The sequence below is a fragment of the Scardinius erythrophthalmus genome, assembly GCF_964197995.2.
Source record: "Scardinius erythrophthalmus genome assembly, chromosome: 24".
NCBI classification, from domain to species: Eukaryota; Metazoa; Chordata; class Actinopteri; order Cypriniformes; family Leuciscidae; genus Scardinius; species Scardinius erythrophthalmus.
In genome coordinates this window covers 12854161-12968559 of record NC_138244.1, presented here as the reverse complement: position 1 = coordinate 12968559, position 114399 = coordinate 12854161, and the positions used below count along the sequence as shown (strand labels likewise).

The following is a 114399-nucleotide window of genomic DNA, read 5'->3' as shown; positions in this document are numbered from 1 at the left end:
GATAACCGTATAGTTCCTTCTTAAGAGATGGGCTGCGTTCTCTCTTGAGTAGCCTAGGTAGCATACTTTTGAATAAGTAATTGCTTCACGACCACAAAAAAGTATGTTCTATGAATGTAATCTGGATGTAGCTACTACATTACTCATGTTGTCATTATCATGTGACCGACCAGCATCAGTTATCGCTTCACTGCCATTCATAAATTCTCTCGCGTGGCCTTATGGGATGGTAAAGTGTCCATCGTATGCAGACTCTCACTGGAAGTAGTACGTCTTCCGGATACTTTTTGCCTATTCTTTTATGAGTAGGCTACTGTAAACTCGGACATAGCTGCTACTTCTTTTGTCACATACTGTTTTTCACTCTCATCAACGTAGTCCATAGCAGCAACACAAATATATCTTGACTTTATCTAGTGGTTATTTGGGGGAAAACATAGGGGGACGTTTTCACCCCACTCTACCCTAAAGTTATAATAAACACTGTGATATTCCATAAAAAAAAGGAGTTGTCCATTTTGATTTCACGTTGACTTTAAACAAACAACACCGAAAATAATCTTTGAAGTGACTAAAATGCTTCATAAGTAGCATACTTTCTTGTCAACTGCTGGGCATACCAATTATAAAACTATAGAAAAAACAACAAGAATAGGCCTAGCTTAGATAAATTAACGGTTTGGTTTTTACATTTTAGTCGTGAGGGTCATTACACGTTTACAATTTTTCGCAATCAAAAATTGCTACATTCCCACGTGGGGTGATGACGTTACCAAGAGGAGACGGACGTATTAAACAATTACATACTGCCCTCTCGTATAAAAGTAAGTCACTCAGACATCTTATTTCAATAGAGTTAGGCAACATTACTTTACATTGTGTCAAATGAATGAGGAAATACAGAAATAAACATTAAAGTTACCACTGGATCCACAGAAGGGTTGTTAACGTTGATAATAGAATACAGTCAGTCATTATATGTACCATTGCCATCTTGTGGTAAAAACAGACATAAGCTGTAGTCAAGGAAATGCTTTGTTTCTATACAACGTGGGAAACAGAAGCTTTAGTGATTCATCAAAGTAAAATGATCTACTTGCAATTACACAGAAATGTATGCACGTTTATTTTTTCCATCAAGTAGGGTAAAAAATGGCAAAATTATATATAGGCCTGTGTGTGTGTGCATAGCCTACATTTCGTTTCTAATTGACAAAATAAATGAAAGTGCTTGTTATCAGTTTTAACATGTTCGAATCAAACGCAGTTCTGGCAGGTCACGTCAGTCAAGCTGGCATAAGCTGACTCTCATCTGATCCACGTCTACCCTTAGATAATACCCTTCTCCATCCCCAGCTTCTCCTCTCATCCACAGTCAGGACTTGGCCTTCACATATTCCTTTATCTCGATTTTCCTTGTTACATTAATTATTGTCATTCAGAACTCTGCAATACATTTATGTTGGTTCTGTTCTGTTTACCATAAGGTGGGTTATCACTGCTCTCCCATACCGCCAATCCAAACTTTATGCTACTTGTCAATCATCTTTGATAATAGTGATCCTGACAGAAATGTGCATAACACTAAAACAAATAGGAGAGAGGCTTGATTTGAAAGGTTAGGAAGAAAAAGGAACAGTGAACATAAAACATCCTTAAAAATCAATATGAGCTTTTACAGGAAAAGCGAGCAGGAGCAAGATGAAGAGGTGTAATTAAATGGTCATATAATTGGATCTGAACAAGCAATGAAGCAGCTTGTTAACTTGTTACTGTTACCCCATGAGAGCAAGCCGGCGTGCCTGAGCCTGCCATTAGCAGAATGTTGCTCCCATTCTATAGGGATGCAATGAACGACATGAAAAGGAATCAGAGGAAGACCTTGTGCGTTTCTCTTTCTGAGGATGACATTCACAGAGGAAGGAGCACGTATATAACAAATATGACAGTTATTTTAAGATACAACGTTCAGATGTGATGCATTATCACCTATATAAGAATATAAACACTCTTTAGCAGATTGGAGGTCATGTCTTTCCTGTAAATGTTTTATAAATGGAGTCCTCAGAGGCATGTTTGATGTTCAGGATGAATGCCATACCTTTGATGTTCAGTTGAATTTCAGGCCAGCGCAACTTTGAAAAATCCACACGCTAAGGGTCCGAACCGTCATGGGCAAACAAAAAAGGTGAGAAAGATGGAGAGAGAGGCAAGAGAATTAAAGAAAAAAATATCAGATGTTTAAGAGCAAAATAATGGAAGCAACACGACAATTCAGGACATTACACACAGATCAGTCAATTACCCAGGCGTCCTTTTTGTAATTTCCCCCCCTTAGATTACACTAATCACCTGCTTTTGGGAGAACAGGAAGTCAGAACATGTATGGTTCATTTATAATGTTCTTTTCCCATATTTAAAACAAACAGAGCTACACATAGCGAATCATTTTATATTTTCACTGCTTATCTGTTGAATCTTCATTATGGAAGACAATTTTAAAATGAAGGAAAATGTATTGTAACAACTTTCCCTTTGTGCTAGCCATAATTGATACCTCGAATCGCAAGGTTTGTTTAGCTGTCATTAGGAATTTCACATGAAACAATTTCCCATGCACATTTAGCATCACGCAAAAATTGACCAACACTACAAAATAGACCTTTCTTTGTCGGATGTGACCATCTACTTTTCAAAGTGATCAGACTTCTCACATTTGACTGGGGGACCATAAAATTGGTGAGAACACCATATAGGCTTGCATTTAAAAGGGGGCCAGAATATCAGAGACTTGGATGGGGTCTCTTGATTTTGTCCATCAGGAAACCACTCGCAACAGCAGAAACGCCCAATTGTTGAGGTAAATCGTGCACACATTTTCCTTTGGAATTTCAAAATCTTATTATACATAAAGATCTGAAGTTTTCTAAAGCAGGCACAAGAATTTCAACCCTTCAGGTAGAAAAGTCATTTTCTGGAAAATCCATCCATTCTGACTAGAAAAATCCATCCAAGATTAGAGTGTATTTCTCCTGTTTAAACCAACAGTATTCGTTCAGACGTCTCAAAACAGATATTCTGTATTAGACTGTGGAATATATTTGTTATATTTATTGGTTGTTATACAGCACAAGCGCTCAAGCACTGTAGCATATGGAGTCTGCCAAGATCAAATTAGACCGTCATTTCGATTTGCAGCCATTTTGAAAGAATCCAATAAGAATGTTAAAGCGATTTTTCAAGCACAGGTTCCCCATGTGGACGTGGATGGTTTTGAATGGAAGTAAATTACCCCCAAACAGCCTTCCACTTAAACAAGGACAAAGAGGGCCCATGTCTGCCGGTCATCCCTGCGGTATTTTGAACGGCGTAAGCATCTGTTCCAGTGAGTGAAGTGAACAGTCTATCAGTGACAAGACGGCTTAAAGTACAGCACTCAAGAATGCAGCCGTGGAATGGAAAGATAAAATCTGACAATCACAATGGGCAAGATGATTCATCCATGTTTAATGTAGATTTTGTAACATTTTCAAGTGCCGATAAAACATGAACATTGAGTTTTACAAATGATGCTACTGGAATGATATCAACCAAAACAAGGTATATTTTCTTGCAGCTTCCACCAAAAGTTGCGCTAACACTAATTAAATCCGTTTTTCATTCATTTTCCCCAATAACGATCCAAGACACCATGTTTTAAGACGTAAGAAAATAAATAAATTGAAGTCTGATACAAATTTATGCGGCAACGTTTTTTTTTTTTTTTGATGCAGACAGATTTAAAAACATTAGCAAATAAATCACGACTAAGCATGACAAATTAAGATATGAAGTGAAACAGACACTCATTACGACAAACAATTATTTGGCCAGACACTTGATAATATAAGCAAATACTGTGACTTAAGAGAATATAGTGTTTTATGTGATATAATGTAGTGCAAGCTGGATATTTTATGAATGAATACACTTTAAACAGATTAAACAGCTTTTACATTTCCACAAATAAAAGCCGAAGTTATGCTAGACTTCAATGCATCATCTGAGGAATGGAATGCTTTCATTAAAAAAAATCATTAGTATGCATAGTGTTTTTTTTTCTTTAGTGTTTTTACATCCATCAAGATGACATCTAGACACAATTATTAGCCGTATAGGGGTATTATACAATACTCCAAAATAATTAACAGCATATTTTGTTTGTCAGCCTCATAAAAAACTCGTTATCCCATAAACGCGTTACCCGTTTCGACTCATTCCACGTGTCTGTACTTGGTGAAAAGGTTGTAAAGAACTCGAAGTGTTGATTTTAGGTCACAATTCACAATATCTGGAACAAAACAGAGGAACAAAAAAAAATGACTCATTTTGACATTTGAGAGCAAAAGCTTTTATACAGTTACAATTCTGTCTCACTCTGAAGAACTCCTTGAGCAGCTAAAACACATTCAGTGCATAGTTTCTTCAGGTCCAGTTCTTGTTTGAATTGATTTAAAGCATGAAGTGGATTTACGCAATGTTAAATAATGTACCTGACTCTTCAAGGACTCTGACTGGCATTATATGAACACTAACAAACCTAGACACACATTTAACTTAAAATCATTCAAAAGACTACTTTCATACACTATAAATTAATAGAAGTATATAGAGAGAGCTGTTTAATTGTGATATTTGTGTAGTATTTATAATAGTATGTGTATAATAGTACTTTTGAAAACGGGTTTATATATTATATACGATATAACGATAACAGTGTCGTTTTCATATATATATATATATATATATATATATATATATATATATATATATATATATATATATATATATATATATATATATATATATATATATATATATGAAAACGACACCGTTATCGTCTCCATGTACAAAAATGCGAATTTGTGAAAATGGTGACGCCATGCGCATGTGTATTACGTGTTCAGTCTATAAATTTTCTTTACAAAGTGACATCGCCAACTACTGGCCTAGCGGCATAATACAGCAGCGTTTTTAATCGTTTTTGCGGATCCGTGTGAACAGGATTGTTTTGAAAACATTGTCGTCATTACGCAAAAAAACGCAAAGGAAACCGTTTATGTTTTTAGTACATTGTTGTCGTGTAAACATACCCTGACTATTGGTAAGGGAGGGAAATAGTACTATTCTTAACTGAATGAAAATGACTAAGTAACTAAATATTATTAAGCGTAGGAAAAGTTCTAACTAACTATTCTTAAGGAAAGAAAAGTGCTTATTAACTGAAGGAACTAACTAAATTTTTAAAAATAATTTTGATAAAAAAAATTATAATATTAATAGTCAAAAACTGCGAATTATGTATAAGATATACTGCAAACAAAAATATAGATATGAATAAAATTTAATTTACAGCACAACCCAATAAACGCCTGTTTTTAAATGTAATTTAAATATTTTTCAATTATCTCTGAAACTTCCACATGCGACGCATTTAAGAAATGAACTTTCAGGTTAAAAGAGCAACGTTTGAGAATTGGCGAAACATCAGTAGCAGAGTACAGCCCTGACAAGACAAATCTTTTTACAATGATAGGATTTGCAGAAAACAAAGGCATAATTACCCTCAGGCCTGGGTTTGGGCCTCTCCAGGCCACCGTCCTGCATCAGCTCGAAGGAGAAAGACACATTATGAACCTGCAGATAAAAAAAGAAACGACCATATTTTGACACCTTGAAGAAGTACAAAATGGGGTATGCATTTAAAAAAAAAAAAAAGTGATTTCCCAAAACTGGACAGTAGAAGGACCAAAAGCAGTTATCTCTGAAATCCACACATAAGCACTGGATATTAGAAGGGAGCCACACATCACACCACTTATCCGTTTCCTGTGCAGAGGCAGATTACAGATGCATCCTGGTGCAACATGCCCATTTGGCACGGGCTGGGCATTCTGGATGTGACCCAGGTGAGCAGCCTGTACTCTGGGCTGACTGTCAACACCACCCCCTCTCGATGACACTCAACACAGCACACCAGGATGGCCTTCCACACTGAAGCACGTTAACCCACCCATGTACTCGGAATTTATACCTTTTGGTCAAAATTCTCAGGGGTCAGGAAGAAGTTGTAGAGGGGGACGAAGTATCCTTCTAGAAGTCCCATCAGCAGGACCAGATACACACCATCTGCAAACTACAAACACGCCTCAGTCAGAACAACTCAATCCAGGCATACACGCCCAAATCGCAAATTCTGCTTTAAGAAATAATACATTCAGCAAGGATGCATTAAAGGGATAGTTCACCCAAAAATGAAAATTTGGTCATTACTTACACTCATGTTCCATGTTCCAAACCTGTATGAGTTTCTTTCTTCTGTTGAACACAAAAGATACTTTAAAGAATGTTGGTAACCAGACAGTTGACGGGACTCTGTGTTCCTACTATGGAAGTCAATGGCTACCGTCAACTGTTTGATTACCAACATCTTCTTTTGTGTTTAACAGAAGGGAGAAACTCAAAGGTTTGGAACAACATGAGGGCGAACTACAGTGACTTGTGAATAAATTTCTATTCATCAAAGAATCCTGAATAAAGATCACGGTTTCCAAATAAATATGAAGCAGCACAACTGTTTTCAACATTGATAATAATAAGAAATGTTTCTTGAGCAGCAAATCAACATATTAGAATGATTTCTGAAGGATCATGTGACACTGAAGACTGGAGTAATGATGCTGAAAATTCAGCTTTGCATCACAGGAATAAATTAAATTATAAAATATATGAAAATAAAATATATTTTTTTACTGTTCTAACTGTCTTTTTGATTAAACAAATGCAGCCTTGGTGAGAATAACAGACTTCTTTTTTTTTTTTTTTTAATCTCACTGACCGCCAAACATAGCAATCCGTTGATTAATATTTGGCAACCGTAAACAGCCTACATATAAGCTAATGAACTACTTTATTTAGTGAAGTATATTTCTGACACAAAACCATCATATGAGTTCAGAAAACTTGAAATATAAAGTACAAATTGAATGAGCTACTTTAAATTCTATTTTCATGGAGCTTTTGTGTCTGTTTTGAAGATTGAAAGCTTCAGTTCCCATAATAGTTTCATGTAAAAGATCGACTGGAACAGCCAAATGGACTGTGGCATGTGACATGAAGAGGGATTAATGATGACAGATCTGTAATTTCATTACATTTATTGAACAAATACCCTTTTATCATGTTGTTGCTGCTACCATTTTATAAAATCACTGTAACGGATGATTTCTCATGGCTTAGCGCTTTAATTTACCACAGTCACAGGATGTTACCTGTGTATCCAGTTCAGCAACCTCCAAGTTCAGTTTATTCAGGTGTTTGTTGACGAAGGTGATTAGAGTCTGTGGAAAACAGATGCATATGTGGTCAGGCTTGTCTTAGGATGTCGATTCGGCTAATACTTGTGCTCTTTCATACCTTCTTCACGACATTCAGCTTGTCAGGAGCATGATCAAACAAGGTATCAAAAGCATCACGCTCTACATGGAAGAATACAGCCATGTATTAGAAAACAACTGAAACATTTACACAATCATTCAAAAGTTTTGGGGTTGGTAAGATTTTCATTTTTCTCTTATAAGCTCACCAAGGCTGCATTTATCTATCAAAAATTACAATCACAACATTACAATTTAAAAATAACTTAACTATTTGACTATATTATAAGCTGAATTTTCAGCATCATTACTCCAGTCTTCAGTGTCACATGATCCTTCAGAAATCATTCTAATAGGCTGATTTGCTGCTCAATAAACATTTCTTATAATTCACAATTTGAAAACAGTTGTGCTGCTTAACATTTTTGTGGAAACCAGGATACTTTTTTTCAAGTTCAAAAGAACAGAATTTATATGAAAAATCTTTTAAAACATAAATGTTTTTACAGTCAACTATTGATCAATTTAATCCATCCTTGCTGAATAAAAGTATATATATATTTTTTTAAATCTTACCGACTCCAAACTTTTGAATAGTAGTGTATATAACATCTAAATGATATAAATTGTAATAATACTTACCATGCCTGCCAGATAATGCCCTATGAACAAAGAACACATCTATTAAATTATGATAATTATATAATTATGAACATGCAGTTAGAAAAACATCACATGATAATTCCAGCAATATATATAGATATAGATATATAGATATATTTAATATAGGAAACATAGCAGTCTTTGGCCGATATTAGAGGAGTTTTTTTTATATTGCATATTTAAATGTTCATGCTCATTTCCTCTTTGCTATCATTTAATGCTCGATTAAAGTTAATCTTTAAAAACACAGATTTAATTACATAGTTTAATGAAATCTTTAGCAAATCTCAAAATGAATATCCAATTTTAGCATTTTTTTTTATTTATTTAGACAAATGGCATAGAATTTTAATATCGACCATTTGGTCATAACAGAAAAAAAAAATTGGCTTATCGGTATCGGCAAGAATTTTAATATCAGTGCATTATTGCATGTTATGCATTTCATTCATCTCTTGTACAGCATGGGAGGTCATTTATCTTTCGTAATGCTACAGTCACTGAAATCCAGAAAAAAAAAGAAAAAAAGTCAGCTGCTATTTGGGCGTGTGGAAGGGTGATCAAATTGATCAGGCAAGTCTGGGACTGCCCTGGACAGGGCTTTCTCCCCATGAGGCCCCCTCCTCTCGCTCTCTAATCACTCCTGCCAGCCATCAGCCTGGGCAGCAGCAGCTACTGTGTGTGTGATAACAGCCTCAGGAAGTATTCCACAAACACACACACGTGCAAAAACACACACTTATCTTCCCAGCTGCCAGGTGCCTGCTGGACTGCTCTACAGTCAGCTGTGAACATGTGTGTGTGTGTGTTTCCACACAAAGGGTGACAAAACAGCGCTATAGGCTAACCCAGACGCCATCTTGTAATCAGTGATCTACTGCACAATGATTGAAACATATGAAAGGAATCATTACAAAAGATGGAAAAGATCATTAAACCCTGATATTGGCCCATTTATGAACACATGACTATGACATTTGGAAATTAGGGATGCAGCATTGACGTACTCGGTGTTGCCAGTGATCTCCTCCATAACCTGACGGGATTGGAGAATGCCCTCTCGTTTCTAAAGGAAAAGTAAAAGGGAACAGATTGGATATCACCAAGAGTCAGAATTCTCTAGAAGACTTAAGAAACCACCATCGTTTGATATCAAAATATCTGTAATGGGAAAACAACGAGTTCCTCTAGTCAGGCACAACGGGAGAATTACAGGATGATTAAATTTGAGACCACTTATTTTAATATAATCCATTCTCCTACATGAACTGTAAAATTATGCAAATAAAAAAAAAATTGGAAAGAGCTTAGGCATTCAGGATTCTCACTTCTTTTCCCATTAATTTCTATGATTTTCCCAGTTGTTTGTGATTTCTGTATATTGATTCTTAAGAATAATTTTCTAAAAAAATTGTTTGATTTATATTTCAATTTTTAAGTGATTATACACACACACACATTTTTTTTGAGAAAGATTTAATCAATTAGTAGTTTAAATAGTTTAAATATGATATCAAATGTAACATTATCATAAAAATTATATTTACTTATGTACACGCATACATATACATACAAACACACACACACACACACACATATACATATATATATATATATATATATATACACACACACACATGTATTTGTATTTGTATATGTATAGTATCATATAGTATCATATACAGATGGTTGCAGTCCTCAAAGTTTCTAGTCAATGAAAACTTGGAAAAATCTGAGATTTCCAATATTTCCTGATATTTCCAAGTTTTCACTGACTATAGAAACTTTGAGGACTGCAACCATCTGTATTTGATTCAATATCAAAAGGAAGACAATACAGAGAGCAAAACAAATTAAAAAAATTAAAAATGACAGCATCAACATCAGTAAGCTAGCATTAGTTACTAAAGCTAATTAGCTTTATGTAACCCCTCTCACCCGGGTCCTTCACACCCCGCTCCGTGCGGGTCTCGAACCCGGGTCTCCGGCATGAGAGTCAGGCGCTCTAACAAGGAGGCTAAAGACTGCAGCCTCTAGCATCTGTCGCGAGAGCGCCTATTGAGATCAGAGGAGTGAGGTTTACTCGCACAGCAACTACTAGCTGGCCTCCGTTACATTTAGCTATTGGGGATAATTAACTAGAACTCCATATTTAATTCTGTATGCAATGATTGCAAGAAAATATTGACTATTATAATTTGTAACATTGAAGTAAAGCAAGAAAATATCAAAAGGAATCATGACAAAATACAGATGAAAGTAAAGCTAATTAGCTTTCATTTGCACTTTCTATTCTGACTCGCTTTCTTTCCTAAAATATATTGACAATAATTGGTATGTCAACATCAACAAATTTACCTATTATTTGATTTTGTGGAGATTTGTGAGAAGAATTTGTATGAAAAGTTAATCAGGGAGCGTTTTATACAACGCAAATAACAACAAAGATTTATTAGCAGTTAGCATCACAGTCTAAAACAGAGTCTACATACCTGGACCACAACCACCTGAATGGACACATGGTCAGGGAGGCGAATGGGCGCTCTGAAGTGCTGGGAAACCGCCACCAGCAGGTGAAGGATGGCCACAATGCTCTTAGCGTGAACCGCTAGCAAAAAACAAAACAAAACAAAAGAAAGTCACCATGAAATCAACTGATAATTCTTTTTTTTATTTTTTTTTATGAAAAATTGCATTGTTTAGTATAAATGATTTATCCGTGCACATCATTTTATAAAAATTTGTGTGCCCTCGTAATCTTTACTCAAAATTTCCCCTCCCTCTATTGACGCGTTTACAGGTGCGAAGGTGGAGCAACCTGTCACTCAGATGACATCACAGCATTAGAAAATGGGCAAAATTAAGTCCTGCCCAACATTTTTAGTACATTTTAGTAATTTCACTCAGATACCCATAAGAATAGGGAAGAAAAGACTATCGCAACTTCCATTTCATGCCGACTTTAAATCTTAACATTCCTTGAATGTATTAAAACCAGTATTGGCACTTAGATCTGTGAATTGTTACTTAAGGACACAGGATTGATGTTCTCCTCCATTTAATACGAAAATCAATAGCGCATAAATCTTTCTGCCTCATAAAATGAACTGCAATCTCTTTAGTGTCTCTTCCACATAAGTAGAGTGATTGAAATCCTCTTAAAAACACTGTTGCATCACCTTAAGTGTTTCCCAAGCCTTTGAAACTCAAAGCTATGAGAAACACCCATCAATAGCATTTTAAACAGACCTTACTTTGTTGTAAAGTCATTTTGTGCAACACAGCATGTCTAAGTGGACACTTTAAGCCAGGTCCATATTTAACATCACATAACGCTTGTCTTGTCTTATTTAGGATCATTTGAACAAATCATGATGAAGCTCTAGGGACCTACAGTCGACGTTCCACTTGATGCTCCTGGTGGAGACCTTCAGCGCGTCATTGATTCTCTCCAGAACCGTCTGCAGCTTCTGCTTCTGGGCAATCTCAGATTGGGTCACCTCTGCAACATTTAGCTTCTCACCTTCAAGCTTTTCTACAGGACAGAAACACAAGGCCAAATCAGAATAGGGATGTGGGGAAGATCTCAAGGAGTCTAGGTAGAACTTACTTGGTTAAGTCAAGTCAAATAAAACCAATCAGAAGAAGCCATATAGTGAAATAAACAGAGATTTGTACCAAAGAGCTTCTGGAGAACCTGTCCGTCATAAAGATCTTCAGCCAGGTCCTTCACAATGATCCTTTCCCCAACCAGAACATCATTGATCCAGTCGATAAGCACCTAATTTAGGCAAAATCATGGGTGTAGTTTGGAAAGACATATGGGAGAACAAATGATCACAGAATTGACATTTTGGCTTTAAACACAAACCTTCATGAGTTCCTGGAGTTTTCGGTCATTTTTCGAGTTTGGGTCCACCATAGTGCGGACTTCATTTTCCTCTGTGAGGGAAAGAGACAGACAGAAAGAGGGAGAGGAAGGTGTAAGGGCTTATTAACCTGAGAGAGCATCAATTGAACGATCAGGCTACGGGTTCAGTACCTAGCATGATGTCCTCAGGATGAAGCTCAAAAGGTGTGGGACTCATCGGGAGATTAATGGCGTTCATCCCCTCCTCCTGCAGCTCCGATACTATAGGAGACAGGACACATCGGGTGAGAGGTAACAAATTATTTCTGAATACAGTGGCCAAAAAAAAAAAAAAAAAAAGAGAAATGAAATCGAGTGTTTTATTCCTTGTGTTATTGCTGTTTTATAAGGTTTAAAAAGATTTCTATTTCAAATAAGTGTTGTTTTTTGAACTTTCGATTTTAAACATTTACAAACATTTTAAAGAATGCGTCTTCCAGATGTAAACGCACATCAAATTAGACGTCTCTGTGATGTAAGAGGAGACAAAAACACGGTTTGGAAAATGGATTCATGATGTACTCACTCATCATACATTTTGAACACAAAAAAGTTATAGATTGCAGCTTTAAATTAAAAATTATTGTTTGTGCTATAAATAATAATATTTAGCCACCAGAGACATCATGATAAGTTTTCAATAAGCAACTACCAAAAAATGACAAAAAAACACGTTAGCAAAAACCTGGCAACCGCCCACAACATTATCATCATGGCTCATTTTCAGAAGAAAATGTTTAAAAAATCCTATATTTCTTAGACTTCAGGAAAACATCGACATTCTCAGCATCCTCTGAGAAAAACCCGAGACTCCAGCTCTTCGCTCCAAAAGCAACCCAGCATGCATCACTGTCTACAGCGCTGATTATGGGGATGCGAACATCCTGTGCTGGATTCCAGAGGCCTCCCATGGAGGACGATATCCTATTAATCAACACCCTCTCGACCTCACGCACAGCTGCTCTCCTGCTGCTTCTTCTCGCTGACACGAGGGGTGCATCCAGTCCAACGGCACGACAAAGATGTCATGTAACTTGGATTATGGGGAGCGATGAGGTTAACATGGGTGACTGCCTGGGAGGATGTTTAACAATGAGCACCACAATTTCTTCAGAAATATTAGTCATTAACAAGAACTTCACCAGAAGATCTCTCTTTTATGGTGCTTTTTTTATTTTTGAAGCTGAAACATCATTATATGGAGAGAATTGCATAGGAACAGCATATAGGAGTGACATGAAAGGTGACTAAATAATGTTTTATTACATTTTATTTCACCAACCATTTAAGTTGTAGCAGTAATCCTGTGTAATTTATATTTTTAATTGCAACTAAAGCAATAAACATAAAATGCACTGCATTTTGTGAAATAGCCCTTTCAAAAATCAAATCCTACATCAATTACCCATCCGGATCACAGTTCTCGTCCTGTGCGTGGGCGAATACGAGACGGAGCAATAGGCAGTCAGAGAATCCGAAGGCTCAGCTGCGTTTTCCTCTCAAACGGCCTTGCAAGTGCTGATGGATGCCGTGCAATCATTACAGAAGTGCACTCAGGGAATCGTGCAAACCCAGAAGAAACACTTGAATGTAATGGGTAGCGGCACAGAGACTAATTTACTTACTGGATAAGAGGCCTACAACAAAACTAATATATTTTTATTTGTTAAGGATGTGGATCACCAGAAGTTGTCAGGATTATTATTGGGTTTTGCGGTCTAGTTTCGCAGCTGTTCTTGTCTCAAGGCTGAGATGACTGTTCTCATTCCTGTACAATAACAATCTCAAGCCTCGTCCAGACAGAATACCTTACATGGTTAGAACAACACTGCTAAAGCTGAGTGTTAGCTGAAGACAGAGCTTAAGAACACTTTATAATGTGCCAACGTGTGATTTTTAGACTATAAAAAGGCTGATTATTGCTACTCAAGACTGTCGTTTAGAGGTTTTCATCAGAACGATTCGATGACTCAGTCATTTTTAGGTGTGGGTAAATATTTTGAAAGGTTTTTTTATAATCATGCCTCCAAGGTGAATACTTTAAAGTGCTACTTGCCAAAATGGAGCATAAAAAATGACTAATACATTTCAGAATAACTAATCTTAAAATCTTAAATGGTCATGGATGTGACACATTTATGATATCAGTTTATGTTATTGAGCATAGTAGAGTGCAACACTGTCCACTCACTTTTTCAGTGGCCTTGGTTCAGGAAGTATTTTTCCAACAGGGGTTTTAAAAAAAGTCTTCATTAAAGGGTTAGAAGCCAAAACCCAAACCAATTACATCTACTAGGTGAATCACTAAAGGTGAATTACGAGGTGAATAATTCTACTTTCTAATAACTGCTATTTGCCTTTCTGAAATAACTTAATTTTCGCCACCAAATCAAATCAATTGACAATTTATCGGTTTTAGGACGGGCTAGACATGTTCAAAAGAGAAGGTTTTCGATTCAATGAGTCGATTCAACTGCGTTAGAGAAGCTCAAGGGCCGATTTAGTGAAATGATTCATTGAAAAGATCCGACTCAAAAGAGCGATTCGTCCGAACATCGCTAAAAAGCTGCACAAACCAGAGTGTAAACATTATATTTCTCGCTACTTTAAACACACCCCGTTGTCGTTTCTTTTGAGGTTTTTAAATTATAGCCTATACAAGAAACAGAGATGTTGACAGTGTCAACAAACGACTTCTGAAGTTAACTTATGCGACAACTTTTAGCCTATATTACTTTCAAGCAAAACGGTCATGACTAACGTTAGATCAGCTGTTCAGTATTTTAAACGCGCAAAACATCACTCCTGGCAAAATAGACTTTTTTTTTTTTTTTTTTTTTAGCTCAATCTACCTTCTTTCGCCTTTTTTCTCCTGGCCAGAGTCCCACCAAGTTTTCCCAGAAATGAGTCATCTTTCTTTCTGGAGGACGGAGACTTTGGAGTTGGAGACTTGGGAGAAGACGGAGATTTCTGCGGGGAAGAAGCCATCAGTAACAGTCAGGGGCAGAAAAGTGTAAATAATATGTGATTTCCCCCGCTGAGGGAGTGCGTAAAATCCCAGGAACAGGAACGGAAACGGAATTCCAGCTATTTGCCCAGCCTTCTAAAACGAGCTTCCCTTTTCCTTTGATCCCACCCTCTTTCCTGAGGGAGACTGTTCAGAAAGTTATTCGTAGTGACTCAGCTGCCATTATATCATACAAGACTGCAATGTTATTATTACAGACTTGAGCTATAAAGAGCCAAAATAATCCGTAAAAAATAAATCAAATCAAAAGTTAACATTTTATAGGCTATATATGCATATATTTAATATCTAATTGTATGAAACTAAAATAATTTTATTCAGGACTATTTATATTATAAAATTTTCTGAAAATAAGCATTTTGAAAATGAATATCTTTCCTGTTAATATTTTATAAAATACAGAAATTAAAATATTCTTACAAATATCTTTAGTGTTAGTTTCCAGTTTTTTTAGGGCCCGAGCACCGATGGTGAGAGGTCCCTATTGTTTCTGCTCCGTTTATTATTATTATTATTATTATTATTATTATTATTACTGAAAGGGCGAAGGCCCTATTGTTTTCTTTAGGTTTATTATTATTATTATTGTTCAAGGTTTCGGGGATCAAAAACTCATGAAACTTTGCACACAGGTCAGAACCATGGTCAGAACCCACGGCCATTTGGGCCGGGCTGAAGCTGGTACCCGGGCGTGACGGGGGGCTCAACAGCGCCCCCTAGAACACAATCTGAAATCTTGGACACATACAAGAACGCATTAGTATGAAACTCGGTACACATATACTGTAGATCTCATCGGGCCGAACAACTTCTGCACTCTAAGTCCTTGTTGTTTGAAAAACGCATGCCTAGGAATTTGATATACTCCTCCTAAATAATTTTTCCGATCACCACCAAACTCGGTCAGCATGAAGTCAAGACATTGATGATGATACTTGGCGGCCTGACAAATGTAGATGTGCACACCCAATTTTAGCCTTTGGGTGATATATGCATCATCAGATAAATTCTATATTAAAGTTGCTTGCAGTTCTGATGTTGCTAGGCAACCACAAACAGCCTGTAGTAACTCAGCTATACAATGTTAAATCTGCCCCAAACTTACCATGTTTGATAAGAGTCCTGTCCTGAACACATGACCATCCTCAAATTCGGTTATAGTAATAGCGCCACCTGCTGGTAGCAGGAAGTGTGGTAAATACAAATTACTTTAACATAGTCCTCCTATATTTATTTACTGCCCACCATGCTGTTTTCCTAAAGGCGCCAGGTGGTGGCGGCACGGGTGAGAGGGCCCTTTTCATCGCTGCTTGCAGCTTTAATTTTTATTTTATTTTTTGAAGAGAAAAGGAGAGCCCACTCATTGTTTTTACATTTATTAAATAAATTACACAAAGCAACAGACAGACAAGATTAAAACCAGAGCCATTTGTACATTTTCTTAAGCACTTCTTGATTCTTGAAACAATGACATTTGGTTTGACTTCAGAAATAGTTGATATTAAAGGTCACTTAAGATATCCTGTTCATTGCGAGATAGAAACAAACACTCAACAAACACACTTCATCACTGCCATTAAACTTTGGCATCTATTGGAATATTCACTGAAGAAATGAACAAACATTCATTAAGAATTTTAACAAAACAGGAAGATAAATCAAAAACTAAACTGCTTTAACTATATAAATCCCATTGCACCAGTGTGAACAAAATGTGTAGTCGGTCCTCTCACCTGTGCAACTGTGTTTGGAAATATTTTCAGTTAGTAAAGAGACACGTGCTTTGGTTTAGGGTTTATTTCTTTTGAAGAACACAAAAGGCAGCATTAAGTTGGGTTTGAATAAACAAGCGTATTGCAGTCTGTTCAAGATCTTCAAATAATGCTCTCTCAGTCTAAAGGAGTTTAGGTCCAGTGGAACTGATAGCCTCTGGACAGGATCATGCTCTCCAGATCCCGGTCCTCAGCTTTCTCCTTCAGCCGCTGTTCCTCCAGAAGACTGACCAGTTTATCTCTTCTCTCCACCACCTTCATGATCTCCAACAGCAGGCTCTGCTCCTCCGCCAGCTCGCTCGCACTCTTCTCACAGTCTGGATATGGAGGGAATACAAAGACAGGCCTATCATCAATAATCAAGTAAAATATCGTCCACAGAACATTCACCATGTAACAAGGTTTAATAGCTTTTGAATAACATCATATATTGTATGATAACCATAATTATTACACAATGACACCTCTGTGTTCTGTGGCTTAACGCTGCATGTCTCAGTGGTAAACAGTGAGCTTCACCACCATGAAGAATTAAAATAAACGTGTGTTTGCCGAAGGCTGAGGGACCAACCATTGACTTGCAAATGAAGACACTATCACCTTCCTCTCCAGCTATCAATTCCTGTTCACAAGTAAATGCGCTTCCACTTACAATATGTTTTCACTAACTAACCAATTATGTAATCCAATATCCGAAAAGTTGGTCCACAGGCCTAAATGTTTTCACTTTTCACATGGAATACATCTAAAGTTGACAACCCTCAACCTTATCTTTTTTCAAAATGTTAGGCTCACTGCATTTATGTGATCAGAAATATTGTAAAATGATTACATTTTAAAATAATTGTTTTCTATTATAATATATTTCAAAATGTAATTTATTTCTGTGCATCATTAGCATCATTACTCCAGTCTTCAGTGTCACATGATCCTTCAGAAATCATTCTAATGCGCTGATAATCTTAAAATAATCTTAATTATTCCAAACTTTTGACCTGTAGTGTACTGTATATATGGTAACAACCCCACCTTCAGTGTTCATTCGCCGCCTCATGTCTTGCTGTAGCCGACTCTGAGTGTCCTCCAACTCCAGTTCTTGAGCACTAGGGACAAGAGCATGTATAAGACTTGTATAGAAACCTTGATTAAAAATCTAGAAGAGTCACAGTACTTACAAGATCATGAGTTCAGACTCATATCTGGACAGTTTGTTCTTCTCCAGGACCAGTTTGAACCAGGTTTGTAGTAGCGCGGTCTCATCTGTCGAGTCGTCGCCTGTGAACACGAGATAGACAAAATTTACTGAACACTGACATCTGCTATAACACAACTATAGCAGATAAATACTACTCAGCCGGTGATGTTACCCGATTTTTAATACGATTAGAATTTTGAACATTTGATTGTCTCAAGCTTCTGATGAAAAATGTCCACATAATTAACATAAGTCCTTTACCAGTCATTTGTGATTACTGTAAAAAAAAAAAAAAAAAAAAAAAAAAAAATTATACATATACATATATATATATATATATATATATATATATATATATATATATATATATATATATATATATATATATAATATTAGAACGGTAAGATTTTTTGCTTTTCATTTATTTGATCCTAAATACAGCAAAAACTATGGAAGCTTGTTTCCGCCACAAAATAAAACATTTTAAAAGATAATTGCGAATTTTTTTCTCACAATTGCGAGTTTACATGAAATAAAGTCGCAATTGCGTGTTATAAAGTCAGAATTGCGAGATATAAAGTCAGAATTGCGTGAAATAAAGTCACAATTGCGTGTTATAAAGTCAGAATTGCGAGATATAAAGTCAGAATTGCGTGTTATAAAGTCAGAATTCTGACTTTTTTTCTTGCAATTGCGACTTTATATCACGCAATTCTGACTTTATAACATAATTGCGAGTTACTATCTCGCAATTCTGACATCTTCAGAATTGTGAGATATAAACTCACAATTGTGAGATATAAAGTCCAATTCTAAGGGAAAAAAAGCCTCAGAATAGTTTATATCTCACAATTCTGACTTTATAACATGCAATTGCGACTTTATATCATGCAATTCTGACTTTATATCTCTCAATTGCGACTTTATATCTCGCAATTGCGACTTTATTTCTCAGAATTGCGACTTTATATCGCAATTGCGACTTTATTTCTCAGAATTGCGACTTTATTTCTCAAAATTGCGACTTTATATCTCGCAATTGCGACTTTATTTCTCAGAATTGCGACTTTATATCTCGCAATTGCGACTATTTCTCAGAATTGCGATTTTATTTCTCACAATTCTGACTTCATATCTCGCAATTCTGAGAAAAAAAGTCACAATTCTGACTTGATATATCGCAATTGTGAGAAAAAAAAAGTCAGAATTGTGAGATAAAAAGTCGCAATTATTATTATTTATTTATTATTCAGTGGCGGAAACAAGCTTCCATAAAAAATAGCAATATTGTGAAATATTTTTACAATTAAAAATAACTTTTCTATATGAATATATTTTAAAATGTAATTCATTCCTGTGATCAAAGCTGAATTTTCAGCATCATTACTCCAGTCTTCAGTGTCACATGATCCTTCAGAAATCATTCTGATAGGCTGATTTGCTGCTCAAGAAACATTTATTATTATTATTATTATCAATGTTGAAAGCAGTTGTGTACAATTTCTTTTCAGGATACTTTGATGAATGGAAAGTTCAAAAGAACAGCATTTATCTGTAATAGAAAGCTTTTGCAACATAATAAATGTATATACAGTCACTTTTGATCAATTTAATGCATCCTTGCTGAATAAAATTATTCATTTCTTTCATTTCTTTCCAAAAATAAATGAAGCCTTGTTGAGCAGAAGAGACTTTAAAAAAAATCTTACCGTTCTAATAATTTTGGCCACCACTGTATTTGTATGTATGGATTTATATATATATTATTGATAAATAAAACATAATATATTAAAATATAATATTCAAATACTAATAAAATAAAACAATACAAAAATAAATATTTTAAAATACAAAGAATTTATGGAGACTGTCCTTGCACAAAGCAATTTCTATACATTATAAATGTTTTTGCTTACATTAATACTAAAATGTAGCTAATTGTCTAATATAGTCCCACAATGTTAGTCTCCCACTTTGACAGTTTCAGAGCACTGTTTTCTACATACTTCCACTCTCCATCCATTTGGAGGCCGCAAATGTCAGTTAACAAAGAACCTATTCATCAAAAAACGCACACCCCACAGCCCCTCATCTTAACACAATTATCCCGACAAAGACACGTAAACATGGCCAACAATGGATTGTGACAGGTCACAAAAGATTCGCCCCCATGCATTTATTAATTCTGCTGCCCTCAATGAAGTCTGTTGATAAAAGACACACTGTATCCTTGCTGTCCACTTTACAAAAGGGACGTCTTCTATACCGCCTGCATCCTTGTAGCATTGTGGAAGACAGAGACAGAGGCCAGGCCAGGACTATTTGCTTTCTTTATGCAATAATAGTATGGAAACCTTCAACTATAGATCTAGGAATAAAGTATTTCCTAGTGCATTAGTAGTTTCATTCAGTTTCTTAATATCTAACAATGCCTGTCTAGGTTTTAGGATGACAAAAAAGGAATTTCTATGAAGCAGCAGGAGAAATGGATTTCTAGGAGATGTTAAAATTCAATTTACAGTCCTTATAATTAGAGCTTAAAGCTTTCAAAATATGATTATAAACTCATTATGCAGCATGTTAAAAGGCTGCTGCGATTTGGCTTTTTTCATCGGAACGACTTGTTGCCTTTAATAATCGCCCCGTAGATCAACATTCACCGAAATAATGAAACATCACATTTTCAACTCATTTCAGAGGCACTTTTCCCTTTCTAGGCCTATTTACAGAACCCATTACCTCTGCAGTCATTTCAATATCATTTTTTATTCTAAATGGCCATTTAGTTTGAATGCAAATCACTATTATTTGAATCTCTAATTTTCCCCCTCTAAAAAAAGTCAAACAATAAGGCAGCAGTTTATTTGCATTATTTGTTGTCTTTGTGTATATGCGTATAGATCCGGGGTTAGTCTTCACATAGTATTTATATTGTGCTTCAAAATCTTTCTATGGACAATCACAGTGCATATATATATATATATATATATATATATATATATATATATATATATATATATATATATATATATATATATATATATATATATATATATATATATATATATACAGTATATAAAATAAATATATATATGTGTATATATACATACACACACACACATATATATACACACATACATATTATATATATATATATATATATGTGTGTGTGTGTGAGTGTGAGTGTGTGTGTGTGTGTGTGTGTGTGTGTGTGTGTGTGTGTATAATACAATTATACATCATTTTTTATATTACAACATTTGAAATAAAAATGAAAAAGGTAAAATATTAAAGTAAAAAAGAAAAGAAAGAAAGATCTTATTGTATGCAAGTCTTAGTTTGTCGTCATCAAATCAATCTAAGAAGAGAAACAGGAAGTCCACACAGAGACACCCTATCTAGTCACTCCCTGCTGACTTCCTGTGCGACATATGAAATAAACAGGGTAAAACAAAACCAATAGAGTTTACTATAATATAATAATGAATTCAAGAACAAGTCTATGGAATAAGGTTGTGAAATCTTGTTCGTGACTGCGAAATATTTCTCAAGTTTGCATGCTTGATAGGCCAACAGCATGCGTGCTTCATTTGTATAGCTGCCAGCAACTGAAATGCAAGTCATAAGTGTCATAACACCCCTTTAAATAATCATATCACCATCACAAAGTGAGTGGGTGGAGACGGGGGACATGTAAGGACAATGGGTCTGATAATGAGGCAATTTAAATAATATATTTCCAGATGTAAAAATGTGTGACTGTGTTAGAATATTCCGTACCAGTTTCTCCTCTGAGGACCTTCTCCAGAGCCACACCTCTCTCCTCCAGAGCTCTCTGCTTCTCCTCAACTTCTTCCAGTTGTCTTTGGATTTGCTGACAATCACACCAGACAAACCCAATATACATTGATTAACTGGAATATATGCAATTCATATGTATGTTTCTAACGCATATTTTGCAGTGAAATCTATGGGAAAATGTCCCCAGAAAGAGGATAAATCTGACAAAACCTGAAAACATCCTCAAAGAATAGTTCATTTTTTAATTCTAAAAACGCAAAAATAAGTCTTATGCTGAACAAGGGTTATCACTCTAGCTTGATATTTATTGATTACATTTATTGGAATACATTAGCACTCTGGTGACTCATTTAGGTGTATAAATGTGTGTGTGTGTGTGTGTGGCATACCTGAGCCCTGTGAAGTCTTTTCAGCTGATCTCTCTTGGTTTGTTGGACTGCCGTTTTCTCCTTTTTCTTCTGTGAGGTGCCACTGTGGGTCTTTATAGCAAATAATGAGCAAAAAAACGTAATGGTTCAAATTGGGCTTTGTGTTTTGTAGAATTGGTAGAAGATTGCACACATAGTTGCAATAACATTAGTTGTATCTTTAAGAGAAGTGCTGTTTACCCTTTGTGAGTCTGGTTCATGTTCCTCCTCACTGGACGAGTTGGACTCCTGTTGCTGTGGTTGCTGAGCAGAAGCTGTGGATACAAATTTTATTTTAGAATTTAGGTCAAGGGATTTATCAGTCAATACCAAAAGAAACAAATATGAGCAGATTGAAACAACAACAACAACAAAGTGTTAATTATTTTAGGTGAAGGCACATTTAAAAATTCAGTCAATCAATCAATCAATCAATCAATCAATCAATTGATAATGATTAAATAACAATAAAAACAAAATGTTAATTACTATTTTAGGTCATGGCACATTTAAAAAAAAAAATAGGGATTTATCAGTCAATAAATAAGTAAATAAAAAATAAATATACAATATCAGCTGAAAATCATTAAATAATAATAATAAAAACAAAATGTTAATTATTTTAGGTCAAGGCACATTAAAATATTAGTTAATAAATAATGAATAAATAAATCCAACATCAGCTGATGATGATTAAATAATAATAATAATAATAATAGTAATTAATAATTAAAGCTGTTAATTATTATTTTAGGTCAAAAACCCATTGACTTCAGGACGATAAAATCTCAGAAGTGCTGAAATGCTAACTTTCTTCTGGGTTTTGGCCTACAAAAGTATGTCCTCCCTGCAGCACTCTATAATGTTATGCTGAATATGAATGTACGTGAACCAGATTTGTGCATTAGAATCGATCCATTGTTTGAAATTATATTTATGAAACTGTATCACTATATCATTGTGCTGCCAACAACGTGGAATGAATATTGTTTTGATGCATCACAAGATTAAAGTGCCGTGTTTCACAGTAGCCTGACTATTGCATGCAGGGAATATAATGAAAGCTGGTGGGAGATTATAATACAAGAGATAACGGCGCTGCATATAATAACAATAAAGTTAACACAAGCAGCGCGATGTACGTCATGTGACTTGACACTTGGAAATGTGGGAGAACGAGTGCTGATGTTAACCGTCTAGGGTCAAGAAAACACTAGATTTATTTAAAGCTACACTATATAACTCATGCAAGTCCCTCTAGCAATTAAAAAAAAGGATTTTGTGGAAGAACATTGTTTTGGTTGTGCTTCATGCGGATGAATGCGACTCGAGGCACCAGGTTTGCCATTTTGAGTGATCCATGGTCAATTTTTCTTATTATAAACAAACTTTCAGCTTCATTCTTCATGAGTAAAGCTTCTTTTTAGCCTGAGCTACTTTCTCTGTGTACTGAGATGATGTGATACACGTGGGGCGGGCGTATGTCGTATGCAATTTCCCATTAAATCTGTCTCCACCGTTCTAAAATAGAAGTATTAAGTATTAGAAGTTCCTGGTATTAAGAAGCATTTCCCTCAATCCAATCACAAGTGGACGACGCTGAATACAGGTGTAAACGGGGTCTAAACCGTTTTGAGTTTAGATCACTTCCATAGGTATTCGAAAACACATTCGACAGGATTACTTTCGTAGTGTAAACGTTTATGTGATCGAATGAGTTCAAAACGTTATGGGAAGAGCGCTAGCCAGACGGGATTTAAACTTTTTTTGGTTTCAAGACGAAAAACTTACCAACACTCACTCACATATCTTGCATGCATGATGACGGTAACGGTTATGTTCAGAAGAGTGAACGTGTTCCTGCAGAACATTCTACCTCTTACACTTTGTGCTTTTCGTTTTCATTAGATTTATTGATTTTAAACCACTATTAAACTGTAGAAAAGCATTACAGGTCACGTTAACCTGCAATTACCTTTGCTTCTAAATCTGGAAAGAATGGTCAAGATGTCTTTCTGGTCGTCTCCTTTGCTCTTATCAGCTCCTTCGCTCCTCTTAATGCGCAGGGAAGAGAAGAAATTGAGTTTTCTGGGTGGCAAGGAGGCCATGTCATCTTTTGTGCCCTTCTTGGAGCCGAGAGCCACCTGCTCCAGTAACGTCGTGAGCTCGCTTCCAGTCCTCGCTCTGGACTGACTTTCATCCGTAAACATGCTGCTGTGTTCCTCATCCTGGTTGCTCTGAATACTGCTACCAAGCAAGCCACTGAGGTTGAAGGAGCCCTCAGACAATGGCCTGGCTTTCAAAGGCCGGTTTCTCCTGAGGACCACAGGGTTGCTCCCTTTGCTGGAGGAGAAGGACTTCCGGAGACTGTTGGCCCACTGTTGGAAGCCGAAGAGTGGAGGAGTGGGCTCAGGTTGGGGGCGGCTTGGTTTCGGTGGAGTTTCTGGTTCTGGTTGATCGTTCTGAGGATTCGTAGAGGTCCTGTCATTTTGTTCCCCTTCAGAAGTTGAGGGCTTTCCAGGTGTGGTTAATTCCCAGTTGAGCAGCTTCTCCTTCTCGGATAAAGACAATGTGAGCAGCTTCTTGGGGCTGAAGGAGTTCGCCTCTGAGGGAACGGCTGGGGCGACAGGCTCTGGAGAGGAAGTGCTGGGTTTGGGGGTTTCAGGATGAAAATGTGCACGGTATAGAGGGATCTTTGGGATCTCATCAAGAGCTGTTGAGTTCTTGTCCTCCAGTACGGGGCAGTCAGACTCTGTAGTATGTGTTGCAGGCTTTGTTGGGGAGAGCTGTGTGAGAAAACACCATCTTTAACAGCTCATGGATATAGGATTTTAAGAACAGTGACAAATCAAACAATTTATACACCGTTTTGGCAATTTAGTGCAAGAAACCACCTAATAGCTGGATGCAATGACTGATCATTCGGAGATAGACGTGATGACACAGAATGACAGACAAAAAAAAGTGAACGAAAATCTGTTTACAGATTCATGGATCTCCTCGAAGTCTGAGTCTCCATCTTCCTTGTCGGGGGCTTCGGTTTTATCGTCTGGTTTCCCACGGTGAAACTTCTTAAGCAGGACGAGGGGCAGAGCTGGGTGAGGAAATGATGCCACAAAAGAGTGATCACAGATCTAATGAACATTATTAATAGTAAACTACTACTACTACTACTACTACTACTACTACTACTACTACTACTACTACTACTACTACTACTACTACTACTACTACTACTACTACTACTACTACTACTACTACTACTACTACTACTACTACTACTACTACTACTACGTTGAGAAATGGCTACCTAGCTTAAAAATGTTTGTTTCATAGCTAAATTCATAATAAATTATTATTGTTATTAAATCACATAACAAATAATAACTCAGTGTTTTTTTTGGAAACAGTACATAGTTATAAATAGTGAATAAAGTTAATAAACAAACAAATGAATATTAAATATTATTTTTATTAATCATACTCTCTATGTTGAGAAATGGCTACCCATTTTAAAATGTCTGTACAACACCAGCACAATTTATTTCAGTGCTAAGTTAATAAATTAATAATTTTATTAATAATAATGATAATAATAATAATTCAGTAACTTTTAAAAATGAGAAACAATAGTGAAATTCATAAAATAAATAAAAATAATAATTAATAAATTATTCAATAAATGTTGATAAATAATTATTTTATAATTTAATTGTTATTAAATTAAAGAATGATAAAAGACAATAATAGTAATCATATTATTTTAATTATTATTATTATTGTTATTCAGTAAAATGTTTTTTAAAACTTAGAAACAAAATATTTAGTGAAATTCAGCATTCAATCTGGTTAATTACTCTCGGAATTTGAATTAATCTATTTTGGCCAAGTAATGCTTGCAAGGAATCTGACACTGTAAATGATGGCTAAATTATGCTAGTGTAAATGCTTTTGTATCGTCTGAAACAATGGATGTGAAACAGACCAACAGCGCCCTCTAGAGAAGAGGGTGGATATGACCAGCATAAAAAAAAAAAAAAAAAAAAACAGTTTTATATAAAGTTTTCACAAACTATTTCTATACTGCAGCCTTCAGAGTTTTGGTTTCAGATCAGTCATTTACTTCAGAGCTAAATATAATGAAATTGAGCTCTAATAATGAAAAACGTGTTCAGGTGTGACCAAAAGCAGCATTAGCTTTTATAAATAGAACTGATAATAATCCAGTGAGGATTAACAAACACATGAATTCAAAATCAGATTAGCGCACGTGTGGCACCTGACATCACAGCCACTACAACAAGCAAGGTTAAGCGTCCAGTTGAGACAGAGACTCTGAGCTCATCAACAACCTTGAGCAGAAAAACAACTCAACCTATAGCTTAAGATCGTGGCTGACAATACAAGCACAATGGGAAGGAACACACTTCTGCTGTGTTTGAAGGTTCCCATGGTTGTTTTTTCATGGAACACTGGAAGAATGACACTTACTGGATCGAATTTTCTTTCTCCAGAGGTTGTTTTTGTTGGTTATTTCTCCTTTTGCAGTGGAGTGTTTCACTGATGAAAAGAAGACATCAGAATGAACACTTCCAAAACTCCACTATTATAGTTCCACTATTTACTAGCTCAAAAGTGTTGATTTTACACACTTAAGGGGATAGTTTACTTTGAAATAAAATTTTGGTATGTTTTAGCTTACCTCAAGGGCATCCAAGATGTAGGTGTCTTTTTTCCGCAGTAGTTTCAATTTTGATATTTTTAGGTCAAACCGTTCTTGTCTGTCAGTAGTATAATGCAGGTCTATGGTCACTGTCTCAAAGAGCATGAACAGAGTCCAAATTAAAACAATTCCCCATCGTAAGTACACATTGATGGCCTAAGACACTAGATGTCGCCTTGTCTACTGCAGTTCATTGGAACGAATGTCTTTAAGGCGACTTCTAGTGTATATATCTATGCACCAGTCTGCGTACACGTCACACACCAGGATGCGCGCGCGCCCTCAGATCACTTGGACGTGGCTGTGTTACAAGAGGTAAAAACGATATAAATACTGTTCATTTTCTCACACAAACCGCTCGTTTCGTGTCTTAGGCCATCAATGTGTACTTACGATGGGGAATTGTTTAATTTGGACGATGGGGAATTGTTTTAATTTGGACTCTGTGCATGCTCTTTGAGACAGTGACCATAGACCTGCATTATATGACTGTCAGACAAGAACGGTTTGACCTAAAAATATCAAAATTGAAACTACTGCGGAAAAAAGACACCTACATGTTGGATGCCCTTGAGGTAAGCTAAAACATACCAAAATTTAATTTCAAAGTGAACAATCCCTTTAAGCCATCATTAATGTATAAATCAAAGGGACGGGCCCTTGGATATGTGACTTATACGTGTCTAAAAACATTTTTGGGCTATTGTAAAAGGCAATATTATGTGAAATAGTAAAACTGTGCGGAAAATATAACTAACATCCAGAGCTTTTCACTGACCTTTCTGCAGTTCAGAATTGATACATGCAGGAGCAGAATCTGCAGGATCGGGCTTTTTACCTGAATCTTTGGCTTCACTACAAAAAATATGCACATAAAAGGCATGCAGTATTAGACGGGATGTTTTTAGCTTTCACACAAATTATAATTTTATCATGAATAAAAAAATAATACTTTTTAATTACAAACCGTTTAATTACAATTAATATTATTATTTATTATTAATGCTAAAGTTAAAAATGTCCATGATAAAGTGGAAATAATGAAATAAGAGCATCGCTCAGTCTCATATGGGCCGTCAACAGTATACGAGTCTACATTTTATAGCTCCTTGTCATGGTAAATGATTATTGAGTATGAGTATTATGAACCGACCTCATGTTTACGAGCTCTGTTGAGTCTGAGAGGGCCGGCACCTCTGTACTCTCAGCCGGAGCGCTGGGCTTCCACAAACACTTCTGAGTTCTGGAGTCTGACTCGGCTCCTGCGGGGTCCACACACACACACATATGAAAAACTCAATTCAGAAAACGGACTACATGACTGCTATCATGCTCTTTATGTTGAGAAATTACTACGTACCTTAAAAATATTTGTACATCACCAGCACAACAACTAATAATAATAATAATTATTATTATTATTGTTATTAATAATAATACATTTATTAATTGAATGACTACATTTGTATTGCTATTATTATTATTATTATTATTATTATTACCAAATAATAAATAAATAAATGAATTAGCTTTATTAAATTATTATTATTATTATTATTATTATTATTATTATTATTATTATTATCATCATTATACTGAATAATAATAATAATAATAATAATAATAATAATAATACTACATTTAATTACTTTATTAATTGTATCGATAATTATTAATAATAAAATGCAATCGTCAAATCTATTATTTTAATTAATTAAGTTTCGTTATTATTATTATGAACAATAATAAATTAATAAATTATTAATTTACATCCTCATTATTATTACAACATAACTGTCAAATCAATTTAATTTAGTTACTTTATTAAATTTACATTATTATTGTTATTATTATTATTATTTGGTAATAAAAAATAATAATAATAATAATAATAATAATAATAATAAATGAAGTTAATAAATTAATAAAAAATTAAAGAAAAATAAATTAAAGAAATTAATCAAATATTTATATTATTATTATTGTTATTATTATTACTATTAATAATATGATTATTATTATTATTATTATTAATAATAATAATAATAATAATAGTAATAATAATAATAATGTTATTATATACCACATACATGTCCCTAGAAGAGAACATTTCTAACTCATTTCTAACTAGTAAAATGTTACAATGATTTCAATGGCTTGTAAAAGCTGAATTGCTGTTTGAATCAATGACAGTATAAGGTATTTGAAACTTTCATTAGATGATGGTATGTGAAAACATCCCTAAATATAAACTAATTTCTCATCTCTTATTTAATGTTAAGCAGACATTATAACCTTGAGGGACAGTCAAATCTAGTCCGTATGAACGGCTGTTTTGATTGATGCTTTACAATAGTTTTCATCTTTCACTATTTAGCGCACTCTTTCCCTCTAATACGCTCCATGATTGTCATTCATGAATAACGCACTCAATACTGCATTTTTTGTCTGTCAAATGAATTAAAGACATAGAAGGAGGTCTTTGAAGGTGTTTTGATTCATTTTTGACCCTGTGAATCTTTATAAATGTATTTGCAATTTAGGTTTTAAATGAGCAAAATTTGTGAAATTCATGAAAATTCATGGATATGAATAAATTCAATTAATATAACCCTCATGCTCTGTTTGGGGTGCGAGAGACGCAAAGATATTTTAAGAGCTCAATAAGTATGCATTTGTGTGTCAGGTTATAAAAGGTATATTTTCTCATTTTTCAAATGCACTGTATTATCAAGTCAACCTCAACAGAACATGAAGGTTAAAAATTCATGTCTTTTTTTCATGATTATTCTGTATAATTTTTGTTCAAAATGGGAGGCAATGCAGTACCCAAAAGAAGATAAAAGGAAAGGATAGAAAAGACCCAAAAGAACCAAGTTGAGTTGGGCTATACAAGAATTCAGACATAATTTTAGATGGGTCTGATGTATGTACCAAAAAAAAAAAATCCATTTTATTTCCGTTCCAATGCTTTAAATCGTGGGATGTGAAAACAAAAATGGGGAGGGTTATGTTTGTGAATGGTGGGTGTGATATATTTAGCACAGGGTTAATTGAGCGCTGAACTGTGATAGTGTTGCCTTTCATATTAATTGCTTGGCAGTAAAATATTTGTATAGAATTTTTCATCACTGCACTGATGAACACAAACACTTTGGGACGTCAGTGGGTTACACAGGAAGCTCAGTGAATCGGCAGACAAAAAGGCAGAAACAAACTTTTAGAGTTAAAAATGGATTTATTTTATGCGTACAAGTTTTAAATATATTATAAATTAAGATAAACAGTCGTTCATTGTGAAATATACAAGAAATAGTAAGCTAAAATTGACAAAAACAAAAAAACAAAACAAAGGACTTTTAAAATTGTGCAAAACTAAAGTCTTCTTATATAACGACCTCAGTTTGTTTTTAGGAAAAGGAACAAGAAAGTGGTCTTACATGGGATTGGGATAGTAAAGCAGCCTCTGCAACAGAGAGGACAAAACACGGAGAGAGACAAGAAGGGAGGTTTACTTTACGGGACGCGGTGAGCGAGAAAAAAAACAAAAGTGCATTCAAAAAGCATGCTGGGATAGTCGAGCGTTCAAGTGCACTTTGGTTAGTATGTTAGCTCTGGGTACAAACTAACGTAATACCATCTTTCGGTGAAGGACAGCGATGTTTGTGATGCTTAAGAAATGTTCATACATTAGACCCATGCTGCATTCACAATAATGGGGTTAATATTATAGTCAAGGAATATGCAGGGAGCCAGTGTGAAGCGAAACAACCTGATCACCTGACCCATGCAGGCCAATCGCGTTCCTGCTCTCATGGTTCAGCCAATCAGGGGTTGGAGCATTGGAAACTTGAAACAGACTATATATGATGTGGGACAGGATGGGACAGATGAAATATGAAGAGAAAGAAGGAAATTAAGAGAGAAATAGCACTAAAATCATTGGTGAATTTTTCAAAAGAATTATAATTATGCATGTTCAGTACACTTAGACACTTATAAAAGAAAAAAAAAACATTTTAAAGCTTTACACCACACATTTAGGGGGAATGTTTGAACACCAATTGAAGTTGCCCTATTTACGGTGATCCCGAAGGACATTTCCTCCACTTTAACATTAGAAAAATCAATGCATTTCAACGACTATTTGCATTACATCACAAAGAAAAGAAAAAAAAAACACAAAGTTTAAGTAGTTGTACCCAAAAACGCTGTAAACTACAAAAATAGTGCACATTTCAACAACAAAAAAAGATAAAGGCTATAATATGTCCTCATTAACAGTCATCAAAATGCATTTTAATTCTGTTTGGCATTTCCATTGCACATAACATAAGGGGAGATGCAAACCGGCAGTTTCAGGCAGTTAGGATGAAGCGGCAAACCCTTCAGTAAAGTGCTCTTAGTTTATCAGCTTTGGATCTTATGTTTGTCATTCAGATGAATATACAAACACTGAATGATTCTTAAACCCTGTAGGCCAATAAAGTTGCAGCTTAAAGGGACAGTTCACCCAAAAATGACAATCGTGTCATCATTTACTCCCTCTCTTGTCGTTCCAAACCTGAATTACTTACTTGCTTGCTTGCTTCTTCCATCTTTTGTGTTTGACAGAAGCAAGTCAAACAGGTTTGAAGTGACATGAGGGTGAGTAAATGACAGAATCTGAATTTTGGGTGAACCGTCTCTTTAAGATGCTTTCGTACAAATCACAACACTGAAAATGTACCAAGAAATAACTAATATAGGCAAATAAACTGAGCATGGCAGTGTAAGGGACTACAGAGTTTAAGACCCTTCCCTCGTCAGTCCAGCAGTACCGAAGCCCCTTTAAGAGTGTCGGATCCCCTGGTACCGCTGGAGTGACTACATCATGCTCACTGGGGAGGGAGCGACGGCCTCTCGGCTCATCTGGGACGTGATCTCATGCAGCACGTACATGAAGGGCACACCCAGACTCAGCAGCTCATAAAGGAATACATAGTCCTCCTGGCGCTCTCTGATGTGTAGCCCTGCGGCCCGGGCCGCCTTATACACCCAGCGGGCAAGCTGGCGGGGGGAACCGAACAGTGTGCGGCCCACGTGCAGTGGCCAGTGCAGACTTTTCCTAATAAGGGAAGTCAGGGTACCTGAGGGCTGGCCGCGGAGGCCGTCGGTGGCCGTGTAATCTGAGCTAGCGCTGGACAAGGGTCTGCTGCCTCCGTTGATCTGTGTGATGATGTAAAGAAACAGAGGATAGTCATATTTACAATACACTGAAAGTTACTTCTAACTTTATATATACTTAGAACTATACATATATAACTAACTATGTTATATATAAATAACATTATATAATGCAACTCAATCTAAAAGTACTTAATGTGCAAAGGATAATAATAATAATAATAATAATAAAAAAATAATAATAGAAAACACTGAACAACAACAAACAAAAACTAATAATAATTTTATGATTATTAACAACAACAACAACTCACTAATAACTATATAATATTATAAATAATACCAGCATAACACATAATAACAATAATAATATTTTCATTTTATAATAATAAAAATGATTATTATGGCAACATAACTGGATAATAATAATAATAATAATAATAATTCTTCTTCTTCTTCTTCTTATTATTATTATGATAATAATAAATGTCATGTATAATAATAATAGTATGTATAATAATAATAATAATAATAATAAATATTATGTATAATAATAATAATAATAATAATAATAAAAATAATAATCTAGATTTGTAAATATTAATAATTATTAATAACATTAACAACAACAATTAGTGTTCACTTAAATGTTATAAATTGTGTGTGTGCCTCATTTGCTATTAACTAAAATTATTCTACCGTCAAATATTTTGTATGATGAACTCTAAACTCTATTACTGACTGTTGTGAATTTAAAAACACACATTGGCTGACCACATCTGTTCAGTAAAGTATATGAACATTACCTCTCCTCTTCGATGCCTACTGCTGATTTTTCGCTGAGAAAAGTGCAGCTTGCAGTAAAAAGTGCCTGCAAGAAAAAGACAGTATAAACCATTTTCTCCATTCTACACTACGGCAGTCTAATGAATAAAAATGTAATTTAATTATAAATACAATCCTCACGAACAACACACCTTGGTTTGAGTCAAAGGCATGACCGCCCAGACGAAGCGTGCAGCCGCAGATGTTACAGCGGAAACACTCTCTGTGGAAGAAGAATCCCTCCGCACTGAGACGCTCCATGATATACACACGCTTCTTACAGAAGTGACATGTGTCGCTGCCGCCCAGACCCTGAGGAAACTCCTTACGCATGCTCGTCTGAAACACAACATCTATCAAATTATGGGGAAAGCAAGGGATTCAACACATTTTGCTGTTCTGATGCACTACAATGAGTAACAAATCAAATCAACATTTATTTAGAAAGCACCTTGAAAAAGTGTACCAAAGTACGCTTTCAAAGGGACAAGATAAAATACGGAAAAAATAAATAAATAAAAATAAACAAATAAAAGGAGAAAAAAGGAAAATTAGAATAAAAAAATAAAACGATAAATAAAACAAAAAAATAAAACGATAAAAAAAAAAATAATACAAAAATAATAATAATAATAAAATTAAGCAAATAAAATAAATAAATAAATAAAGAAGAAAAAAGGAAAATTAGAATAAATAAATAAAACGATAAATAAAACGATAAATAAAACAAAACAAAAATAAAAACAATAAATAAAATAATAAAACAAATAAAAACAAATTAATAAATAAAATAAAATAAATTAAGCAAATAAATAAATAAATAAATAAATAAGAGGGGGGAAAAGGAAAATTAGAATAAATAAATAAAACAAAATAAATAAAACAATAAATAAAACAAAAAATAAAACAAATAAAAACAAAATAATAAAATAAAATAGATTAAGCAAATAGAATAAATAAATAAATAAATAAATGGCATGCTGAAGTATTTAGCCATATTACTAGCACTGATCAGCTGTTTTAGGGCAAAATTAGGGCAAAACCTGCTAGGAAACCACTTGAAGTAAAAGACCACAAATGATCACTTATTAGCACAAGTTATAACTTATTAGCAGGTCAGTGTCACACTGTGCAATCACACAAGATGAAAAGGGCATAATATTTAGTTAATCGGTCAATAAACCCATGCTTAAGCCAAAGCATTAAGTATTTTCCTGACAAAAATGAGCCGAAAAGCTTTGTGCTTCGAGCGAGATACAAAAATATATTACCGCCCCAGATTCTGCACACCTTCTGGCCTCTATCTGTGGACAAAGACTCTCTTAACTACAGAAAATGTCACAAAGTCGTGGACGTCAGCAAAAGAATATGCAGTTTTTCCCACTTTCTACAGATCACAAGATTTAAACATCAGTGTACATAAAAAAAAAAAGAGAGAAATTAAAGAAAAACACATGATGTTGCCCTACATCCTGAGGCTGTGACTTAGCAATACAGACTGAATCTTTGTTGGGAACATAAAATGACTTCTGATTCACATTTTAAAAAAAGAACATCAAGACTTCTCTTTATATTTGAGGATTCTGCAGCCTGAAGAAACAACCGTATCTCTTAAACTTGGTCATCTTGTCCCAGGACGGTAGGTGCTTACCAGCGAGAGGGTAAAGGGGTTGTTAGGTCTGTGATCGGTCTCATATAAGATGGCCAATGTAGCAGCTTTAACCCCAATGGCAGAGGAAACCTTCCCCACTGTTCTCTAGCAATCAGTAGTGAAGGAAAAGAGAATAGAAAGTAAATGCAAATCAGGAAAAGGAGAAGAAAAGTGGAAAAACTATAGGGGAGAGTGATTTTTTTAGTTTCAGCAGCTTGAATACCTGTTTGGAGGAGTCAAGGCACTCTACACGTCTGATTTCAGAGCGATCTGCGTGTTTATTGTGGTTCAGTTGTGTTTCTGGGTCTTCACTGCACTATACAACCAATGGGAAAATGCCTTTCAGCAACTGATCTTTTGAATACTGTGATGAGACTCAAAGCAGATGCAGTCTAAAACAGGAGAGCTCCTGAAATGACCCGTATCAGTAGAATCATGTGTTTTACCTGCTCGTGTTGGACTGAAGGAACAGGGGACAGAAGACAAGACAGAGTAGAGCATTCTGTGATAGTGTGGATTGAGAAAGGAGGAGGAGAAGAAGAAATGGAAGGAGGAGTTTCATCTGCCTGTGTGAGGAGAGCAGAAGAGCAGAAAGATGAAGGAAAAAAAGATTATTCAGGCACTGAATGGAAGATGACAAAAGGAAAGGACAGATATTTAATAATAATAATAATAAATTGTTATTATTGATGTTATTACACTACTACTACTACTACTACTACTTCTACTACTAATAATAATAATAATCTGATTCACTTGTTATTATAAGTAGTAGTGTAATAAAATATTTACTACTACTAGCTATTATTATTGTAGCCAATATTACAGTATTATGTATTTATTTTTGTAGATAATCAGTATTATATAAATATTATATAAATATTATATAAAATATATTTGTTAAAATAAATGACTACTAATAGTAGTGATAATATTAAAAAAACTATTATTATTGTTGATAATATTGAAATGACAGTATTACTTTAAATATTTATTGTTATAATACATATATAAATAAACACCAATACTAATAATAATAATAACAACAACAACTGATTCATTTGTTATTGTTATTATTATTATTATTATTATTATTATTATTGATTATTATTATGATTATTGTTGATTATTATTATTATGATTATTATTGCTGTTGTTATTATTATTATTTGTATTATTATTATTGATTATTATTATGATTATTATTGCTGTTGTTATTATTATTATTATTATTATTATAAGTATTATTATTGGTAGTAGTAGTGTAACAATAACAACAATATATTTGGTCATATTTGTTATTTTTTGTAAATAAATTACTACTAGTAATACAAATAATTTATTATTATTATTATTATTGTTGTTGTTGTGTAGCTAATATTGAAAAATTAGAATGACTTTAAATATGTATTATTTTACAAACAAATATACTACTACAATAAATAATAATAGTAATCTATTATTATTATTATTATTGTGTAGCTAATATTGAAATGACGAGTATGACTTTAAATATGTATTGTTATATTACATACATACAAATGAACTACTACAATAAGAACAATAATAAACAATATAATAATAATAATAATAATGATAATGATAATAATAATAATAATAATAATAAACTAACAGTTATACATGTCTTAACCCTTGTGCATCCTTAAGGACATTTTTGGCTTTTTCAGTTTTGTTTTTTTGATCACTTTGCCTGTGTTAATGCTAACTGCATAAAATTTGGCACGGGTGTGTATTTTTATTGGAATTTTACTATTTCATCATCATTTTCTTTAAAAAATCTATTTTGCACTAGTTACACAAAATACTTCCTCTCAGCTCAAGGACAAAAATGTCCCCATTGAAACCCATTAAAACTGCATTTTTTAATCCCTGTGCCGTTTAACTATAAAATGATGCAATCTTTTTTAATAGGCTTTCATTCTGTTGGCAAGGCTTCAAAATTGACATTTTAAAAAAAAATGATCAAATGGTGCCATTTTTTCAGGTTAGGCCTATAAAGCAAATACTCGCTTTATTCCTGTTTTCTGCTTCACCATATTATAGAGCCAATTGGATAAATTATGCAACGATAATTGTGTGGGTTTGTTGGTATGGATGTCTAAGTGTGGTTTGTATGTGTAATAAAATAAAAAGGTTGTTTGTGCGCTTGTAATATTTGAGAGAGAAAAACTCAACCGAAAATTCAATCACTGTGTTCACCAGTGGAGTTTTGCTGGCATCCAATGGGGAAAGTCTGGTACTGCGCCCAAACAAAATATTACTAAAAGCTCATCTTTTGAGATATCGTCCTCAAATTCGGAACATAACCTGTTTAGATTTATGGCTTTGAATTTATATCAGTTTTAGAGTTCCAAATGTTTCATAAAATATATATTTTAGATAAAATATTGATTATAATGTTCATAAATATTTTTCATAAACTTAAATTTCTATAACATTTTTTTGGTTGCACTTTTTTAAAATGTTTCACTTAAACAACAATCTGCCAAGGGTCTTCTTTAAAATGAGACCTAACTTAAGTATTTGCTCCCAAGCATAACATTTTTATAAGTTTTTTGACTTGGACATTTTTGTCCCTTTTGGACCTAAGAGTTTTTTTTATTTTTTATGTTAAATGCATGAATTTTGGCACAGGTGTGTATTTTTATTGTAATTTTACTATTTCACCCCCATTTCATTTGAAAAAAATTTTTTTGCACTAGTTACACAAAATATTTATTTATATTTTATATAAAATATTGATTATAATGTGCATAAATATTTTTCATAAACTTAAACTTCTATGACTTTTTTTTTGGTTGCACTTTTTTCACTTTTTTCACTTCAACAACAATCTGCCAAGGGTCTTCTTTAAAATGAGACCAAACTTAAGTATTTGCTCCCAAGCGTAACATTTTTATGAGAGTTTTTTGACTTGGACATATTTGTCCACTTTGGACCTAAGAGTACGTTTTTGTTTTTTTGTTAATGTTAACTGCATGAATTTTGAGCTATTATAGAGCCAGTTGGATAAATTATGCAATGATAATTGTGTGGGTGTGTTGGTATGGATGTCAGAGTGTGGTTGGTATGTGTGTTATATAAAAAAATGTGTTTGTGTGCATGTGTGTGTTTGTAGTATTGAGAGAGAAAAACTCAACTGCAAATAACAAAGCCAATCACTGTGTGACCAGTGGAGTTTTGCTGGGATCCAATGGGGAAAGTTTGGTACTGCGCCCAAACAAAATCTTACTGAAAGCTCATTTTTTGAGATATCAATCTCAAATTTGGAACACAACTTATTTAGATTTATGGCTTTGATTTTCTAGCCGTTTTAGAGTTCAACTTGTTTCATAAAATATATATTTTATATAAAATAATATTCATAAATCATTTTCATAAACTTAAACCTATATAACTTTTTTTTTGATTTACTTATAAAAAAAATATAATTTAACTTCAGCAATAATCTGCCAAGGGTATTCTTTAAAATGATACCAAAGTTAAGTCTGTGCTCCCAAGCTTCAACTTTTTATGACAGTTTTTTGACATGGACATTTTTGTCCTCTTTGGACCTATGAGTAACTTTTTTAAATTGATGCACAAGGGTTAAAATAATCATATTGGTCTCTATAGTAGAGAATGAAAAAGTGAAAGACGGTCAGAACGGGAGAACAGAGGACTCCATTCAGCAAAACTGCCAACCGTAACGGGCCTATTTTATGCATTCCTGATTAGTGCTGCTGAAATGAAAGCGTGCTGACCAAACAAACTGTTCTGCGTTTATTCTGCTTCAGTTGTTGGGTTCAATAATTACATAAGTCAGGTTGAAAAAGAAAAGGTCACTGTAAATAAAGCATGGAGATCACCGGATGCTGGAGTTCTTTCAACCTCTGAGAGGCAAAATCCCTCGTGAGGTCAAGTAAGGGCAAACTAACCGAGCAGAAACTGAACACAGATCGAGATTAAATGTTATAAATATTGAGGCTATTTTCAGTCAGATCAAAGACCAAAAGCACTCAGTTCACATACTCGCTTGGTAAAACACACTGAAGTTTTGTGAACACACAGCAAGCATCATGCTCAAGTATTAGTGATGCACTTGGACCACTGACACAGGCAACTCTTCTCTTTCACCTGAGGTTGAGGTGGTTTGCCAGTGAACAGACCGTTCAGTTGCTGAGCTCGCTCTTTAATGCTCTTTTTGTTGAACTGTCTAGTCATTTCAGCTTGCACTTTTCTCTGCAAATAATTCCAAGGCAGATGACACAGAAAGCATCACAAAACAGAAAGGAATAAATTTCTGTAGCAATAATAAAAACAAACAAACAAAGTTTACAATATAAATATTCATGCATGGCATGCAACCTCAAATTAAGTAAGGAAAAATAGATCTAGATGCTTTCCTCGTGCTCAATCCAAGTAAAAAAAACTGAAGAGATGGCATTATCTTTAGTGGTGGTTGCCAGATATTTCCTATGCAGTTCCTAAAGTGTTTTAATTGATCCGTTTTAGAAATGTAACAGGTTTGGATCCATGCATCCCAGCATTCACCTGACTGACTTCCTCTTCCAGCTTCTGCAGGCAGTGCAACGTCCCGCCGAGGGCTGGTGTGAACGACGGGGGTGAATCTGAGGGGTGTGTTGTCGATGAGGACAGATGGCTATCCGACTGGAGCACTTTGAAGGGAATGTGAGGAGATCTGGGACGAGACTCGCTGGCTTGATAACTTGAGGGAATTTCAGTGTTTTTGTAGTTGGACTGGATTTCTGAGAGCTCGTGGGTCTCATTCCGCGTGTGAGATTCAAGCAGTCTTAGATAAGGAGATGGCTGAAAGGACACAGGGGACAAGTTGAAGCCAGATTCACTAAAAAATTATTAGGGATGCATGAGTGCCATAGTTTTTTTCCACTTATCGAACTGAGGATATTGGATATTTTAACTGTTCATGCTTATTTCCTATTTTACATTTAGATTATTTTTGCTGGCACTTAAAGGTAATCTGTAAAAACAGTAATAATTTAGAAGAGTTATTTTAAATAATGAAATTAATTGTTAATTTATAACACCTTAATATAATCTCAAATCTTAAAATGAATATCTATTTTTCTTTAACTACATTATTATGTTGTGATGCTTATATTGACTTGCAACATCAATTTATTTTAGTTTTTTTTAAGTGTTTTATACATTTATTTAAAAAAATATTTTATTACATTCTTTAAAACATTTTAAAATTAAATTATTTTATTAAATGTTTTTTTAATTATACAAAATAGTATACATTTGTTTTATTACATTTTCTTTTAAACATTTTAAAATTAAATCATTTAAATTTGAATTTATTAAAAAAAAGAATTATACAAAATAGTATAAATTTGTTTTATTACATTTTCTTTAAAACATTTTCTTTTAAATATTTTAAGATTAAATCATTTAAATATGAATTTTATTTAAAAAAATGTATACAAAATAGTATGTATTTGTTTTATTACATTCTTTAAAAATTTTTAAATTAAATTATTTTATTAAATCATTTAAATGGGATTTTTAAAAGAAATGTATACAAAATAGTATAAATTTGTTTTATTACATTTTCTTTAAAACATTTTAAATTAAATTATTTTATTAAGTCATTTAAATTTGAATTTTATATATATAAATATATATATATATATATATATATATATATATATATATATATATATATATATATATATATATATATATATATATATATATATATATATATATATATATATATATATAAATATATATATAAATTTGGTTATCAGCCATAACATGAAATAATTATTGGCTTACTGGCATAGGTGCATATATCAGTGCATCCCTAAAATGTATTCCTAAACCCTATCCCTACCTCTAAACCTAACCCTACCTATAACTTCTCCCTAAAATCAGAGTGAAATGACAGTAAATAAGCCTAACCTGACAAACTTTAAACTTATTCCAATCAACCAATCAGATTTGAGGGACGTTGTTCCAGGATCAACAAACATGTACTTCAACATGAAATCACATTCACCATACCACATAAAAGACCTTTAACATGATTTACACAAGTAGGATGTGTTCCTGGATCAACATCCACTGGAACGACATGGAACGACTGATAACGGAAAACATATATGCAATGATTGATTGATAGGAATGTTATTCTAGGAACAATGTCGATCTAGTGACGTGTCATGGATGTGCGTCACATCAGCAGTGGACACACATGAAATCAATACACTGATGCATGTGATTTTAAGTAATGTGGAATGATGGATGTTTGACACGCTGGCTGAGCATACCTGCCATTTTGGTTTGGTCTGGGGCGGAGAGGGTGCGGGCTGGCTCTTAGGTTTGGCAAAGCGAGGGTTTTCAGTCATGTCCAGAGATACGGGCTTGTCAGCAGAGTCAGTCTCAGATTCAGACTAGTTTCAGTAACATTGCACCAGGGGAGATAGAAGATGCAGAAAGAAACAGGACAGATAGAAAAAGATCAGAGGAAAGCTGAAAGAGCCACAGAAAAAGGAAAGCAAGCAAGTGTAAAGGCCCGTTCACATAAAGAACGAATACCATAAGGATAACAGAGCAACTGAATGAAACGGTATAAAAACCTCAGATTGCCTTATGATCAACTTCTCAACTGCACAGCAAAGAACGTTCATTACTGTAGATGTTCATTTTCAGTTATGGAGAATTAACGCTCCATGAGTGACCTACATCCTTTAAGCCTATAATTGAGCAGCCAGAACATTTAATGACCGCTGCTAATCTCAAAACAGCAGGCTGACTGTGAAAAAACACAATTGCACTGCATTAGGGATTACAACTAGTCAAAACAATAATTCTTCTAATTTCACTTTTTTATTGAAAAACCACTACACATGCTTCTTGAAAATCTGGATCACATCTACAGAAAATATCTGTCTAACATCGGTCAAACAAAACATGTCATGTTTTGAAATGTACCATCATGCATCCAAATCAAATATCTTCATTGTGGTGTGTGATGCTCAGATCCTGCATATGATGAACCGGAGGATTTACTTTCACTGCACAAATACGGGTATTTATATTACGGTTAAGGAGCCGGATTAGATCCCGGAAAAAAAAAGAAAAAGGAGATGTGGAGCCGTACCTGTCTGCGCAAACCAGAGCTTGGCGCGTTCTCCTCAAACCTGGCCAGCAGTTGAGTTGCCATGGAGCGCACCTTATTTTCCTTCTGTTCCTCTCTCTCACCTACAGGGGGCGCACTCTGATTGGACATTAGCTGGAAAAGAAACAGACCAATTAGGGGAAGTAAATCAATAAAGTGAATGTTTAGAAAGAAAACCTTTAACACCACAAGGGCAAGTTAACATACCTCCTCCAGATGACTACTAGCCTTCTTCCTCTTTTTGTTTGTGTCATTGTCTTCCAACTTCTTATCAACCTTTGGATAAAGGAGTGGTATTGTGTTTTACATCATTGGGGTGAGATGTAGGTTCAGTTTACATTGGATAAAGGGATGCATGTCACAGAGAAAGTGAACAGGGTAAAAACACTACCTTTGGGATTCTCTTCCTTGGCTGTGTGTTATTTATCGAGTTGTAATGAGAGTTTGCGGTTTTTGATGAATAGTCTTCATTATTTGTATCAGTCTCTTTGGGTACACCTGCAAACAGAACACATAGCATCATATTCAGTGTGTGTTCAACAAATACTACACCAGCGTTATCAACAAGATGCTAGCATGTACCTGTAATACTACACTGCTGAAGCTTACAGTACATGCTTAAAGGCAAGAGATTAAAAATAAAATCTTAATACATTACAAGTTGGAGAACGCTCAAAACCAGAGAGCATGTGTACAGCAGATGCACACCATCAGCTAACACCGCACCCCACAATCTGCAAGTTAACATCTGCGATGCTAACATTTTTAAAATGCCTTGCTGTAACTTATGCAGAATGTGCAACATGTCAGCTCTTTAACATGTTAGATGGCTAATGCAATCTATATCTGAAAACAGAGTTAAATGACAAATGTTGAGATCAACATTCTTTAAATGGTGGCATTGGAGATCTTCACACTTTATTTGGCATAAAGTATATTCAAGAAGAGTTTTAGAATAAATTTGAGGGTACATTTGACAAATTTCAGATTTTTTAATAACAATACATTACTGATACACCCCAAATTAATTTTTTTGAAAACTCATTTGGGTTTTTTATTGAGGTGCAAGAGTGAGGAAAGCCTTACCTGTGTTGGACTGAGTTGAGTTGCGGAACATCTCATAATATTTGGATAGGTAGAGCACCATAATGAGCTTGTCTGGCCCCCGTTCGGAATCCATTTCCTTTCCTGTGGTGACCGGCTGGATGCCAAACTCCCGCTCCGCCACGTCAAACGCCAACTGGTTGTTTTTAGCGCAGTCTGCCTCGTTCAGGGAGTTAAAATCACTGGAGGAACGGACAAAGAGAGGAAGCGCAGACCACAGAAGTGAGATAAAGTGGCAGATCAGGAGAGAGAATCAGGTAAAAAAGACCTTATCAGGTGGATATGCCATTCCATTAAACTGAGAATCTGTGTTCTCACAATCGGTATCCTTGGCGGACAACAATATTTGTCAAACAACCTCTCACAGAATGGTGTGATGACTGGATGAGCCGATTTATAATTTCACTGTGAGTCCCCATCACATTTTCCTTCACATCCAGAAGGGGCTTCAAGATTTATGGCAATTTCAGAAACGTGAAAATTACTTTATGATGCCAGTGTAAATCATGATGCTAGCTTGTTTTGATTAGTGAGAGGACAGGTCAAGACATGGGCATGTTGTTTCTTCCCCTTTCTTTTGGAAAAAGTCATCTTCCCTATTTGTCCTTGTTGATCTATTCACCCAACTGAATAAAAAACAATACTTTCGAAAGCCGCAGGGGAAATGAAGTTGAAAAATCAAAGCTATTGTCCTTCGGTAAAAGGAAACAACTTGTTTTGATGGCTTAAGGGAATGAGGTACCGCCGAGTGTGTGAGATCAAAGAGGCGCTAAATAATGGAGCATTTGTCAAACCGTATGAGAGTGAGATCATGCGACAATCAATATGGCAGCCAGTTTTGTGAGGGGTTTTGCTCACATGAGGTCCTGCCGCTGGCGGTGAATGAGGGCGCACAGAGCCAGGCCACTTCTCCAGGAGGACGTAAGGTCAGTCACATTTACCCCCCTGTAGCCCTGGGTCTGTTTCTGACACCACAGCAGAAGCCGGCTGGGACGCACCTCGGACTCTGAAATCAAATTGTATCATCATTAGGAGGTTTAGAATCGTTTTTGAGAGCAAAACTTATATTCCATTATACATATTCAGAGATAAAATTTTGAATGTTGACAAATAAGACCCTGCTCTTTATAATACTTGCCAGTTTGGGGTCAGTGATATTCATTTATTTTGATTAATTACTTATTCATTAAGGACTGATGTAAAGAAATTTTTTATGTTACAAAACATTTTTATTTCAATTCATATTCATAGCAGAGTAAAACCTGAAGTGATAAGGTTTACTAAAAGCCAGCACATGCTTTTGTTGAATCTTTTATGAAACATGACCCTTTTGATTGAGTAAAGGGTGTGGAAATCTTTGTTCCTGTGAGGCCACATCCAGGTGAAGCCAGTATAAGACAAACATGGGTCTCATGGTGCCACTACATCATATTCACTAATTAGAGCAGAGGTGCCCAACCCTGCTCCTGCCGATCGACTGTCCTGCACAGTTTATCTCCAACCCTAATCAAACACACCTGAAGCAACCAATTAACGTCTTCAGGATCGCTTGGAAATTAAAGGCAGGTGTGTTTGATTAGGGTTGGAGATGAACTGTGCAGGACAGTCGATCGGCAGGAGCAGGGTTGGGCACCCCTGAATTAGAGTATGAGGAAACTGAAAGTTGGGCTGAGTGAAAATAAGACATTAGTCATATTGTGATTATAGCACGGAGTTAGCATGTTCAATAGAAATTGGTCAGGGGGGATCGTTACCTGATATTGCTTTCTTTTTCCAATTTTATGTGGAAATTCAGAAATAAGCCAAAATTGCAAGTTGTTGCAAAGCAAATGCAGGGATCGGTTGAATTTGCATTGATTTTTGTGATCATAGTTTCAACATCAGAACAGAATCAAGCAGTCAAATTTCCTGCCATCTTTGTAAGACAAACAATATTGAATCTACCTCGTCTGGAGATGTTTGCGGATCTGCGTGTGGGTCCACTGCGCTCCAGAGAACTTAAGTCCTGCTCGCCGTTAATGTACAGATGTCGCACCTGAAACAGAAAGATTAGGAATCACAGGGGGAAGACAGATGCATATGGTGATAATGGGCAGCGGCCTCACCTGATGTGGTCGTACACAGGATGAGTTGAGGTTGGGGTAACGTGTGGCGGGGTCTATGGTGTACTGCTCAAAGTTTTTTGAGATATTTTCTGCGGTCGTCTGAGGCAGCAGCCTATAGATGCTCTCCCTGTAAAAAAAAAAAAAAAAGGGCATTGTTTTTTTTTTACCAAAAAATTATATATTTTTCATTGGAGAGTTGCAGCGGTGATGGAGTATGTTCGCACCTCTCTGACAGAAGATCAAGGGGTCCTTTGCCCTGAGCCCAACTCTTCACCATCCACACTGTGTCAAAGGCAGCCAGAAACCCTCGAGCACATCCTGTCCCCATGGGCCAGAAAGGCTGGAGACCGATGAGATGAAGAGAAAACATGGCATGTTTACAGGCCACACTAAACAAAACACTGTACAGTCAAGCGGCATGTTGCAACTCAGGAAATATTTAAACTTAAAGTAAACTATCTTTTGTCTGTTTAATTTTAGACATGCAGTGAGGTCCAAAATTAAATCTTAAAAAAAAAAAAAGTGAATCATTACAAAAATAAATTTAAATCTAATTTAAACATTTAACCATCTGGTGTTCCTTGCAGGGCGGTAAAAAATTACAGATTTTTTATTTTATTTCAATGAAATGAATATACTATATTTTGGTTCGATAATGTTTATTTAATATTTTGTATTTTTAGGGGATTTTATCGCACTAAATTATATTTATGCTGTAGTTATAATCCATTTATTACGTTAACCACTTTTTAAGAATAGACCTGCAAATAAAATTTCCAGCTTAAACCGTAATAAATCTTGAACGTTATGAAGCACAGACATTTTAGTTTAGTCTCTTTTTAAAGACACTTTGCAGATTATTGCTGAAGTGAAAGAGTTTAAAGTTTAAAGGTTTTTAAAAAAGTGAACAAAGTTATTTAATTGTAAGTTTATTATGAAAAATGCACCAAAACACTTCACTTCAATTTTATATGAAATTCATATTTTCCCAAACATGTTTATACTCCAAAACTGTGAGAAAATCAAAGCCATAAATCTAAAAAAGTTGTGTTTCAAATTTTAGGTTGATATCTTAAAAAATAATTAGCTTTCAGTAAGATTTTGTTTGGGCGCAGTACCAAACATTTCCACTAGATGAAATAAATTTTCATTTAGTTTCCAAAGCGGTCACGTTGGACAACGAGGAGTACACATGTGAATTATTTTCAGGATCATTTAACCTTCATGTCCATGATTTTTTTTGTTGGTGTATGTATTCAAATAGCAAGTGCCAAAACCTTTACTGAGTTTTGTACCATTCTGATTAAGTAAAGAATTAAAAAAAAAAAAAAATATTGTCAAAAATGACCAAAGAGCACAAAACAAGAGAATATAGAAGTAAAATAAGTAAATATTTAAGGTTCGTGATGTGTAGTTGTGTAGTTTAAGTTTTGCTGATATTAAAGCAAAAGGTGGACAAAATATTCTGAAATTCAAGTTAATTATTTACTTAAATTATAATATCATAATATATATTCATTATCATTATACATAATTAGTATATAAATAATACATTTCTAATATAATTATATAGTACAAATAGTTTTTTTCAATTAGAAAAAAAAAACTATAAAATCAAGAATGTAACTATTGATCTTTCTCCTCATATACAGTATGCTGTAAGATGACGCCTACCTCCAGAAGACTATCTCCAACCAGCGCCACCAGCAGCTGATGTCCGTTCTTTTCCCTCAACAGTGCGGCGTTCTCCGAGGCGTACATGCAGGTGAAGTCAAACATGGCTACATCTGGCTGGCCATTGTGGTTGATGGCGTAATCCAAAGAGGGCAGCTGGTATTTTGTGCCAAAATCCGCAGCCTCACGGGCGTACGAGAGCAAAGCCTCTTGGTTCACGTTGTCATTTGCCAACAACCGTTCGGTCTCAATATAGTCCTGGGAATGAAAAAAACAGAGGAAACGTGCTTTTAAATGGAAAATTATGACAAAAAACAATTAACTACAAAAATATTCTGAGGAAAAAATTCTTAAAGTGTACTTGCACTATCATTCTTTAAAATAAAATGTCACTTGGTTTGATATTTTGTTAAAAAAAAAATTATATAAATAAAATAAAAAAGTAACAAAATAAATGTATTTAATTTAAGTTATTTTATTCAATGCAACTTAAGTGTCGATACTTTTTAGGGCCACTGTGATAACTGAGATCAGTTTTAGGTGCATGTGCATGGATGTCAAGTAATCACAAACAATCCTATCAAGGCATGTCAAAATAATAGGGCAAATTTGACTGCAACAAGCAGCTTAAGGTTAAGTGGATTGTACAGCAGCAGCATCATAATCCTGGAATTATGAGCCATGTTTCATCATCAGGCTTTCTATAGACTCCACTGAGAGTACCGGTCGGGGCCGCTGTCTAAGGGCCTGAGAGAACTCCAGACGAACTCCAAACACTACAAAGAGCTTCAATCACTCAGCAGCTGTGCTGTAATATCCTGTATGATACTCTGAGAAACTACATCTAACACAGACACCAACACAAGGCTTCCTGATAGTGTTTCTTTTCATAATAAACATGAAATAGTTATTTCTAATGCACTCAAAGAACAAAATATCCACTTTGTAATGGTTATCATAGGAAAACTAATATTCGCCATAGCACATGTACACTTGCACAAACACACAAATGACTGTTTTTACACAATAGTGAGGATCTTCTATATAGATTTTTATCATTAGCAAATTAAGCTCATTACAATCATTAAAGATCTCTAATCCAAGTCCTTACCTTACTACTAAACTACATCTTATGTGATAAACATTTAAAATTATCTAAAAAAATAAATAAGATAAATCAGATTATTTAAGACTTAAAGGGCCCTATTTTAACGATCTGAAACGCAAGTGTCAAAGCGCAAAGCGCAAGTAACTTTGTGGGCAGGTCTTGGGCGCTGTTGCTATTTTCCCGGCGGGATAAATGACTCTTGCGCCAGGCGCAAATCTAAAATGGGTTGGTCTGAAGTAGCTTCATTATTCATAGGTGTGGTTTGGGCGTAACGTGAAATAAACCAATCAGAGCGTCATCTCACATTCCCTTTAAGAGCAGGTGTGCTTGTTCTATAGCGGATTCCTATTATAACGGCGGATTTGCCAGACGCGCGCCAGGAGCGGTTCACAGCCAAGGAGAGCAACGCTCTCGTCAGGGACGTTGGGGATGGAGAAACACACCCAAATTAACATAGGTTAAAAAGGCGTATGATAATTTGGGTAAATGTGTAAGCTAGATGTATGCTTTTATAATAAATTGTCTGTCTGTCTGTCTGTCTGTCTGTCTGTCTGTCGTAATAATGTATGATTTGCAAAAATGAAAACTGCTTCTGTGTAGATGAGAGAATCAAAGTGTATGCACATTGTGCACACGCTACATTGATTATGGCCAAGCATGCGCCCTTAAAATAGCTTATGAATAACATTATGAATAATGCGCCACACTGACTTTAAACTATTTTTTCCTGGTTAGTAGCGCAATTGTTTTCTAAACCTGCAAAATAGCATGAAGGAACGTTTGCGCCGGAACACGCCTCCTTTTTTGCGCTGAACCGCCCCGGGGAGCGCAAGTTAATTCCCTAGTTTAGCGACGTGCTTCTGTGGAGGGAAAAGCGCGCTTTGCGTGGGTGCAAAATAGGAATGATACATGCGTCGAAGTCAATTGCGCTGGGTGCAAGACAGGGCCCAAAGACAGTACAACAAATACTACCATGATCTTTAAATGCTTTACAAATTAATATAGAAAATTTTAAATTAAATACTTATATTTTATTACTAAATACTCATTACTATAATATTTGTTAATGTAAATAAAACGCACAAAAAAGTTTTTAAACTCCATTTCAATTGTTACATATTTATTACATTTTTTAAACCGTTCACCATAAACAGCCCACAACTCACATTGATGATCACACCCTTATCCAGCAAGCTTTGTTTCTTTGCAGTCATGACAAAGTAGTGCGTGTTGTCCCTGTAATAGACGATGTTTTCCAAATCAATCCCTGTACAAAAGATAAATGAGGTCAATTAGCATGACTGTGCAAAGTGTTGACTACTTTTGTTGCTGGTGTTTTATGAATCGCTGTGTAAAATGAATTAAGCTCTATTAATAACTTTGACAAATTACATCTGTCTCAGAAGAAGAATACAATCCAGTTTTGCTCATCTCCACTTTAAGGAGGGGAACCATTAGGGAATGATTCCAAGTATGTGTCAGTATTTGACTTACGATGTAATTTGCATTAAAAACATTAAATCATTTTGTCATCCAGCTCTTGTGGTAGTGAAGTTGTGGTCATGCACAGAAGGTCACTGACCTGTCTCCTCCCTGAGCTCCAGGAAGAACTTCTGATTGAAGATGAAGGCCACTCCGCTGATCTCTTCCACTTTGGCCTCAGCTGTGGTGTTACGATTGACGAAGTTTGCGGTGATGGCAATGGCTAGTTTCCCTCTGAACTCCTTTCTCTTGAAGCCTGCAGCAGAGAGAGGATTTCAGCTTTGCATTCATGATTTTTATTTAGTGTTGATTGGCAAATATACCTAATAGCAAATATACTTTGGAACGTAATGTTTCAGTTTCAGATAAATACTTTTTTTTTTTTTTACATCTTTTAAGTATAAGATAAGATGCAAGTTGCCTTTAAAATGATCAATGTGTTTTGTTTTTTTTAATCAATATATGATAAGATAATGTAATTGCTAAGGCAGCATATATTTGCAAAAATAAATGCACATTGACCTCGTTGACCTGTGCAAAACGAAAGCATTTGCAGAACAACATATTGCAAAATACAGTCTTTGCTTTGATGGTAGCACTCAACACCAAGCGCTTGTTTACCACCACTATCCCACATTTAAAAAATAATGATAAACCCATAATTCACATGTCAGTCTGAGTGCTTCTCACACGCCTCAGTGTAATTTAGCATAGCATGGTTCAAAGGTTTCTTATTGTAACTTGAGAGCAGATTTAAGTCTGATCTAGGATCAGTTCATGTCTGTGACTGTGTCAGCAGGAAGCAATGAAAGTAGTCATGTTCCACCCCTCCTGTGGTGGGTTAACAAACTTCCTGTCAAGCACAAAGAGCTGACCCGTGTTCTGAAGGAATGGAAGACTGGATGTAGGACAGACAGTTTTTGGAAATTGGAATCACTGGGGCAATTTTCTTGACTGAGTGAGCATGTTAAAGCCTTTTTAAGCAGGTTTATCATGCTTCAGAGAGCCAAATCTCATAAGATGAAAGATTCCAGTCTGAAAGTGCTAAATGTGTCATTCACAGACAAAGACGTTTGCGGTGTCATTTTTCTTGTATGGTGTTGATGTTCTGAAGAGTTCAATCTGTTGGTTTGGTCCACCACATGATGTGTGGAGAACAAAGCCCAAAATTATGCAATAATGTGCTTAGTGGAGACAAATGTTTGTATGTGGAAGTAGGCTTATTGCTGCTCATTTGATAATCTACATTAATGCATTGTTCCAAAGTGACTTTCAAATGAGGAACATAGCAAACAATTTATCATGAAGACCAACAATATTTGCACTAAACAAATTCAAGTTTCAAGTATAAGCTTGATTGGTACACAAAATAGAGCCAAAGTAATAATATTAGGTAACACTTTATTTTACAGTGTCATTGTTGTTACATATGTTAGATGTAGTTACTATAGTAATAACTATAAATTATGCATAATTACATGCAACTAACCCTGAACCAAACCCTAATCCTACCCTAACCCTATAGTAAGTACATGCAGTTACTTAATATTTTGCAGTACTTAAAATGTCTAATTACACTGTAACAATAACACCTTAAAATAAAATAACCTAATATATATTTATTTATTTATTTATTTATCTATTTATCTATTTATCTATCTATTTATTTATTTATTTATTTATTTATTTATTTATATATATATATATATAATTAATATTTTGTATTGCAATATAATACTCATTTATAATAATAAACACTCCAAATGAATATAATATATGAATAATTATAATATATGAATAATTATAATATATGAATTATATATATATATATATATATATATATATATATATATATATATATATATATATATATATATATATATATATATATATAAATAATTTAATATATATATAATTTTATATTAATATAATAGATACATTACTTACATTTATAATGGTAAAAAAAAATCAAATACAATACAAATACATACAAATTGAGCAATTATTTATACTATAAACAATAATATTTAAAGTTAATATATAATATATTGCTATACTACTAATAATATTTGTAAAATGTAAAATACATAAACCATAATGTGTCTATATAATTTTACGTATATAACAATGATATATAATGATGACGAATGATATATAGAGAGTATGTGCATGTGCCGGAAATAAAACCCTTGAATAAAATCATGTTCAACCAGTTGAGATCCAGAAATATTACAGCCAAGATCAATATTGATTCCGAAGAGGAAGTACCATTCCATACAGGTATGTTTGTTTAGAGGATATGATCATTTTCATTCCTCCATTTCCAAGATAATATATTTAAAAGACACATGAGGATATAATTAACCCCAGCTGATTTATGGAACAGTAAAACATTTCGATTTCAAACACAAGCCACTTTGAATCTATGCATGCTGAAAGAAATTTCAATAACTGAATATTCGCTTACCATCAAGAGTGCTTCTCCTTCCATCTGCTCCGATTATCACATCGAAGTCATAGTCTGAGATCAGGTGATCAGCCGGGCGGATCTCCGTCCTCCATCCAGGCCCTGGAATGCAGACACCAGGTCAAACTCAAAGAGGCTCAGCTCAGAGGAAAACAAAATAATTTGGCCTTTCTTTTGTTTACCACAACTCTAAAAGTACAGCCAGCTCAGTGTGTAACTGTCAAGCCGCCAGGGAGAAAAGCTTACATGTATCGGAAAATACAACCTTCACGTTCTATCCATGTGTGAGGCCTTAATAATTTGACATAAGGCCAGTGATGCTCTTTTAACCAGCAATGCATTGCAGGAGAGGTGCTATAGACCCCTCTGACCCCTGACTTTATATATAGTACAGAACTGAGGGTTTATCATTTGCAAAATGCAGACTGTTGAGTGCCAGTGACTCGGAGGAACGGCACAAACCTTCTCGGTATCAGTGGCTTGTGTGCGTCAAGGGTACATAGTGGGAAAGGTGTCAATTTTCATGATCTGGTTTAGCCCTGCTTTTGCTTCCATAAATCCATTAGGATCTTGAAGTAGGAAGATACAACAATCCCTTGGTAATTTGACATTCAAGCAGTGTTAGGCCCATTGAGCGTATTAGAATTACATAAAAGACACTTTTAAAGAGAGTAACTTTTAACTAAGAGTGTTAAATAAGCTGCAAGAAACACAGCCCACAGTGTAAACAGAGTAAATAAATTTGAAAAGCGGTTAACTGCTGCTCTTTGTCTGTGATCTCATTCTTAAACACAATTGCCGGGATGTGCACGTGGATGTGCGTGTAGGGCCACTGGCAAAAGGGTGTGTAAATCCGCCAAAGAATGACATAAGACGAAAGGTAATGATTACTCAACCCTTTCCAGACCACACGAGGTGTAAAGAAAACAGGTGATGGCTTTCTTGGACGCATTTATAGTTATTTTTATGGCTGTGTGGGATTATGTTATGATGCCTTGGAGTTCCACATGTCTCAGGTCTGTCAGGTTGCATCATGGACAGTAAATGTGAGCCAAGGTAACACCATGGTGAATGTTGTGCCAATGTAGTCCTCAAAGCTAGATGGTTAGCACTAAGATGACCTGATGATTTATTACCATCAGTGCCTTGGTCCTCAGGCGGCTCGAGAAGCTTGACAAACTCCACGTTGACATGTACCTCCACCCCAACAATGAGAGCGATCTTTAACAGCATGAGCTGCAGCTGACGAATACCTGAAAAATATTAGGAAGTCACCATCAAATCCACTAGGAAACCCATTTATATGGTTTATTTTGTCATGTCCAATAACTGTGCTGATGTTGGACGAGAGACCATTACAGTACTGTTGTGAGTTTGAATGAAATGTGATGAGATAAAAAAAAAAAAGATTGTGTTCTGTGAAATTTAAAATAAATAAAAAATATTTTTTTATATAAATAGAATTAATTAAATAAAAAAATTAAGTAATTAAAAAAAAATTATAAAATAAAATATAATTAGCAAAAATAATAATAATCACAGAACATAAAATAAATCAAATAAAAAAAAAAAAAAAAAAAAGCACAACACAAAATAAAATAAAAAGACAACATCTTTCTATTGTGTTGTCTCTATGGCTTGGTTATTTTAAAGAATCATTCAAAGTACTCACAACCTCAAGTTATTTGTTCAAATAAAACATTAAGTCATGTATGTATATACGTTAAGAATGTATACATTTGTGCTGCACAAACATAAGCTGTAAAAAGGCAACCAATATCTTTCAAGAGAGAAGCATGGAAAAAGACATTTGCATAATCCCGGCTACTCTGAATGTTTTACATATCTTTTGGTTAGGTTGGACTGGTGTTATCTCAGGGACCATAAATAGGAACATATCAGACTTACAATAGGTTCAGTTGCCAGAGCTTGAAAGAGAAAGGCCAGTGTGTCTGAAAATCTCATTCAACAAGCTCATATGCAAATCTCTGAATCTGATTGCAAGATCTAATAGTGAAACCATATCTTATGTTCCTTTTGTGTGTCTCTTGATGACTGGATGGGGTTATCAGTGAAGAGTGTCGTCAAAAGCATGGTACTGTAACTGGAGCAGATGTAACCTACTGATGTGGTCTATAGATCCAGCGCAGAACTTTCCATAGAACTTCTTGGCTCCAAGGTTCCTGAGATCATGGATGGTGTAAGGCCAAAGGTGAAGGACATTGTTCCTAGAGAAGGTGTCCCTCTTTTCAATCACCACCACCTTGGCGCCAAGCAAAGCCAGCTCTATGGCGGCCCGAAAGCCGCATGGGCCACCACCAATGATGAGACACTGTAGAAACAAACAAGTTTGGTATTTACAATTACATAAAACTGCTCGGCTTTTTGGAGAACTTCTACAAGTGTAAGCAAAGACTTAATGACCTCACTGCCTCAGTCCACATACATCAACTTCCTGACCAATCAAAACCAATTTGTGCATACCCACTCTTCTGGCACAACCACATGGTATGATTTCATCTCCCTACTTGTTACTTCAAACCCCAACAAGCCAGGGCTGTGGGTGACGTCTTTACTTGTCCTTCACAACAAAACTGTGATTATGACTGTACTGTAAAAAGTGTTACCGTTTTATTTGACTAAATATGGTGTATAAACAGACATATCCATTAAAGGCTTGTACAAAGTGATCATAAAATGGCGAAAACACTTTTATCAGTTTTATTACCTGTAATTAGATGCCAAGGGTGTGTAAGGGTGAAGCAAGAAGACTGTATTGAACACACAATGAATTGCTGCTCTAACTTGTAGGTGTTTGACACAGTTTCAAAAGACTTGGCCTTGAGGAACGTAATATTTTAACCATTGATATCCACATTTTTTTTCACCTCAGAGGATGTCCGAACAAGGTGCCTTCATATAACTGACCCTAACCTAAATTTTATGAGAAAAATTTCTGCCATCACTCTTTATCTTAGCCTTTGCCTGATGGTCCCAACTTCCTGTGAGATGAGTCAGCGTGTCCATGTTTCCTGTTCTGGACATGATCACTGGAAGTCTCCCTTTCAGCATCACTGTGGGCTTCTGTCACTTTACATTTCTACTTCTGAAGACATTCAGGAAGGCATTTCTGTGCCAGGGCAGTGCTAACTGCTAACAGCAGCTGACCCACATTCAAAAGCCAAGCTCGAGGATTAATCTTATGGTCTCTCAAGCATGGAAGACCACTGTGATAGAATAGTCTGAAAATAGAGCACTAAGAGTCAAACAAAGTCAAATTATCAATACATTTAAGGCATTATTTACTGTAAATCTTGCCCTCCACATCTATTTAAATATGTATTATATTAAGTTATGTGTCAATAAGGTGAATCTGTGATATCAAGATATGTGATATCAAGACATGACCAATCATCAACAACCACGTATAGTGAACGATTGCAATGCATTGAGTTTGAATATGCAAAAGTGAATTATGGCTAAACTTTTGGTCTGTTTGTCACACAAAGTTATCAAATGGCTTCAGAGGATGTACACAATTTGAAGACCCATTTTTATAAACCTTTTAATGCTTGTCACTTTGGAACTTGAGAGCCCAAATTAATTTAATGTATTTTGAGTTTCCATTCTTTGGTGAAATATCTCTTTAAAAATGTTGTTGTGGAACAAGTCAACAAATATGTGAGCAATAAACTAAAGCACACAATGTGAAATGCAAACCTATGCAAACAAACTACAACTGCACCACAATAGCAGAGACCAAGATAAAACACTAGAAATGAATAGCCAAAGCCCCAGAAAGCATTGAAATCTCCTTAACCTGACAATAAACTGCAAAACTAATATTCTTTGGGATTTCCGATTCTTTCAACACCTTATCAAGCTCAAATAAGGTCAATAAGTCCACAGGCAAAGTGCAAAACCACCATGCAAAACTCGCTAACAACAATCTCAACATGTATGCTAATTCAAGTGACCTGAGATTAACACTTCCATTGACTGCTCACAAATGTCTACACGATAAAGCAATGGTCTAGTTAATGCTTAGTAGACTTCAACAGTCAGCCTGAGCTTATAGTTAAACAAAAGACGACTTATTTTCCAAAGCTAACACAATAATAATAGCCCAAACACTAGCTAGCATTCAGACTTCACATAGAGTAAGCCTAGATTATCTTAGCATGGCACTCCAGCATAGAGATCATGCCATTCTCATAAGTTAAAGCGACATTATTGAATCACTCTGATGAGGAAAATCACTTGTATGGGATTTCAGAGGCGAAAATTCAGTGAAACCATGCCAATGCTAATATTACAATTCAGATCTCAAAAACAAAGATATTTCAATGCATGCGCTACTCTTCTAAAAAAGCTCTAGATAGACAAAAATCCTGACTCATGTCCTCCTAACCCTTGATCCCTCAGTCCAACGGTCAACTGTAGCAGAAAAACGGCTAAAACTAAATGATGCTGATCCTCATTTCCTGTTTCGTTTTATAAACGAACAAACTTTTCACAAAGGCGACCACCGCCACAGCGATCTCTGCCACTATATCAGTCAAAAATGATTTGACTAACAAATGTGGAAATGAAAATGAGTTGTTGTGCTATTTCAATTCTCTTTTGTTACACAACTTGACGTTTTTAGTCAGAATTCCACACACGTACACTTGACATCTTTGTCGTCGTCTACATCAACAAACTTACCTCGCTGAACCAGCCTTTCAAAGAGTGCCCTTATTTCTTTAAAGTAATTTTTGCTTCCTCAAAGTAGTGTGAGATTTGAAGGACACGTATAGAGCTCTGTAGACTTACTCTGGTTTCCGTGCAGGCTTTGCCCTTATTATACTCCTTATGGCTGGCTCTCTTGTCCAGTTTCGCCCACAGGCCTTGGGCCTTCCAGTAAGTGACGGCAGCTTTCAGGCTGCTGTAGAAGCCTCTGTGGTCGGAGGGGTTCAGCTCTAGCTGCCTGCAGAGGATGCTGAAGGCCTGAAGAGTTCCTTTACAGGTAGTGGCCTGCACAAAGTTCTCAAACAGCTGGCCGGCCTGAGACGCACGCTCGTCCTCCGTCTCTCCCATCTCTTTCCCTCTGTTGACAGAGGATTCAGTCAGAGGTTGATTGGTGCTGGCATTCCTTTTCAAGACTGGGGAAAGAAGAGGAACAGAGGGTTTTTATTTGTTTCTAGACCGGGATGAAAGTGCCATAAATTTCATTATCTGCAATCCACAATCTGTATATGGGAAAAAAAAACATCCTATATATGGGTATACAGAGCAGTGAAATGACTAAAAATGGTAGGTAGTTGACATCGGCTAGATTCATTTATAGCTTTAGGGCTCTGATTGCAGTCTGTCGAAGCTGTTTGTATATAAAGGTCAATTATCTCAAAACATCACTGTCCTTATAAGTATTAAAGAGATACATTTCAGAAAGATCAGGGGCCCAGGCGTCTGTGGAAAAGGATTTTTTTATTTTTCATTCACCAAATAATTTGGTATGGTATATAATACTAACTCAAATAAAAGTAAAATACATAAAGTAAATAAAGAAGAAATAAAAATAAATGAAGTGATAAGTAAATAAATGCATGTATAGAATAATAATAAAAACTTTGTCAACTTAAAAAAAGTTAATATTTTTAAGATAATTTTTAAGCAATTATTTAGGAAACAATGTTTCATTTAGCTGTTTTTAAAGAATATTTTAGAAAGAGGGTGTCCCATGTAAGGGGATTATCCTATTTAGCATCAAAAACGTCATTAAATGACTAGTCGACTGCTGGACAACTAGTCAACCATCTTTGGCTATCTGGACCATGCCTTGTAAAACACAGTGCATTCTGTCCTGAAGTACTGCCGGTAAATAAAATGAAAATGACACAAAAACACTTGGCATGTGCTGTACAATAGGCCAGAAGAGTCACGTTAACTCCGAGTCTAGTGCTTGATAGGATTACTGCATGCAGAGCAAACGGGACAGAACAAGGAATGTTCAAAATCAGGACACCAAGATTGGCCCAGTTGTAGACAACCTGTGAGCCAGAAAACTATTTTCATGCAAAAGTGGCCTTCACATTCTTCAAAATGTCTCCTTTCGTGCAGTGCAGGAGAGGGTAAATAGGTTTGGAATGGCATGAAGGTGGGACTATCATGCATTTCTCAATGTGTCCTTCAGGTAAATTCAGCAAGTGAACGGAGAGTTGATTTTGAGAGTGAAACCAGAGCGTACCGATACGTGAATGATTTTAATGCGCGTCTTCGGAGGTCATCTGAACGAGTGAGAAAACTTGGCAAAAGTCCAGCATCTTTCTCTCAATGAACACTCCTGAGGGTCACTTGAGTCTCACCAGCCTAATCAAATCTGGCAGCTGAGGAGAGCTTCTCATTTATCTGCAGGGTGGCATTACGCATTAGCTGCTCTCTCCCGATTCATTTGGGCAGTCACATCCACTGTTCGGTAACATTTTCACTGGTCCTCTACCATTCACCCTCCAAAAAACACACGCGCACACACACATAAGAGACAAGACTGGAGTAATGATGCTGAAGACATCTATATATAATAAAAATAACTTGACCCAAATTTCTAGTCCTTGAATTCTCCAAGGACCGGATTTTTATGTGTCACCAATGGTCAGTTCAGCCAATGCAGTGTGGGAAAGTTCCCATTGCTAAATTTAACCATGCTGAAACGGCATCAGGGGATATTTCTTGAAGCAAGATGAGCCAGGAAAGTTGCCTGGCACAAAATCATAGTTATATGTGAGACAAACAGCAAGACGGACCACATTTAGAAGCTACAAATCATATTGTCTCAGTAGGACCAGCCTCTCGGCAGATGGCGCATCTGCAAGCAACCTGTGCCATTGCCTTCAGAGATATTTTTCGACAGGATCATGCACATTTGCTCATCCCGTCTATCATAAACAGACATTAAAAAGTTCATGCTAATGTAACTGTGACTCCCAAACAAATTGACTCCGACAGCTCAGACATGCAGTCTTTCACCATTAGGTCTTGATGGATCTTTTTGCAGGATCTTCAGCTTTGAGAGAACCATCAAAGGGTTCATACGCATCCCAGTGGATTCGGCCACTTAAAACTGGAATTCCTAAGAGCCACTAAGATTATTCATGTGACAGGAGCACACAAAAGGGAAGTTAACCTCCTCTATTATTCTCACCAGGGCTGTATTTGATAATTTTTTTTTTTAAATAAGAGTAATAAAAATAAAACTGTAATAACATTTTACAATATTTAAAATAACTTTGAATATATTTTAAAATGTAATTTATTCCTGTGATGGCAAAGTATTTTCAGCATTATTACTCCAGTCTTCAGTGTCACATGATCCTTCAGAAATCATTCTGATAGGCTGATTTAGTGCTCAAGAAACATTTCTTATTATTATCAATGTTGAAAACAGTTGTGCTGCTTAACATTTTTGTGGAAACTGTGATACACTACCTTGTATGAAAAAATTAGATGTTAATACTTTTATTCAGCAATTCCAAATTGAATTGTTTAAAAGTGACACTAAAGACAAAATATTTATATTTCAAATAAATGCTTTTGAATTATTCATACTGAAAAAAATTAGTTCTGAAGATCATGTAAAAGTATTAAAAGAGTAATTAAAAAATGTGTGTATATACGTGTGTATATATTAGTTGTTGTTGTTGATGTGTTTTTTGTGTGTGTTTTGTATATTGAAATGGTGCTTCTCAAGGGGTTTATCCTAAAGAATACATTTGTTCAAATCACACACGTTGGGTTTCCATGTTTCAAGGGTTTCCATGATTGGTTTTCCAAACGTTGTGTTTCGATGATTTTTATACTGTACAAACTGTATATTCTATTCCGACCCCTAACCACAACCCATTTTCAAAAAAACTATTTAATATAATTTATAAGTGGATTTCCTCATGGGGACAAAGTTATAAAAAGTGTCTTTGTGGGGACATTTGGTCCCCATAAAGTAGGGTTTACCAGGAACACACACACACACAAACGGTTGTTCATGTTTGTAGGGAAAGTACACCCTACAGAGTCAATAAAGATGAGTAGTTTACTGCCTGAAGTAGGCTATTACCGTACCAGCAAACAAAAGTAACCGGAGAGCAATGCTGCTGTCTAAGAGAGTTCGGTTACACTGGTTGAAGTGACGTTCATTATTGTTAGCCAGCTGACCTATAAGTAAGCATAATGTATTATGTATTTATTATATGGCATTGGTCGATATTGGATATTTAAAGCATGCTCATTTCCTATATTTTTAGATTTAGATCACATTGGCCATCATCTAAAACTCACTTATAAAGTTGATTTTTAAAAACTGTTATAATTTAATAACACTTAATAATATTTTATTTTGACATGATTGCACACTTTGCCAGAAATTCCTGAGAAATAAAACATTTTAAAGAAATGTCTCAGATGTTTTATTCCTTTAAGGGAATGTCTCCCTTATTCCCAATGTGTTTTTCCAACTTTTGGAAGTACACAGTCAAAAGTGCATAAAAAAGTGTGATTTTCTGCACAGTATTTCCAGAGGCAGGATATCTGATATTGTATGAGGTCCAAGTCTTCCTGTTTGTGCACTTTTTACTGCTTTGTGGTGGACAAAGAATTCAAAGCAGCTCCTCTAGATCACATCAGTGCTAAAATGTTGGCACTTTTTAGGATTTCAAAATATGGCACAACAGCTCAACTAATGGGCTAACATCATTGGCAAACGGATGTAGAAAGAAAAATGCAAAGGGGCAAAGCTATTTTGAGATCATAGTTCTTGAGAATGATAAACAATCACTCTTGTTCAAACAAACTAAGCCGCAAAACAGCGTAACTTATACATTAGGCATAATGAAGGGAAAGATGTAGGTCAAACCCATAATGAGTTCTCTAGAGTAACGTCTTCAGTACAGATTTGGTCGAGTGACATTGAACTGGGCAACACCCTTGTGCAACCAGGAATCCTTAAGCCATCAAAATAAACACCAGTCCTACAATTCCCAGTAAATATACAACTGATACTGTGGTTTTGCAAAAAAAAAAAAAAAAAAAAAAAGAACACATTATGAGGCATTTACAGAAAGACCTTCAGAGGAAAACTGACCTTTGAACAAGGTCTGAATATTTTGTAAGGTAATACAATTTTATAAAATGTCATGCTATGTTGCATTTGGAAGATTGTTAAGAAATTTGATTAAATGACGGATCTACCAAATGCAGCTTGTTGCACATTAACCAATCTTACTGTACTGCTGTATTAATGTTCTGGAAGCCAGTTTCTAAATCAGAGAAAAAAAAAAAAAAACATTAATTTAGGTAACTGACTCTCATAATCACAACTTTATATCTCACTGCTCACAGTCACAATTGCCACTTTATATCTCAAAATTGTGACTTTATATCTAACAATTGCCAATTTAGATCTCACAATTGTCACTTTATGTATTACAATTGCGACTTCAATGCTAAAAATTGGCACTTTCTCACACTTGCCAATTTATTACTTACAAATTACCTTATAGATATTATTTATATCTCAAAACTGCCAATATATCTCACAATTGGCACTTTACAATTGGGACTATATCTAACAATTAGCAATCTATAGCCTATATTGCCAACAATTTCCACTTTATATCTAACAATTGCCAATATTACAATTGCGACTTCATTGCTAACAATTTCTACTTTCTCACAATTGCCATTTTAAATCTCAACTTCAAATTTATTGCCTTATTATAGTTGCGACTTCATTGCTAACAATTGCCACATTATATCTCACAATTGCGACTTCATTGCTCACAAATCACAATTGCGACTTTTGTATCGTAATTTTGACTTTGTGTGATTTTTTTATATCAACCTGAAATCTCTCTCACTGTTGCTTTATATTTCTTTTTATCATTTTCTCCTACAATTGCCGATTTTATTTTTCACTCTGAAGCAGACACAGGCTTCCATATAAAGTGGATACGCTCTTGGAGAAACATTCTGGTGATCCTGCTCAGAATAGACAGGCCTCAAGTTTCAAGTACGGCCATGGTGTGATTCTATAGCCGTGCAGCAATGTACAGCAGGTTCAAAGCCTTGACATTAGGCTAAGTCATGGGGTAAATAATCCTAGTTAGGCTACGCAGAAAATCATTTGTAGAGTTTACCTAAACATTAAAAACAGAATCATCTTTCCCTAAACATGCATTTTAAAAAGCTTTTGTCCTATTCTCCAGAAATTCTGACAGATTCTACCAAGCAGACATCAAGATTTCTGGCAGCATCTTTAACTGATCCAGTTGTGTGGATGATATGATCCTTACGATAACAAACACACAACTTTCCACTTCCTTTAACGGTCTCTATCCCACTGGGAAGCAGAAGGAAGAATTATAACGGAAACAATTTAAAGACTCTAAAAGTGGTCCTGCTTCAGACAAGCAGATCTAAATGAACAACAGTTTCAACTAAAAAAAAAGCCGTTTGCGTTCTCTGGATTAAAATCTTTCCGTTACACTACAACAGGATGGCCAAATGTAAACCATGTATTCACTAGGGTGAACGGATTTAGGTTGGATATAGTCTTACACACTCTTACTAACCTTTGCCATGACCAAAAACTACATATAGCCTCTTAGGTTAATTAAAATCAGTCAGTCATTTAAATACATTTAGTATCAATCCTCTCAAGATATCAAATGTCAACATGAAGCAACTTTAACAGGTGTTCAGATTCTCCTCTCAGCTGGGTAGTGAAAAAGTACAAACTGAGTTGAGATTCGCATTATTTGTTCCACATGAACCAGCTGGAGTCTGATCAACCAGCCGGTTGGGTTGTTTTATCGTGATGTGAACGGCACTAACAAAATCCAATAGATGAACTTATGCAATTCCACGAAAAGCCATGTTGCGATATACTACCCACATGAAACGCATGAGGATCACAGCAGCTCAAGAGGAACGGGGAGGTTGTTATTTTGAGAGATGTCCACAGTGCAGCAGATAAACTTTCAGCATTCACATCTGTGGATAATTGGATTCAAGCCATAATAACTGAACTTCTACTGAGTCTTATCTTAAAAAAAAAATCCCAAATAACTGCCTAAACAGCTCAGAGGATCTCCAACATTATTTGTGTTTTGGTTGAGTTTCATTGTGTTTTGGTTCTGTTTTCCCTGTTCGCCTGTATGACCTAGTTTCCTAGTGCGTGTCAGTTTGTTCCCTTGATTAAATATTCCATTCACCGGTTGTCCAGTTAATTTACTCATTAGTTCCTCTGTCTATTTAAATACCGTCTTCATTCAGTAACAGTTCATTGTTCGGTGTCGTCTAAGTTAAATGGTTTTGATGTTTCCCTGAGTGTTCCTGTGGGTTTTTGAGTTAAAGACTGTTTCCTTGAGTTCTTCGTCTTCACGCGCTTACTCGATACAGATACCCGAGACATACATCCGTTTGAGTCAAAGTGTGATCGTTTAACATTTGAAAATAAAATTAAGACGTAAATGTTGTTAGTATTGTAATTTTACAGTTGTACTAGAAAATTACATTTAAAAGACTCAATTTCTTATTTTACAGAACAAGTTACAATACTACAATATATTTATTTTGTTTAATATATTATTTCAAATTAAAAAAATCATAATAAAAAATCAATTATATTTACTCAAAATCTTACTCAAACGTAAATATTATAAAAATTCTAATTTCTAAATAATTCTAAATAATCTAATTTTCCAGCTTTCAAAATTATTTTATTTTGCACTCCTCAACAAAATCACCCCACTCATTCAAGAATGATTTCTAATTCTTTCCAAATATAGCTATTTAAGTTAAGTTATCTAGTGAATATTCCGGTATTTCTTCATATCGCAATATATAATCGCAGAACAAGTAAATATAGCAATGCCAGTTTTTTCCAATATCGTGCAGCCCTAATTGCGACTTCATATCTCACAATACCGACTTTATTTATTGCAACTTTGTACTGTACCTCACAATTGGAACTTAATTGTTCAAAATTCCAACTTCACTGCGGATCTTTCATCATGCCTGTGATGAATCTGTGGTTGATTTAACAGAAATCCACACCATAGTAGTGTATTTCTGTCTTTCTCTGTGCTCAGGACGGCCCTTATAAGTCAATGGCATATTCCAGGAAGCGGGGATTGTGTAACAGTATCGTTTTGCCCTATAGGCAACAGAGGTACAACATATTGAAAAGCTCTCATAAACAACCACATGATCTGCAAGAGACTAAACGGATCAAGAAAAGCAAACACCTAATGGTGCATCTCGTATATTGCGTCATGAGAACCCATATAAACTAGATGGTGTTAACGTTCAGCAGCACTGCTGGGAATTTAGGATACAGACATACTAGTCCTAGAAAAAAAGAACAAATATTTATCTAGACAACTTGAATTTCATTACAAATTAAACTAAACACACAAGAAACATCTGCAGAGGCAATAATCAAGTTATTCATCAATTGAGACACTTTGATGCCAGTCTGAGCCTGTTGATCTCTACAGTCTGAGCAACACACACCAACAATGAGTAATCCTGGACAACAGGGAGAGAAAAACAACACTCTAGTCTAACCAAAACCATTCATTTTACATATCACAGAAGTTAGGAAACTTCCATCAGTATGAAGAAACACAATCACCATGGGGAAATTGCTGATTAAAACAAGTTTACCTGAGAACAGTCATAACTAAGACCGAAACTGGTCTCTTTGTAACTTCTCTCTATGTTTTGGAATGTTTTAGCTAGTTTCTAAATGGTAGACCATCCTTCAGATTTATTCCCAAAGGGAATGTTGTCATTTTAGCTAGTGGCTGTATCAGGCAAAATATAATGCTTTAGTGCTGTATTGGCATTATCTAGGAGATAAACTACAAACCTGGACAGCTGACAAGCACTCCAAAGGCAGTTGTAAATTATTTACACCACTCTTGAAACTAACCTGGCTAAAATGTAATCAAACACCCGACTGGATATCCAATACAACTTTGTTAACAAATTAGTTAATTCATTATAATAATATAATTATCATAACGCAATTATACATAGCATAACTAAACCTATTTATTTATGTTATAATACAACAATGTTTTTCCATATGTATGGCATCAGTGTATGCTGTCAATGCAGCGCGTGCCCAATATAGCGTGTCACTTCTAGTTTCCCAGCAGCTCGTGCTTTGACGCGCTCAAACAAGTGCTCAACAAACTTACTTTTTCCGCTGGAATGTGACTTTGGGCTTCAGCGACAGCCGCAGAATCTGATTGACAGCGGTCGATATTATCCGTATACAGTATCTGACCTCTGAAGTTTTATCTCGCAGAGAGAAATGTTTGTATTTTATGATTTCATCCACCCGGTTGTTGATATAGGTCGCCCTCGCGACTCACTGGCTCTTTATGCCCTTTATAATCAGAGGCGGAGCTTCCCGTGACGCCCAATGGGAAGTTCAGATCTACTGGGAAGGCGAATCCCACTGTTGTTGTTTTTTTATCAGGCGTCTGACTGTAGACTACTTTACTTCATTCTATGGAGAAACTGTATTGAGGGTTTGAGCTGAGCGAAAGCTGTAATTGCAATGCTTTCAACAATATATAAAAAATAACTTTAGACGTTCAGGTTTTGAATACAATTTGGTTTTGTAAAATATGATATGGGGAGCAACAACACATCGATTGCAAAACGGCATTTCATTAATACGAATGGAATTTTAGTAGGCCTACATACACACTGCACCACAACATGTTGTGCATTAATGTTTGGAATATTCCCCCAAAAATGTAACGCATTAATGTTTCTTTCCACACACACATAAAAGCAAGCTTATGTTTTCTGCCCTGTACCAACTGTCCTACAGACGCCTCATGATCCAGGCACCTGACCTGCTCGAAGTAAAATATGTCCTTTAACATGCACTCTAATTTTAAAATCTATTTTTCTCATTCTTTTAAATGTTAAACACAATATGCTACTATACTAGGCTACATAGTAAGTATTTGAGTTTTGATAAATATGATGAGCATGCATTTTGTCTTACCTACAACAGTGGAAGACTTCTGGCTCTCACGCCAACAGTTTAATCTCACACATGCTGGCAGGTGTTTCATTAGCACAGCGAATCACAGCGGTGAACGAGATCTTGTACTCTGTCGCCATCTACTGGACTCTTAAGGGATGTGCATGCTAAATGCACTTTGAAAAGAGGTGCCAAATGTAAGTGCAATTGGATGCGTTCATTAGACTCTATTTGTAGCAAAGAAATAAAAATTTAATAGGCTACTAATTCATGTTGAAACAACAAGTAGTGGCGGATTAAGACTCTTTGGTGCCCCTCACTGTAAAACAATTATTTTCATGATTTGTTATCACAACTTCTTTCTTTTGTCAAATCAACTTAAGATCATGTGGTTCAGATAACATAATAGCATTTGCGATTCTGTTGATTGAACCAATCTCCTTCTTTGTATTAACTCAAATTTTTTATTTCAATGAACTCAAAATTTTAAGGCAACCAGGTAACTTACTTTTTTTAAGTTAAACCAACAATTATTTTTTACAGTGCTGGGCACTGACACCTAATTACTATTACAACTTTCATTTCCAACCAAAATCCAACGTCTGTACGACGTCGGATGTTGACGTCAGTCTGACGTTGGGTTCTGACGTCAACCCAACTTTCAGTTTGCAACAAACTGAACTGGGACAGATGAAATTGCAAAAAAACATTCTCCCAGTTTCACAGACAAGGCTTAAGCCTATAGTCCCAGACTAAAATGCATATTTGAGCTGTTTTAACTGAAAACAACTTTCACTGACAAATATGTCAGTGTCATTTTTGTCTCAAGATGCACACCAGTAATATTTTTCTTCTAAGGCATAAAGAATAAATAAATAAAATGTGTTTTATGTGAAAATTTATATTCAGTTATTATTATTATTATTTTATTATACTCAAAAGTAATTCATATTAATAAACGTATCTGACAAGAAGGCATCAATGTTAGCTCAAGTAGAAAAAATTCTTACAAAATTAGGTTACCACTTTTTGCAATGTTCTCTATAAATTATTAATTATAACTTGTGAACCCAAATGTTATAGATAACCTGCTGCGAGTATGCAATATTAAACATTTTAGAACTAGTGAACCCAACTGTTACAGGCATAATATAATAAACATCTGTTTCACTTCAAGATACGATATAAATTAAACAAAACATGCTGCAAAATATTATTTAAAAAAAAACGGAACAAATATATATATATATATATATATATATATATATATATATATATATATGTATGTATATGTGTGTATATATATATATATGTATGTATATGTGTATATATATATATATATATATATATATATATATATATATATATATATATATATATATATTATGTAATATTGTTAAGTATTACCATTTAAAATAATGGTTCTATATTTTAATATAGTCTACTTTGAAATATAATTTATTTCTGTGATGCAGAGCTGTATTTTCAGCATCATTACTCCAGTCATCCGTGTCAAATGATCCTTCAGAAATCATTCTATGCTGATTTATTATCAATGTTGAAAACAGTTGTGCTGCTTAATATATATATTTTTTGGAACCTGTGATACTTTTCTTCAGGACTCATTGATGAATAAAAAGTAAAAAATAACAGCATTTATTTAACATAGAAATCTTTTCTAACAATATAAATATTTACTATCACTTTTTATCAATTTAACACACCTTTGCTGAATAAAAGTATTAATTTCTTTAAAAAAAAATTATATTGTAACAAAAGATTACTATTTTAAATAAATACTGTTCTCTTTTTAAATTTTTTTCTGAAAAAAAAGTATCACAGATTATATATATAAAAATATATATTAAGCAGCACAACTGTTTCCAACATTGATAATAAATCAGCATATTAGAATGATTTCTATGTGACACTGAAGTATAATTATTTAAACCATTATTTCAAATTGTAATAATATTTCACAATATTTTTTTTCTTTCTATATTTTTGACAAACACATTTTCCTCGTTTTTGAAGGGCAGTGCGCTGTCGCTTTAATAATTGAGCCATCAGACGCTGTAGTGGGAGCCAAAAACCTTTTCCGGTCTTTTTTTCCCCTCACAAGTTTCCAAATAAACCACGTCCCAGGCACAGACAGGGTCTGTGATTTTCTCCAGAGGTGACTCGCCTAAGTAAAAAACGATGCTGAAGTGTGTGATATTATCCCTTTGCGTGGGCTTTGTGTTGGGCAGCTCAGTTCACAGAGGGGGACATCGGGACATCACCGAGACCCTGGAGGAGCATGTGGTACACGGACAAACCACTTTAAACGAGATGTTCAGGGAGGTGGAAAAACTGATGGAGGACACGCAGCAGAAACTAGAGGAGGCTGTCCACCAGGTATGACTGGAGAAACAACAATCTCAGCAGACTGAATTTTGTTTTGCGCCATTTGCTTATGCGTTAGGATGTCCGATTCGTAAACGAAATTTGAGTCGGATCCAATGAATCTTTTTTTAATGTTCACAAAACATCGAACGAATCTCATAGCAGATTTGGTTTTAGAAAATAACTTTTAATAAATCCTACAAAAAGTTGTAGTATTGTTCAGTGTATATTTTTAAGTAGGCTATATATTTTGTTTTTAAATTACTTGCTGCAAACTGAACTGGGACACATTAAATTGCAAAAAACAAAACAAACAAAAAAAAAACATTCCCCCGGTTTCACAGACAAGGCTTAGGCTAAGCCTATAGTCTAAGACTAAAATGCAATATTGAGCTGTTTTAACTGGAAACAACTTTCACTGACAAATGTAAAGTGTCATGTATTGTTTTGTCTCAAGATGCACACCAGTAAAAAAAAAAATTCTAAGGCATCTTTATAAAAATCTATTTAAAGTCCACATGAAATCAAAATTGACCATATTTACTTTGTTTGCCTAAATTGATCGTTTTGTGGTGAACAATTCATCCATGCAAGTCAATCCACACAAAAAAATGTTTTGGCTTCGTAATCTTTAATCAAAATCTGAAAATGCCCCTCCCCTCTGCATTGGAGGACCTTCTCTGATGACGTAGGTTTGAGGAATTGGTTTGGGCAACGCTTAACCACTCCCCTCAAACCGTTAGTCTGTTATGAGCAGAGATGGAGAGGAGGAGCGCTAGAGTAAAACCCTGCCCTCTGTTCAATATTCCGTTTCACTGGGAAATGCGTCACAACACTGGAGAAAAGTCGTTTGCAACTTCCGGGTTCACGCGGACTTCAAAGGGACTGTGTGTAGGAATTTCTCCCATCTAGTGGTGAAATTGTATTTTGCATTCAAACGAATAATGCTCTCCGGCGCCTCACTTTTTCAAATGCGCGTTGCATCTACGGTAGCCGTTATGTACCAAAAAGCTATGACAGGATGTCTTATAATAGCACTTCGAGGTTTTCTTTGAGTGAACAGGTTTGTTATTTAAAACAAACTGAAACTTGAAACAACGAAAAAAAGAATGTTACAATTATCAATTACTGACTGTGAAAAACATTAACTATGGTAATTAGTAGTAATGCCTTCTTTACTCGTTATATTTTTTGAAGTACGTGCATTGTTAGATATCATCATCATCAGAGCCTTCTCTAACGTTACTTTACTCAATAGCTGCTATTCATCAAAGAGCCTGTTTAACTCTTAACTATAAATGTTCTACTGTCTATATAATAAAGTACACAACCAAGCAATGAAAAAAAAGCTTGTAACTAAGACCGTAACATTGACTTACCTGTCTAAAAGAAGAAAGCAGGCAACTTCAGGGTCTCTTTTGAAAGCTTTCTCCTGCATTAGCTATCCTGACATTAACCCTTGTTTTTGTAATCTACAGTCACGTTTCCTTTTACGGTCTATTTTCGACGACGAGGACTCCTTATCCTCTGACTCAGCATATGTATGAATGAACGGTGTATAAATAACCGTGCAGTGTGCATCCTTTTAAACTTCACTGCTCTGCGCCTCCGCTTCTGCTGGCTTCAGTCACGTGACGCTGGTTCTGAACGAAAACGCATTGTGGAAACACGTTGGCCTAGTACTTTTTGTCCCTCTCTGCTATTATAGTTTTTCAAGATGGCGGAACTACATGGAAGCCTCCGTGGACCTACCCGTCCCATGTATATAAAGATAATAAATTCTTCGTTTACGAGGATTAGTCTGATCATTGGCATATGTATTTGTACACCATTGAGGGCATATTTATTAATAAAAATATTGGTTTTAGATAATAAAATACCTAAAAAGCTACACATAGTCCCTTTAAATGTCCTAATTGAAAGCCCTGTCTGTGAAACCAGGCCAATATTGATACAATTTTATCGACAAAAACCGTAATATGCAATGTGTCTGAATGATTTTTGAACCGGTTCTTTGAAGCGAACTCATTAGAATCGATTCACGGAAATGAATCGGACTTTCCAACACTAGAGGGTTAAATGCAAGATTTACCTCAGAATTCTCAATGTCTAATAAAAAGTACAATTAAAACATTATTCACATCTAGACAATATTAATCTTATTTAATAAATATGCACAATCAGATGGAAAATGAGTCATCAAAATCGCTGTTACATGGACGTAACTTTCCTGCCAGTTTTCACAATGAAACTACAACAGAGATCAAGGTGGGGAATCGGACCGTGCATCTGATAGAGAGAATTGACAAGGTATTTCATGTTTATTGGCTTGTACTTGATGTGATTTTATATTTATATTTGCACTGTATTGACATGAACAGAACTGCATTGTGGTCATGCCTTTGTAGATTGATTTGCCTTGTCTCTATCTGCAACTTACTCCTGGTTTTCCTGTAGGAAACAGATAATAAGACTGGAAAGACTCATTTTTCCAGAACTCTCACTCAGGACACTGAACGGTGGAATGAAGTAGATCATGTGAGTCTATATTTCATCTACAGCCTTAATATCACTTTAAGTTACAGCCTAATAATAAGCCATTTTAAAAAAGTGACCATATAAAATGCAGATATGTAGATATCAAACTTCCAGTGCAATGAACCACCCTGAAGTGAGTTTGTCGTCACTTTGGCAACCTGGGGTTAGAACAGAGTTTATTTATTAAAACCAACATGGATTTTCCACTTCACCAGTCATCAAACTAGAACCTTCCATTTACATGGGAAACATGTGGCACATCATTGAGACTTTTCTAAACATGGACAATTCTTGTAAATAAAGTAGTTTGAGGGACAGATGGTTCACATCAGTCCTCTTTCCTCACATTTTGTATTGTTGCTGTGACTAAAATATAAGCTTTTACTTTTTCTAAGGCTTATATAAGATGCCCCCTACTGAAATTAGTCTTTTAAACACTGGATAATTCAACATTAACACATTCCCCCGGTTTCACAGACAAGGTTTAAGCCTAGTCCCAGACTAAAATGCATATCTGAGCTGTCTTATAGCGACTTTTAAAATATGTCAGTGCCATTGTTTTGTCTCAAGATGCACACCAGTAATGTTTTTTTTTCTAAGGCACATTTATAAAAGCTACTTAAATGTCCTGATCCTGGCTTAATATAAGATCTATCTGTGAACCGGGCCATAATGTCTTTTTTTCCAAGACCAAATGTAATGTTTAGCATCCTTCATTTCTAAAGTACACTCTCAATTCTCTTGAATAACAGACTAACTGTGTTTAATAGCTTTTGATTAAAAAAGAGACAGCTACCATTCTATCTATTCCAGAGTAAAACCTGAATATATAAAGATTACACTTATGTCCTTATGCATTTCTGCAACAATTTTACAGATGGCAGTGCCATTAGAGGCTCTTGTTCAGGCAGTCTTCTGGCACCAGGACAATATATGGTGAAATTAGAACAGCTGGAAAAAATGGATGGAAAGTGGTGCACTGGGATTGTGTGGTCGAGAGTTAGTGCCAGCATCCATGTTGCCATGAGGCAGCTCTTAGTGGTTTCTCTCCTATTTTGCACAGTGGCAAATCTGAGCTCACAGACAGTTAATAATTATAAATTTAGTTAAAATATAAAAAAAGAAAAAAAAAAAAGAAAAAAAAACATACATACATATACTGTATATATGTATGTATGTTTCTTTTCTTAATTTTACACACTGTATATTCATTATTTAATAATTTATTAATTATTATTAAATAAGATAAAAATATTAAAATATACAATTATATATACAAGATATGTACTGTATACATTTTATATATATATATCCATATTGATATAAATTAATATGTATAATGTATGTAGATATGTTTAATCATTATACTAATTTCATATAAAAATCTAACTCATTAATTTTAAATTTAATGAATTTTGTGATGATGTCTTATGTTTTCTACACATTTTCAGTTTGTATTCTGTCTTCCAGAAGAACTTGGACCTGAACTTCCTGTTCTTTAGGAAAGTTGTTTTTGTTCGTGAGGAATTACTGAGAGGTTTTTTCACGTGACTCACTCACATTAGTCTAGACTCCAGGCATTGTAACTCTGGGGGGAAGGGTAGTGGTAGTGGTAGGTCGCTTTTACAGCTCTCACGGGAGTGAAGTGCTGAGATGGGTTTCTGGACCTCCAGATCTGCAAATGTGGAATTAATTATGACACCGCTGATGAGATCATCAGGTATTATCTTTTAAAAATGACTCCTGTTTGTCTGCCATGAACTGCAGGGCAGTTGGAGAATACGGTATTCGCTATTCTTTATCTAGTTTATTTGTAAATATTTTCAGCAGAGTGGAAATATATTGGAAAAAATATTACGTCTTTTCCCTCCTTTTCCTTAGGATATAAAGTTAAGTCACAATTTCCATCATATCAATTTCCAGCTTCTAAGAAAGTACAAGCGCACAAAGGACTGTTTTTGATAATACATTATTATATTCACTCATCGTTGGAAGCGTAGATGTGGTGGATGTTCCAGACAACCCAAATGTATTTTTCAGTTAATGGTAGATGTTTTTTTCTTTGAGTCCCCAGCTAAATTTCTGTCTGGGAGGCGAAACACCTCGTTGGAATTTCTTGACCTAAAGTACAAAACAAGACATACTATTACAGTACTTTAGGAACAATACTGTAGGATACTTAAAAGAAAAATTCCCCGAAAAATTTGACAAACAAAAATACTGGCATCGTACACACCCTCATGTTGTTCCAACCTCTGACTTTCTTTCTTCTGTAGATTATAATTAATTTTTGGCAGAATGTCCATGCTGCTCTTTTCCATATAATGAAAGTGAATGGTGAACAAAAGCAGCACACTAGTACTGCCCGCCACTGTCAGAAATTTGGGAATTTTATGATGTTATGAATTTGATGTCGAATCATAAAAATATAGTCCAGCAGAGTTTATTGTATGAATAGAGGTGCTTGGGATTTTTGCTGAACTGCAAGTACAATAACAGTGTTTCTGTATTATACGTTGAACAAAATTATAAACGCAACACTTTTGTTTTTGCCCCCATTTTTCATGAGCTGAACTCAAAGATCTAAGACTTGTTCTATGTACACAAAAGGCTTATTTCTCTCAAATATTGTTCACAAATCTGTCTAAATCTGTGTTAGTGAGCACTTCTCCTTTGCCGAGATAATCCATCCACCTCACAGGTGTGGCATATCTAGATGCTGATTAGACAGCATGATTATTGCACAGGTGTGCCTTAGGCTGGCCACAATAAAAGGCCACTCTAAAATGTGCAACAATATTTGGGAGAAAAAGGCCTTTTGTGTACATAGAAAAAGTCTTAGATCTTGTTGCATTTATAATTTTGTTCAGTGTATAATGTCAGTTTCATTCTTGTTCACACAGGAGTGCATGATTGACGAGGACTGTGGGAACGACAGCTTCTGCCTCTATGAGATCATCACCTCCAAATGCATCCCGTGCCAGACGACTAATATGGTCTGTGCTCACCTTTTGTTAAAAAAAAAGAAAAAAATATATATATACGGTCATGGTCGTTTCCATACACCTTGAAAAATCGGCAAAATAATAATTATTTTAACTAAATTAGATGGATCATACAAAATGCATGCATTCAGTTTTCCAGCATCTTTTGCATATTTCAGCCCTCTCTAGCAGTGACTATGATTTTGAGATCCACCTTTTCATACTGGGGACCATTGAGGGACTCAAATACAACAATTAAAAAAGGTGAAACACGATGCATTAAGAGCCGGAGGGGGGTGAAAACTTTTGAACAGGATGAAGATGTCTAAATATCAAATTTTTCATTTAGTACTGCCCTTCGGAAGCAACAGAAGATACTTACATGTTTTCCAGAAGACAAATTATGTACAATTTACCTTGATCTTCAAATTCAAAACGTTTTCAGTTTTTATGGCTCTTTTTGCTTTGTGTTTCCTTCTTTATATATATAAATGTATTTGTGTAGATATATATATATATATATATATATATATATATATATATATATATATATATACATATACATATACATATACATATACATATACATGCATACATACATACATACACACACACACACACACACACACACACACACACACACACACACACACACACAATTTTTGTTAAAATATATTGATATTATTTACTTCTAGGAGTGCACAAGGGACGTGGAGTGTTGTGAAGATCAGATGTGTGTGTGGGGTGTTTGTGCTCAGAACAGAACCAAAGGACAGTCTGGAACAATCTGCCAGTACCAGAGCGACTGCAGTCCTCAACACTGCTGTGCCTTTCACAAAGGTTGTGTAATCTTTGTATAGATTATCTCAGTTTTAAAGTTGTAATAATTCATATTTTTATTATGGATTTTCGTGTTGTAGGATTTAAAGTCTGTGACAATAGTAAAACTAAATAAAATGAAATAAAATGCATTTCAAAAGTAGCAAAAATAAATGATAAAGAAAATACCAAATAATTTATTGGTTTTAATAAAAATCAACCCCTGGAACATAAAAGTGCCTAAATAAGCAACTATGTTAGAAAAGCAGTTGGTTATATTGTAAAACATCTGAAACATATCCCGTTTCACTGGGCCTCCCAGTCAGAAGGTTTCTTCTCAAAGTACTAAATAATTGTTTCCTTATGAATTTACAATTGAACTCCTTGCTCACTCAGTTCAGTGTTCCTCAGTTGTCTTACTGTTGCCAAATATGCATTAATCACACAAGATACACACCAACAACATTTGCTGTGGTTTTGACACACCTTAGCTTTATCTCCCTAATTTCTGCTGTACCTCTCTCTGTAGTCTCTCTCTCCCTCCCTCTTCTTTTTAATATTTCTCGTTTTTTTCTCTCCAGCCCTGCTCTTCCCCGTGTGCCGCCCCAAGCCACAGGAAGGCCAAGGCTGCCTCAGTCACCCTAACCAGCTGATGGAGTTATTACTGTGGGATGAGGAGGGTCCGCGGGAGCACTGCCCCTGTGCTGCAGGCCTGCACTGCCAGCCTCTCGAGTGAGACAGCAATTTCATCACAAACATTCCTTGCATGCGTCTGTCTGGTGTGTTGCACAGGCTAAGCAGGTCTGGCCTTATTTGTATAGACATTTTTGTTCTTTGTAATTGTAATCTAGCCAGCCAATCAGATCGCAGCTTGCGGGTAAGGGAAAGCTCTTGGTATATATATATATATATATATATATATATATATATATATATATATATATATATATATATATATATATATATATATATATATATATATATATATATATATATATATATATATATATATATATATATATATATTTATTTATATTAGTGCCGGGCAACGATTAATCGCGATTAATCACATCCAAAATAAAAGTTTGTGTTTGCATAATATATGTGTGTGTACGGTGTATAATTATTTTATGTATATATAAATACACACACATGCATGTATATATTTAAGAACTTTTTATTTATAGATAAAATATTTATATATAATAAAAAATTGTGCATAAATATACATACATTATATACATTAAAATATTTCATATATATATATATATAATTATTTTTTTTGTAATATGCTCATCAAGCCTGCATTTATTTGATTAAAACATAATAATAATAATAATAATATTGTGAAATATTAAAATTAAAATAATGGTTTACTTATTTAATATACTTTAAAATATAATTTATTTCTGTGATGCAGAGCTGTATTTTCAGCATCATTACTCCAGTCTTCAGTGTCACATGATCCTTCAGAAATCATTATATTATGCTGATTTATTATCAATGTTGAAAACAGTTGTGCTGCTTCATATTTTTTTATAGGCTTGATAAGCATAAGAGACTTTTTCGGTACTCTTTCTGTGTGTATATATATATATATATATATAAATATGGCTTACATTTATCTGTTTTTATTGTTACAGGAAAAGATCAGTGTGTGTAGATGAGAGGAACTCTTCTGGTGAAAGAAAAGTGGACTCCAACAGAAACTGAAACTTTTATCAGTTTTGTCATTTTGTCAGTAATCGTTGTAGCTTCAAAGTGCCTTTTTTCATTTCTAAATAAAATTGGAGGAACTCTAATTTATAGAAAAAAATGTGCCATTTGTACTTAGTGTGATATCATATGGAATTACAAAGGTAACGTGTTTTCAAAAAGTGTAATATTTTGATAGAGAATGACCGTGTTCTATGCTGACCTAGCTTGATATTATATTCCTTCCTTATAAATATGACTTCTGGTTATTTTTGGTTGACTTTTGAATGTATTATTTTGAAAAGCAACATGCAAAAATGCAACAAATGCAAAAAAATGCAACATAACTTACAAAATATGAACAGCAGATGGCAGTGTTGAATTGTGGATAAGAATGAGGTTGAGAATGTCGAGAACACTTAAAATTGATTCATTTACTGGCTTAATCTTTCTGGGGGGCTTTAATGTTTTACAATCCATCTCATTAACTATTACAAAAGTTTTCTTGTAAAAAAACAACAGACATCTACATGACAGATTCTGTTTCTTTGTGTAACAATATTTTACTAAGTCAGCAAGTTATGTGCTTTAGTTCTATTCAATCATAGTTATGTTCTTTACAGCTTAAAACAGTAACAGCCAATGATGAATCATTAAACTGAAAAATAAGTTCATAGTTTATTCTTTATTTCTTTTGGTTTACAAACGAAAGGCACCCATTGATTTTTAACCCTCCACTGACTTTTTAATGTGGCAATTGCAATTCTTTCAATAAACATTTTAGATCATTACAGGGTATTAAACAAAAACAAACAAAACAGTACATATAAATAAGGCAGACAAAATGGAAAGAAAGGGAAAAACTACATTTGTCCAGTCAAGGCCTGACATCGACTTGATCTTACATTTTATAATGACCAATTAAGAAAATGATAATATTACCACCTGTATAAAATGCTGTGATCCGAGACAAAAATACCAAATGATGCCTAATTTTACCCATCACAAAGAAAACTACAAAGATAAGTTGACTACTATACATTGCAATATATTTGTCTTTATTTCACCCTATTTCGGGTAAATAAAAAATACTCTTGATGAGACCCTGCATACACAGAACTCGTTTTCAAACTCACTATTCCACTCAAACTCCCACATAAAAATATGGATCCTGACAGAAGCGCTGAAATGAAGGCAACGATCATTTTTTTATCAGTTCTTTAAACCGTTAATAGAAAAGACAGTTAATCTATAATCCACACAGTTAGTAACAAGCCATCGTTCCCTGGTATTATATTAAGCTGTGCAAAGAATTATTGTTATTGACAGTAATTGTGATCCGAAGCACGAGTGACCATAAAAGCAGCCTTTACATCTCTTCTTTTCACTTGTCAACAACCACTTCCTATTAATTTCAAACATGGAAAATACTTGATAGCAGACAATGTTAAATTACAGTGTTTTATCTAAATAGAAGCACAGAAATGGTTTAGAAAACATACATCCGTTAGCTCTTTCACATTACTTCAACATTCAGACAGGTCACAGAATAAATCGGGTGAAGAAAGGAAAGAAAAACACTTAATCCAGTTAAAATATGAACCGTCACCCTCTGATATGATCTAGCTCTGAAGAACGTAGAGACGCTAATAGACTTGCGTACAGTTTTATACGGGAGTTTTTGAAAGTCAACATATTCGGTTTCCTCAGAATGCTTTAGAGATTTATGCAAAAGATAACGTGTTTTATGTACAAAAGTCCATTACCTGAACACTAGTAAGTTATGGCAAGAAACAATAATCGCGCTTTATTCATGAAACTCGAGCGGAACGATAGTGTAAATTGTTCGTTAGACATCAACGGTTTTACGAACCTTCGACGCAAATTCGTTCTGCTCATGTTTATTAATTAAGCTCATTCAAAAAGGCAACAGGTTTAAGCGTGTGAAACCCAAGGCTTGCGTTTGCTAGCTTTTTTTATTTTTTAGGAAAACAGACAAGCCTGATTGATTAAAAGCGACTGATTGCTTTCACAAAAACATGAGACCCCAACTTAAGTTCAACTAGCAGAACTAAATATATTTCAAAATGACAATAGACTAAGAAAAGAGTGCGAAGACAAGCATAAGGCCTGGAATCAGACGCTTTAAATGCTTATTTGGTGACACGTCAATTCCCTTTTGTCTCAAAGAGGGTGAGAGGAATTGGAAAGAAGTAAGGCAAAATAGATGAATCTAACAAAGACACAGGACACATGATGAAGATAATTTTTGAGCTGAGCTGAGACAAAGCCATCTCTCTTTTTTTCTTTCTCCTTGTGCTTCGTTGATTACAGTTAGAAAAAGGGCCATTGGCGCCAACAAGTAGGCTATGAGCAAGTATGTAAACCATAATAATCAAGCGTCGCCCACAACCTGTTTGCGTTCAGGAGGTGGAACGGGTACAGTAAGTGCTCAAACGCGCTCGGCACGAAGCAGTTGCTCTCATTATGCTGAGAGAGCTTAGACCTCGAGCCCTGAAAATTCATGCTTTCTACATAGCAGTTGAGTGCATTTGCACCCTGTGATGTTGAGGACACACTTGCACAGGAGGGGAGGATAGCGGATACTATGCCCGACCGCTTGACCCTCAGAGTTCAGAGTGTCGCAAAGCAGAAGTGTGTGCATAGCTGTCGGGAGAGGGAGGGGGGGGTTGAATCCAGCTGGGGTGGATTCAGTATCTCATGGTGCTGGAAGCTCTGAAATAGGAGAGGAACTTGAAGCACAAGCTGACGACGAAGTACCAGATGTTTCTGGCCATCTGTGAACGGGCGATGAAGATGCGCCAGATCAATACTACCAAGATGGTGTTGAAAGTATAGCGAATGTTCCGCAGCCTAAGGGAAAAGAAAACAAATAAAAAATTAAAATTGACAAAAACGAAAATATTCCATATAATAATATCTTTTATACATTTATCAAATATTTGAATTTCATATTAGTGGCATCTCCACTTAATTTATATTTGACATGTCGATAATTAATCGACAATAATCTTGTAGGGATGCACCGATATGAAAACTTTGGCCGATACAAACGATAACCGATAATTCTTTATATTTGAAAGCCGATAAGCGATATATTGGCCGATAAATCTAAATCTATATTTTTTATAAATATCCATGTCCCAAGCACACAATTATAATTGTATATAGCCTATATGACAGACTTGCGAAATCTCAAGCAATTCAAACATCATCCAGGCGAACAGTGCCCATCTGAAAGAAATAATCCATTATTTATCAGCTTTAATATATCGGTCAAATGTCCTTATTGGGCCGATAGCGATAACATTAAATTGTCCAATACCGATATGGTGGCCGATATCGTGCATCCCTACCTTTTCGTCTAAATAGATTAAAGAAAACACAAAAAACTCAAAATAATTATTTGAAAAGCTGAAGTTCAAAACATTATAACTTACAATATGAAAAATGTATTTATTTTGAGATTTGCTAATTCCATTCAGGTTAGATTCTATTTAGCAGTTTTTTTAAGTGAGCATTAGGCTATGTTCAGACTGCCAGCAAAAATCAGATTTTTTTGCATATCCAAATGGGTTTTTGCAACTCTGGACAGCAGAAAAAAACAGATATGGAGGTGGTTTGAAATGTGATTCCAATGAAATTTTTACAGATGCATCTCAGTCTGGATAAACCCATTTTTTTCATTCATTTACAGTAGAGTTCAATGGACGACAGAGACATTTGGCAATGCGACAAAACTGAGCAGCTGCATGCGACAGTGCAGCATTTACTATTTCAGTGTGACTGTTGCTCTAGATAATTAGTTATCCTCAAGGTAACCTTGAGAACTTCAATACGTACTTGTTCAAGTGTTTGCGTGCCGCTGGGAGTCCTGACAACTCTTCGTTGAGAACATACTTCTTAGTGCCCATGCAGTAATTCTCCATGTATTCAGCCCAGTGTAACTGCCTGACGTCAAAGTTAAATACCTGAGCACAAAAAGAGCATTCAACTCAAGAGTTCAAGCATTGATAAAAGTCAGAGATGAATTTGAACGAATATTTCATTCACAATATAGTGTACGGACACATTTTAACCAACGTAAAGCATGATTCAGAGTCACAGATGAGACTTCTTTAACTGTGCTAACGGCAGGCTGTGAGTGTATTAATAGTACATATACACACACACACGCACCTTCTTGTCCTCAGCTCCCATCTGGTTCATGAGCATGGTGACGTTGTCCGTGTTCCACACCCACGAGTGGCTAGTGAAGTACTCCAGCACCATCATGGCCTTGTGCAACCGAGTGATTGTCTTCATCATCCTGCGTCGCCACGGAAACAACACAAGGAGCGAGCGGGAGAAAAGGAGAGATGCTTAGCTTCAGATAAGCATTGAAGTGGGCTGGATGTGGAGTTAAACCCCCGAAAGGGCATTCAATTTAATAAAAGCAAATGCTACAAAACTACAAAAGTAGTTTTAAGAAACCACAGCTTGTATATGACTTAATCTGGATGGTTTAGTGATAGCAAAATATTTAATTCCATGCAATGCTTTATTAAATAACAAAATGTAGGTTATTAGAGAAGCCCATTTCTGCCCCCAGAGTAAAAATAAAACTGATAACTGTCAGATAAAGTTTAAAATATGAAATATTTACATATAAAGTCACAATTACGGTTATAAGATATCAAGTCACATGATTGAAATGAGAAAGAGTTTTTACTAGGAGGAAAAAGAGGCTTCCATAGGTTAGCTTTCCCAAATAAAGAAAAAATAAAAATAAAACAAAAACACAAAACTATGGAGACCCTAAAGGGACCTTTGCAAAAATAAAACATTAATACTTTCGCGTGCGCATGAGAAACTTTTGATGTGCTCACAACTAACTGTTCACGGGAATTGTTTGAGTGGTCGCGCGTTATAATTTCCGGTTATGTATAAGCTACTATAACCCATTTCCTTTGTGCGTTACTGTCGTCTTACTATGAAGAAAATAAAGAGCATGGATGCGCATGGAATTAATAGAGATCTATTTGCTCAAAATGTAACTTTCATTAGGACAGTAACTCTAATATCAAGGCCTTGTATCCTCTTTAACGCATCCTCTGTGGCGGCCGAGAAACCAAGCCATGAAATGGGCTGATGGCGCAATACTGCTGTGTGCATTGTCCTATTTGCCAAATTCGAGGGTCCATAAAAAAAGATTGGTACACTGAAAAGTGCTCAAAATTTGGCTTTCATTAATGGAGTACATCTAATTTCAAGGCCTTATTTCCACTTGAACAAATTTAACTCTGTGGCGGCCGAGAAACCACACTGAAATAGGTTGATGAAGCGATAATATATGAACCAGTACGTAAAGCATATAGGACAATGCACAAACCACACTGTGAAATAGGCTGAAAAGATTGGTACTGTAAAAAGTGCAAATCTGTATTTTTTCTATTTTTGCAAAGGTCAAAAAAATAAAATAAAAACCTCCTCAATTAGTCAAAAAGAATATATGAAGACTTTCTTTGACCCATTCATCCTGTAGTTTATTAGATTCAGGTTAGATCCCACTGCAGCACTTTCGAACCACAATCCTCCGGCAACACAACTGTGGATTCCCATTATGTTTTGGTTGAGCAAAGATCACACGGTTAAGATATTGAAGGATCTTGGAGGGCACCTGGGCGCATTTGTGTACTTGAGATTCTTGATTTTTTTTTTCACTGTGTTTCTTTGTATACATCTATAAACTATACCAGATGAAGACCAAATTAGATCAGGCTTTATCTGACAAAGCACTGTTGGAATTGTAAATGGAAATGTCCAGAAACGCCCAGTTTCCCATCAAGATCGGTTGGATAGGGGATGACTGCATGCATCGTATTAGAACAGCAACTTTTAAAAATCTCCAGATACCAAACTCACCTACTCACTGCAACTTAAAAGCATTTTTGCACGTATGGATCAAATATCCAACTTATGCATCCGTCTTATTTTTTATGTAAAATTAGAAGGACAGATCCTTGTAATTTTAATTTGGTGGATTAAACTAGGGACTTTCAAACCTTTTAAAGCCAAGATCCCCCAAATATGCCCCCTTTGCGAAGGACCGCCATTTTAATAGATACAAGCAGCTGTGTATTTTTTGTAATAGTTTAATTAAAAAATCTTAAAATCGCATGATTTCCAACCAGTCTTTGGAAAACAGAATTAAAAAATGAAATCGTAATATAAAATTAAAAAAAGAGACATTTCACCATTTTGTGTGTATAATTATTTTTTATCATTTATAAATATAAATTATTTTAATTATTCAAAAAACAAATATTGACAAATTCAAACATTTTATAAAATTATTGAAAAAATATAATTATAAAATTTGTATATGGTTAAAAGTTAAACCCTTAAAAAAGTAACATTTTCTTTCAGGCATCCTAGACCCCAGTTTGAAAACCCCCGTCTTAAACCAATTCCTAGAGCAGAGAGTTTGGTACCTGGCCCCATTGCTTATACTGAGTGCTGTTCTCTGATCAGTTTGGCGTTTTTGACAGAAAACTCTTGTGTAAACTGTCCGTATCTGATCTGAGTGGAGCACTCCGACTTGCTTGGTGAGTACAGGCGTTGTTGATCAAAACATCATTGCCAGCTTCCATGTTTCCATGTGCTACAAGAGTAGACCAAAAGGCCTCTCTTGAAGACTTAATGGCATGGCTCAGAAAAAGAAATCAAACGTAATAAATAAGATAAAGATGGAATAATGGGATGGATCCATCTCCTTTTCCAAAGTAGTAACAAAAAACGTGCAGGACTCCATGCACTTTAATGCTAGCCGGCCAGCAGCGTTTGTCCGATGCCATGAAGTCGAGCAGAAGGCCAGGCTGGGCGCTTCCTTCCCAGCCCGCCGGCCGGCCATGCCACACCACGCACCCAACACCCAGTGGTGGAGGTGAGGGAGGGGAAGGAGGGAGGACAAAGAGGTGGAGAAGCGGGTACTGAAGACCTTACCGGGGCTTCTGACCCGTCAACATGAGAAACCCGTCATACAGCAGGGCAGGGAGGGTGTGACTCACTGTGGTCCAGTACTGATTGGTAAAAGGGTTGGATCGCAGGTTAACATTGGGGCGCCTGAAAGCCTGTTCTAAGGGGTTGGTCTTGAACGTCATGTTTATGCAGTACTCTGCGAAAAGGAATACAGGCATACAACATACAAGAGCATTTTAAACACAGAGCTACACACACACACGGCTAAGCACACACGTGGACGGGAAGCGTGCAGAACCCAGTCTCCGAGTGGGTTATGCATCCTTGCCCAAGACGAGGAGAACGACACGTGATGGCTAGACCGAGCGTGGAGGAGGAAGCGTGGGGGAGGAAGCGGGACGAAGCGGTCGGATTTACCTGGGCTCTCTTCCTGACATCCTGAGGAAGAGATCATATAGGAATGCTGGCGCCTTGTGGCTTACAGCAATCCAGTACTGATTGATAAGGTGATTGGTTGTGAGATTTACATTTGGCCGCCTGAAGGCCTGCTCGAGGGGGTTCCTCTTGAAAGTAGATGTAACATGGTACTCTAAGAGACAAAAACGGGTTTAACAGTAAACGGCACAGGTGCGCATGACTTGGTTCAGGGTTAAAAAGCAACACGGTCATTTAATTAGCATAGTATTTGGGATCCTTTTTAAAGTATCATCCCATCCATATATGGTATATTCATCTTAGTAAGTAGCCAGGGCTCAACAATGACGAGAGTGCTTTGGGCCAGTTAAAGGGATACTCCACTTTTTTTGGAAATAGGCTCATTTTACAACTCCCCCAGAGTTAAACAGTTGAGTTTTACCGTTTTCGAATCCATTCAGCCGAACTCCGGGTCTGGCGGTACGACATTTAGCACAGCTTAGCATAGATCATTGAATCGGACAAGACCATTAGCATCTCTCTCAAAAAAATAACCAAAGAGTTTTGATTTTTTCCTATTTAAAACTTGACTCTTCTGTAGTAACATCATGTACTAAGACCGACGGAAAACGCAAAGTTGCGTTTTTCTAGGCGTACATGGCTAGGAACTATACTCTCATTCCTGCGTAATAATCAAGAAACTTTGCTGCCGTACCATGAGGGCATCAGGCATAATGATATGACTAAATGGCTATGCTAAAAGTGGTACCGCCAGAGCCGGAGTTCGGCTGAATGGATTCGAAAACGGTAAAACTCAACTGTTTAACTCTGGGGGAGTTGTAAAATGAGCCTATTTCCAAAAAGTGGAGTATCACTTTAACAGAACTGTAATTTATTTTAAATTAATCACAAAAAAAGTAAAACATATTTAAATATAAATAATCAAATTTATGTATAATAAATATAATTTATATCGAATTATGTTATAATTATGTTATGTTTCGTAAGGTATTATCTTAATTTTTGTCTGATACATAAATTGAAATTTTTCTTTTTTTAGTTTGGACAGTTTGGGCAGGGCAACAAAAAAAAATCCGTATTGTTGAGTCCTATGGATTGCTCCAACTGCAACACAATGCTGATTATAAATAAACATTCATTTGAATATTAACTAATTGATTAGGGATGAAATGGTTCCAGTAGAAAATGTGAACAATAGGGGCTTTCGCACCGGAGGAACCTCTTCCGAGATCCTAGAACTATTGGTGAAAGTACCCAGATGTCGGCGCGTTCGCACCGCTGGAACTAGGAACGATTTTAGTTCTAGGAACTCTTTTGGAGGAACTAATTTAGTTCCTACTTCAGAGTAGAGTCTAAACCAGCACAATAGGAACTATCAGTGACGTTAGTGTACCGATAGTTCCGTACACCATAAAATGTACTGATATTGGTCGAATGCATGCAAAACACCAGCACCCGCCATTTTTAATTTTATTGGCATACCCGCCATTTTATGTAAAAACACAGATTATAGCCTATATATTTACTCCAGAAACTAACTATATGAACATGTAAAACAGTAATAGATGGGCCTCTTAACCTTTACGCTGAGGAGAAAATCCAACGCAACTTTGAGGAGACCAAGCTAAACATGATCATGTATTTCTGTTCAGCTAGCAACACTGGATGTCAACCACACGGCATACGCTAATACCTTTTCATATACTGTATTAGACAGGACTGTTAGACAGATCGTAAACTAATGAACATGGAGAATGCGAGCACTGTTTGTTCGTTCTCAGCGCCGTCAAAATAAAAGTCACAACAACGAGCGCGGCTTACGTCACTTCAAAGTTCCTACTGGCGGTGCGAATGCAACAGGAAAACGTTCCAAGGGGAACCATTAGTGGTGTCTAGTTCCTAGAATTAAGTTCCTAGAACTATCCGGTGCGAAAGCCCCTAATATGGTTCAGTACACTCTTGTACCATGGTTCATCTAATGTCTCTAATATCTATTTATATCTGTAAATAGATATAAATATTTTCAGTCCCACTGAATGTCAGTCACTCATCACAGCGATAGAATGAGTCAAACCTGTTTTAAGAGATCACTAGAGACAAGTTTGTTGTGATAACAGTAACAACGGCATTGAAACGTATTCCAACAAACGCTTAGTTAAAAGGGAATTGTGTCCCTCAACCTAAACATGACACAGATCAGACACAAAGGAGTTCTCACTGAAGCCAAGTATTAAATATAGAGTTCATTTTTGAAAATCTTTGGTGTGTAATGCTCAATCATCATGGTATTTACTAGTTTTTATATATTCATACAAAAAGAAAAAAATGCTGCTAAATGCTTGTCTAAAAAGGGTCTTTTTGAAAATAAAAATGTTACAAAAACTGTGTTAAAATATAATATTTAACGCTCAAATAATGACATTTACAGAACTGTTATACCCTTAAAATTAACTGATTAATATGGATCAAATTTTAAAAAAGCATTTAGTAATATAATACAACAGTATAATCATAAAATATATAACAATTTATATATTATATAATTATAGGTATTATATAACATTAATAACCTATTTATTTGCTGAAAATATTTATGTAAAAGAAATTGATTCATGAAATATGTTTAGTTTAACTGATTTAATGTAAATACTTGATGTGTTATTACTTGAGACAGTTAAATTGTATTTTAACACTGCTGGTGTCTTAAAATATAAAAAATAAAAATTGTGATTTGGCCAGTGAAAAATTATAATTAACTGATTAAAATGGATTAAATGTATGTGTTCATCAATAATATAATATAATAATGGACAAAGATTTACTTTGTTGCCATGTCAATTTTTCCATAAAGTGATGAAAGGAAAAAAACAATAATGATTACAGCACTACTACACCAATCATAATTCATCTACTAATGGTTATCATAACTAATTTCGCCCCAACCTAAAGTTAAACCCAAGTTAAATCTGTTCCCATAAAAGACAGAGCAAAATAATGAGCCAGCTGACGCCCATAATATACATGTACGCATGTTCAAACGTGACGCGGTTTCAAAGCTCATTCATTTAAAGTGACAAGTTCTTCGATTTGCAGTTGGAGAGCAAAAATTAAATGGGAAAATGAAGCACTGAAGGCCAATGTAGGCATGCAGCGATTTGTTTGAAAAAGTGATTCATACCAACTTCACCCCAGTGAAAAGGATTGATCCCGCCCGTCGTGCAGTTGTACACCAACATACTTCTCGGCCTGTGATGGAGACAAACAACACTTTCAGAAAACTGGCTCCATCTATTCCATGACTTTATTTTCCAGTGATCTGTGCGTGAGGGATTTAGTGTGCCTGTTGGTGTTTGTGTGGTTGTCCGACCTGGCGTGCCTCTGGGAACCAGAATACCAGGCAGCGGCCAAAGTTGTGTTTATGACCACGTCGACTGGCACGAGGTCAGCGACAGCGTTATTTGAAGCCCTCATTGTTCGTAGAATCCCCTTTCCTGCCTGCACAACCAAAAAAAACAAAAACAGCTTTTAACATCAAGTACCAATAAACAATGAAACGAATGCGGTGAAATGCCAAAGTGGGTACTCACAGCAATGAATATCCCGCTAGGCCCATTGAAATTATCAATCCAGCCCTTTGACAGAGTGGGAAAGAAAGAGTGGTGTTCAAAATCCAGGCAGTATGTTTTAATGATGTTTGAGAATGTAAATGAGCATATTTACAGGGAACGGTTCCTTCCAGCTGGCTCCTACTATAGAGGGCCTGACGATGGCGATATTGAGGTTTCCAGACTCCTGTTGGACGAGGTGCTCCGCCAAGGCTTTAGTGAACGTGTATGTGTTAGGCCGCTCACCTAACAACTTTGGCGTTATTAAAGAGACGAGTTTGTCGTCCATCCACCTGTCAGTGTCAGACAAATCCAGGAAGTTGAGGGAAAAAAAAACAAAAGAGTTGCGTCTAGTTAATCATGCTTGAAATAGCTTCATTTTGTGTTACTTTGTTATTGATTTTATTTGTAGTTGTGTCGGCAATCTTTTTAAGCTTTTTAGTAGCAACACATTTTTTTGGTTATGAGATTGCAGGATCCACAGACAAGAAGAGTGTATTGTGAAGACTTACTCCAGTGTGTCTATGAGCTTCCTGTAATCGACAGGTGGTGGATAGACCACCTCTTCGATGAGCTCTCGGTCGCAGTGGGCGTAGGCTGTGGACACGTGGATAAACACATCCAAATGCTTCATACTGTGAGCCAAACTAACCATCTTCTGCGTGGCCAGCACATTTAACTGCATGGCATCTCTGCAGCAAAGGGGAGAAAAAAAAAAAATACTGAACTCCAGTGACACTGCAGAAGAATGAGGTTTTGACTAAACAGATGTGAAAATAAACCTGCAGCGATTTCTGTAAAACCACCTGACCGTTATCTAATCGTGATCATTTGCAATCACTGTAGTCTTTCAGCTTACTGAGTTATCCAAATAAATCAATGTTAAGCAAATAAATACTGTGAATGACATAAAACATGCATTTTATCCCTTTTTACTGGGCCAGCAGTGTTACTTGAGCACTATTATTAATAAATTATTATTGTGTTTAATTATAGTGTGATATTTAGTACTATTATTATTGATGTTGTTAATAATACATTTGTTATGTCATTAATAATACTTGTATTTATTATTAGCATGAACAATTAAAATAATAGCAATAATAAAAGTAATGAAAACAATTAAAATGATATTTATTATTATTGTAAATGTAAATACATTTAATGCATCATATGCAAAAATATGCAATATTTGTGTCATTTAACGGCCAAAACGCATACAAAGTTTTTAGTTGAAAATGGTGTTGTGTAAACAGTCCCTCAGTTGCTTCCTGTGATGTCCCCGCCTAATAATAAGAAGCTTGTAGCAGTAGATTTGTGGCGTCCTGTGGGTGGAGATTACGGCTTACTTCAGAGGCTCGTTGAAGCGGATGGTGGCAGCGCAGTGAAACACTATGTTCACGCAGCCTGTGAGGGTCTCCTTGTCTTCCGTGCTCAGATCCAGATCTGGCTGCGTCAGGTCGCTGTTGACTGCCACGATCTTCTCTCCGAAATCAGGCTGCTCCTCCCGCAGTCTGTCAAAAAGCTGAAACATTTAAAGGCTCAAGATCACTTTCACCATAATCACATATACATTTCTGTCACCCACACCCTGTGAAACAATGTTATCAACATTACCTAGATATGGCCAGATGTGCTTATAATAACACTGTGTAAAGAGCAAATAATAACTGTGTATACAGAGCAAATAGAGTGAGAGATAAGACTTATCAGAGCAATCTAGAGCATTCAAAGCATCCTGAGAGCCCATGCAAATCTACATGCTGACGTCACATACATAGTGCATCTGCGGCTTAGTCATTAATCCATACTTTAAAAACATTAAGAAGTGAGCAAAGTTTAGGAATTGATTTCAACTACATTAAGAGAAATCAGAAGCTGAAAACTCCTTAAAATTTTAATTATTATAAAATATTAAAATATTTTGCTTGAAATTTCCACAACAGAACACTAGTTTAATATTATATATATATATATATATTAGGGCTGCACGATTTGGGGAAAATGTCATATTGCGATTATTGAGGTCAATATTGCGATTGCGATATAACAAACAAATGGTTTCATGAGTCAGCTTGCTTGGTTCTCAAGGAAAATGTACACACAGATTAGTGACAATGCTGAAATGTGTATTTCTCAACTCAAACTAGCAACAACAACTAAATGCACAGTGTTTTCAAATTAAAATATTTTTTACAGAATGAAAATTACATCTTTGCATTACTGCAAACTTATTGTCTCAATAGTACAATAGTATAAAATAAATAGAACAATAAATAAGAACAAGTATGCTCATGAAAATAAGATATTTTGAACATTGTCCAGACAAACAGGAACATTTAAGCAGGATGTGTATTGTGATTGTCAAAACATTTGGTAACTAAACAGAATTTTAAGTTTAGTGACAACATGTTACAATGTTTACATGGTACAATGACTGGTAGGCTACTGTTTTTATTATTGCGATTATTTACGATTTCAATTCAGATCTTGTGATTTGATTCCGATCTTGATTCAATATCGATTCATTCGGATAAATATTAGCTAGAGTAGATACATGTTAATTTTTCTCAAGAAAAAACAAAGTTTCAAGAGCTGACTTATTTTCTGCATCACCTCGTTTTATGCTAAATGTATAACTGAACACAGTAAAATTTAAATAAATAAATACCCGAATTGAGAAACCAAACCAAGGTCCCCAACAATCTTCCAGGCCTGCTCTTACTCACCTTGCAGTTGATCATGTCAGAGATACGGGTATGGGGTGCCTGTCCTGCTTTGGGCCGGACGAGCACATAAGCAGCTTTGACACCGGGACAGGAGCGTAGCAGCTTCTCCAGAAGTACTTTCCCCATAAAGCCTGTAGCCCCTGTGATGAGAACATTTTTCCCCTCGTAGTACTCTGGAATGGTGACCATCTTGAGTGCACCTTCCCTCCTCTGTTACACCCCTGAAAAAGACCAAGAGAAACATTGCCACACGGTATCACACTGCAAATATGCACACATTTCACAAGGGATCTCACCCAAATAGAGAACTGTAAAGAAGCTCAAAGCCGCTGCTTTAGAAATCGTGCAGTTTCGTTAGTCTGCGGTAAATATTTCATGGAGTTCACTTCCTTCCTTTCCTGCCAAGATCTCAGTCCACAATTACTGCATGACACTAAAGGCTTAACCGCCTGAGACTTTTGAAAAAAATCTGTGATGCCTATTTAAGAGGCGGTGTTGTATTACTATTCAGGAGCGCAGCAGGGTCAATAAAAGAGCTCCTAAATGGCCTTTAGGTGCATCGAATGAAAATGTTTTACATTTCATCATTTGATTAGACAAATTGAATGCTGTAGTAAATCACAACAAAATACACAAGTTTATTATTCTTATCTATTCTTATCTCTTGTCCACTGATAACAAGCTAATACAGCAGCTCATCCGCAGCAGATACTGGGTTAATATGTAATCAAATATCAGTGAAGAATTTTCTACTACACTACTGTTCAGAAGTTTGTGGTCAGTAGGATTTTTTTTTAAATATGTTTTTATTCAACAAGGATGCTTTAAACTGATCAAAAGTTACATTAAAAGACTATATATATATATATATATATATATATATATATATATATATATATATATATATATATATATATATATATATATATATATATATATATACACACACACACACACACAATACTTTTAAAAATACATTTCCACGCATCTAATTTAGTAATTACATTAAAAACCTCCAAGATAGCCCTAATAAACATATATTACATATAAATGAACATATAAATGAAGGCATAGATGATTAGATTGTACTGCAGACTAGATCAATTAATCTAACTGACAAAGTTTAAAAAGTTGGCAAGCCTAAAAACAGTATGTGGGTCAAATGTAAATGACCCAAAAAATATAAGATGCAATCTAATCTCACTCAGTGTTTGATCAGAACAACTTTAAGGCTCACTTTAACACACTGTAAAAAAGTGTTTCACCTTCAAATTTTACGTTTAGTCAACATGAAAAGTGAAGTTGTACTAAGTGACAACTTGGATATTTGAGTTGACTAAACTTAATTTTAAAGCAGAATGAACATTTAGTTTATTTACTCTTTCCCCGCCATTGACGGAAATTTCCGGCTTTCCACTATAATACGGTAGGGGGCGCTTTTAAGCATCTTCTGAAAGAGTACTGAATCTCCTGATGAACACACAGACAAATAAGAAGCAGAAACAAGCGATATCAGGCATATGCATATGTAATATAATGCGATCATCAACATTACACAGCATATAAATCAAAACTGACTAATGTTATGTTGATGAATGTCGACACAGGACGAGGTACAGGACTGTGAAGCTTTGGGGGCGTTGATGGACTCGATCTACATCTATGTTTTGATTATTATTCTGTATCCGATCCGGATGTAGTCTTTGACAAAAACGTGTTTTCTCAGCTTTTTGTTAAAGATGTTCAAGTATTCAATAAAAAAAGCAATGCATGAAACTAGAATACAACGTTTTGTTTGTTTAAAAGCAGTGGGTCTGTTCTTTCTTTTGAAATATTGAATGTTCAGATATTCGAAACAACAGATTTTTCAACTTTTGTGAAAAAATGCTTGCAGTGGCTGGCAACTTCTTTCAAAAAAACAATGGCGGGGAAAGAGTTAAATTGAAATTTTTTTTTTTTAGAGTGCATAACATGGTGGTTTGACCCAATATATGTTGTTTCAATCTCAGCCTTTTTTCCTGATGCGTCCAGCCACATCATACGATCCTTTCCGTAAACAGGCCACTCAGTGTAAAAACTTCCCGCTGGCCATGTGCTGTTTTGTTTCCTGCATAACACTGGTGCCAAGTTCCACAGCTGCATGGACCCCAGAGTCTGACACTATGGCAGCAAATCCTGGGTTCTTTCCAGACTTGCAGGGTATAATCTGCATTAAAAAGTCTCTTAAAATAATTTAGTGAAGTGCATGGGTTATATTGACGCACTTGCCTTAAGGGCAAGCAGCCAATCAAGAACTAATGAATGCTGGTTTAATTGTGGGGGTCAGGTGGATTATTCCAGAAGGCGAGACAAGACATTGTGCAGTGTGCTTTCTTTCCAAGAGCCACTCAGCACTTCTCTGACTAAGGACCGAAAGCTGCCTCTGCATTGACACTGGCATTAAACAGCGTCCAACTGTCAGGGAGCAAAGCTTAAAGAAAGTTCAGGGACTGTGGGCAAAAGAAATCAGTCCCTATAGAGAGGTTGGCATTTTCTAACCCTGAAAGCTGATCTCTCACTAGGCTTGCAGCAGTAGTCGTTGATACCTATGTTACATGGTGTTCAGCCGTACACCGATTACATTACTTGCCCACTACAGTCGTTTTGCTTTTTTTATAGAAATGATATTACTGAGAGCGGACCTGCTCTGCTATAGAGTTGTCAAAAGTACTGAAATTTAAAAAATGTGACGATACCAGCATTTCCCTCTAGCATTTTGAGCGCTGTTGAACAGATTCTTAAACACCTCTGATTGGTCATTCTGTTGACGCGCTCAACATATATGTCTCTGTTTGGCCATTGTGTTGAACAACTCTGAGCTGAAAATTTCAGCTCAACATATCTGTGATTGGCTACAATGGTTAGGGATCCGCTAATAGATGCCTGCTTTTAAACGCTCGGTGAAGAGCGTCAAAGATGTCATTGTTGATCATTGTAGCCAATCACAGACATGTTGAGCGCGTCAACACAATGGCTAAGCAGAGGTGTTTAAAGGGATAGTTCACCCAAAAATGAAAATTAGCCCGTGATTTACTCACCCTCAAGCCATCCTAGGAGTATATGACATTCTTCTTTCAGACGAATATAATCGGAGTTTTATTAAAAAAATGTCCTGGCTCTTCCAAGCTTGATAATGGGAGTGAATGGCTGTGTCTTTGGAAGTCCATTAAAGCGCATCTATTCATGATTCACGCATCTCCGGAGGTTAATAAAGGCTTTCTGAAGTGAAGCGATGCCTTCGTGTAAGAAAAATATCCATATTTAAAACTTTAGAAACTAAAATAACTAGTTTCCGGCAGACGGCCGTACGCATCGATTTACGCCAAAAGAGTAACCCTTGAACTTAAAGGAGAACTCCAGTCAATTTTAACATTGAGCTCATTTTTTTGTAAATTTGGAGTGCTGTCAATACAGAGAACAACGACAAAAATCGGTGTTGCCTACACCATGTTATCCTCTTTTTAAAATTTGCACCCTGTTGACTTCAATGGGGCAAGTTTTAAACCTGCTTTTAGCCTCTTAACATCCTTGATGTGTCATTACAAGTGCACAGCTAATGTGAGTGATTCCTTCAGAGTGAACACGGGTGAATCTGACTGCAGTAGATGTGAAAGATATGAATAAAAATGATGTTATTTCAGCCAGCGCACATACCTGTATTTTCTTCCTGTTTTCGGTCGAAGTCCATAGTAATCAATTGTCGAGTTCACCCGCACAGGTTTAGTTACCTATGATCACGCGCGTGAACTCGACAATCGATTACTATGGACTTCGACCGAAAACAGGATGTAAATACAGGTATGTGCGCTGGCTTAAATAACATCATTTTTATTAATATCTTTCACATCTACTGCAGTCAGATTCACCCGTGTTCACTCTGAAGGAATCACTCACATTAGCTGTGCACTTGTAATGACACATCAAGGATGTTAAGAGGCTAAAAGCAGGTTTAAAACTTGCCCCATTGAAGTCAACAGGGTGCAAATTTTAAAAAGAGGATAACACGGTGTAGGCAACACCGATTTTTGTCGTTGTTCTCTGTATTGACAGCACTCCAAATTTACAAAAAAATGAGCTCAATGTTAAAATTGACTGGAGTTCTCCTTTAAACAACGTAATGGCGGCAATTGACGCCTCTTGCGGTTCAACCGAACAAATGGCTGGGCGTCATTTTTCTTACACGAACACATCGCTTCACTTCAGAAGGCCTTTATTAACCCCCGGAGATGCGTGGATCACTTTAATCATGAATACATTCGCTTTGATGGACTTCCAAAGACATACAGCCATTCACTCCCATTATCAAGCTTGGAAGAGCAAGGACATTTTTTAATATAACTCCAATTGTATTCATCTGAAAGAAGAATGTCATATACCCCTAGGATGGCTTCAGAGAGAGTAAATCATGGGCTAATTTTCATTTTTGGGTGAACTATCCCTTTAAGAATCCGTTCAACAGTGCTCAAAATGCTTGAGGGAAATGATGGTATAGTCACATTTTTAAATTTCAGTACCAAAGTCGTTACTTTTTGACAACTCTACTCTGCACCATAAAGCACGAGCTGCAGAGTCACAGCACAGTCAGATTTCACTCATCACATGACGATAAGGAGAGATAACTGACAGGATGATAGAGGAGGATTTGATGCGCAACAGATCCTAAACGTCGAGCAATTTAATCTTGTAAAATGTGTGGTCAGTAGTAGTACTGCCACTTCCTATACACAGAATATGCGTGATCATGAATGCAAAAGTGAAAAGCAAGCGTGCATTGAAAAGAGACCTAAAAGAGTAGGCTATATTGTTAGAAGTTTATATACCGTTGTGAAAATTTCCTTATCGTGACATCCCTATCGCTCACCCGAGAAAGAATGCAAATCTCACCAACATTTTCCGAATTCTATATGGGAACACCTGACATGATCATGTCACTTTCATGTACACCAGATGCAAATTGATCCTAGATCCCACATCCTCAGTTTGAATAATTAATGTGTCACATGGGCACCTGAGGAACTGAACTACTGTAACAAGTTAGAGGTATGTAAACAAATACCATCAACAGAATGAATGTGGTCAATAGTGCTTTAGCATAAAAGCTTTCCATTAAGAGCCTAACTAAAAGTACTCAAAGCTAATGGGATCGAATATCGTGTGTATAGCAAAACATTACACCAATAGACCTCAGTACTGAAGTACAGATTCAAAGATACAGTGACAGTAAATAAATTGGTGTTGTCACAAGACTGCACTGCCTTTGCATCTTGTGATCCTTATTAAAACATCACAGTGGGGATGTTCATCCACACGAAACAGCATTACTAAAATATGCAATGAACTATTTTAAAAATAGAAAAATCAGGGATACAGACAGAAACTGTTAAAATAAGCCCTGCCATCCAAATCAAAACAAATCTTTTAAGTGAACAAATCACTCATTTACTTCCAAGAACTCATATTTTCCTCTCTGTTTTGAAGCGCATGACTGCTTTCTCTATCTTTAAAACTATGGAACAAGAAATTAACAATTGAGTATGGGAATGAGGTGTTCTTTGGTTGGACTTGTTGAATGAATACACCTTTACTGAACAAGTCAGCGTTTTGAGTCTGACTCAGAATGACTGGCTGCATCCGAAATCTCATACTTCCCTACTATATAGTGAGCGAAAACAGTATGTGACAAAGGTAGTATATCAGAATTCAGTGCTCATAAACAGTAGGCAAAAAGTACCCAGATGACCTACTACTTCCAGTGAGATTCTGAGGCCACGAGAGATGATTTGTGAATGGCAGTGAAGCAAACGCAACTGATGCCGGTAGATCAAATGATAAGGACAATGTGGTGAATGTAGTCCGTCCAGATTACATTCATACAGTAATCAACATTTGAAGTGGATCAAAAAAAGTTCATCAAAGTTGTCCAAAGACAAGAACGGGTATCATTCAAAATTCATTTATAACTTTGATGAAAGGTTTTTATCCACTTCAAATGTTAACTACTATATAGAACATACTGAAAAGGGTAGGCTATAATTTAAGTGATTCAGTTTATCACGAGAGTCAATCTCCATCACATCAAAAATAGGCAGAATTACATGTAGAGTTAATAAAGTGCAGGGAAATTATGTTTTAATACTCTTTTTGGAGTCACTTAGTAGTTTAGCAAACATACAGAAGAATATAATAAAGGATTTGTTTTGTAACTGAACGAATGTTATGTTTTAACAAATCAGTTGAGTAAATGACTCAATGACTCGCTCAAAAGCAAAAAGGCAGACACTTTTGTCGCCACCTACAGGCATAACGCCGTAACGTGCAGAATGAGTGAATGGGCGAATCAGCTGAACGAATCGTTTGGAGAGCAAAAGATTCGAATCACTGGGATGAATCACGTTATCACAATCATCACCACTGCCGCGTTTCAGCGAGAGAAAAAATGACACATGCGTCACATTTAATAAGAAGCTCACGCGCCCCCTTAAAAAGTAACACTTTAACCTCACTGGTCGCACAAATTGTAGCGTTTCCTTATTTACGACTGACGTGTTTTGAAAGCATATGGGGAGATGACAATCACTATAGGCCTAATTGCAGACAATTAATAGGGGAATCCAATAAATACATATTTAATAACTGTACATTATTACTAAAAAATACACACTGCAATAAAAGTCTTATAAGTTTCAACAGACATTACCATATTTTTTAATATACCCACGAACTCTTTTAGCGAAGAAAAAAAACTATTATGGTCACCAATTTGAAAAGGAAACAAAATGTTATTTCTCAATCAAATCTGCGCATTTAAACAAAATACAGCTTAAGCATTACTTTCCAGCTGTGCGTCTTTCAGGGAGGATTTTCAACACACCGGCGCGGCGCTAAGAACCCCGCATGCGAAAGTGTGCTAACGGCTAGCATTCACTCTCTAAAAACGCGCAAACTCAATTTCGCGCTTAGGGAAAACAAGGCAACAAAGGATTCAACCGTGAAAAACACGAGCGCTTACCTGTGATGTTTAATAGATTTCCCCCGCACTATTTTTGCGCGTTGATCCGAGGGCTCTGGTGCTCTATCCAGCAGTGATGGGAAACGCAGTGATGTAGCTTAGCTTCGCTGAGAGAGGAACTGTGATGATGGGTTGCCAGATTATGATGCGTTTCAGAAGAGAACAGACGTCATAACCCACCACGCGCGAGGAATAACGTCCATTCGTGATGATTCTATGAGCAAAAAGATTTGTATCATTATTAATATTTGGTGTATATTCGCTGGTGAGAGTTTGACTGGTTCTGGGAAGGACCCTAGGAGTTGGCTTGAAGGATATTTTCCATAATCAATTCAGGGAGCATAGTGCTTCTCTAATGTTACTGTAAAATCCTAAAAAGGCGTATATAATCCTTAAACATGGCCACGCCTGACAACCTGAATATGACAGTTTACAGGCTATAGCCTACATACTACCCACAATGCAACTAACTAAACGTAGTCTGCGATATTTGCAAACGTACGTCAAAAAACAGCTCGGCACTTCCCTAAAAATAAGTAAAACGATTCTGATTGACAATTTTCTTGTAAGTTTGAACCATGTGACTTAAGAACAAAATTAATCATTATAATTCAGTGTAACTTAAGCTTTTCAGTAGCTTACATAGAATCCAGTGAGCAAATCAAGTTACTGGCAAATACTGGGTTGTTGGAAGGGTTGTGAGTTCTCATCAGAAAAACTTTGTCAGGAGCCTCTATAAAACAAGGAATTTCAGGTTTTTCTGGCTTCTCTTAACTGCTGTCCTGTGGTTTACTGTGGTTGCCAGGTAACATGGCTCAAAAGATTCCCCTTAGACATCACTGAACAAAAGAGCATTATATTTTACTTCGAAAACTGTTGGCTGTTTGGTTCGAACAGTATGTATGTATTATCTTTTTCTCTCTGTAGCTTCTTTTTGGGGTGATTTGTGGCCATGTTTGACTAGACTGATCCTGACAAGTCAATTTGTTTAAGATGTTGTTTAAGATAATCTTAACTGCCTTTAGTGTTTGTTCTCTGCACACAAAAGCACAAATATGTTGGCAATTTTAGAACAGGACCCCCGCCCTTGTTTGGTCCGGTGTCGTCGGTGCCAGTGGTGAGCTTCCTACCATCATCTTGCAAGTTGCAACAATTGTCTTTTGTGTCAAGAAGAGCTTCCCTACTGTTTACTAGATCTCTGGTTTGTGTAAATTCTTTGACACATGCAAGACAAAGTGAATTGGCATTGCTGTCTGCATGACTGTAAGACATGAACTTACAATTCTTTAATTTAATGCAAGAAATTGCACTAAATGTGGCAGTTATCAGAATGACTGAAAATAATAACATACTATAAAGTTTCTCTAGTTCATGGTAAGTGCAATATTAATCAGCAGACATACACATTAAACTCAGAATACAACAAATAATGTCCATTTCCCTTCATAAACGACTAGAATCGGCGAGCCTATCCTCTTCATTAATTTAAAGAATCTATACAAGAGAAAGAATCTATTTACAATATAATGTAAATAAGTAACCTAGTAACTTAATTCTGTTTGGTTGGTCTGTTTGGTACACAATATTCTCTGAGAGTGTAAAAATCCAACAACTTCCAATAAACCTTTAGATTAAAAGGTCAATCTGGTCATTGAGGGAAGCATTGTCAGGAGCTTTTCTCTTTCAGCTGAATCACAAGCTGTAAAAAAATTTCTGCGGATGCTCTTTGTACACTTTAGAAACAGTATAATGAGACACACAGATGCACAAAATATTTAAGTTGGATTTAGATCCTTAATATTAGTAGACTATTAAACTATCCTTGGGTCTAGGTTTAAAAGTTGGGTAACAAAGCAACTCACAATGCAATCTTCTGTTCAACACGCCTGTTTCCTGTGTAAAGTTAATGAGTAACCACCCAAAAAGACCACCGCTCTATCACCTCTATAAATACCCCAATCTTAGTCTTTGACAGCAGAGGAAACAGAATGTCTGAACTATCCTACAGGACCTTTGTTGGCTTTCTTAGCTTATTGGGTTGTCTCGAAATGACCTATGCTGTTCCTCTCAGTGGTAAGAAAATGTTTAATTCAATTGTATGTGAACTAGCCACAAATGAATGACAAACCTTTGTTCTGTCACTTGATATGCAGAAGCAAAGTGCGGATCTACTAAGTCAAGAGGCACACTTGACCGTTCTTTGAGAATAGTCGGAGGGTCAGCGGCTAGACGAGGTTCCCATCCGTGGCTGGCACGTAACTGTTCATCTTAACAAATCGCATGATAAATCGTGCAATACTTCATTTTATTTCCAAAAGGCATGCTGTAGATATATCAGTGTGCAAAAATCTATTTCACAATCATCTACAGGTGTCTCTTAGGATCAGAGGATCGCATTTCTGCGCTGCAGCCATCTTGACAGACCACTGGCTTTTGACTGCTGCTCACTGCTTTGCAAGTGTATCCGCGTAGGTCCACTCATTCACCCATGACTAATCATAACTTTTGACCCTGTCAACACTTAAATGACCTACTTTTGAATATAACTGCTTGCCCTAGGGATTTCCTTCACAATATTGAGGCTGTAGCAGGGGAATTCAACCAAAGAAAAGTTGACAGAGGGGAGCAGAACTTCCACATAAAGACTGTAATGTTCCATGAAAAATATCAACGCACCTCTCCCATGAGCTACGACATCGCTTTGCTTGAGATCAATGGGCGCATTCACTTTGGCAAGTCATTCTATGAGACTAACTTATGCAATATATCAGCTATAGAATCAGAGATGAACATATGTGTGTTTTCTTGACAGATGATTTCATTAAGCCTGTTTGTCTGCCTCATCCTGGTGAGAGGTTTCCACCCAAGACCATGTGTGTTGTTGGTGGATGGGGTCGTATTACTGAGAGTGAGAAGCCACTTGAATAACATTGAAATAACAATTGGGAGAAAGACATCAAATATCTCATTACTATAATTAAGGTATTTAAAAAAAGTGTTATCCTCTCTTTAGGAGGGCCACTTCCATCGGTTCTTCAAGAGGTGCATCTGGACTTGTTAAAGCAAAGCAAGTGCAAACATGTCCTGCAAGCTCTTAGACCTGAGCAGAAGACCTTCACAGTCCTGTGTGCTGGCCCAGAGAGAGGTCGGAGAGATGCCTGCCAAGTAAGTTGACACTAAAGTGGTCTCCCTAACAATGACTTTGATTCTAACGTCCTGAATATTACACATATATGGGACTCCTCTGGTTCAGGTCAGCAGAGATGCGTTTAAGCTCTTGCAACTTTCTGTTTTGAATTCCTATCTGCCCTCCTGTGGTCCAGGGGGATTCTGGGGGTCCTCTCCTCTGCTCTAGAGAAGATGGAAGCTGGGTGGCTGTGGGGGTCACGTCATGGGGTAAGGGCTGTGGCCGAAGCTGGAATGACAACAATATCAAACCATCATCCAAAAGAGGCTCACCTGGAGTATTCACTGATGTCTTAATGTTTCTGTCATGGATCAAGTCAAATCTTAGGAAAGGTGGGTATTGTTGTCGAGTTGGTCCTAGTCTAGTAACTGAAACAATGTAGGTTCAGCAAGAGCTGATCAATTTGCTCTCAAGCAAGACAACTTACCAAGGGTGGACTGGCCATCTGGAGCACCTGGAGGTTTCCCGGTGGGCCGCTATACAATGTGGGCTGGTTAACCCCAAGTTTCAATAAGTAAGTCGAATAAATCAAATCTTTAAATAAATGACTACTTGCTTACAGAACTCAGTGTAGGTGTGGAAAGGTCCCTGTGCAGTGTACCTGATGGAGTTGTACCTGGAAATGAAGGCATTATCAGAAATCCAGCTCTTTCAGGCAAAAGCTACAACCACAATGAGTGAGTTACATCTGAAGTATTTTACATATTTACATATATTTTACATTACATGCAACCAAAAGGCAAAAAGTGAAACTTTCACAGCAACTTACATTTTAATTTTTTTGGTGCAGAATGTGTTTGTGGTCCATTCGAGTTGCCATTGGTGAACGTATTCTTCTGAAGTTCTTGGAGTTTGACTTGGAGAATGACACACAGTGCCAAAGTGATCATCTGACTGTGTACGTGGATGAAGACAGGCGAATAGGTGACGGAGGAAACATTAACAGAATTTATGACTTTGCTGTTCTTTTACTTTCTGCAAGTGGTTGCATATTTCACCATGTGACCTTGCTTACCAGGGCGGTTCTGTGGCAGTCAACCACCCTCTCCAATTCTTATTGGTGGTTCCCATAGTGTCACAGTACAGTTTGTATCAGATGCAAGCAGCACAGGTGCAGGATTTGCCATCCAGACCAGTGGTGTTGGCGTGGACTTCAGTTTTGGTGAGTTTAATCTGTCCGACTGGTTTCTCCTGCTCTAAAAAAAGTCAACAAAGTTTCCTGAAAGGGACAAAACAATGTTTGAAGAAATCTGTATGCTCAAGCCTGTTTGGTGACGGTCCAATTCAGAATGAGGTGTGCAATTGTAGCCCTGCCTGATCACATTGCATGGATGCTTGGAATAGCATGCTTGCTTGCATACTGTGTGCTTGATTAGCGGGCTTGCTTGCACATGCCTGATGATGTTGTTTTCGAGCATTGTCTCATTTACAATTCTGTGTATCCACAGTTCTGTTATTAAAAAAAAAAAGTACCCTAATGGACCACTTGGACTGAGCTTCCTGACGCACTTCCGTTTGGAAATAGTACGTCTCACTTATTTCCGGTTATGTTTACTTTCAATGTATTGTGGTACAAACGCTAAATGAGTGTCAGCAATAAGATTTAAAAATGTGACGATTTTTATTGACAGGAGAAGGGATATTCTGATGTTTACTGTCTGCGTGCAGAATTTTCCAAACTTATCGGAACATGAAGTTTTAATCCAACCCAAGCCGATCTGAGAAAGCAGCGGGTGTTAAAAATACGCCATTATTTCACCACAGGGTGTCAGTGTTCGTCTAAACCAGTGACCTCGACGCTGAAGTGTGTGAGAACAAATGAATAACATCAGTGCGAACCACGAACATTTATTTATTTGGATTAAATATTGTAATCATTTTTTGTCATTTTTCAATGTCAATCTTTTCACTATTTACATGTTTATGCCCAAAATGATATAATATTCAAAGTAGTTGACTGTCATTCTCCTCTACGCTGTGTACATTATTGATTAAATAGCATTTGGCACCTCGCGAGCATTCATTCATTCAACTATTTTAAAAGACTGGAATAAACACCAGTGCACACAAGCAATCCTTTTTATAGTCAATTTAATTAAAAAATGTAAACCCAACAACAGGTATGAAATGTCAGAAAGAGAAAAAAAAACTGTTAATGGGAAGATAGGACTGCTACAGCTTAGTGGATAAATATATTTAGCCTGTTTATTATTAAGAATGCACAGTTGGAAAGAAAATATATTTATAGGAACATTTCAGCAGGTTCAAATACAGAGACCATTATTCATTATTTTAATCAATTCGCAGCCATAAAACATGTGATAATCTGCATTCTCATGTATGTAGGTGCGCTGAACGCTCTAACCGGAAACTTCCGGTATGTACTAACTAGAACGCGGAAGTAGTCCATTGTGCTCTCCTTAGCAGCACAGGTTGTGCCCAAATGATCTGTCAGTTTCATCACCTGGTCTGCAAAGTGTGTTAATTTCCCCAGTCAGGTTGAGAGGCAAGCAACCGTTCCCCAGTAGAATTCTGTTTTCACACTGCAGCCGCTCAGATAGGCTCCTCAGAGAGCAGAGGGCTTATCTCAATAGGACCGTTACTATAGTTACTGTACATGTCTGCCAGGGGGCCATACACCAGTGGTAAGTTCAGAGAAGGTAAGAGCTAGGTTCAAATCACCACCCTGCTCCCGTCAGTATGACCCTTGCCAGACAGAAATGTGACACCATGCTGCAACGCCATTGGCTGGGCTCCATTCCACCAGTTTCTCCTTTTGTGTTTGTGCAGGAGCTGAATGTGGAACAGTGGTGCTGTTAGAGCCCAAGGTGGCTGTGCGGAGCCCCGCCTACCCGAATGCCTACAGGAACAACAGCCTTTGCCACTGGGTCATCTATGCCCCAGAAGGCCACATAGTCAAGGTAAAAACAACCCTGTAGCCCTATTGTTGGCCCAGTCAGCACCTGGTGTACCCTCTGTCCAGTCATGACCTCTCTGTCCGGTCATGAATGCATGCATGCAGTGAGATTGGAGGCTCTGATCAGTTTCACTGCAAAAGAGAACGTGATACTCAATTAGACGGCAAAGAGCGACGTTGTGACGTCACTGCAGTCATGTAACGCTGGTTGTAATGCTGCAGATTGTTTCAAATTAAGAACCTTTCATAACTTTTTTTGGCCCGAATGATTTTAGGCATCTACAGTGCCAGAAACACCTGACTGGGCCATTCTGTGTTCATGATCATCTCACTCTGTTTGCTACATGCTAACATGCGAATTGCAATGGATTAACTTTACTACGTGCCTTAAAGCTTGACTTTGATGACTTTGACCTTGAGGAGTCCGAAAACTGCCAATATGATTCACTCACAGTGTTCGGAGACATTGATGGCAAGGATGAAATAGGTAAAGTACAAAAAGATGATTACAATTGAAGTATTTGATCTTTTAAAATTGAAACAGAACTATACACTACCGTTCAAACGTTTACCGTCCCTTTTAATGTTTTTAAAAGAAATGTATTGCCGACTAAGGCTCCATTCATTTAATTAAAAATACACTAAAACAGTAATATTATGAATTTTTCTATTTGAATATATTACATTTCTGGTAACACTATAGGGTTTAATTCTCACTATTAAATTGCGTATTCACATGCATATTACTATAGGATATTGGCTGTTTGTTAGTACTTATAAAGCACATATTAATGCCTAATTCTGGATGACCATATGCCCTTAATCCTACCTAAACTTAACAACTTCCTCACTAACTATTAATAAACAGTAATTAGGAGTTTATTGAGGCAAAAGTAATAGTTAATAGTTAGTTAATATTGGACCCTAAACTAAAGTGTATCTTATTATTATCAATGTTAAAAAAAGTTGCTGTTTAATATTTCTGAGGAAACTGGTTTTTTTTTTAGGATTCTTTGATGAAAAGAAAGCATTTAGAATAGAAAACTTTAAAAACATAAAAAAATTATTTACTGACGCTTAAAAAAAAATACTCTACCCAAACTTTTGAACGACAGTGTATATTTTAAAAGAAAACTAATCTGTTTTATTTCATCTTTAATGATGTAAACATTAGAGTTGACGGTTTAATGTTACATGCACTGTGTGTGTGTTACAGTGTCACACTGTTATCAGTTACACAGGAACATTTTGCACTGCGGCATTATGGGAAATGTAGTTTTCAAATGCTCTGCTATTATAATTTTTGTGTTTTAAGTGGTTGTATGTGGCAGGAGCGTTCCTCCGGCTGTTCTCAGCTACGGTTCCATAATGCTTCTGCGGTTCAGCACAGACAACACCATCTCTGCCCGCGGCTTCATCGCCACCCTTTCTTTTATCAGCGAAAAAGGTGAGAGTCAACATTAGCAAAGAAACGCTCACTGCAAGGGTTTAAATGTCACACAACTAAACCTGACTTACATGTGACTCACATGTGCAAATAGTTTGCCACAGTAGAAACACACTAGCTAACTAACTACTATTTATCTCAAAAGGTCAACAGTAAAGTTTAATTGTTTTGCAATCTATACATGCATTTATACAGAAAGTTTATTATAATATATATAAGGCTATTATATAAGACATATGATAAACATTATGTGTAGGGCTATTTGTATATAAAACATCATCTCAAATTCATGTATCAATTTAGGTTTTCTATTGATTGTTGATAATATAATTATATGTATATAATATAGTCCATGTATTTAATATTTAGTACATGATACAACAAAGGCACAATGAATACTGTTTATACATCTCAACTTACTCAACTTACCAAGCCTTTCTTTGACACTACAGAGTTTGTAACCAGAAACCACAGACTTACACTGTGTGAAATGATGACAAAAATGATAAGGCCTTGAATATTACATTTCCTCACAGATCTCCAAAAGACAGCATATCAAGATCAGGGGGAGGAAGCAGATTATGACAGCAGAGTTCTCTCGCCACATTTGCAGGCTGGTTTGTTCTTTGTGTTCTCCACTTTAAAATAGGCTCTTTGTCTCAGAGGGCCTTTAGAATGTGTGGAATCCAGCCGGAGCCAAAAAAATGTGTAAAATAAGGGAATATACACTTATTCAGAGTCACAAATGAGAATTTATCTCTGAACAGATTGTGTGGGTGTATTTGGTTTTACATCAAGTATTCATGCTTGCCTTCCACTGACTTCTCAGCTCCGTGTGGAATGCCTGATATCTTTTCTGGCTCTGGAATGGACGCCCTGAGGAGAGAGGAGGATGATGGGAAACTGCCATGGCTGTGGCACGTCAGCATTGGTCTGGGTGCAGGCCGTGACTGCAGCGGGGCGATCATCCAGTCACAGTGGATCCTTACTGATGCACACTGTGTCTATGACCTGTGAGCAGCTAACATGCCAGAAGTGTTGTATCTAATGGAGCCCCTAAGGGGATATGGTGATGAAAAAAACAAGTTAGGCGGAAAATATATGATATTTGTGTAAAACATTCGCGTTCTACAAAACTTTTGCACAAGGTTTCTCGGGGAAAGGTAATGGTGAGAGTGCATTGAATAATAAGTTTTCCCCCCATCTTATTGTTAATATTTTTATTTTTTTATCATTTCCATGCCCCTTTAAGGTGCGGTCACAAAATTTCAGGCAAAAACCGGTTCATTGTCCATTGACTATTGTGTAGAGATGTATGAATCACCACTCTCACAGAAGTCACTTTCAAACCAAGAAGCTTTCTGTTGGTCAGCGCTGCGAATTCGGGTGACCAACTTGACCGAAATCTGCATGGGGAACTTTATTGCCCTCACGCGAAACTCCACATCTTGCACGTTCTTAAAGGGATACTCCACTTTAAAATGAAAATTCTGTCATCATATACTCACCCTCATGTTGTTTCAAACCTGTAAGAATTTCTTTCTTCTGCTGAACAGAAAGGAAGATATTTAGAAGAATGTCAGTAACCAGACTGTTTCTGGTCTCATTGACTTCCATAGTAGGAAAAAAAAATACTATGGAAGTCAATGGGACCAGAAACTGTCTGGTTATATATGCCTGGTAAATATCTTCCTTTCTGTTCAGCAGAAGAAAGAAATTCTTACAGGTTTGAAACAACATGAGGGTGAGTATATGATGACAGAATTTTCATTTTAAAGTGAACTACCCCTTTAATAACTGGATTTCGCCAGATTTTTTGCAGAGCAAGGGTAAATGTGACACCTTTAGGGGCTCCATAGTTTCTAAAGCCATGCGCATGTATTAACTTTGAAAAAGACATGAACTTTTTATGAAGGCACTATACTAAAAGTACTTTTTATGTTGATTTCTTTGTAGGGAAGAAAGACTTCTAAGAATTGTATCAGTGACGACAGAAGGCTTAAAGAAACAGGTGAGAAGTAACTAAATCAACATCCCACCAACAGAAATTTGGCAGGAATGTTGTTCCAGGAACTAATGTTGATTTTGTGTCTTTAAAGGGACAGTTCACCCAAAAAATGAAAATTCCCCTTAGTAAATGAGATCTCTTTTCAGACCCGTGATGTGATCAGAGTACACGTAAACCCTTATTACAACCCATCCTCTCTCGAATTTAATGTGGCTTTGCTTCAGTTGAGCTCTCCGATAAATCTCAGTGAAAGCACGCAGCCTGTCTGTCTACCCTCTGCTGGACAGGACGTCTCCCCCTCCCTCCGCTGCTGGACCAGCCAAATGTGTACGTCACCCTTCTGCCTTCACGAGTTGACCGCTGTGATGGTTACACAATAGTCTGGAGGATTTTGATATGCGTGTGTGCATCATAAGCAAACATGACATTTCATGAAAACTTGTTGAACTAGAGTTGAACTTTCTGAACTTGAATGTCACCTGAACAATATTTTCTCTGTAGCAAATTGTGCTCTCTGTGGATCTTTAGGTGAATGTTATGCACTCTTTTTAGCAGGACACGGGCAGCACAGACCTGTATGGCTAAAAATATCTGTGCTGGAACGAGCGGTGTGTGAACAACAACACGGAACTAGATTGTCACCTACTTTGTTATGTGCTGGACTGAGCAGTGGAGAATCATGCATGGTGAGGACACTTGCTCTTTACTAATAGGGAATGCAATTGAAGAAATACTGACCTCTAGTGGGTAAGTTCAGTAATGACTCTAAAATGAGCTCTGTCCAAAACCACTTGATGTGTGCTTGTGGTGATCTTGGAAGAGACTGTGGCTGCATCTTTATATGCATACTTCCCTATTATATAGTAGGCGACTGTATGTGGAAAAAAATAGTGTGTACTAATTCACAGTATTCATTAAGCTGTAGCAGCAAAGTACCTGAATTACTATTCCAGTGAGATTCTGAAGTTTGCATCCATTGTACACTTTGCTATCCCATGAGGCCATGGGAGAGGAGTTGTGATGGCAGAGAAGTGACGGCTCGCTGTGTCCGAAATCACCCCATATACCCTTAAATAGGGCACTATTTGAGGGGACAGCCATTTGTAGTGGTGTCTGAAACCATAGTGGACGTTATTGAGTGCACTCATTCAATCCCACAATGCACTGCAATAATGAGTGTACAACAAGGTGTACACTCGACGTCAAGAGAATACCCATAATTCACTGTGACGGTCGCGCCGAATGAATTCCCGCATCTCGCCAGAAGATGGTGCCCGCAGCTTAATACACACACACACACACACGATAGGGGTCAGAGCCGTTGAAAAACATATTTAACGGCTCTGTAGGGGGTGCTTTCGAACACAGCCGACTGTAAATCACGTGACAATGACAACATCACGGTCACGAATGTAGTATGTGCATTCACATATACTGTATACACTATTTAAAACATTATTTTTTTTAACTGTTGCAAAGTAATTACTTATTCAAAGGAAGTACATAAAGAGTATGTTATTTCAGTTGCAACCTATGACTTTCTTTAATGTAGGTCTAACAATAAAAGATGTTAGGCAGTCCATTTAAAGATATTTTGAAGAATGTTTTGGTGACCATGATTTTTTGGGGGAGAACTATATCACTTGATGCAGCAAATTTTCACCTGGAAATGCACATTTCAGTATTTGTATTTTGCTAGTCAATTTCTGAACTTTTCACAGACTCATTGGAACGGTGGACCTCTCGTCTGTCAGACAAACACATCTGGGGTTGTTCTGTTGGGAGTGAAGAGTTGGGGAGAACCTTGTGGTGGGATCCAGAAGCCTGCAGTGTATTCTTCAGTACCAGCCGTCATGAACTGGATCTCAAAGCATTTGGACACTGAGTGAAAACCCTGAATAAGCAGAATTCAGTATATTTTTGTGAATTATTTCGTCCTGAAGTAGGCTACTCAAGGGTGTAGAGGCAAGTGTGTAGAGCTATATTCAAGCAATTTTATGGCATGAAGATTTTTTTTTAAAGAAAAACACGTTTAAATATGTAATTTTGATGATCAAAGATTAGTTTAAATGTTGACTGCAAGGGCGGACATTAAATTGTTTAGACAACCTTGGCTAACTTGAATATAAATATTTTAAAGCATTAAGGCATTTCTGTTTTTATTACTGTAACTGCCTTGGCCTAATGTGCTGTACTTGAGGAGATTCCTTGACCCATCCCGCTGAATGTGATATCAGGCAGTGGGGTGATCCCACACCATTCACAGACACACATGAAGAACCATAGGCAACGCTCTGCTCATTTAAATATTCTATTCCTATTGGCTGAGACCACTGAGGGGCCTACTCCTGTTGGCTGCATTTCATGGTGCAAAGGTTGGAATACAGGAAAGAGATGAACCATGAACAACTTTTACCTCACATACAGTGAACCCTGACCATATCAACTGATACAGTACATTAGGAATAAGACTGCAGCATGGATCAAGTTCTAGTGAGTATTTCCCCCCTTTACATTCATATATTCCCTGCTTTCTTCCTCACTCTGCCTTGCAAAAAGCAATTAGCACCTTGCTTGTCCTCCATGTCAGTTTAACGCTTATCTGTTGAGTTTATTCTAGTTAGAATGACAGCAGTGGAAAGAAGGTGAGAGTAAATTACAGACATATGCAGGTTATCAAATCAATGTTGAATGTAGCACAATATGCCAATAGTTTAGTGTTAGTTGCTCTGTTTATTATCAAATGTCTAGACGCACCTATATTATTCTTAATAAATGCAAATAATTAAATAACAAATTAACTTAATAGTATTATATAAAATGCTTAATAATACTTACATTTTTTATAAAAAAATACATTTTATATTTGTGTACAAAACTATTTAGAATGTAGAATAACAGTGAAGTCATTAAAACAATGCAACTGTGGTGGTTAGGTGGTGTCGACATGTTGAATTTGTTAAATTCGGATGAATTTTGTTAAATTAAATATTTAAATAATAAATTAAACACCATCCAATCCATATCCTGCATAAAAAAACAGATATTAATTACAATATTTAATTAAACATTTATAATTTACACATACATTTACTTATAATTTTACTATAAATATACATTTCATTTACCTATATTTTTATTAAATTATAATTTATATTTGCCTACAAAACTCATTTCAAAGCAATTGTGCCAATAACGTGTTTAATGTGTATTTTGCAGACAGTACCTGTGCTAATTGGGATATCTGTTGTGGTGATCACGGTCCTCTTCCTCGTCCTAAACTCAAGAGGCTCCAATGGAGATCGAAAGCAAAGCAAGTTTCCAAAAACCTTGCAGGATCCTAATCTGAAATATTCACTGCCACTCATAGAGAAAGAGGTCAGTCCGAATTTAAATGCGTACTTAAATATGTTTTATACTGCAAAAGAAAAAGTAAGAATATTGTTGCAGCCCAATTGCACTTCTACTTGTATTTGGTTTGCAACAGGAGATCACTCATGACACTAAAAAATTCCGATTTGGTCTTCCATCCCCGTCTCACGTTCTTGGTCTTCCTATTGGTAGGGCATTTCACTACACCTTTATCACATCAGCAGAATCACCTGACCCAATATCACCTGAGTTTCACTCATTTTCTAAGATGGATCTTGTATTCTGTGTCACAGGTCAGCATGTTTACCTGTCTGCAAAGGTGAATGGGAATCTGGTTATTCGTGCGTACACACCCGTGTCCAGCGATGAAGACCAGGGATACGTTGATCTAGTTGTAAAGGTGTGATGCAATACATTTTGCAGTTGCAAATCTATATGTGGGCTTCATAAAAATCCCTTTCTTCAATATCTCACATAAGGTCTACTATAAAAACACTCATAAAAACTATCCTGATGGAGGCAAGATGTCTCAGTATTTGAATGATATGAAGATTGGAGACACCATTGACTTTAGGGGTCCAAATGGATTACTGGTATACAATGGAAAAGGTAAGGAAAAATCCTCCTTTTAGTTTATTATTACTTATGAATAATCAGTGTTATTTTAGCATTATTTATACTCTATTACATTATTTATTAATACTTTGAATTAACTTACAGTATATTTATATTTTCAGTTTTCCTAGTTCGATCATTTCCAATTTTTTTGTACGATGCAATGCATTTAGCCACTAGAGGGCGATGTCTTATTGTTTTAAGATTACTATATGCATGACCTGTATCCACAATGCATTTTTAAATATTATATTATATTATATATTTCTTTACTGACATTTACAGGGCAGTTTGCTATTCGACCTGATAAAAAATCTGAACCTAAAGTGCGGAAGTTTAGACACGTGGGCATGATTGCTGGTGGAACAGGTAATGATGGACATATTTTGAGTGGGCTCCAATGTATTTATAGTAGGTTTCCAGGAATTCCTGGCAAGACATTTCTTCTAAATATGTATTAATTAAAGATGTCGCGTTCATTCTTTCAGGCGTCACTCCAATGCTGCAGCTGATCAGGAGTATAACCGCAGATCCTGCTGACAACACCAAGTGCTCCATTATATTTGCTAACCAGGTCAGTCACATTCATGACGAAATTCTCATCAAGTTAAAAAAATAAATAGGAAATATATTACTGTAAATGGAGCTCAGTGTGCGTTTGACCTCGTATTTTTGTGCTGCTTCCCAGAAACAATTTCTAAACATCCTTAGTTAAGTGATAAACAGTTTCAGACTTACATAAGCCATATTTTCTCCACCAAAGAAAATAGTTCCAAAAGGTAGTCAAGTTCACCTAAATATTAAAATTCTGTCATTAATTACTCACCCTCATGTCGTTCAAAACCCGTAAGACCTTCGTTCATCTTTGGAACACAAAAAAAAAAGATATTTTTGATGAAATCCAAGAGCTTTCTTGAGTTTTTTCTAGTTTTTGGTTTGTAGAACGTTATTCTAACGTTACGTTAATGTTCTAAAGTTCCTAGAACATTACCATAACCTCTTTACTCCAATATCATTAACCTGCTATATGTCAATAATCATCCAGCACACCTGTGACCCATAGTAAAAGTGGTATGGAAGATGTATGCATGGATGCCTATAGTATCTAAGTAATCTTGTTTTTATTTATTGTTGAATAATTAAAAAATAAGATTAAATTTGTCCATTAATATGTAAGATTTACTATATTTCATGGGGTACCCAGATTTTACATTTCTTAAGCACCAAATAGTTAAAAATAACTTCAACACAATGGTTTTTCAAATATGAAATGTACTCACAGACATTAAAAAAATGATTTGACTTAAAGTAGGATATCAGTACATTTATTTCTTACCACTGAATTTGACAGCGGGACATTCTTCTTTTGGTCCGATTTACATCATGTTCTCTTCAAACTTCAATAAGGGTGTCAGATCTATCCGAAATCATATTTACTCTCACATCAATATTAATTATAAGTAATTATTCAACAAAGAGATCCATAAACGAACGTAAGTCAGTAAGCCAGTAATACCTTCTCAGCTCTTGCTCCAGCGAAGCCTGACTTTCAATTTTAAAAACTCACTCCTCACACACACACACATTATATTTATCCACGTGTCCGTACATTTTAGCTGGAAAACAAGAAAAATAAACGCAAAAAAAGTCTTATTTTAAATGATATTTTCCTAGGGAGTGTTAACACGTTATATATTTGTCATATCATAAGCACACCTTGTTAACACTTAATATATTTGTCATAACATAAGTAAACCTTATTTAATGTTTGTTAGCGGTGTTGTAAAGTGTGTTTCACTCCCACAGACCGAGGAGGACATATTGTTACGTAAAGAGCTGGATGAAGTTCATAGAAATCACCCTGATAAACTCGATCTGTGGTACACACTGGACAAGCCCTCTGAAGGTACAATTCATCTTCTGATAGAAATATCTAGATGAATGCTAATCGTAGAGATCATTTGACTGCCCAACAATAGAGACGACTGTGAAGATTTTCTCTGTTCTTGTGACAGGGTGGAAGTACAGCAAAGGGTTTGTTGATGCTGCCATGATAAAAGACCATCTCCCGCCTCCGGCCAACGATGTGCTCATCGTGATGTGCGGTCCACCCCCCATGATCCAGTATGCCTGCCTGCCAAACCTCGACAAGCTGGGCTACAAAACTGACAACACTTTTGCATACTAAGTCTTCTGCCACTGATTAGTGTATTACACAAACATATTCTGTGATCATTTGTAATAGATGGCTTACAGCTTGTGAAACATGTCGAATCAATGCCAGATGTAGGTTTAAAAATAGATCTTTTGTTGAATCTCATTTGGTTTTGTTTGTGGGGAATTATCTTAGAAAAAAAAGTCCAATTCAGGCCAGTAATAGTGAAAAACTTTTTTTATCTGTATTTTTTTAAGGATGAATATCAAAGTATTTTTAAAAACAGGGTATATGTACATTTCCAGAAAAGTTGGAAAAGTTTTGTAAAATGCAATAAATAATCTGTGATTTGTTCATTCTCTTTAACCTTTATTTAACTGACAAAAGCACAAAGAAAAGTGTTTCAATGTTTTCAATGACCATCTTAAAGGGATAGTTTTAGTCACCTAAAAATGAAAATTCTGTCATTACTCAGACTCATGTCTTTCCAAACCCGTAAGACTTTCTTTCATCTTCGCAACACAAATAAAAATATTTTTAATGAAATCTGAGCGATTTCTGTCCCTCCATCGACAGCTAAGCAACTACAACTTTGACGCTTCAAAAAGTTCATAAAGAGATCTAAACATTAACACTAATCTATATGAATTGAGTGGTTTAGTCCAAATTTTCTGAAGAGACTCGATCGCTTTATATGATGAACAGACTGAATTTAGGGAATTTAGAATTCTCGACATGAGGGCGAGTAATTTAAGAATTTTCATTTTAGGTGAACTATCCCTTTAAAGGGTTAGTTCACCCAAAAATGAAAATTCTGTCAGTAATTACTCACCCTCATGTTGTTCCAACCCCGTAAGACTTTCGTTCATCTTCGGAACACAAATTAAGATATTTTTGATGAAATCTGAGAGCTGGATCACTCCTCCACAGGCTTATGGACACCTTAACTTGCTGGCCCAGAAAATGTATTAAAGACATTGTTAATATAGTCCAAGTGACTCCAGTGGCTCAATCTTAAGTTTATAAAGCGACGAGAATACTTTTTGTGTGCAAAAAACAAACAAAATAACGACTTTATTCCACTTTTCATTTCCTTCTCTCTGGACCTCGAGTCTTTTTACGTAGTGTTTTTGCGTACCGCGTCTGTGTTGCACGTCACCACGTAGGCTCACTATTGGGCGACTCTGGTCATGTGTGATACTAACAGAATTTTCGTTTTTGGGTGAACTAACCCTTTAAGTGTATTTTGTAAATATAAACATTTGAATTTTGATGGCTGCAACACACTCTAAAAAGCCGTGTTTACCACTATCACATCACCTTTCTTTTAACTACACTTTATAATCATCACAAAAGAAGATATTTTAAACCATCACAAAAGAAGATATTTTGAAGAATGTTGGTAACCAGACAGTTGGCGGCACCCATTGACTTCCACAGTATTTTTATTCCTATTATGGAAGTCAATGGCTACCGTCAACTGTCTGGTTACCAACATTCTTCAAAATATCTTCTTTTGTGTCCAACAGAAGAAAGAAACACATTCAGGTTTGTAACAACATGAGGGTGAGCAAATGATGACAGAATTTTCATTTTTGGGTGAACTATCCCTTTTATAGATACTGTAGATAGAGAATGAAAAAAAAAATGACATGAGTGAATTTATTTTTCAATGTGGGGTAGTAACAAAGAAAGTACAAAACTTGTCAGCATCAAGGAACAGTTAAGTATTGCTGGAGGCGGAAAGACATCAGACACTAGTTTTAAGGCT

The 114399-nt window shown here is 35.9% G+C and overlaps 6 protein-coding genes across 15 annotated transcripts; 3 read left to right on the top strand and 3 right to left on the bottom strand.

Moving 5' to 3' along the window:
- Positions 1-3487: 3487 nt before the first annotated feature.
- On the bottom strand, positions 3488-15134 carry parvaa (parvin, alpha a). The gene is made up of 13 exons (XM_081356455.1): positions 14841-15134; positions 12121-12210; positions 11950-12020; positions 11757-11859; positions 11473-11613; positions 10571-10686; positions 9086-9144; positions 8058-8077; positions 7456-7517; positions 7311-7379; positions 6074-6175; positions 5604-5676; positions 3488-4330 (listed from the first exon to the last, which is right to left on the bottom strand). Exons 1-13 carry the CDS (start codon positions 14974-14976, stop codon positions 4254-4256), a joined length of 1119 nt encoding a protein of 372 aa, XP_081212581.1. The 5' UTR covers positions 14977-15134; the 3' UTR covers positions 3488-4253.
- A 1253-nt stretch (positions 15135-16387) lies between these two features.
- Positions 16388-65779, bottom strand: mical2b (microtubule associated monooxygenase, calponin and LIM domain containing 2b). Of its 6 annotated transcripts, none has more exons than XM_081356662.1 (37): positions 65730-65779; positions 56480-56808; positions 53789-53996; positions 52801-52917; positions 51665-51766; positions 49298-49453; positions 48882-48982; positions 46608-46865; positions 45158-45273; positions 44934-45060; positions 44773-44863; positions 43687-43834; positions 42811-43010; positions 42116-42222; positions 41932-42000; positions 41707-41838; positions 40874-40996; positions 39111-39386; positions 38694-38798; positions 35003-35122; positions 34780-34872; positions 34557-34661; positions 34177-34209; positions 33058-33244; positions 32887-32951; positions 32044-32122; positions 28068-28176; positions 27693-27769; positions 26683-26751; positions 25176-25285; positions 24167-24977; positions 22393-22466; positions 22174-22263; positions 21764-21857; positions 17964-18063; positions 17818-17891; positions 16388-17105 (listed from the first exon to the last, which is right to left on the bottom strand). In XM_081356662.1, exons 2-37 carry the CDS (start codon positions 56741-56743, stop codon positions 16921-16923), a joined length of 5175 nt encoding a protein of 1724 aa, XP_081212788.1. In that variant the 5' UTR covers positions 56744-56808; positions 65730-65779; the 3' UTR covers positions 16388-16920. The 6 variants fall into 6 exon arrangements, with proteins under 6 accessions (XP_081212788.1, XP_081212787.1, XP_081212790.1 ...); XM_081356661.1 differs by lacking the exon at positions 65730-65779 and adding an exon at positions 64906-65106; XM_081356664.1 differs by lacking the exons at positions 34177-34209; positions 34557-34661; positions 34780-34872; ... (2 more) ...; positions 39111-39386; positions 40874-40996.
- Positions 65780-67745: 1966 nt separating this feature from the next.
- dkk3b (dickkopf WNT signaling pathway inhibitor 3b) lies at positions 67746-77242 on the top strand. Its single transcript, XM_081356660.1, has 7 exons — positions 67746-68105; positions 70278-70403; positions 70551-70631; positions 73535-73627; positions 74311-74455; positions 75016-75166; positions 76078-77242. Exons 1-7 carry the CDS (start codon positions 67908-67910, stop codon positions 76145-76147), a joined length of 864 nt encoding a protein of 287 aa, XP_081212786.1. The 5' UTR covers positions 67746-67907; the 3' UTR covers positions 76148-77242.
- On the bottom strand, positions 76789-97391 carry far1 (fatty acyl CoA reductase 1). Of its 4 annotated transcripts, none has more exons than XM_081356655.1 (12): positions 96928-97391; positions 89880-90100; positions 88500-88675; positions 87663-87842; positions 87266-87443; positions 87133-87177; positions 86913-87040; positions 86724-86791; positions 83528-83699; positions 80330-80459; positions 79994-80121; positions 76789-79003 (listed from the first exon to the last, which is right to left on the bottom strand). In XM_081356655.1, the coding sequence occupies exons 2-12, from the start codon at positions 90066-90068 to the stop codon at positions 78841-78843; spliced, it is 1557 nt and encodes a 518-aa protein (XP_081212781.1). In that variant the 5' UTR covers positions 90069-90100; positions 96928-97391; the 3' UTR covers positions 76789-78840. The 4 variants fall into 4 exon arrangements, with proteins under 4 accessions (XP_081212781.1, XP_081212779.1, XP_081212780.1 ...); XM_081356653.1 differs by having other exon boundaries at positions 86886-87040; positions 96928-97056; XM_081356654.1 differs by lacking the exon at positions 83528-83699 and adding an exon at positions 83135-83306 and having other exon boundaries at positions 86886-87040; positions 96928-97056.
- Positions 97392-98909: 1518 nt separating this feature from the next.
- On the top strand, positions 98910-108627 carry LOC308684574 (ovochymase-2). Its single transcript, XM_081355838.1, has 19 exons — positions 98910-99000; positions 99081-99178; positions 99298-99395; positions 99487-99659; positions 99740-99835; positions 99941-100092; positions 100251-100446; positions 100677-100791; positions 100905-101038; positions 101133-101276; positions 102905-103035; positions 103425-103518; positions 104347-104478; positions 105015-105095; positions 105308-105491; positions 106435-106489; positions 106633-106813; positions 107039-107172; positions 108208-108627. Exons 1-19 carry the CDS (start codon positions 98916-98918, stop codon positions 108373-108375), a joined length of 2451 nt encoding a protein of 816 aa, XP_081211964.1. The 5' UTR covers positions 98910-98915; the 3' UTR covers positions 108376-108627.
- cyb5r2 (cytochrome b5 reductase 2) lies at positions 108208-113010 on the top strand. 2 transcript variants are annotated; one of them, XM_081356658.1, is made up of 9 exons: positions 108208-108979; positions 109706-109864; positions 109974-110046; positions 110152-110258; positions 110338-110467; positions 110759-110842; positions 110962-111047; positions 112280-112379; positions 112489-112983. In XM_081356658.1, exons 1-9 carry the CDS (start codon positions 108965-108967, stop codon positions 112659-112661), a joined length of 927 nt encoding a protein of 308 aa, XP_081212784.1. In that variant the 5' UTR covers positions 108208-108964; the 3' UTR covers positions 112662-112983. The 2 variants fall into 2 exon arrangements, with proteins under 2 accessions (XP_081212784.1, XP_081212785.1); XM_081356659.1 differs by lacking the exon at positions 109974-110046 and having other exon boundaries at positions 108734-108979; positions 110157-110258; positions 112489-113010.
- Positions 113011-114399: the final 1389 nt, after the last annotated feature.

What these genes read in the sequence shown, in the direction of transcription:
- parvaa (XM_081356455.1), bottom strand. Translation starts at nt 14,976, where the DNA reads ATGGCTTCTTCCCCGCAGAAATCTCCGTCTTCTCCCAAGTCTCCAACT. An exon ending in TCCTGAGGACATCATGCTAG is followed by an intron (nt 12,021 to 12,120) that starts GTACTGAACCCG and finishes TTTCCCTCACAG; the next exon opens with AGGAAAATGAAGTCCGCACT. An exon ending in TTGCTGAACTGGATACACAG is followed by an intron (nt 6,176 to 7,310) that starts GTAACATCCTGT and finishes GCGTGTTTGTAG; the next exon opens with TTTGCAGATGGTGTGTATCT.
- mical2b (XM_081356662.1), bottom strand. Translation starts at nt 56,743, where the DNA reads ATGGGAGAGACGGAGGACGAGCGTGCGTCTCAGGCCGGCCAGCTGTTT. An exon ending in AAGGAGAAGCACTCTTGATG is followed by an intron (nt 49,454 to 51,664) that starts GTAAGCGAATAT and finishes TCTCTGCTGCAG; the next exon opens with GCTTCAAGAGAAAGGAGTTC. An exon ending in TTCCAGATTTAGAAGCAAAG is followed by an intron (nt 22,467 to 24,166) that starts GTAATTGCAGGT and finishes TTGTATCCACAG; the next exon opens with CTTCTGCTCAGCAACCACAG.
- dkk3b (XM_081356660.1), top strand. Translation starts at nt 67,908, where the DNA reads ATGCTGAAGTGTGTGATATTATCCCTTTGCGTGGGCTTTGTGTTGGGC. An exon ending in GGTGGAATGAAGTAGATCAT is followed by an intron (nt 70,632 to 73,534) that starts GTGAGTCTATAT and finishes TTGTTCACACAG; the next exon opens with GAGTGCATGATTGACGAGGA. An exon ending in CTGCACTGCCAGCCTCTCGA is followed by an intron (nt 75,167 to 76,077) that starts GTGAGACAGCAA and finishes TTATTGTTACAG; the next exon opens with GAAAAGATCAGTGTGTGTAG.
- far1 (XM_081356653.1), bottom strand. Translation starts at nt 90,068, where the DNA reads ATGGTCACCATTCCAGAGTACTACGAGGGGAAAAATGTTCTCATCACA. An exon ending in GCTGGAAGGAACCGTTCCCT is followed by an intron (nt 87,178 to 87,265) that starts GTAAATATGCTC and finishes ACTCTGTCAAAG; the next exon opens with GGCTGGATTGATAATTTCAA. An exon ending in AACCACACAAACACCAACAG is followed by an intron (nt 86,792 to 86,885) that starts GCACACTAAATC and finishes TCTCCATCACAG; the next exon opens with GCCGAGAAGTATGTTGGTGT.
- LOC308684574 (XM_081355838.1), top strand. Translation starts at nt 98,916, where the DNA reads ATGTCTGAACTATCCTACAGGACCTTTGTTGGCTTTCTTAGCTTATTG. An exon ending in CAATGGGCGCATTCACTTTG is followed by an intron (nt 99,660 to 99,739) that starts GCAAGTCATTCT and finishes TTTTCTTGACAG; the next exon opens with ATGATTTCATTAAGCCTGTT. An exon ending in GCACACTGTGTCTATGACCT is followed by an intron (nt 105,492 to 106,434) that starts GTGAGCAGCTAA and finishes ATTTCTTTGTAG; the next exon opens with GGAAGAAAGACTTCTAAGAA.
- cyb5r2 (XM_081356658.1), top strand. An exon ending in TGCCACTCATAGAGAAAGAG is followed by an intron (nt 109,865 to 109,973) that starts GTCAGTCCGAAT and finishes GGTTTGCAACAG; the next exon opens with GAGATCACTCATGACACTAA. An exon ending in ACTGGTATACAATGGAAAAG is followed by an intron (nt 110,468 to 110,758) that starts GTAAGGAAAAAT and finishes TGACATTTACAG; the next exon opens with GGCAGTTTGCTATTCGACCT.